The following is a 143,597-nucleotide window of genomic DNA, read 5'->3' on the forward strand; positions in this document are numbered from 1 at the left end:
CATCTCCACTCCCGTAACCCTCCATCGGTTTCTCTATGATTTCCTCTGAAATCTCTTATGTCTATCAGATGAACCTTTCTTAAACTCACCCGGCATTCTGTGTCTGTATGTCCCGGCTTGTTGCACCCATAGAAAAAGTTCATGAATTCTTTGCCCATAATTGCCTGTACTCTGCCCTCTGGCCTATTCTTCCTACACTTGCTTGCAATGTGACCTCTCAACCCACATGTGAAACATTTCAATTCTTTTGTCTCTCTAGAGCTCTTCACTGCTTCCTTTCCTTGGTTAAAGGTTACCCTTGGGGCTAGACCCCACTCTTTCATGGACAGTATTGCACTTTCTTCTTGCATTGCTAACTCCACTGCTGCTGCTAGTGTAATTTCATAGCCTCTACTTCTCACTACTGTTTGGATTCTATCATTGCTTAAACCTTGTATAAAACAGGCTCTTCCTAATGAATTGACCAGATCAATTGCGCTTTTTAAATTATCTCTAGCCATGACTCTGCTTACTGCCTCCCTAAAAATCTGTCTGCATCTCGTCAATTCAGCTTGCCCGTATCGAAATTGACTCTCCCTGTCCCTGTCTTGCTTGAAACATCTTGCTCGCATAATAGTCTATGGTACTCTTACTCACATAGTTTTCTTCTAAAACACTTTTCTCTTCCTGCCATGTACTCAATCATTCAAGCACTTGCAGTCTCAATCTGGCCTCACCGGTTATTTTTGCTTTAACGAATTTCAGTAACGTTTCATGTTTCTCCAGCTTTACTAGCTCAAATGCCACATTCACATTCTCAATAAATTCTCTGAGATCCCTTTTACTCCCTTTGAACCCTTATGATGCGATACACAGTGCTTCCTTAACTCTGACATCTTACTGCTATTGGAGGACGACGGAGCTTCGTTAGTCTGGGGCATCTTACCAACTTAACAATGGTACAATTTAAGGTTACAATATTCTTAATACAAAACTTATAAGTACCGCTTCCCTTGTGGTGCGTCGTCTGATCTGTTGATCCATGTTGTCCAGCACTACTCTGTGCTGTCTTTTTGCCTGTGCTGTACTGCACTGCTGCGATGTGTCGGTCGCCGCTGTGCTAACCCCATGCTTGCCTTGGCTGCCGCTGTTACGGCTGCTGCCACATCTGCCGATGCTCACCCCGGACCCTCGGTCTCAAACGCTGGCTGCTTAGGCACCCCTCGTCGCTCCGTGTCATGCTGCCACTGTCCTGTGTTGCCCTGCACCGGCGAAGACTACGTTTCTGGACTCTGCCATATCGGGGCTATTAACGCTGAAAGTTGCGCGTCACGACAACTTTCTGCCAGTTGCCACAGTCACTGTAGCAAAATCTACTGACTCCTACTTCCTAATCACCTACATGCCTTTGTGGTACCCCCTAACTGGCAACAAAAGTTTTATTTATCTCATGTCCCAAGCATACGTTTTGCAAGGGATTGAGTGACACGATTCATGAAAGGGATTTAGCCAGTTGACCTTAGTGAGAGGGAGACTTTGATCTGGTTAAGATGTTGAAATCCCTGGTGTGAAGGTAAAAGGCTAGGAAGTGGGTGGAATTAAACTCTTGTGAACGTTACCCAAGTTCTAGTTTATTCAAAAGAGATACAGATCACCCTAAATGCATAGTGATTGTACCTGCAGAAAGGCCAAGTCTATTACAGAGATGGTGACTAACTTCACCATTCCAACTGCCTGATAGAAGCTCTTCAGTACTTTCTGTCCACACAAGCGCCCCATGTCAGAGTCCCGAGGCTATGACCTAAACGATCATCAGCGACTGTCTCCGGCTGCCTGCCTACAGCCTGCTCCTCAGCCCATGTCAGCTGCTGCTATCCGCGCTGACTACTGTCCCGACTGGGAGCCTAACCTCAAGAGAGAGAGCGGAGTGGCATGCTCCTGAGTTTTGTTAGCTTTCCCCATTCGAGCCCGCCAGCACTTGGCATGAAATAGTATCAGATGCAACTTGTCCTTATTTGGTATTGTTTAAGTATTAATTTCATTATTTTTCTTCAGAATCTGATGGAGGGATAGAAGTGCCTCTCCCTATGTGGTCAGGCACTATGTCCTGAGCCCTTCATTGGCTCCTCATGACGTAGTGCCGTCCCCACCAAGGGCCCTCTTTCTTTCTCTCTCTGCTCCCAGACTTCTCTCCATAACCAGAAGCGATGTCTGTTGAGATTCCTAATAGACTGCTTATCACAGGTCCCCTACACAGAGCTTCTTTTGTCTCTTTATAACTTGGAGTCTGTTTACTTTCTTATCACGGACCGCTGCCCGGCAGTTTGGACTTCGGCCTTGGCTATACAGCTGTATTGAATTTCTTTATGACCCCTCTGCCATACCCAGAGACCAGCTTTACATTTTAACTCACTTAATGTTTTTTACTATTTCTGTCATACTGCCTGAAAATGATTGTAATTGTTGTTTTTGTTGTTGTCTTCAGTCCTGAGACTGGTTTGATGCAGCTCTCCATGCTACTCTATCCTGTGCAAGCTTCTTCATCTCCCAGTACGTACTGCAGCCTACATCCTTCTGAATCTGCTTAGTGTATTCATCTCTTGGTCTCCCTCTACGATTTTTACCCTCCACGCTGCCCTCCAATGCTAAATTTGTGATCCCTTGATGTCTCAGAACATGTCCTACCAACCGGTCCCTTCTTCTTGTCAAGTTGTGCCGCAAACTCCTCTTCTCTCCAATTCTGTTCAATACCTCCTCATTAGTTATGTGATCTACCCATCTAATCTTCAGCATTCTTCTGTAGCACCACATTTTGAAAGTTTCTGTTCTCTTCTTGTCCAAACTATTTATCATCCATGTTTCACTTCCGTACATGGCTACACTCCATACAAATACTTTCAGAAACGACTTCCTGACACTTAAATCTATACTCGATGTTAACAAATTTCTCTTCTTCAGAAACGCTTTCCTTGCCATTACCAGTCTACATTTTATATCCTCTCTACTTCGACCATCATCAGTTATTTTGCTCCCCAAATAGCAAAACTCCTTTATTACTTTAAGTGTCTCATTTCCTAATCTAATTCCCTCAACATCACCCGACTTAATTCAACTACATTCCATTATCCTCGTTTTACTTTTGTTGATGTTCATCTTATATCCTCCTTTCAAGACACTGTCCATTCCGTTCAACTGCTCTTCCAAGTCCTTTGCTGCCTCTGACAGAATTACAATGTCATCGGTGAACCTCAACGTTTTTATTTCTTCTCCATGGACTTTAATACCTACTCCAAATTTTTCTTTTGTTTCTTTCACTGCTTGCTCAATGTACAGATTGAATAACATCGGGGAGAGACTACAACCCTGTCTCACTCCCTTCCCAACCACTGCTTCCCTTTCATGTCCCTCAACTCTTATAACTGCCATCTGGTTTCTGTACAAATTGTAAATAGCCTTTCGCACCCTGTATTTTACCCCCGCCACCTTCAGAATTTGAAAGAGAGTATTCCAGTCAACATTGTCAAAAACTTTCTCTAAGTCTACAAATGCTAGGAACGTAGGTTTACCTTTCCTTAATCTAGCTTCTAAGATAAGTCGTAGGGTCAGTATTGCTTCATGTGTTCCAATGTTTCTACGGAATCCACACTGATCTTCCCCGAGGTCGGCTTCTACTGGTTTTTCCATTCATCTGTAAAGAATTCGTGTTAGTATTTTGCAGCTGTGACTTATTAAACTGATAGTTCGGTAATTTTCACATCTGTCAACACCTGCTTTCTTTAGGATTGGAATTATTATATTCTTCTTGAAGTCTGAAGGTATTTTGCCTGTCTCATACATCTTGCTCACCAGATGGCAGAGTTTTGTCAGGGCTGGCTCTCCCAAGGCTGTCAGTAGCTCTAATGGAATGTTGTCTACTCCCAGAGCTTTGTTGTGACTAAGGTCTTTCAGTGCTCTGTCAAACTCTTCACGCAGTATCATATCTCCCATTTCATCTCCATCTACATCCTCTTCTATTTCCATAATATTGTCCTCAAGAACATTGCCCTTGTATAGACCCTCTATATACTCCTTCCACCTTTCTGCTTTCCCTTCTTTGCTTAGAACTGGGTTTCCATCTGAGCTGTTGATATTCATACAAGTGGTTCTCTGTTCTCCAAAGGTCTCTTTAATTTTCCTGTAGGCAGTATCTATCTTACCCCTACTGAGATAAGCCTCTACATCCTTACATTTGTCCTCTAGTATTCCCTGCTTAGCCATTTTGCACTTCCTGTGGATCTCATTTTTGAGACGTTTGTATTCCTTTTTGCCTGCTTCATTTACTGCATTTTTATATTTTCTCCTTTCATCAATTAAATTCAACATTCCTTCTGTTACCCAAGGATTTCTACTAGCCCTCGTCTTTTTACCTACTTGATCCTCTGCTGCCTTCACTACTTCATCCCTCAGAGCTACCCATTCTTGTTCTACTGTATTTCTTTCCCCCATTCCTGTCAATTGTTCCCTTATGCTCTCCCTGAAACTCTGTACAACCTCTGGTTCAGTCAGTTTGTCCAGGTCCCACCTCCTTAAATTCCCACCTTTTTGCAGTTTCTTCAGTTTTAATCTGCGGTTCATAACCAATAGATTGTGGTCAGAGTCCACATCTGCCCCTGGAAATGTCTTGCAATTTAAAACCTAGTTCCTAAACCCTTTGTCTTACCATTATATAATCTATCTGATACCTTCTAATATCTCCAGGATTCTTCCATGTATACAACCTTCTTTTATGATTCTTGAACCAAGTGTTAGCTATGATTAAGTTATGCTCTGTGCAAAATTCTACCAGACGGCTTCCTCATTCATTTCTCTCCCCCAATCCATATTCACCTACTATGTTTCCTTCTCTCCCTTTTCCTACTCTTGAATTCCAGTCACCCATGACTATTAAATTTTTGTCTCCCTTCACTGCCTGAATAATTTCTTTTATTTCATCATACATTTCTTCAATTTCTTCATCATCTGCAGAGCTAGTTGGCATATAAACTTGTACTACTGTAGTAGGCATGTGCTTCGTGTCTATCTTGGCCACAATAATGCATTCACTATGCTGCTGGCAGTAGCTTACCCTCACTCCTATTTTTTTTATTCATTATTAAACCTACTCCTGCATTACCCCTATTTGATTTTGTATTTATAGCCCTCTATTCACCTGACCAAAAGTCTTGTTCCTCCTGCCACTGAACTTCACTATTTCCCACTATATCTAACTTCAACCTATCCATTTCCCTTTTTAAATTTTATAACCTACCTGCCTGATTAAGGGATCTGACATTCCATGCTCCAATCCGTAGAGCGCCAGTTTCTTTTTCCTGAAAACGACGTCCTCCTGAGTAGTCCCCACCTGGAGATCCATATGGGGGACTATTTTACCTCCGGAATATTGCACCCAAGAGGACGCCATCTTCATTTAACCATACAGTAAAGCTGCATGCCCTCGGGAAAGATTACGGTTGTAGTTTCCCCTTGCTTTCAGCCGTTCGCAGTACCAGCACAGCAAGGCCGTTTTGGTTAGTATTGCAAGGCCAGATCAGTCAATCATCCAGACTTTTGCCCCTGCTACTACTGAAAAGGCTGCTGCCCCTCTTCAGGAACCACACGTTTGTCTGGCCTCTCAACAGATACCCCTCCGTTGTGGTTGCACCTACGGTACGGGCATCTGTATCGCTGAGGCATGCAAGCCTCCCCACCAATGGCAAGGTCCATGGTTCGTGGGGGTAGGGATTGTAATTAGACTTGGCTTTTTCCTGCGGTTACGACAGTGTGCTGCCCTTCTCTCAGATTGTCTAGTATAGGCTGTCTGCAACAAACTGATTAATGGATAAGGTCTTTTAAATCTTGTGTAGTTGCTGGTTTGACTATGTGTTGCTGTGTTACAGGTGCAAATCTGAATATAACCAGGATTCAGATGAACCTGCAATAATATTTATAAAAGTCAAACCTTTTTCTGTTTAAATTCAATTCTCCTATAGCAGGCCCTTTTTGCTAACAAAGAGTAGACTCATGGACAATTTGGATGTATAATGCTGAATTACATTAGTGGTAAAAGTTTGTGACACTGTGAAATTAACAAAGTCTACACATATTGATGTTTCAACAAATCTATAATCTCTGGTGTCAGTGTCCTCTTTCATGCACTTTTATAATGAAGGTATTTAACAATATGCCTTTCCTTGAGTATGTTAGTATTTAAATAACTCACTTCAAATAATATCATTAACTGCACCTCATCAATACAATTTAAAAATCAATGTGTTGATAATCACAATAATGCATGTTAAGATATCACTCCAGTATCAATTCTAATTGGCTTGAAAGGCACCAGCAGTTTGCCAAAAGTCACAATTGTAGCATATAAGTTCTTAAAAACTGCCTAAGTGCTGTTAATAATTCTATTTGATTCACTCGGCAGAACTCACATGCACTGAATTCACACTTGTAATATTGTTCATTGATTTTCCTCTAACCATCAGATTACTATTATGCTGGTTAAATAGGCATTAACAGTTTATAGAGCTTGATAATTTTTTGGAATGTGTTGAATACTGAAATGCGAAATAATCATTCAAAATCTTTGCTATATTTACTGCCAGATATCCTGATCCTATTCTGGGTATAAGAACACTTTCTGCCATTTAACTGTGAATTTCAGCTTCTGGTAACTTCCAAGGACCTACAAGAATAGTCAGTTAAAGTTTCCTGGATAATCTTCACCAGAAAGTCTCAAGTTAAAGATTGCTGTATCAATCAATTCTTGCAACTTAGAAGGAAAGTTGTTACTCACCATATAGAGGAGATGCTGAGTCACGATTGGCACAACAAAAAGATTCACACAATTATAGTTTTTGGCCATTAAGGCCTTTGTCAGCAGTAGACACACACATTCACACGAGCGCAACTTGCACACATGTCTGCAGTCTCAGAGAACTGAAACCACACTGTGAGCAGTGGCGACTGGGTGGGGCTAAGGAGGAGGCTGGGGTGTGGAGTGGGAGGGAGAGTATGGTGGGAGTGGCAGACAGTGAAGTGTTGCAGTTTAGACAGAGGGCAGGAGAGAAGGTGCGGAGGGGGAGGGGGTAAGTAGTGGAAAGGAGAGCAATAAAAAGAAATTAAAAGACTGGGTGTGGTGGTGAAATCACAGCTGTGTAGTGCTGGAATGGGAACAGGGAGGGGGCTGGATGGGTGAGTACAGTGACTAACAAAGGTTGAGGCCAGGGGGGTTATGCGAACATAGGATGTATTGCAGGGAAAGTGGCCACCTGCGCAATTCAGAAAAGCTGGTGTTGGTGGGAAGGATCCATATGGCACAGGCTGTGATGCAGTCATTGAGATGAGGGACATCATGATTGGCAGCGTGTCCAGCAACAGGGTGGTCCACTTGTTTTTTGGCCACAGTTTGTCAGTGGCCGTTCATGCAGACAGACAGCTTGTTTCTCTGTTTTTTTGGCAAATTTTGATTCTAAATTTAACTAGTCTACTCTTAGACGTAACCTTTCTACTTCCGTAGGTAAGTTTTCCCACATGTCTTGCAGCTTGCTGACTTCATCTGTCACAATTTTTATCAACACATCCACTTGGGATTGTGTATCCCGAATTTGAGAATATGCTTCACTAAGGTTCTGTAACTCACCTGCAAGTTGTTCCTGTCTATTGTCTATGGATAATACTTTTTCCATTAACATATTTATATTGCGAGACATGTTGGTAATTATTTCTTGTTTTAGTTGTTTACCTAGCTCTGTCAGCTTCCCGGATAGTTCGTCAGATAATTCTGTGTGTATAGTTTTGCAAAACTGTACTGAACTGTTGACTAATATTGTTCTTAAAATCGTTAAATGCCTGATTTTGCTGTATAAGCTGTTGTCCTATATTTTCCTGATGTTTTGTGAACTGCTGTGCCATGCCCTTTAGTTGTGTTACACTTTCCTGAAATTCCTGTTGTATTGTAAACTGTTTTGTTATTAGTTGTATGAGTTGTGTGAAATTGTGTGTCTCACTAGTATTTACATTGCTTTTATGAACTGTTTCCTGTTCTTGCAATTATGACATCATGAGCAAATAATCAAAGGAAGTTTGCTGTGTCATGCTTCAGTTTCACTATTTGAAAAAATGTTTCCCAGTGAGAACTGAGAAATTGTCTCAGCGAGTGTCATAAAAGTGACATCATGATTAGTCATATTACCAGTGTCATTAATTTTTTGATAATGGAATGCCAACCTCGTTGTTTTCTTAGCCATCGGCCAGTTCACGAGTTGATGCATTACTTTCAACTGTTGTGAAGCTCAGATTCCTGATATCTTGGCATACTGCATTTTGTAATGAATTTTCGACAATAGCCATTTCCTTTGTCTCAGTGCCTGATGGATCCCAAACCAATAACCTCCTACCTAGTTGCCATGACCAACTATTCCTCAACCACAATTACTTTTCCTCTGAAGGTATTACCTACAAACAAATCCAGGTACGGCTATGGGCACCGACATGGTACCATCCGATGCCAACCTATTCATGGGCTATCTAGAGGAGTCCTTCCTAAAAACCCAGAATCCTAAACCCCTCAACTGATTCAGATTCACTGATGACATCTTTGCTATCTGGATCGAAGGTGAGGACACCCTATCCACATTCCTCCAAAGCCTCAACAACTTCTCCCCCATTTGCTTTACCTGGTCCTATTCAATCCAATAAGCCACCTTCCTAGATGTTGAACTTCACCTCAAAGATGGTTACATCAGTACTTCCATTCATATCATACCTACTAACCACCATCAATAACCTCCGTTTGACAGCTGCCACCTGTTCCGTACCAAGAAGTCCTTTCTGTACAGCATAGCCATCCATGGTGGTTGCATCTGCAGTGATGAGCAGCCCCTCTCAAAATATACCGAGTGTCTCACTGAAGCCTTCACTGACTGTAATTATCCTCCCAACCTTGTACAAAAACAAATCTTCCATGCCTTATCTTTCCAGTCTCCCACCACCTCCCAAAGTCCCATCATCTGACCACAGCGGAGCATTCCCCGCATAACTCAGTACCACCCAGGACTGGAGCAACTGAATTACATTCTCCACCATGGTTTCAACTCCCTCTTGTCGTACCCTGAAATGAGAAATGTCCCACCCACTATCCTTCCCACCCCTTGTACAGTGGTATTCTGCCATCCACCAAACCTACACAATATATTCGTCCATCCTTACACAAACTCTGCTCCCAATCCCTTGGGTCATGGCTCATGCTCCTCTAATAGACCTAGATGTAAGACCTGTCCCATACATCCTCCCACCACCACCTACCCCAGTCTGGTCACCAACATCAACTATCCCATGAAAGACAGGGCTACCTGTGAAACCAGTCATGTGGTCTACAAGCTAAGCTGCAACCACTGTGCTGCATTCTATGTAGGCATGACAACCAACAAGCTGTCTGTCTGCATGAAAGCCCACTCTAGCTTGAACTCTTTGGATTTGCTACTGTCCAGTTTGCTAACTCTGTGCAGCAGCCTCATATTTTATGATGAAGTTTTGATACTTTTTGTGACCCAAGCATTCTGATTTTTGTTAGTGATAGTCTTTGTTTTCTCTTGGAAATGGCAATTAAAGCAATATTCAAACATCTGCAGAAAATTGTCATATTTTTCGCTTGTAGTTGAAGAGGTAAATACACTTTGCCAGTCTTCTTTCTTTAAGCTAAGTACAAAGTTATTTATGTTACTGTCACTATACCTTCTACACTTAATAACTGTTTTTCCTGTTGGGAGTACATTGAGTAGTGGATTAAAATGTACTGTTAGTGAACTGAGACCTGAAAAACCAACATCTATAATTTTTACAGTGCAGTCAGTGTTAATAACAACCTGATCAAGACAGCTGTTTAATCTCATTGGACATATAACTTTCATATTTAAGTTGAAAGACACCATTAATTTTACTAATTGCGACTTTCGAGCAGATTCTTCAAGGAAATCAATGTTTAGATCACCACATATTATTATATTTTTTGAGTTATTGTGACTTCTCTTTTCTAGCAATAGTGAAAAGTTTTTGAGGAAGACAGTAAAATTACCACTACATGATCTATATGCACACATTATATACATATTTAGGACAGCAAGCACTACCCCAACTATTTCAATGTCTTTGTCTAAGGAATACACTTTACAGGGATGGAAAGGTTCACAGCTAATGCTATTTCTTATGTAGATACAAGATCCACCACCTTTGTAATTTTTCCTAGAATAGTGGTGAACTAATCTGATGTTTTGAATATACTGATAAGGTAATTCTGACTCTTTTAGCCAGTGTTCACTAATACACAATAAATGCATGTTTGACAAAACATTAATATCACTCGTAAGAATTTCAAGTTCACTTTCTTTCTTTCTCAATCCTTGTACATTGTGACAGTATATGTTAAGGTTGTCACATTCTTCTATGTGAGGAAGATTTATGTCTGCTGTGTCCTCTAGGGGAAGAGGTGACTTGATCATAAAAAATTTTCGTTATTAGCTGACACTTTTTTTATTTTTCTTGACGATCTTCTCGGAGATACTGAGGTACTATAATTATTTGTGTAATATTTATATTGTGTAATATTTTTCTTGTTTTTGTAATTATTTGTGTAACATTTATACTGTGTAATATTGACTTTCATAATGCCTCAGATGATCTCTGAGGTCTCTACAACAATAAAAATCGAATCAAATCAGATCTTGCTGCTTGAAGCTGTACTACCAGGAGAAATGTGACTCTCCAATGATGAATATGATGCAGTGGGAGTATGTTGTGATCTCGTAGACTTTTCTTGTTGAGCTGTTTTTTGAATAGCAGTATCCAAATTTTGACTGTGTAATAATTATCTGCCAGTTTCTTGTGTTTTTGTTGGTGAAGTTTTCCTATCTGCTTCTTCATTAATTGCAAGTCAATGTTTTGACGCACCTGTTTCTTTTTCTTCCAGTAGTACCTACTGTTTCATTCGGCACAGGGCGCTTTTATTGGGATTGGTGGCATGGTGTTTTCATATGGTTCAGATGTTTGTGTTAATAATGCGTTAGCAAGTACATGTTTTCCTTGAGGTTTCTGTGCATTCCATGGGGAGTAAAGTAGCTTCTTTCTTCGAAGATAATGTCTAAGAACTTGACATCTTTTCATGCTTTACAGATTTTTCGAAACTTTCTGTTTGTGAAACTAATTTCAGTATTTACACATGAACTGTTATTAAGTCATATCTGTATGGAATATTTTGTTGCGAAATTCTTTCGAGCGTTTGGCGCAATGCTCTGACTGCATTTGTTGACTCATTTTTGTATACATGATTAGCCCCAGCAATAACTACACAGAAATCATTTGGATGTGGGTTTCAGTCTTTAACTATTTCCTGGAGGGGAGCCCGGGTATTACAGTTCCTGTAACTAAAAATTCCGATTGCTTATTCATAAGAATAGTGGCCAAATCTCCTCCATGGCTATCAGAAAAAATACAAAGTTTTGGTTTTGTTGCCTCTTCTCTCAGTAACTTGTTTTGCCTTTCTGACCGTAAATTGAATTTTTAGCTATTTACTACACTTCTAGCGCCTTTGGAGTTGCGCTGTGTACTATTTGTTTGCTTCTGTTTTGAAACTTATGGTGCCGCGCCTGCTTCACAGGAAAAAACTTGACCTATTTGCGGTTTCAGTCTTCTTTTGTGTATGTTTCTCGTATTTGTAGCATGTATTGAAGCAATTTGTCTAGCGCAAACCGTTTCCATACAGATGTTGTAAATAGCACTTTATTTTTCATACACGGAGAATTTATATTGACATTCAGTGACTTCATTAGCGATTCCATAACTTTAATATAGTTTTTAGTCATTAAGAGTTCTTCTTGCAGCGCATCTGAGACGAATTCTACAGTACTGGCGTTGCGGTATACTTCTTGATGTACTATCTGAAAGAAGAAAGCCACATTCACAATGCGGTTTGATCTCTTGTATATTCTTCATGTACAATTTATGGATCTGTGGCTATTACGTGTCATAGGGCGGTAATAACACACTTTAGTTTTACGTACGCCTCGGAGCCGATGAAACTGATCAAGTCAACATTTCGGAGGCTGCCCTTCAATATGAAGCCAGATCACCTCCGTGGAAGAACTGAGTTTCCTGGGCTTTGACGTATGTTCCGTCAGTAAAATGAAGTCTCCTAAAACACGCAAAAAACAGCCTCTGTTCCGCATGGTGCTTCAGGACAATATCACGAACAGGAAAAAATTCCAAGTTTAGTTCATCGTAAATATAAGAGTAGAAGAAGAAAAACTGAGAGGGAAGTGCGGGAAGGTACAGTGCTTTAACTGCCAGCGTCTCGTCCTCGTGGCTAGATTTCGCACGATGCCTACCCCCTGCGTTAAATGTGGCGAAAAGCACGCAAACGGTGAATGTCCCTTACCGCACACTGACAGACCAAAATGCCGCAATTGTCCGGGAAAGCATGTAGCATGTTACCGTGGTTGTGCTTGGCTTAGATAAGGCAGCATGAAAAATAAATATCGCGTATCTAGTAAGCTACAGGTGGGAAAGACGTTTGCATATGCTGAAGGAAAATCTGGCGATACTGGTACTCCCCAGGAGAGCTGTGTTTCCCCTTGTGGAAGTGAAACTCGCATAGGTGTACAGAACAATGGTATCAGCTAGCATCCCAACAAACTCCATGCTGGTGTGCAGGCGTAGGTTGTGAGTCTGCCTCAGGAAGCAGAGGTAGTCATCTCAGGAAAATCATTTCAGGGCGTGGACCGAAAATGGAATGCCCAGCATCTGCCGTAGTTGTTCACGGGAGTGGACGAAGAAGAGAGAGAGCAGCTTCCACTGCTGCCGCAAAGACAGCAGCATGGCATTCAGGAACCAAAGGAAACTGAGGCAAAAAGCACTGAAAACCCTCCTCCAGGCAGTCGAAACAGTGCGGAGAGAAGCTACAACACAGATGAGGTCAAAACACTGGGTGGCCACGTATGAGGTTGTGTGTTGGGTCATAAGGGTTAGTAGCATGTAGCAGACAACATCCATTGGTATTTGTGACTCATGAATGCCATTCGGAATGTTTTTCATTAAAGTAACCACCGATAAAAAATCTGCCATGAACCGTTAATAGCTTATCAGTGTCACTCCGTAATAGTGGTCATAGTGGTTGTCTGTAGACTGATATAAGGTGACCTGTCCTTTTGATATGCTGACTGCCACATTGGTTGCTTCCAACTGTTTGAACTTAGGAAGCTGAACTATATGTTGTCACTGTGTTTGCTTGATGTAGATGGCCATTCCACCTCCAGCTGTTTCACAATGATTATGGTAGCAACGGAAATTGGCTGCACATACATTTACGCCAGGTTTGGGGAATGTCTCTGTTATGAGACAGATATCTATGGCCTCGTCTCGCAGGAACTGGCGAAATTTGCAGTCCTGGGAGCGAATGCCATTGGCATTCCCCACACAAACAGTTAAATCTCGTATGGGTGTATTTGCCATATTAATTTTGAGGTTTTGCTGAGGTTATAGCCTCTAGGGCCAGCATCATTGCAGACACAATTGTCTGCGGGAGTTCCAGTATGAGTTGTCGCACTTAAAAAAATAGTGTTTTGACTTCAGCTGTGTTGTAGCTTCTCTCTGCACTGTTTCGACTGCCTGGAGGAGAGTTTTCAGTGCTTTTTGCCTCAATTTTTTTAAATTCCTGAATGCCATGCTGCTGTCTTTGCGGCAGCAGTGGAAGCTGCTCTCTCTCTTTTTCTTCCACGTCCGCGAACAACTAGGCAGATGTTGGGCATTCCATTTTCGGTCCACGCCCTGAAATGACTTTCCTGAAATGACTACCTCTGCTTCCTGAGGCAGACTCACAACCAACACCTGCACACCAGCATGGAGTTTGTTGGGATGCTAGCTGATACCATTGTTCTGTACACCTATGCGAGTTTCACTTCCACAAGGGGAAACACAGCTCTCCTGGGGAGTACCAGTATCGCCAGATTTTCCTTCAGCATATGCAAACGTCTTTCCCACCTGTAGCTTACTAGATACGCGATATTTATTGTTCAAGCTGTCTTATCTAAGCCAAGCACAACCACGGTAACATGCTACATGCTTTCCCGGACAATTGCAGCATTTTGTTTTGTCAGCGTGCGGTAAGGGACATTCACCGCTTGCGTGATTTTCGCCACATTTAACGCAGGGGGTAGGCATCATGCGAAAACTAGCCACGAGGTCGAGACTCCGGCAGTTAAAGCACTGTACCCTCTCGCACTTGCCTCTCAGTTTTTCTTCTTCTAATACTCTTATATTTGCGATGGACTACACTTGGAATTTTTTCCTGTTCGGGATATTGTCCTGAAGCACCATGCGGAACAGAGGCTGTTTTTTGCGTGTCTTAGGAGACCATTTTACTGACGGAACATACGTTGAAGCCCAGGAAACCCAGTTCTTCACGAAGGTGATCTGGCTTCATATTGAAGGCCAGCCTCCGAAATGTTGATTTGATCAGTTTCATCGGCTCCGAGGTGTACGTAAAACTGTAGTTTCTCGTCCTTGACCATTTCCATGGCTTCTTTGTAATTCTCTTTGGAATGCGTCATAACTTTGTTCACGTTGCGTCCGACAAGATGAATGGTAATATTATTCTGCAAAGCTGATTTCATTTTAAGTTGGAGGGACTTGTAATTGGCCAGCCAAAGTGGCCGAGCGGTTCTAGGCGCTTAAGTCTGGTACCGCACGACCGCAGCAATCGCAGGTTCGAATTCTGCCTCGGGCATAGACGTGTGTGATGTCCTTAGGGTAGTTAGGTTTAAGTAGTTCTAAGTTCTAGGGGACTGATGACCTCAGATGTTAAGTCCCATAGTGCTCAGAGCCATTTTTGAACTTGTAATCCTCTTTCCTATTAACAACTAACGGTGGTGGAGGTGGTACTCTCTTTCCTTGCTTGGTCGGCACGGATATGTCCACATAGGCTTTGTTATACTTCGTTGTCATTGTTGTACTGGTTATCGAGTTCAGCTTGTTACATTAAGAGTAACTGCCCTCGCGGTGTGCTTGCGGTTTGGCCTCACATGGGTTTGGAAACCTCGCTCACATCAGCATGGCGCTTCCGTGAATTTGTTTTGGTTTCCATATGTACATTGGATGGCCTGCTAGCGGGAGTGATTCCCATCACAATGTCCAGGTATGCTTCCAAGATCTGCAAGTTGTCGGCACTCGCATTTGCAGTGGTTGCGCTACTGTGAACAACAGCTAGTGGAGCAAGGTCAACGTCAGACTACTGTATGGGCGTAGAAGCGTGCGAGACCGTGGAACCATACGCGCAACAATCTTCTAGATTGGGATGATCCGTCTACCTGTCCCCAACATAAAATGTTCTGGCGGCTGCGTACGAAGGCTTTGCCATCAGTACATGTCGCTTCTGAACAACTTGACAGACCGTTGCTCCCGTCCGCGGATGGAGAGAGGCAGTCGCAGTTGACAAGAGATTAGGAGTAACTTAGAGATTTCTGGCGACGGGTAGGTGAAGCTAAGCAGAATTAGTAAAATTTGTGGAAATCTGTGGATAATTATATCTGCATGGGAAGGACCTGTTCAGACAATTAATGTAAAACAGTCTTTTTGAGTGTTGTGATAATGTGGTGAAATTGGGCTGTACTTCGCAGACCTCTTACAATTCTTCGCAGATATATGACGTATTTTTCGAAGTTGGAGCGTTTTTCGGCTGTGTCATAGGGAATCCTCCGTTAACCATCCTAAAGTGGTATGTACAATGATTACCCTTGCATAGGCCTGTTAATTTTTGTTTTGTTTTAAAAGACTCAATAAAAATTGAATCTGATGCTTGATATACACAACGGCTTATTGAAAAGTAAACGATGCACACTGACGCCGCGTGGCTTGTTCCTTAAGCTCTGTCATCGTCTGATTGTCGTCAAGCCGTCAATATTTGACGTCACACGTTCCGTATCTATTGGCAATACTGGGAATATTTTGAGATCCATCAGTGCTCGTCTGTATTTCTAATATTGACAATACGTCAATAAGCGCCCTCAGACAGTGTGTTGACAGATTGACAATATTATTGAACGCGTGGGGAGTTTTTTTACCTCAGCGTACACCCAAGACCCAACTCTCGCAGATTAGGCTGGTCAACTCACCCCTTGGGGTCTCCCAGCCAACAGTGTCATATTTACTATGCTTGAAAGGACAGTTAATGTCCGTGCAGTGATTGAAGGTAAGATTTCAGGAAAAGAATGAATTTGTATTAGAGCGCCAGAATTTTCGGTGAGAATACCGTAAAGTACAGCGGTTGGACTTTATGCTTTTGCGTTACACTTACAACATCAGAAAATGTAATTTTATTTTTCTGACTAAATTTTCATTGGTGTTCGTTTTCCGGAACTGTTTTCTATGTTGGTTATCCTGCATAAACATAACACACACGATGCCTCATGCGGCGATTTCGGTTTGGCACGTAGGCCAGATCGTAAATGTTAGGAGTATTTGTGAGTGCTGTGTGTTGACTTCTGGATGTTAGTGGTCGATATCACCCCCCCTTGGTTGGGGTGGTGAAGAAACAATTTTGCCAGAAGTTAAAAAGCTGCCGTAGACAGGTAATCTCATAGTTAAAATTCATGAACGTGCATAGTACACGAAGTATTCATTTTGTGCAAGCAGAACACTGTCAGTTTTTTTCGTCTTAGCGAGTAATTGTGTTAAATTTTATGTGATAATTGTACATTATTATTTATGGGATCGGAAACAATGAAAGGTGTGGATGATATCCGAAAGCACAGCGTGTTCAAGGAGACAAATTTTCCATTTCATAATTTCTTCTGATAGCAAATAGGGATTTCTTATTTTTCTCTCAGTATTTATTTTAGGGCTATCAAGTGCAGCGATCTGTAAGCAAATCTCATGAATGTGTAGGGAAATATATCTCAATCCCACCTGCGAAACCCCAAATATGCTCAGTTTATTTCAAGTTTTTATATGAGTTTTGTTTCCGTGCAACAAATCTCGAAATGCCTACATTTCATGTGGTAACTGTTGAACATTTCAAAAGCTGTACAGGAATAGCCACTTACTGTTAATGTTGTGTTAATGCGCCCACGTCTCATTTCACTATGCTTTACCACAACCAATGCGGCGCGTTAACACAATACCGTTTATGTTTGGTTTGTCGTTCACTTACCACTGCCTCATATAACTACTGTGTTTATGTACGGAAGTTTCCCCTATCATCGATTCCAGTTTTCTAAGTAGTTTCAGGCTTCTAGCGCAACTTGTTTCATAAAATGAAACTTAATTTGAAATAATAATTAACTCGAATCAAATTTCAATATTTTCAATGTCGTGACAGCCATGAATTCGTGTTAGGAATATGTGAAAGGCTTGCTGTTGTGTGTTTTTTTTTTATTTTTTTTATTTTCATGGATATTTCTTGTAATTCGATATTATGTATGTTTTTCTTATATTTTTGTGCAAATATGTATCTAGCATGTTCTTACGTTATTGTTGACATTCCTACTGGGAGGGAAATGTTGCTGGACTTGGTCTGAGGGCCAATTCCTTTTACAGTGTGGCATATAGCTGAAAACCTACTGATAAGTGGGAAAAGAGGTACTGAAATAGTGCACATAGGAGAGATAAAGAATTAAAGTTGTCCTTGTTGTATTAAGCAGCATGCAATGAAACTGAATGAAAAACACTTACGAAATGCTGGATACCCTGGGCGAAATTGCGGGAAGTAATATGGAGGCTTTCATTGACACTGAAAATCTTATCAGTCGTGAGTTAATATTGTAGAATGTTGTAGGAAAATCAACCCAGCCTGTCTTTAAAGGCATAGTTTAGCCAGGTCACAGCTTATAAAGCCCTGTGAACATCGATTTTATGGTGTGGCAAGTGCACAGTGTATACTTGATCATATGGAATCTGTGGGTTGTATGTCAGAGGTGGGGGAAAATGTCAAGGACAATAGGTTCTTGGAGAGAGGAATACTCCTAGGTGAAATAATTTTAGGAAAATATGTTAAAGAGAGTGAGGAATGAATTTTCCACAGGAAGTCAAATGACTACTTCAGAAACTGTAGGGGAATATCTCTAGTTAACAAGGTTTGTAAGATTGTTTACTGCTAAACTGCTTGAAACCACACACAGAAAATATAACTGGGAATTATGAAAATGATTTTCACAGTAATAGATCCACTACTGACACACACTTGTAACCAGAACAATAAATGATAAAGTACAGGAATGTAAACAAAGAAATAAATTTCTTGTGCGTTCATTTTGTGAAAGCTTATGGCTTCATTTACAGAATAAGTCTGTGGAATATAATGACGGATTTAGGGTTTCCAATTAAACTTATAAATCACTGTAAAATGCGCATGGATGATAACATAAGTAAAATTTGGCAAAATGGAATAAATTCTGACTTTTTAAAACATAAAACTGGACTAAGATGGGGAGATGCTCTGTCCCCTCTTCTCATTAATGTAGCCTTGGAGAGAGTAAAGAAGAAACCGAAACTAGTACCTGCCGGGATCCTCCAAAGGAGGAATACTTCGGTTTTTGTGTACACAGATGATATAGCACTTATAGGAAAAAGTGAAATAGTTACAGTATTTATTTGTGGAGCTCATAGAAGCTGCATCCAAACTTGACATAAAAGCAAATAATCAGAAAACAAAATGCGTAATACGTGAAAGATGGAGGGATGGAAAAAGACAACCACTTGTATCCAACAGTCAGCAAACATATATTCAAATCTATTTTACAGTTCAAATTTCTGGGCTTGGTGATACAGGCACGGAGACAAGTAGAACTAAAAATGACTGCTGAATGCCAATAGAGCATATTACTCCATACCAAAACTACCAGCATCTAAATTGCTGATTAGGAAAACTAGCATTAAGCTGCATCAGTCATCAGACCAGTACTAACCTATAAGCAGAAGCATAGTGTTTAAAATGCAAGAACACCAGTTATATGTATTTTCAAACAAACTTTGTCGTCAAATCTGTGGTCCATGTTATGATAACAAATAGCAAAGATGGAAGACACGATCCAACTCACAAATGCAAATGATTTCACAATAAGCAACAATAATTTGAGCATAATAAATTCCATAAGACTTAAAAGGGCAGGCCATCCAATGAATATGAAAGAGGATCAATTATTTTTGAGAATATTCACTTAGTCATTTGGTAAGAGATCAACTGGGAGACAATGTAGTACATGAAATGTAAACAGTGTGCTGCTGGATGGGGCAAATAAGTGGCCAGAAGTAGCCTGGACAGAAGCACTGGGAGGGAACACAAGAGATTGTAATGGGAGCTTAAATTTCCTTAGAAGCCAAGAAGGAAAGAAAGGACGACAAATTGTGCCGATAGCATCCTGCTCTTCCCCCAAAAAGCTCATTGTACACATTGCCTGTCATGAGCTGCAACCCCTTCTTTTATGAATGTTTGAACTATTCAGATTCTGTAAATTTGCAATTTTTATTTTGCAGATGACTACGTGTCCTTTACTTTTTCACCATCACCACCACCATCTAAAATTTTTCACTGGCCTTCCTGAACTATCACTATGTTTAGAAATTGATTCTGTCTTACAAACATGAAAATTGTTTAGAGTATTTAAAAGAAATTATGTAAAGGTTTCTGGTAAATGCAGTTCATGAACTGTGACAGTTGCCTCATAAGATTTTATATTACAATTCTAATGTGTTTTTTATTCATTTGCAGTGCATCAAATTAAATTTGAAAGAAAAAACCTTGATAATATACTTTAAGATAAAACATATATTCTTAGTAGTTTAAGAATGACAGTTATATGCTTGATGAGTAACAAAACATTTAGTTATACGTTATGTATGGTATATAAAAAAATGTAATTTAAAGTTTCTTCATATTAATGTAAGTAGACTTAATAAAAGTAGTTGCCTGACATAATAGAATTAAAATCTTGTATGCAGAGAAGTTCGGTTTGAACTATAATTACAGCTCTAGCAAATGGTTGCAATAAAGTATTTAACCTCCTAGTTACTAATGATTTTGAGCAAATAGAGCATCAAGATGAATGCAAGTATTAATGATCACGTCCAAATCAACAAAGCATAAATACACATTGCACCTTCCCGAGCGTGAGTCTGCATTCCTTCAATACTAATTATGCAAACGTCAACCGTATGTGGCTTAAATTCAAATAAATAGTGTTGGCAACAGCTGTGTTTTATACTAAGCAAATTAATAAGAAACAGATCAGATCCCCCATGGTAGATGAATCAGGTCAGGGCACTGTTGCAGAAGCAATGGAAAAAAGGCCTGATTTAAAGAAACACAAAATCTCAGAGCTAGATAATGGTTTGCAGATGCTCAAAACTTAATGTGGACTTCAATATGAGATAACTGTATTAGTCTCTGTGACTAAGCTCTGCCTCAAAATCTTGCAGAAAATCCAAAGAGATTCTTGTCATGTGTAAGGTATACTAATGACAAGACACAAATCAATACCTTTGCAGCTTGGTAGCAATATTACTCAAGACAGTGCCATTAAAGTGGAGTTACTAAATAGAGATTTCCAAAATTCCTTAACCAGATAAGATGTAGAATCAGTGGCAGCTGCCATCCTCATTTATTTGGAACTAAATACCCATGGTGTAGCAAAGGAAGTGGAGTCACTTAATAAACAGAACCAGTTAGGTTGCTTTTGGAGTATGCAGATGAAATAACTCCATTTTTAGCCATAGTGTATAACTTTTTACGTGATGAAAGATCTGCAAGCCTACCGAAAGACTGGAGAGTTACGCAGGTTGTACCAGTACACAAGAAATGAAACAGAAGAAATCCCTTGAATTACAGACACACATTACTGTCACAAATTTTTCTGTAAGCTTTTGGAACGTATACTATGTTCCAAAATTTTGAAATACATCAAAGATAATAATCTGTTGACATGTAATGAGCAGGGATTTAGAAAATGTTGTGAAACACGACTGGTTCTTTGTTCACATGATGTAATGACTACTATTGAAAGGGAATCAGGAATTTATTTTTCATTTCAAGATCTCAATAAGGCTTTTGGTGCTGTTCCTCAGAAAGCAACTTCAGAGCAAATTGTGAGCCGATGGAGTGGTGTCTCATTTGTGTGATTGGATTAATAAGTCTCTGTCAGAAAGATCACTGTTGCTTGTAATTGATGGGGAGTCATCCAGTGAAACTAAAGTGGTGCCTAGACTTGATCAAGAGAAAGATATTGACCCTCTGCTGTTCTTAATTTACATAAACAATCTTGGAGGCAATCTGAGCAGCCCTCTTTCATTGCTTGCAGATAATACTGTCGTTTACTACCTAGTAAAGTCACCAGAAGATCAAAACCAAGTAGACAAGGTATGTGTATGGTGCGAAAAGTGGCAATAAAAATTGTGAGGTCCTCCAAATGAGAACTAAAAACATTCCATTAATTTTTACTTACACGATAAATAATACAATTTGAAAGGTTGTAGTTTCGACTAAATACCTATAGATTACCGTTATGAACAACTCAAATTGAAACCATCACATAGAAAATGTTGTGAAGGCAAGCCAAAGACTATTGTGAGAATTCTTAGAAGGTACAACAAATCAAGTACAGAGACTGCCTATGCTAGTCCATCCTATACTACAGTGTAGTTGCATGGTATGGGATTATTTGATAGTATTGACAGAGGTCATCGAAAATGTTCAAAGAAGGGCAGCTCATTTTGTATTGTAAAACAGGGGAGAGAGTATCATGAATATGGTATGTCAGTTGGGGTGCCAATCATTAAAACAGAGATGGTTTTTTTTTTTTTTTTTGACCGGGTTTTACAACAAAATATTTTATTGACTCTCACTTATATAAGGAAAAACTGCAGTGTAATAAAATAAGAGAATTCTGAACTCAGATGGAAAGATTTAGGTGTTAATTTTGCCCACATGCTGTCAGGGAGTGGAAGGTGGAGTAATAGTCTGAAAGTGATTCTATGAAACTTTTGCCAAACACTGAAGTGTATTTGCATAGTAATCATGTGTAGATTAAAAGTTGTGCAGTCTATAAATGTGGCATAATTTAAAAGACTGGCATGTAATTTCTTGTACTTTCCTACTGTTTCAGGTTGTGCTGCGACATTACAATGGCAGTCTTATTTGGGATTCCTCTTGTTGGGTCCTTGTTTTATCCAGTCTTACTTGTACTTATAGTGTTCGTAGCATTTTCATATTTATCACCTAGAAAATACAGTGAAAATGTTTTGGGACCTGAAGATTTGATTACAAAGAACAATGAACTTAATTGTGTTAGAGAAAATCTGGAAGAACAACTGCAGAAACCAGTACCCAAGAAGATAAAGAAAAAAATATGTAGTAAGAAAGGGGGGAAATGTTGTAGTAAGAAGAAACAGAACTCGTGTCAAAATTTTTTGGGGTCAATTGAAAGTGTTATAGTATTTTACGCTACAGTAACTGGAAATTCTAAGGTACGTATGCACTTAATTACTTGGATTAAGGTTGTTTTTGTTCCAATCATTTTCTACAAAGTCTAATTGATTGAAGTGCTGAATTGGAATGTGTACATGTTCAGTAGTAGGTGAAAATGTGCATTGTGTGATTGCAAAATTGGTTTTAATAATTAAATGTAAAAAGTGTGATTTCAACATTCACATGAGAAGGTGGTTTAATTAAAACCTTCGATTACCAAGAAGTAAGTTGTAAAATTAGAAACTGGCTGACATTACAGTTGGAATAATGTTATTTATTATTTTTTCCTCCTGGATTTTCCAATATTAGATATTGTGGTTAAACCTTTTTGTACGCCCTTTCCATCTCAACTTCATTTTCATTGTAATCATAAGTAAGTTTTCACCTTCAGTCAGTTTCCCTATCCATGTGTTTGTTTTCATGTCTCTTGTTATTTCTAAAATATCTCTCTTCTTTGTTCATTTAGCAGCCCTCACTTTATAATGGTTTATCCATTGAAAGTTCATTCCCACTGCCACTAAATAAAAATCCCTATAATACGCACTGATTGTGGATCTTTTTATTTCACACTGTGGACTCTTGGTTCTGACTTCTCTGTTCAGTTCACCATAAGCACTCCAAGCCACTTTTGCTCTGCTATCCATCAAGTTAATTTCCTCAACTGTCCCAACTACATAACATTATCAACTAGTTTTACAACTCTGCTGTTAATTTGTGCTGCTTTCTTTTTGGTATGTCGATCATAAATTATTGGCCTACTTTTAAACTTTCGAGTGTTATTTATAAACTAGTTGTTTAATGATTTAAATACATTCGCTGTAATGATGAGAATAGTTCTGGTAGTTATGAACAAGACGTTCTATTTTTGTTTCGTAATTCCTTTATTCTTGAATTTCTCAGTGTTTTGAAGTGTAATGGAACCTGTAGTATTGATGTTCATACTAATACAGGACAAATAATTACTTTGTTTTGAAGGGTTTTAGTAGTTTTTCAAAGGAAACTACGTATTTCTCAAAATGTGCGGATAACCACTCATTCCTCTCTTGTGTAACTTTGTTCATAATTTCCAGAGGGTCCATTGTGCTAAAACAGCTTCTAAAAATAAGTAGTTCTTCTCTATGCTATTCGTTAAAGATTTTGTACGTTATTGACGGTATTTCTAGAATTTTTAATTTTTTTTATTCCCCCGACTGCTCTCTTTTGTTTGTGAAAAAAAAAAAATTAAGAATTGTTACAGTTTTTGGGAACTGTAATCTGCTCCAAATATTCCTTAAGTAATATTTAAATTTCTGTCTCTCTTACATTTTAACTAGCTGTAATCACTTCTATTAAAATTTTATTACGGTAGAACTTTGACTTTACGTTCTATGATATTATGTTCTTCACAATTCTGTGCCATAAATTTGTGTCCTCTGTGAAAAACCCATAAGATCAGTGCTAAAAATTTCCCAATTTTACCTGTCTTCCTAGAAGGTTTACCTCAATTCTACGTTCTTACTTGACATCTCTCTTTACTTTGTCCCGTTTTCTTCCTCTTGAGATTTTACGTGGTTGAATGGGTTGTAAGTGGCACAAAACCACAAACAGTTTGCACCGCAGGTGGTGGTGGTGGTGGTGGTGGTGGTGGTGGTGGTGGTGGTGGTGGTGGTGGTGGTGGTGGAGTTGAGGGAATGTTTTTGGCTCTTGCACAGAGGGAAGATATGAGAGAAAATGCTGATGTAATCTATGATTGGTGTTGTCAGCACAACTTCCAATGTTTAGCTTCACTGCATGATTATGATAAAACTACTGCCAGGTTGCGGCAGCAATGAAAAACAGGACAGTTGATGCATAGTGTTCCAGACCAAACCAATACGTGACAAGGGGCCCAGTCGCCACCTTTCTTGTGCCACTTATAACTCAGTCTCATCTTTTTGCAAGTATTTACGATGTATTGCATTCAACAACAGTATTGATTGTCAACCTTTTATATTCAAACACCAAGTCTTGACGAATATGGTCCATAGGAATCCAGGAAATGTCTGCCATTTGCGGCAAGTGAGCTCTTCTTGGCAGGTGACTTGGCTGGTGATCAGCACAACCACCACACTACACTAAAGCTGGTTTTACATGAGCAACTTACTGATCAAAATTGACTACTCAAAATGCATGGGCCTTTCGTACTTATGTGTAAATCCGTGACCAACCTTGACGCGAGTGTGTCTGATGTAAATGATCTATAGATTGTGCTGAGCGTGGACTGGAGTTCTAAATTTTTCAGTATGCTATGAGCAGAGACAAGGGACTAGGACAGTGTCTGCTAACATTGGAATTTTTAACCTAGTTACGTCAATCAGTTGTAAAATTTTGGAACACATATTATGTAAGAGTATAATAACTTTTCTGGAGACAAGAAATCTACTCTGTAGGAATCAGCATGAGTTTTGAAAAAGATGATCGTGTGAAACCCAGCTCGCGCTATTCATCCACAAGACTCAGAGGTCCATAGACTCGGGTTCCCAGGTAGATGCCTTGTTTCTTGACATCTTTTTGATACATTTCCCCCCCAGTCATTAAATGAACAAAGTAAGAGCATATGGACTATCAGACCAATTGTGTCATTGGATTGAAGAGTTCCTAGATAACAGAACGCAGCATGTCATTCTCAATGGAGAGAAGTCTTCCGAAGTAAGAGTGATTTCAGGTGTGCCGCAGGGGAGTGTCGTAGGACCTTTGCTATTCACAGTATATATAAATGACCTTGTGGATAACATTGGAAGTTCACTGAGGCTTTTTGCAGATGATGCTGTAGTATATCAAGAGGTTGTAACAATGGAAAAGTGTACTGAAATGCAGGATGATCTGCAACGAATTGACGCATGGTGCAGGGAACGGCAATTGAATCTCAATGTAGACAAGTATAATGTACTGCGAATACATAGAAAGAAAGATCCTTTATCATTTAGCTACAATATGGCAGGTCAGCAACTGGAAGCAGTTAATTCCATAAATTATCTGGGAGTAGGCATTAGGAGTGATTTAAAATGGAATGATCATATAAAGTTGATTGTCGGTAAAGCAGATGCCAGACTGAGATTCATTGGAAGAATCCTAAGGAAATGCAATCTGAAAACAAAGGAAGTAGGTTACAGTACGCTTGTTCACCCACTGCTTGAATACTGCTCAGCAGTGTGAGATCCATACCAGATAGGGTTGATAGAAGAGATAGATAAGATCCAATGGAGAGCAGCGCGCTTCCTTACAGGATCATTTAGTAATCGCAAAAGCATTATGGAGATAATAGATTAACTCCAGTGGAAGACTCCGCAAGAGAGGCGCTTGGTAGCTCGGTTACGGGCTTTTGTTGAAGTTTCGAGAACATACCTTCACCGAGGAGTCAAGCAGTATATTGCTCCGTCCTAAGTATATCTCGCGAAGAGACCATGAGGATAAAATCAGAGAGATTAGAGCCCACACAGAGGCATACCGACAATTTTTCTTTCCACAAACAATACGAGACTGGAATAAAATGGAGAACCGATAGAGGTACTCAAAGTACCCTCCGCCACACTCCGTCAGGTGGCTCGCGGAGTATGGATGGAGATGTACGGTTCACTGCTATTAGAGAAACGGATTTTGAGATCTCATGTTTTCTTAATCTTTGTGTGTTGTTTGCTTTGTTTTTGTGACACACGGAAAAGTTCCACAAGGTGCTGGTGTTCTTGCCCACTAGTGTTTTCCTAATGGAGAGACGAAATATCTGAAAGCAAAAAGTGTTTACATTTTGTAGAGAAAGAACCCGTATTGTGTATAGATATGAATGTAAATAAATAAATGTGTTTCAATGAAAATTATTTCAACACTGAAAAACACAGAATTACTGGATGAAAAAAATAATTTTCATTTTTATTTGGCACGTGACAAAATGACTAGGTACTAAAGGTAAAGAAAAGATACTTTTTACTGCATTCTACATACTGTCTGATGTGTTTGCAAGCATATACTTTCTTGATCAAATAAATTTATAACTTCTGAAATGTTTATATGACACATTTCCTGTTCTGTAAGTTCTTAGGCATGTGAAGAATTTACGACATGACCTTTGACAAGATAGTAGCTGCTTTTGTCATTAATAAACTTTGTTGTAACAAATTTTCCTATATTTTTTTACAGTATTTAGATTTTTCAATATAAAGGATAATCCTTCATAACCTCACTTTAATCATACAGATGTCAAACACCACAGCAGACAACTTTCACAGTACCTGCAATTTTGACACTGATGTGTAAATGAAAATGATCACTCAAAACAGGTGAGACTCAGTACGGGAATAATATGCCAGTGTCGCTGCAATACACACACTTATCTCAAGTAGTCAATTGAGACAAGAAAGTTGATCATATAAAAGGGGCTTTTAACACATGTAAAATGAGCCCGCCTGCTGGATACACTAGAGGTCACTGTGCTCGTGCCAACAGGGTATGCCAAACTGCCATTGGCTACAGAAGGAAAACACACTCCCATGCGTTAGATTCCGAAGCCTTTCACTGTACGTCACAGTTTTTGGCTTAGTTCATCAGTTTTTGCTTTGTTTGTGTGGTTGTAGCATGTCGGAAAATAGCTCGATTACCTTGTACCCAGATACTATTTTCAATTTTTTCAAGTTTTTACTTGCTATTACACATGTATGATTTTTAAGAACTGATGAAACTCATTACCACAAATTGTTGTATAAACATATTATTGTACATTTAATTTCTTTCACTTATATAGATTTTATTCAGTGTATTGGAGAGGATTGCAGTTTTTAATCGTATATATCAGTTACATATGTTTTATGTTTTTGCTCATGTTTTGGGGTTTTTTAATGTTTTTATTGATTATGCATTTTCCTCAATTTTGCATTTTTTAAATTTGGACCACACGAACACTTAAAATAGGCGTTTTACTCTATCTTGGCATGTCACCTTTCTTCATACTTCAAAGCAACTTTACACAACTCACCTGGCATTACTTCTGAAGCCTCATTATTTCTCATGAGTAACTTTCTACGTCTGATTTATCTCTTGAACTACCCACACATTTAAAAAAGAGGTGCTTGAAATAATTATGCAATTTCTTCGTGTGTTTTAAATTATATGCCACCTCAACTGACCCTGTTCATGGCATTGTTTCCGTCAGACTTTCGCCTACTCTTTAATTGTTCCGAGCCATAGCAAGATGGAGACATGAGTTTTTCACCTCAGTATCAGAGAAATGTGATGTGGAGAATCGAATGACTGTGGCACTGCTCACAGCCGAAATGCACAACTGTGGGATTGTACCATGACAACCTCACAGTATTGCATCAACACCAAAGCCAAAGTCTGAGCCATGAACAATGTTATCAGGTCAGTGACAGCAGAACATGAGGTACTGATCCATGACTGTTAATGAAGTCAGTTACAGCACTTTGTATCTACTGTCGAGTATGCATGCAATGTAAGTTGACAACACAGCGAATGAGTCTGTGTAGATTTCAATAGAATGCTTGAAGCAAACGTGAATGCAGAAATTCTACTGGATCATTGTCATTTCACCACTATCATGTACACTGGAACATTACTCCAGGTGTGGAAAGGATTAGGATGGAAACCAACTTAAGCTACTTGGTGCACAGATTGCAGTTTGTTCGGAGAGACAAAGAACAGATTCTCTTGGGTGCCCATTTGAAGCGCTAGGTGGAAAGACAGAGGACAGAAATGGAGAAACAGACATCCTCTCAAGAGGAGAAGAGCTAGGAGCTCCCTTACACTGTTGCAAACTGTGCAACACTGGAAGAACAATTTGGAGAAGTGGGCTCCTTGGTGAAACAGATGTTCTAAAAGAGTGCGGTGAGATGCAAGATCTGTGCCACCTCCCGCAGTGCTACCGGTTGCACGAACCTTGCACGCTAGATCTTTTTAACATTAATAAGACCATTTAAGTCACAGTTTTCTGGAAAAATCCTGTTTGAGTAGATACAGAAAACAAATATATCAGCCTTTATTGTGGCCTTATGCCATTTAAGATATTCTTTTCTTTTGCTTTCTTCATGTCTGAAACAGCATTAGTGTTTGCATAAGTACTTTTGTTAAAACTGATTTCCACTTCAATTTACATCTGTATAACCATTATTTTTGAAGAAGTTGAGAAAGTTGCTAGCTTTTATATTTTGTATCTCTCTCTTCTTAAATTTTCATAATCCATGTTTCTGTCTTCCAGCCTGTTTCCCTCTTGCTATGCATTTATTTTTACACTACATCTCAAGCATCTGTGATCCCATGCTATCATGAAGTGCTTTAGGGTTTATGTGCTGACTGATTTACTTAATTTCAGTATTACTTCAATTTGGACTTTTTGAAGCCAATTTTCTATTTAAATTTTTATGAAATATTGTTCTATTCTGCACAGTCTACTAACATATCACCATGAGTGTTTTTTTCTGCAGTTTCCCACTATTGAATCATTCACTATTTTTTGTCATACATTTGCATTTAAATTCTCCAATGTCATCTTTTACCACTTTACATTTTTTTCGTATCAGTTGCTGTCCTCTCTCCATAGAAATGTGCCTGAATAGAATGTGAGCATGTTAGTGCATAATGTTGATCAGTAGTGGAGTGTCAGAAACACCACAACCAAATGATTTATTGGAAATCCGTACAAGTAGCTGTGGCCATTGAATATCGCACACCCGCTCATTGGCTTCTTAGGGGGAGTGATGGTATCCCTCTGCCTGATGGGTGCATATGATAGGGATGCGCAAGGTAGTCAGGCCGCTGCTAGCAAACTCTGCAGAGTTGCCAACTGTCTCTGCTTTAGCTTTGTCTTGATGTAGGCCAAACCTGCATGCCACCTTTGACAGAGGGGTAGCCTATTCGGGAGGGGTTGTTTTGTATGTCACGTTGTGCCCCACTGATACTGTTGTTGGTGAATGAGGTCCACTTTTGTGGCCTCTACTTTGTCTGTGATGGGCTCTTAAGTCCATTGTTTCTGATGGTGACACAGTGTTGGCACTGGTAGGCTGCGTGGTTCTCTTGCTCCCTTTTCTCCTTCCACGGTAGAGGTGTTGTCTCCTGAAACTGTGAAAGAGCTATAATTCCTGGAAGGAGAAAAAGTGTCAACTCGTGATAAGAGATAATCCACACGTTGTATATCCCCTTCTCCTTTTAGTATGACTTACATCACCTTGCTCAGGTGAAATACCACACTCCCAGGATACCACTCCTTCGTTTCATACTGTATTTCAGAGTAGGAGACCTTGGCATCCACTTCCAAAACACTTTTTTTTTTCTTGCACAGCTACTAATATGGTTGTTCCCCATAGACAAGGTGATGTAAGGGACAAAAGAATCATCATAATATCAAGAATCCTGTGTTGACTTAAAATTGCCCCCAGGGGCTCACGGTTCTTTCACGAGTTCCCCATTCTCTCTTCCCTGACCTCCTTTCCTTCACCCTGTCCTCCCTCCCTATCTTCGCTCCTTCCTCATTGCCCCCTCTTTTTCCCTCTCTGTTCTAATTTATATTGATCTGGCTATCCACCTGGATCCCTGTATTGCTTGCAGTTTTGTTCCTTCTGCATGTTCTTTCATCCTTTTTGGTGTTTAGGTCCCTGCTTGAGGTTTGATCTCCATTTGTAAGTTTTCTGTTTTCAGTGCGAGCCATTTGGGGAAGAACTCCCTCCCTAGTATCTACAGCATGGATTCCTCTCCCTCCTTCCTTCCCTTCTTCCTTGCCCACTATAGCCCCCTCTCCAACCTGCTAGGTCACCAGCACATGTAGCCAGTCAGTGTGGTGGGGATGTAATGTACTCATGTGGCTGAGTCCTGTGACAACTCAGGGATCACACCACTGTCCCCCTCCCAACTCCATACCCCTCCATGCATGCCAAGGAATGGTTGCTTGTCTTCCTGGAGCACCAGGACTCCCAGCAACAGACGCCATACCAGGCGGTCGTTGCTGTGGCTGGGTGGCATCCATGGGGAGAGCCCCTGATTGGAGTGGGTGATGTCAGGACCGGTGCTTGGTGCATGGAGCATATCAAGCTGCAAAAATCTGGCTGTTCTCAAACAGCTGCTTCTTCAAAAGGTGAAAGATCATTGAATGCTGCTTCATACGACCTGGCAGCCGTCTCTTTTGTGGCTACATCAGGGGAGGAGGGCCAGGCACTACCATAGTGGGATGAAACACGTTCCCTGCGATCTCGTCTGTACTAGGTTGGATGGGTACACATTTACTACCACAAAGCCATTGTTTTTTGTGGAGAATATCGTGGACAAGTGTGGTGAAGGGGAATCTCTTAGTAAGATTCAGTCTGTTTCCCTGTTGATCAAAGCTGTTTCTACCACCCAGTCTGCAACTATTCATGCATGTGATCATCTTGGCAATGTCCCAGTGTCTGTTACCTCCACCAATCTCTGAATATTGTCCACAGACACAGCCAACTCTTGGTTCCTTATGCGATCGCCGTTTGCCAATTCCCTGATCATCCTGTGTACTCTGTCCTCTTTGTGAATGAGGGATGTCTCCCTCCCCACAACAGCCCAAGGGTGAGATTGCCGGTTGGAATAAATCTCACTTTCCCCCATCAGCATTCCATCTCCACTCACTGGAATGTGCACTGTGTATTTCCTCCCACATCCCCCTTGGATGGTGCCTAGACCACAGATTAGGACTGATGTATTCCAGGGTCCTGAGGTCTCTGTCGCTCCTATAGTTTCCCAGTGTCTTGTACGTGCTATCTTTGCAGAATTATGGAGTGCCCACCATATTCTAACCTGATGGTTCTAAGACAGTAGGTAAGGTGGGACATGCTTCGACGTCTCCTACTGGCTTAAAATGCCATTTATTGCCGGCATCATGTGATTTATTGACATTAGAGCTTCTAGCCATTCACAGAACATTCAATTTTGTTTCTCAGGCTTCCCTCCACAGTGTTTTGATTTGTACTGACTCAGTGAGTAGCTTGCAGGCTATTAACCAATGCTGCTCTCGTGACCCTTTGATCTCTGCTGTCCATGACCTTCTCTCTGCCCTTGACCGTACTGCCTACTCAGTTGTCTTCCTCTGGGTCCCAAGTCATGTGGGCACCCCCACGGAATAAACTGGCTGACCATTTGGCTAGAGAACCAGATAATTAACTCCATTCTGTTTCATGATTTCAGCTGCAGATATGTGGATCTATGTCAAATCTCTCTTTGCCCAAAGATGGAATGACTACTGCAGTTTGGCACTCTTCTTCCACTTCTCTCAGGAGGAGTCCACTGTTTTATTCCATCTATGCATTGGTCATACCAGGCTCGCCCATTGTTTCCGCCTGCATATCGAACCACCCCCACAATGTGGTTGTGGAGCCAGACTAAAAGTGTCTCACATAATGCTGGAATGTTCCCTTTTTTTGCCCATTGTGCTATAGTCTTCCAGATCCCTTAATTTCAATAATAGCAACAATTCACATATTGTTGAACTGGTCCTCAGTTTCCTCCATGAAAGTGGTTTTTATTTCCAGACATAAGGTTTTGCTTTACTCCTGGAGCAGGGGCAGGGTGGTTGGGATTGGGGTCTCTCTTCTAGTCGTCTTGGTCTGGGACTCCCTGACTTCTCCCCCGTGGAAAGACCACTCTTTTTTCCATTTTGAGGTTTGGTCTCACATTTTCTGCATTTTACTGTTTGTGTTTTCACTTCATTGTTTTATTGTTTGACACCTCTGACTGGATCTGTCCACTTTTAATGGACCCCTCTTACTTCTGTGAGTCAGGTCAGAATCGTGGGACTGATGACCTCGCTGTTAGGCCCCATAAGACGGCTGTAATTGGTAAGCTTTCAGAGCCAGTGGCTCCTCCTTCTTTACCCTTCAACCCTTCCGCCTGAAGGAGCAGCCACTGGCTCCGAAAGCTTGCTAATTACAACTGTCTTTTATGTGTGTGTTCTGCTGCCACTTGGTGAGTGGATTTTTTATCTATCCAATTAAATAATATTATGAAAATGATAGTTGCTACTCGCCCTATAGCAGAGATGCTGGATCACAGATAGGCACAACAAAAAGACTGTAAATGCTATGTTCAAAGTTGTCCTCTGTATGTTCAGTGTCGTCTGTGCAAATAGTGCCAGACAGTGCAATGTAGTTCCTGGAGACAGACCTGTGCCTTCTGCTTTTTTTTTTCCAGCAGTGTAAACACTTCATGTTTATATAACAACATGACCATCTATAATGGGTAACGAAACACTTGCAGCACAAAACTTCTCTTTATGTTGCTGATTTCCAATGAAATTTGACTTACTCCTTTGATAGTGTGGACCATCCCCCATTATTATGAAAGCCCATCTTAAAAACCTCGGTTCTTCTGTGGCTGAGAACACACTCTATTTGCTGTGTTTGTTCAAGAATCTGCACAGATAAACTTTCTATCGATGTTGGGTTATTTAAGCTGATAAGGCAATTCTGAAACCCTGAGTCTGGTGTATGAATGATAAGCACGTCAAGGCATTTTAAAGATTTATATAGATGGTAACTTTGAAAATGCTTTTTGACAAATATATGGCTGTGGTACCCCGTGTGAAGAAAATTATGGACAAGCATGTGCCTGACCGCTGAATTGGTGTAGGAAAGATTACAGTCCTGATTTTCATACTTCATACTTGGGAGACCTTGTAGCATGGCTAACCATTCCTTGAGAGATTATCTGTATGATGCCACCACTACAGTTTTATTTTCAAAATATTCAGTGGATTTGTCCTTCACTTCTGCATAACCTAAAATGTATGGGTCTTTATTCTGAAGCAACTGCTGCACCAAACCTTAGGTAAGAGTTACAGGATTGTATAATCAGGGTGTATACGACGTGGGACAACCGGGAGATCCGGGAAAAACCCGGGAATTTTTTCATCCAGGAGAAAACTGGGAAAAACTCGGGAATTGTTTAGAATTCCGGGAATTTTTCATTGTTTTAATTTTCAGTTAAATTTTTGTGACTTTGAGTGGTAAGAACCAATACTCTAACAAAGGATATTACTGTATCCCGCTACTGCAGAATAATATTGCAGCAACAAAACACGAATGAGAGAAAAAAAACGAAAATAAAATCTAATTTGCAAAGGAAATGCGCCGTACACAACAACAAAACAGTGCTCCTCATACAAGCATCTGCCAACAGCAGAGTGTGTCAAAGGCTTTAGGAAGAATGTGCAAAGCTTTGCAACAACAAATTGCCTCCGATGAGCGTGGCGTGACAACTGTTTAAATTAGATTCGTTTGAGCAGTTGTGGGCGGACTCTTGGGCATGCGCAGTTGAGTCTCGTATGAGTAGTACCTTCTCCCACTTCTGGTTACAGAAGTGTGGCTGGGCGCCACTACTTAATATTGCCCCATTTCGGAAATTAGTAAATCTGGGACTGATGCACAGAGCAGTCTGAGTTGTGGTGAGGAGGTGGGTCGTCTCCATGTGACCTGTGTTTACGTTTAGTGATTTTAGTTGTTTCCTCTTCGTTTATTGCCCTAACATTAAATGATATCAAAACGGATTTTTGTGGCCGGTAGCTATCAAATGAATTAAAATGTGTTCACGTAATTACGGAAGCCTAAAATGTGTTATTAGTTTCAGATTTTATTTCCACCTTTCTGACAGTCAAACATTAATCGCCTTACAGAACAATGAAGTTATTTTTGCCGGTTTGTTAAAGAGATTTGGCTTTTATTAATCTTTCTGTTGAGGCAGTCAATTTATTTGAAATGAAGTGTTTAATTTCATGCTTTTGGCCAGTTTCAACTGTTCGCTGCATTTCAAGTGCACGTATGGCATTATGCCATAATAAAGAACCAAACATGAGATAATACAGTACTGGTACTCCAAGAAAATTTACATACGAATGTGCATTTTCAGCCAAATTATGCGTTTTAGTATGGTTCACAAAATTTCAACGTTCTTGAAGTATCCTCTGATGTCTTGTTTCTTTTATGATATAATTTAAGATCTTTCAATGTTTTACACGTACGAAGATATGGGCTTCCTGCATCATCGTAGCTGCCCAAGCGCGGTGACGCTTGTTATCTGACGCTCTCTTGCAACTGCTGAAACGAACCTATTTCTAACAGGTCGCGGGAAAATATTGCGAATGGTAGTTTAAAAAGCGTTACATTGAAAGCAGATTTCCTTTTACGTAAGATGAGCTATGTGCGAGAATGTACGATGAATTTCTTAAATCACAAAGCGTTTGACTCTCATTTAAAAATCAACTCTTTGAGGACGACCAGTTAGAAGAATTTTGAGCCCAGAAGATCAGACATTTACGTCGTTTTTAAAAATTTTACTGGCAAATTTGTGTGATGTATCTTAAAGTGTAACAAGCGCAAAAAAGATCAACATTATATGTGGAAGCTTAGCTTCTCTTCCAACTTATTAACCTTAGAGACCAATATGATATGTGAATGCTATGTATATTAATTTAAACCATTAACTTTTCTTATTTGCGTGTTCACGCTACGTAACAGTGATCTTGCTATTGGTTGACTACATCATGTGTCCTATGCTGTCATCAGCTGGCGAGATCACGTGGCTTACAAAAGCGCATTGCAATCTCGATTTCAATGCTTCGGAAAGTGATGTGCAGTGTTTGGTGGATTTCGAATTTATACCTTCGTAATACTAAAATATGCAGCGTACATGTTGCTGCACATCAAAGGTCTTTGAAAACGTATTTTTCCCCCTGAGTTTCGTTTTCTAAAGCGTGGGGAAATTCTACTCCGGTATATAAAACCATAAACATTCGAAGGATTGATGAGTTTTACAGAGCCGAATAAGAATGTACTGTCACTTAACATGGAAAAAAGTGTATTTTCACCCGGGAGAAAGTGTATTTTTAACCGGGAAATCCGGGAATATTTTTTCCTTGTCCACGTATACACCCTGATAATAAGAAAGCTCGTTTGTAACCGTTATCCTGTGTGTAGTGAAGTGTTGGACAGGTCTAGATATGTAGCTGTGCCAAGTTTCCTTTGCCCCAACAAATGGGGTGTAATGCTGGTGGGATCCCTTGATTTCCCCTTGCTGTTGGTTCCATTCATCTAGCCTTTGTAACATATTTTCCTGGATAGAATGAACTGCAAGGTGTGTAAGATTTGTATTGTGTAGTGAATTTGCTACGCTACTTGAAATTAATTGAACACAGATTAGTATTCTCAGCCAGAATTCCTAGACAAACTTGACGAGACAAGGTAGTGAAGAAGAGTTCCAGTACTAAATGTAGCACAGAAAGTTACAGAGTTCATAGTATAATGGTATCAACACCCTCAATGATCACTGTCTCTCATTAAAATCGAAAACTCATATTCAGCAAAACATAGAATAATACTGTGTGCTGTATACCATCGAAGATGTGAAATACTTCATTGGTACACTCTCTTAATGACTGCAGGTTCTGAGCGGATTTGAACTTCTGTATCAACTGCCAGTAATGTATGTTGTCTTCTATTGCAGCTGGTGACTGGTGTTGTCCATTCAAAGTTACTGGTTGACTATGGGTGCTGCGTAGGTTTAAAATTCTTATGCGAAAATCACTACCAAGTGATCTTCACAGTGTTAATGAACTCTCTTTTATTACAACACAAAACCATAACTTCCAGTTCAGGTACAACACTCTTTCGAATTTTGGCTGACTGAGACTAATTTCGGTACACAATATAGTCACTTGCCAGAAGTAAACACTGTTCAGATCTAAGTCTGTTACTGTCATCTTTGAGCGATTGTGACTATGGCGGCTGCTATACCCGTGGACTGGAGACTTTATGAAGGTGGTAGACTGCTGATTCAAGACTGCTGGTACCTTGCTGGGGTGAGAGTTAAATAGCCACTTGGGTTGATACTGGGAATTTGTGGTGTTTGCTGCGCGACCTAACAATATCGTGCATCCGCGCATTGACTTCTTAGCGAGAGCAATTTCATCCCTCTGCCTTACTGTTGCATGTGATGGAGGCACGCAATATTGTGTGGTCAGCACTAGCGGCATCTGTGGAAGACCAATGAAGAACTCATTGCTCTGGTTTTGCCTTGATATAGGCTGAACGTACACGCTGCACATATATAGGCTGAACGTACACGCTGCACGTGACAGAAAGATGGACTACATGGCAGGAGTTGTGCTGTGGACACAACAAATGTACTGAGATAGTCCCTGCAGTTGCGATAAACACTACATCCAAGTGGTGCACTGATTAATGAAACTTTCTAGTAAGTTGGATGGATCACTAGTGAAGTCCCAATGTAGCTGACATCATGAATCCCTTCCCTTCCCTTTCATTTCTCTCCTCTCCACTTTCAATTTTCAGAATACGTATCACAGCTGCGGATTCTGCAGACGTGTCTGAAAGAACGACCATGAAGCATTCGAATAATTGAGTTGCCTCGATGGTCCATGAATCTGCCAGCTTCATTGTGAATCCACAGTCACATTAGACCTGCAGGAATCTCAAAGTAGTGAGCATGGAGGACATGGACAGGGACTGCTGACAGGTGGCGCAATACCTGTGCCGGCAAAACATTACTGTTGACAGTTCACATTATGTCAAGTTAGGTTGGCTGTGCTGCAGTGGGGATGGTTGCAACAGTAGTCCACACATAGCAGATATGGTTTTCCGTTCCACTCATAACTGTAAACTATTAAGAATGACAGTGTGTATAAGAAACTAACTTTGACTTGATACCGCAATGACAGCAAGTAAACAATAAATAATATAAATATAATCATAGCAAAGGACACACTATCGATACTGTAACAAAGAAGTACAGAAAATAATTATTTGATGATGATTGATATCTTGAAAACAATTTGATACATAGTTTACCAAATAAATAATAACTGAGATTGTAACTTCCAGCTCTACATTTTATAATGACAGTGATGCAATAAATAACAGATATTCATGGCTTTTCACTCACCATTTTACGGCAACAGTGATGCTATTCCATCCAGCTCGCCATCATCACTGTGGTCAGAATCAGCGCCGAAACAATCTTCATGGTCATCATCACAAACATAAATGAAATAAATGTCTTTGCTGTGCAATAAGGCGTTTTAAACAGTAACAATATGTGCATTTTCTAACAGGACTTTATGTTCATCTAGTGCTTTGTAACTGAAATCCATACTTTGCAGCCCAATTTTTAGTGACATTTTTCCCACACCTGAAAAGTCCTTTTTTAACAACACTAGTAACTTTGCTTTGGTAGTCTTTCCTGCTGTAGCATAAATATGGCTGCGAATTGCACCAGTGCTTTTTCTTCTTTCCTGTGGTATAAAAATATATTATCCGATCCACAAGACTCAGAATCATAATGTGTCACGTCTACATTTTTCAGCTTTTGCAAGAACACTGCCTTGCTTCTATTTTTCTTACATTAATTCCAAGAGCTTTTGATGTTCATTCCACAACTTTATCAGCAGGAACTGATGGTTATCCATGAATATTTGTGTATTCTTTCTTCACAAGTTTTCTGTAGTAATTTAAGTACCTCACTGTCTAGCGGCACACCTTGACTCAAAGGATTGTCACTAGATGAACGAAGTTTTCTAGAGTATCAGAATTTTCTAAACCATAGTGAACCAAAGCACAGTACAATGCAAGCACATGGTAGAAACCATACACAATGCATGTTGTTTATGTTTACATCAAACAAAGCCAGTAACACAGGAGCTTTGACTCCATGACCAGCAGTGTTTGCCACACCAAGCACCTCATCTTCTTGTTCTTCACTTGTTAAGCTTGTACTCTGACAACTTGAAATGCATATGTCAAGTGCAAAGTTTGAGTGGCCTGGGTATAGATGAGAATGTGGGTCGGCGAAGGGCATACTGAGATGTCCACGCAGTTTCGATAAACACTATGCTTGGATTGTGCAGTTGTTATCACAACTGCCTAGTAAGCAGGAGATCACGGTTTGGCACACATTTTCACTCTGTGCCACTGCCTCCACATAAAGTCCGGATGAAGCTTGCTCCCTTTTTTTTTTTTTTTAATTTTCTTGTTTGCAATAAAGTTCACATCTAAATTTCCTCTCTGCTCTGTTCCTCTCCAGTAAAAGTTCTAGTTTTCATTGTATTTGGTCTTCAGTTTTTTTTCCCACCACACTGTGGACATCCCACTTTATTGGGCATAAATAAAAACTTGTAGAAGCAGTTTGGTTTATAAAGTCTTTGTTATTGTCTAATTAACCAAACTTTTTGTAGCAAGCTGTGTGTGCGGTAGTAGTTGGATGAGCCTTCCCACAAAAAGTCCTGCTGTCATGTCTAGATTACAGTACACCACACCATAATTTAACTATCGTATTTTATATCCAGACAGTCTGGCAGAGGTTAGTTTACTAGCTTACCTGTCCTTGGTTTTATCAGATGATGTGGCTGATCTGGTAAGACTTTAAAGATTTTGTGGAATCTTTAACTTACTCCCAAAATTACTTGGAGTTAGGTTATAATGTGCTCTCAAGGTGTATGACTTTAACCATTTTTTGTAAGTGATCTACCAGACACAATTTTACATTCTTCATGATTGGTTATCTACATTTACATCAATATTATACAAACCTCTGTGAAGTGCAGGGCAGAGGGTACGTCCCATTGTACCAGTTCATAAAGTGTTCTTCCTGTTCTATTCACATACTGAGCATTGGGAGAATAATTTTTTTGAATGCCGCTATGCTTTCTATAATTATTTTGACATACTCACAATACCTATGTGAGTGATACTTAAGGGTTTATAGTATATTCCTAGAATCATTTAAAGGCAGTTCTTGAAACTTTGTGTGACTGGCTACGTGAAAATAAGTGAATGCTATCGGCCTTCACGTGTTAAGCAGCAACTTCCCCTTTTTACTGGAGAAAATAAACCATTCACTGCTTTATATTGAAATTGATAGAGCTGTTTGGGATTATGTGCTGCATTTTTAAATCATTGGAAATAATAGATCATCAACATGGAAGTGTATGCATTTGTAAACCTATTAGGAAAACATTAGTTGTAATTCTACTTCATTAAACCACATTTTACCTAGGACAAATTGCAGAAGTTTTATTTGTATGTTTCGTTCCACTATGGTCTGTTGTGCATTATTATGAACTTCCACCATAACATTGTCAACAGCAAGTTTTTACTTCACACTGTTAACAAAGCTCGCTTAAAAATCGTTCTGTTTGTATACCCTTGTATCCTAGGCTATGAAGTGAGATGATGAGACAACCAGAATAGTCTCAAAGTCTGACAGTTACTTCTTCGAATTAAGGTTAATGGTAATCCACCTTGCTCTGTGATGATTTTGTGATATAGTATACTCTGATGAGCCAAAACATTGTGACCACTGCCCACAAGACTGACACCTGATGACATTGCGGGTACATGACATGGTAAGGAAAGTATGTTTAACAGTGATTTAATATCAGTGTGAAGCATCTTTAGGCCACATTATAGAAATATTGTTTTCGTGCGCGATATTTAAGCATGTATTAGCTCTGCTGGTTCAATTTGTCAACAGGACATGTTGAATAAATAATTTTAAGTCCAATTCACCTTTCAGACAATGTTTGTTGTGTAAAGAAAAATGGTTGTACTGCCTTGCTCTTGTAAGTGCCTGTCACATAATTTCAATTGAGTAATTGTCCATTGTACTTTAGTTGCACCCTTCAGTGACGAATACAGCCACTTTTGTCTGGGTGGGATATTGCACATCATGGGAGGGGAGGGGAATGTTTTAGGCTTCAAATTTTAGTGATACTACAATAAAAAATATTAGCAATGGCAGTAATATTACCTGATATTTAATTAAATTGTATGTAAGTGCTAAATAGACCAGCCTATATTAGTCAGTCATCTTAAGGAATGAAGATATGAGAATCAATAAAAAAATATTATTGCATACAGTTAATTATATTTACAGGAAATTATTGTGTCAAGGCTTTCTTTGTAGCATATTTGTTGATGATATCATCAATGACAATTTTGTGGGTTCCTCATCCCCTTCTGTTGGAACCATTCACACAAACTTGAAGTCTATCCAACCCATCCTTTTCTTAATTTTGTCATCATCCTATTCATTGTACTGAATGACCTTTCTATGCTGGAGGTGGAGACAGGAATTCACGGCACATGCTGAGTGAGTGTCCTTAGTGTTTCACAGCCCATTTCAGCCCTTAAGATAAATGAAGCCACTAAGGAAAAGAATTTATTGTTTGAATTGTATAATTTTGGTTGTCTAGAACCTCACCAAAGCAATTTAATAATTCTGAAGTAGTGTGTTTGCTAATATGTGTGGACTTTTCACTCTGAAATTTAACACACTTGATGTATTTGATGTCACTTTTCAGTGCTATCTTATAAGTTAGAGATTCATATTTTTTTGAATAAGGGATTGCTTCTTTGCTAAAGAAATACAGACTTTGAATTAAAGAAGACACTGCTTGTTGATTTAAAACTTTACACTTTAATTTTGCTTAATTATCTGCTTATGAATTGGAGTGTTTAATCCCTGTAATTTACAGTTCTCAAGTGCAACAGCTTTTGTATGTTTCTCCGGCTTGGCATGCTTTTCCTGTGTTTCCGTTCTTCCAGTAGCTTTTCTAAATTTAGTGAAATGTGGAGGAGTGAATGCTCTCTTGTTTTCATACAGCATCAGTATAATTTTTTAAATACAATTCCACATAGTTTGCAAAAAGCCTCACCTACATTGTGATCAGAGTACCACTAATTTTACCTACAATCCCATTTTTTTCTGGTACTTACATCTTGTATTCAACTCTTTCTTTAGGATGATGACTTAATTATAGGTAATTTTTTGTCCAACGGCAAAAGAAGACTAATTGAAGATTCAGTAAGCAATTCACCAGTGTAATCACTCGCATTTCTTTCAGTAGACTGTCTCCTGCAACACACTTTCTTTCACTGAAAATAAAGCAAATAAAGTTGAGCATTTCAACCTTGTGTTTTGGCACTAACTCTTTTTATGCAGTGGATTGATCAGTACATACAGAGTTGTCATGACTTGTCAATTATGGGTTCTAAACTCTGCAAACAGCTGAAATTTATCAAAACAATACAAGCTTATTAGTTATTACACTATGCCAAACTCTGACAATAGTTTAAATTCGCACATTAGTTTGACTTCTACTATTATATACAAATTGAGATGAATTGCTTTTTTTTGGGGGGGGGGGGGGAGGGGGTTGGGAGGGAGATTCCCCCTCCCCCCTTTTCACCCCTTAATTGATTGCTGGTACCCTTGTTACCCCAAAACACTTGTTCGTGGTTCTTGTGGTATCCACTTTGATCAGAAATATTGGACTTCTGAGCAGACTCCAAATTTAGGATGATAGATATTAGGTTCTTACTTGTGGTGGAAAAATTATTTCATGGGAATTAATGAAGCAAGGGGGAAAAAGAGTTATTGAGAGATGGTTGGTGTGAAACAAGGAGAGTTACTGATGCACAGCAATACGTCATTATGCTATGGTTTCATTCTCAGTCTACTTACTGTGTTCTGTATAATATTTTAAATGTGACAGTATTGTGTTACTAAATAATTGCAAAGTGTAGTTAAATATTTATCTGATTTTTAGTGACCATAGGGAACCTAGATATGTAGACAGGTAAAAATCCTATAATAAAGTGGATGCATTTTATTTTCAGGCTTTTGCATCACAACTTTGTGACAGGATAAAGGCAGCTAAAGATACATCAGTTAAAGTAGTTGATTTGGCAAGCTACGATCCAGAAGATAACCTTGTGAATGAGGTGGGTCTTGAAATTAACTAAATACTTCTAAGGTGATTTGGTTTTTTGCTCTGTATTTTTAGTGTAATAATGAATTGATTTTAGTGTTTAGTACAGTCTTAATAAAATGGTTACCTTTGTTGTGATAAATCTTTCCTCTATGAAAAAATATCTGACCCATGTGTAAATCTTATTAGCTTGAAGTAACTTCATTTTGATTGATCAATGTCAGCTACAACAGTAATACTTTATTGTTATAACTTCTGTGCCATTTGCACATCTACTTTGATACATCTCTTTAAATCAAGAAACAGAGACTTCTGCAAGTGAAATAACATTTTGTGGAAGTAAGGAGGAGAGTGAGTAAATGTGGGGTCTCAAGATAATAATCCACAAGTATGATTCTTAATTATATAAATTTGTTTTCCACAGTGTACTGGAAACATTTTATCAGTGTTCCTGTTGCCAACACACAATGAAGGAAAACCACCAGAGGGAGGGTCTTGGTTTTACACCTGGTTAGAAGAGGCTGTGAATGACTTCAGATTGTCCAGAGGTATATTAAAAGACATGAAATATGCTGTATTTGGTCTTGGAAATTCACAATATGGCGAAAATTACAATGTGGTAAGCATCTTTGCATGTGTATTACATTCTTTCCTCTCTTCAGGCAAGTTTTGGAAAACATGCAGTACTTCAGTATAATTTTGGAATCTTTCCTAGAGTGCAGCTGCTTTTAGTCTCATAAGAGCTGTCGTGGCAGCAGCTGGTGACAATGTGTAATTAAGTCTTCAAGAAAGAACGTGAATAGTAGCTAATTTTGTTGAACTGAGAATATGATTAATTGTAGGGCGTATAATTAGATAAATAATTGATTTTTGAAATGAGGAAAAATTCCCCTCACAAAGTTGAACTTAAAAGAATTGGTTTACGAGGGTGATCCCACAAGTACCAGGCCTGACCAAGAGGTGGCAGTCGTCATCGAAAAATATCTCTGGGTGTGTGTGTGTGTGTGTGTGTGTGTGTGTGTGTGTGTGTGTGTGTGTGTGTAAAATAAAGGGAAACATTCCACGTGGGAAAACTATATCTAAAAACAAAGATGATGTAACTTACCAAACAAAAGCATTGGGATGTTGAGACACACACACACACACACACACACACACACACGCGCATCTCCACAAGCTTGTGTCTGTATGTGTGCAGATGGGTGTGTGTGTGTGTGTGTGTGTGTGTGTGTGTGTGTGTGTGTGTGAGAGAGAGAGAGAGTGTATACCTGTCCTTTTTTCCTCCTAAGGAAGTCTTTCCGCTCCCAGGATTGGAATGACTCCTTACCCTCTCCTTCCCTCTTTCCTGATGAAGCAAGCAACCGTGGGTTGCGAAAGCTACCTTGAAAAAGGAAAAGCTATCAATGGCGAGTATTATGTGAACTTTTTGCAATGTTTGGGCGGAGAAATCAAGCTAAAACGGCCAAGAAGAAAGTGTTGTTTCCTCAGGACAATGCACCAGCTCACAAGTCCGTTATTGCAGTGGCCAAAATTAATGATTTAAAGTTTCATTACCTCATGCACCCTATTCATCACATTTAGCCCCCTCGGATTATTTTCTGTTACCAAACTTGAAAAAAATGGCTCGGTGGTTGAAGATTTTCAACAAATGAAGACATGATGTTGGCAGTTAATGGCTATTTTGAGGAGTTAGACAGTTCTCATTATAAAAAGGGTATCGAAAATTTTGGTTTTCTTTATGGGGTCGGGTACGTATGGGACCACCCTCATATCCCAAAGGAGCTTTCTTGTAAGAATGTATGATTGTTGCTTTCTTTGATGGATCCTTGTGAACATTGGCCATTATTTGGTGTTCAAACAGAAGTTTTGTTCTGATGTAAGATTAATGCATCAAGAAATCTCTGCAGCATATCTTTCTCCTGACAGTGGATAAACAGAGTTATTGATGCAAGTAGAAATGTTAACTGCGTGTTGGAATAACCAGCTCATATTTCTTCCTCGCAATTATATTTGAGTTTATTTTACATTTAGGTTCAAGTCACATTTGATAGAGTTCTTTTAATTTTCTAAATTTCTTTCCACAGCTTTGCTTTTGGAGCAAATTTTTCCACAAACAGTTGTTATAAAATGTAAAAAGGTATTTGAAATTTAAAACTACTGTAAAAAAATTGGATAGCTATTTGAATAGCAGTAGCTTATTCTTTATAGTGATTTTAGTGGTTTGTAATTGCAATTCTTCTCATGTGTGTTTGTGATTGTACTTTAAGACAGTTTAAATGAATTGATTTATGTACTATAATTTTGTGTGGCGTTCAGTGAATATGCAATATAACGTGGCACACAAAAGTACTCTGTTGCTGTGTGTATATGGTACCACTGGTTAGTCACTGAATTTGTTATGCTTGGATAATAATGTGTTGACATTAACAAATTTGCCCCAACGCTCTTTCATGCATACCTGTACGTGAGCAATTATAAGCTCATACATTAGATGTAATTTTATATCAGTAATTACAATATAACTTGTAATAATATAATAGGATGATAAAAAATTGATGCACCATGCGGCAGCAGAACACACACATAAAAGAAGATTATAATTCGGAAAGGTTTTGGAGCTCCTTTCTTCAGGCAGAAGGGTTGAAAGCGAACATCCCATCCGGTAAGTCTCCCCTGACTCGCGGTTCTAGGTGACTTTTCCAAAATCTGTCCCTTTTCCTAGACCTCTCCAGTCCTATTCTTTCACCCCTCGTCCTTTCCCTTCACCCTTTTGCCTGAAGGAGTGACTGGCTCTGAAAGCTTGCCTAATTATAACTTTGTTTTATGTATGTGTTCTGCCACTGCTCAGTGAGTAGATATTTTCTCTCTCCTGTTATATTATATTGTCAAAAACTGATTGTTTTCCGTAACATAACTCATTAGATGAAAATAGAACAGCTTACTGCACCAGTCACTTGTTAACTACTTCACCAAATGTTTTCACGATTTGTATGATCTTAAGATGGAAAATATGAAAACTGGACTGTTTTAGTGGTTGGTGAACACCACAATTTTTGCAAGAACAAGCCAAATGACGAATAGTGTAATCTTGTGCCGATCAAATGTCCTTGTGCCGATCAAATGTCCTTTTGGTCAGGAAAAACACCTTTGTGTAGGTAACATGGTTAATGGGGGTGCAGAAGAGATATGAAGCTGGGAGGGTAACACATAGCATGGTAGTGGTGGAGGAAGATGCTGGACTGCTGCCTGTGGGAGTGTGCAGGATTGTGGTGGTGACAAGATGGTGGGCTTCTAGGTACAGCTTAGGGAGGGCTTTGCTGAGGGAAGGGGAGGGTGTGGGAAAGAAGAGGAGGAGAGAGACTACACAGGTAACTCAGGGCGATAGATGGCATGTGTGAGGGTGAAGTAAAGCAGAGAAATGAGGCAAATAGAGGACAGGGACTAGCAGTGGTTGAGGGCAGGGGGTGTGCGGGAACAAATGATAAATTGCCAGGAAAGTTCCCACTGACACCATTCAGAGAGTTTTGTTAGTGGGAAGGATCCACATGCTATGCAGCAGCTGTTGAAGTCAAATACACCTTATTGCTTGTAATTCCAGGCATAATTATATGTGTAGGGAGTATGTGGGATGCAGGACACTGCAGCTATGAGACTAAAGGGATGCCTTGCTGTGTATTGTACACACATCAAAAAGTTTTGCAACACCCCGGTTCCCAGAACTCCTGAAGATAGTTGCTGACTGAGAATTTTGTATCACAAAGTCCCTTTGACTGTTCAGAGATGTCACTAAACACACCCAAAGATGTAAACAACCACACATGAGCAGCGCCTATTAGGCGGAGGGGGTCTGACAGCAGATGAGTTCCAGTCATTCTACCAGGAAGTAGTTACATGGCTCGTGTTGTCTGTAGTTCAACCATGCCAAGACGGTCAATACTGCAGTTCGATTTCGTCCACATTGTTACATCGTGCCAGGAAGGGCTCTCAACAAGGGAAGTGTCTAGGCATATCAGAGTGAACCAAAGCGATGTTGTTTGGACATGTAGCAGATAAGAGAGATACAGCAACTGTTGATGACATGCCTCGCTCAGGCCGCCCAAGGGTTACTACTGCAGTGGATGACCGCTACCGACAGATTATGGCTCAGAGGAACCTGACAGCGACACCACCATGTTGAATAATGCTTTTCGTGCAACCACAGTACATTGTGTCAAGACTCAAACTGTGCACCATAGGTTGCATAATGCGCAACTTCACTACTGACATCCATGGTGAGGTCCATCTTTGCTACAACGAGACCATGCAGCGCGGTACAGATGGGCCAAACAACATGCCGAATTGACCCTCAGGATTGGCATCACGTTCTCTTCACATATGAGTGTCGCTTATGCCTTCCACCAGACAATCATCAGAGATGTGTTTGGAGGCAACCTGGTCAGGCTGAATGCGTTACACACTGTCCAGTGAGTGCAGAGAGGCGGAGGTTCCCTGCTGTTTTGGGGTGGCATTATGTGGGGCCGACGTATGCCACTGGTGGTCATGGAAGGCGCCGTAACGGCTGTACGATATGTGAATGCCATCCTCCGACCGATAGTGCAACCATATCAGCACCATATTGGCAACGCATCTCATGGATGACAATTCGTGCCCCCATCATGCACATCTTGTGAATGAATGACTTCCTTCAGGATAATGACATCGCTCAACTAGAGTGGCCAGCATGTTTTCCAGACATGAACCCTACCGAACATGCCTGAGATAAATTTAAAAGGGCTGTTTATGGACAATGTGACCCACCAGCCGCTCTGAAGGATCTACGCTGAATCACCGTTGAGTAGTGGGTCTATTTCTACCAACAGTGCCTTGATGAACTTGGGGATAGTATGCCACAATGAATACAGGCATGCATCAATGCAAGAGGATGTGCTACTGGATATTAGAGGTACTGGTGAGTATTACAGCAATTTGGACCACCACCTCTGAAGTGCTCGCTGTATGGTAGTACAACATGCAATATAAAAGGTGGAAATGATGTTTATGTTGATCTCTCTTCTAATTTTCTGTACAGGTTCTGGAACTCTCGGAACCAAGGTGATGTAAAACTTTTTTTGATGTGTGTGTATTGGTGAGATGATTGCTCCAGGGCGGCACAGAAGTCAGTGTCTCATAGGGTGTGTGCTAAATGGGTCGAAAGTGTGTGCAGTTTGGGAGACAAAAAGGAAATAAAGGGGAGTAGAAAAAGAGAAATGCAAATACTGAGTAGTGTAATGGAATAGAGAGGAAACAGTAACAGGTTGTGCATGAAAGAGGACCCATTGGGCAACATCCAGTAATCGAAAACTGAGGTTAGAATAGCAGTATGAGTATTAAGATAGATTGCTAACCGCTGCATAGAGGTGCTATTGAACAGTGGTTGGGCATGTTTAATAGTAGACTGTCTGATTTTAGCTATCGCGCATGCACACGGTACTGTGTAAGGTGAACGAGGGTGGTTTGATAAGTTGTTAAAAAAAAGCAAGAAAAAATGTTTGTTTTGTAAACAACTCGCTTTACTCAGATAACTTACGAGAATGCAGCCAGGTGATATCAACAGGAACGCTCCCTGCCATTTTCAAGGCAAAACTGCAGCGAGCAAGTGCTGTGCAATGGAATTTAAAACTTTGGTTTTCAGACACACTCTGGAAAATAACACTCTCACACACTGTAATTACTAGGAGAAGGGAGAGAGCATGACTCCATGCAGAATTTCAGCAGAAACATCACCTCGAGGTATAAGGTTGCTTGCTAATTTAATTTCAATAGTTTCCTTAATAACACCATTCCAATTGCTGAAGTATGTAAGAATCTCTGTTGTTATATTCCATAGGATGACTGTTGCCAAGCTAATGTTCTGCAATGGCCTGTCTGCTTGGCTGTCGTAAGCATGTGTGCCACTTGTGCTCAGTTCACCGGTCCTCCAAACTCCTGTTAATCTGACCAATATATAACATGCCGCAATTGCGAGGAATATGGTAGACACCTGCCTTACATGAAGAAAGACCACCTTTACGGAACCTAAAAGGACCCTGATCATATGTCATGGTCAGAAAACACATTCACATCATACTTCCACAAGTCTATGGCCTCCTTACACTGGGAGCATTTCGAACAAGACTTGTCATATTCATTAACTTAAAAGTAAATGTACGGTGCAGAGTCTATCCCTTCAAATGAAAATGTTTAGTAACAGCCCGAAACTCTGTTGCCTCCATTTTCTGTCGTAGACAATACACTGACCAATTCATATGGCTGTCAACAATGAACTGTATGCTGTATATTGTTGGAATTCTTTATTCAATCATTGGAATAATCAAGCTTACCAACTATGAAGGTGCAAAAAATGTTCCATTCTTTCATGGAAATTTACCGGATTTATCACGAGCCCTATTCTGTATCATTCATACCGATCGGTGTGATAGGTTAGCCTTGGTAGTGAAGTCATTTTGGTATGTTAACTGCAGTTCCTATTGTGTAAGCTTCTGAGATCTGTTACCGATCAGTCCGCCTATTTTTTGGCAGCTCTACCAAGAGGTGGTTAGGTTTTGGTATGGACACTTGTTTGGTTCGATGTGGTTTGTTAAGAGATAGAATTTCGTATTTAGTTTTGGATGTAGTGATTATGTTTTACTGAAAAATCATCAGGATGCATCTGAGTGGGAAGTGAGTTCATAATAGACTGTTATCCTTTGTTAGAAATATGGTTTGTGTTGTTGTTACTGTGAAAGATTATAACATCAAAAAAACATTTTCGGTCAATAGTCTCAAAAAATACTTGTTATTTTTACGTAATTAAGAGTTTAAAAATCATTAAGATGTCAGCTCTGCTTACATATATTAGAAGAGTGTTAGCTGAAATTCCAAGTGACTTTATGTACTTTCTGTTGCAGATGATTTAGTTATTAATTATTAAAACGTGTTTACAAGTTTTAAGCAGCAATGGAAAGGAATTTTGTGAAGCGTGATAGTGGAAACCTTCAAAAATTTCATGCATTTATGGCTTACACATGCATCATTCTGCAGTGAAGTCAGCTTGTGTCCCTCTCCATTAAACTCATTAAAAATAGAGAACACGCTGCATAGTGGTTGTCATGGCTAAGTGGTTCAGGCAAGATAAAGGTCGTAGGTTCGCATCCTGCTGGGTATAAATTTTTTTTCCTCTTTGTGCTTGTACCATATTCTGAGACTTCATCATTTGTGGAAGTTAAGTATTTTTTGGCATTAGTTGTTGTTGTTTACATATAAGAGCATGCTTTCTTAGTAATGAGTATCTTCAATTGTGTGACTTCTATTTTGTTTAAAAAATGAAAGATGAAATTGCTGTGCTTGAAACAACTGACAGTGAAATTTGTTTTCTTGTCACAAATAATTCACTTTCTCTCTCTCTCTCTCTCTCTCTCTCTCTCTCTCTCTCTCTCTCTCTCTCTCTGAATATGTAGCGATATCAGTGTGTGTGGTTAGACAGGAATCCAAGAGCACAGCTTAAATAACTAACTATGAATGAAACTAGCTGCAATCATTTTTATACTCTTGCTTGTCACAAGTATTTACCTGCGATCAGACAGAGATGAAGGATTCCCACCATATTACTTTTATATTATACCACTATATATGAAACGTTTTGATTCATCAAACGCAGGTTATAAACTTCGATGACCTTGTGTAGCTGCATTCGCCACTTGCTCTTGAAAAGGCTTTTTTAAAATCTAGTTTATAAGAACCAAATCGTTGATGTATTACATTGGGGAGTAGGCTAATTGATCATTTTAACCACATTCTGCAAGTCTTCTTAATCCAAAAAACAATTATTCGGATGTTTTTAATTCTATATTTGTGCAGTGCGGCACTACACACCATTCCCAACTCGTTTTCTGAAACGTAAAATCCAAAATAAGATGTCAGAGTGAATGAGAATAAAATGTCACAATACGGCATTTATGACAATTTACAGAACACATTCAAGTACCCTTTTGTTGTTGTCCATGCATGGAAACATGTGGTCAAGGAAATTGAACAGTAATACGTACTCTAAACACCCTTTTTGATACTAGGAAGAATATAGCTTGCCTGTGTCAGCTGCTAGCCCCCTTGGGTTCATCATGGTACTGTGCCTGCTGCAATGTGCATGCATGGATTGCGGCTGCTTGCTTTCGATTGGGTGGCATGAGGAGAACCGACAACAGTGTGTCAGTTTATTAGAACTGGAATGCTTATGGAATAATGTGGGGGGGGGGGGGGGGGGGGGGCTCTCCTTCGATAATCAGGCCACTCAGTGTGCTCATCTACTGAACTGATCAGCAGAGTGGCCAAAAGGTACAGAATAGGGCCGTAGACCACCCTCGTATTTGTTTTGAAAATATTGACACCTGCTTGATGCTTTCAGCTTACAATGATGCTTGCTATTGTTTCATTTGTTGTGCCACTTCATTTCACAAACTCATTTTTTTCACAGGTTGCAAAGAATGTTGACAAATGGCTACATAAACTGCAAGCTTGCCGTGTTCTGAGACTGGGCTTGGGTGATGAGAATTCCAAAAGCCAGAAGTGGACAATGCAGGAAGACTTTCTGCACTGGTCACAAATACTAATAAATAGGTTAGAGAAGTGGCAACTGGAATTTAAGACTGAGAGCAAAGGTTGTAATTGTGTGTCTGAAGACTGTGATCATGAGAAAGAAATGGTAAATTTTGTTCTGTATTCTTATTTCAAAAATAAATGTGGTATTAATTTCAACCTCCTGTGATTGTGTTCTAATGATCTTTGACATTGGTAAACACTAAGTGATCAAAAGTATCAGGAAACCTACTAGTGCCCACCCTTCACCTTCATGATGTCTCGAACCCTGCTAGGGATACTTTCAGTGAGATGTCTGTGGATGAGAGCTGAAACCAGAGGAGGTAGTGATGCTGAATGCTGGGGTCAGGAGCGAAGTTATCCTTAAAACTCATCCCAAAGGTGTTCCATCGGGTTCAGGTTGGGACTTACGACAGGCCAGTCCATTTCAGGAATGTTATTATCTACAAACTATTGCCTCATTGGTGTTGCTTTATGACAGGGTGCCGATACAGTCAGTCATCATTACCAAAATGTACAAAATGCTGTAAAATGTGTTTATGTCCATCCACATTTTGCGTTACCATAAGTGCAATGAGGAGGCATTCCCTAATCACGAGAAAACACCATTATGCTGTAACAGCACCTTCTATGCACTTTATTGATGCCATTAAACATGACGGCAGGTAATGTTCTCCAGGCATTCACCAAATCCAAACCTTTCCATTGGATTGCCACAGGGTATAGCACATTTGTTCCAAACTGCAGTCACTCAATTCGACAACACAAGCACGGCGGACTTCACTTCTGGAAGGAGGTTCTGCATACCAACCACATATCGGACATGCCCTCTAATACATGGCTTCCTCCTCTGGCGGGAGGATCCACCACTCTGTGAGGTTTGTGGTGTGCCACTTCCAAATCAGCATATTTTTGCAAGATGTGTCCTATATACTGGTATTAGAACAGCCTTCATTGTTGATGGAGATCTGCCCACTATCCTCACCAATCCTGATTCCAGTGTTAAGAGAGGTGAAATGTTGTGAACAGTCAGGCTTCCTACCTAAATTGGTGGGGAAGGGAGGCAGACTTTATGCATTATAAACTGCTCCGAATGTGGGGACAGCCTTCATCCCCACCCATGAGACGGGCATGCTGACTTTTCGTCAGGGTGCTGGTGGCCATGATGTTGAGTGCCACTCACCTGTAATAATAATAATCATCATCATCACCAGTTCTTTCCAGCCAACCATTTTGTGGTAGTGTTGCTCTTTCCACCACATCTAGCATCACTTGGCATTGAGTACAGAAATTTGTGGTTTATAAATAGTGCTCAGCTATTGTATCCCATTCCTTTTCACTCTCTTTGCACAGTCATTCTGTTGGCTGGACTGGAATTCAACAGTGATTCCTTCTGCTGATTTCATAAGGGTTTTATTTTCTACAACCACTCTCCACAATGCTCTTCAGTTCCTCTCCATCAGTACACGAGGTGTCAGCCCCCGGTAGCTGAGTGGTCAGCGCGACAGACTGTCAATCCTAAGGGCCCGGGTTTGATTCCCGGCTGGATCGGAGATTTTCTCTGCTCAGGGACTGGGTGTTGTGTTGTCCTAATCTTCATCATTATTTCATCCTCATTGACGCGCAAGTCGCCGAAGTGGCGTCAAATCGAAAGACTGGCACCAGGCATGCGGTACCTGACGGGAGGCCCTCGTCACTACTATGTCATGTAGTACACAAGGTCTGCGTGGGTTAGCTGTCATTGTTCCCTCAGAATTCCACTTCACATCATCAACAGTCAACTTCGTGGGTTTAGAATGGTTGAAATGTTCCTGTGGCTTTATTACTTGTATGACATCCAATGACTAATTTGTTGGAAGTCATTGAGCTCTCCTGACCAATCTGTTCTGGTGTTACAGCTTGGCTACTGACAACATGATGCTCCCCATCTCCATTTATACTGGCACGTCCTCCTCACGTGAAGTTTAGTGGTCAGTTCCTCACTATATGGGGTATCCAGGTACTTTTGATCAGATAGTATACATTCTAAACCAGATGACACACTAAAAACACAGTTATCCTGCTGCTATCCTAAATAATTGAACATATCTTGTTCAGCTTGTCATTGTTTTCTTAAATTACTGATTATGTATTATCAAATGTTCATTCAGGAAATTTGAGAAATCTTTCCATGTGTTTTGCATGCCGAGGCAGTATTTATAAACATTGTAAGCACTATATCAGATCTGTAAAAGGTATTGCTTATGCAGTTGATAATGACTTTTCAGGAACTTTTTTCAGAAATAGTTGGTGTATTTTGATGTTCAGTGTTTTATACATAAGTGTGCATGCGCACGTATGCGCGCAGTTAAAGCAGTGTACAGGCAACATTAGCTACCTATGGTCATACGTGATGTGCTTTGGTCTTCAGTTCAGAGCATGGCCAAGATCGTTTATTTGTAGCTTTAGTAAAACCCACCATCTGCACTGTGTTTGGGATGAAGAATTTTTTAGATTTACTTGTGGCAAGCGACAAGTGACACAGTGACATGGATGCAGTCTTCAAAGCAAAGGTCCAGATAAGCAATTAGGAGAAACTACTTGCACTTTATTGGAAACAAACTTGCTTGTGCCACGGAATGATCTCAAGCCATATTTCCTTTTGGTGTAATTCGTGACTGAAAGGAAAGAATTGCACGGGGCTTAAGAGATGTGGTTTATTACCTCAAAAATTACTCAGTGTGTATTTTACATAATAAAAGAATAGTGGAATGGACTGACAGATGGAAAGACATATTATACCAATTCCGGCGAACTGGTCATTGTTGATGAAGGATAAAGATGACAATTATATTTAGACACTTACTGTTTTTCGAGTAACACAGGGACAGTTCCTTGTTTTTTCATACTTTTAACAAGTGCAAGTAAAAGTGAAGTATGTACATACCATCTGACCAACAAACAAGCTAATGCAGAGCTCAGAGTGAAACTTACCAGAAACACACTGTCATAACAAGTACCCCAAGTACCTTGGTGTCACTCTTGACCGCACCCTTTCATATAGAAAACATCTTGAAAATACTGCTGCCAAGATAAAAACTTGTAACAGTATTATTAAAAAATTGTGTGGAATGACATGGGGAGCTTCAGCACGTACCTTTTGCATGTCATCCATTGCACTGGTCCTCTCAGCAGCCGAGTATTGTGCCCCGATGTGGCTAAACAGCTGCCACACCAACTTGATTGACGTACAGTTGAACCACACTATTCAGTTAATAAACAGGGCAATCCGACGAACACCAATTTATTGGCTTCCTCTGGTAGGTAACATCCATCCACCTGCTATCCGCAGAAGCAAGCCCTTGCTTAGGGAATACTGTAAGATACAGGAAAACCTGGAATTACCCATACAGGAAGACAGCCCAATTTTACGATGAAATAGACTCCATTCAAGAAACCCACCATTATGGCAAGCAACATAACTAGATACCAGTAATAATGGTTTGAGAGACCTGTGGAACCAAAGCTGTCAACTTATTGAAAATTCTGAAGAGACAAGTGGTTCCGAAAGTATAATTGCGATACTGCTGGCACAGAGCTCAACAGGAAACTGTGGGTCAAACTGAATAGAGCTCACACCGGGCATGGACTATGCACAGACTCTCTTTACAAATGGGGTACTCCCGAGCCTCCGGTTTGTACTGTGAGGCTCTGAAATAGACAATCAAGCACATTACAAGATGAATACCCCATGTGTTCCTACCAGGGGAGCTGGAGCGCCTCATGGAAGCTGATGATATGGTTCTTATATGGATTAGGAACCTAGATATTGACATTTAGTTAGTTTTATATGTAGTTTTGTATTTTCATATTCCTGGTACATACTGTATTACTAATTACATGTAATTTTAAATTGCATGTGAGCCATACGATAAATAACATCAAGTAGAATTATAGGCTCATCTAACCCACTGCATGATGATGTAATTATAATTAGCAACTCTTTACGTAATTGTGAGTAAATCCATGTTCAACTTCTGCGTATGGCAGTGCCTTTGTCTCAGCAAAAGTAATAATCTGTAAGAGTTGTTGTTGAGGGAGCCAAATAAACCCCTTCTAGTTTTATACCTTATAGAATTGTCAATTCCATCAGAAGTTGCTGTCATCGTCATTGTCGTTGTCTTCAGTCCTAAGACTGGTTAATGCAGCTTTCAGCGCTAGTCTGTCCTTTGCAAACCTTTTCATCTCCGAATGACTGCTGCAGCATACATCCATGTGAACTTCCTTATTTTATTCATTTCTTAGTCTCCCTCTACAAGTTTTACCCCCTACTCTTCCCTCTATTAAAGAACAGATGATAATTTGATGACTCAGGATATGTGCTGTCAAGTAATCCCTTCTTTCAGTCAGGTGGTGCCATAAATTTCTGGTTTCCCCAGTTCAGTTTAGCACAAACTCATTAGTTACTTGATCTACCCATCTAATTTTGGTAACTGATAGCATGCAAAGCAGAGTGTATTTTCCCACATAGCTAACATGCAAAAGTTTTTTATCTACTGCGATATACGAGTGACTACATATTTTTGCAATGAAATAGTGTTATTATTTTAAGGACGATTGATGGCTGGTGAAGTGAGAATTAGTGTAGATTTGTAAAATGTAAGTTAAGGATCACACTTTTATTTTCCTACAGAGCAAGAGTCTTACTTGTGTGCAGTTGTCAGAGTAATAGTAGCTGTTTAAAGTTCATCACAGCTGCAACTGTGCTAACATGTTTCCTAAAACCCGTTGTATTTTGGGAAAAAAAGTTAATTTTAACAAGGCAATGAGAGAAAAGAAATCTAAAAGACAGTTGAAAATAAATTTCAGCATAATCCTGTGTCCATTTTGTTTTAAAAACTAAATGGGTGGCTTGTCAAATTATTGCTCGTAGTGGCATAACCTGTTAATATGATGGTTTGTAGACTTACTATCTGTAGGTTAGAAGTTCTTTGTGATAGATGTTTGCATGAAGGGTTTACCTGTAGAACTACACCTCCCCCGTCTTGCTGTCCTGTCTGCAAGGGAGCCCCTGTTGCTGCATCCCCCCCCCCCAAATCGCACCTCCGTGATATTCACGCCAATCAGCATCTGGTTTCTTTGGGACTGGAATTAGTACTTTCTTCTTGAAGTCCGAGGTTATTTTGCCTGTCTCATACATCTTGCTCACAAGGTGGCACAGTTTGGTAATGGATAACTCTTCAAAGGATCTCTATAATTATGGGGGAGCGTTGTCTACTCCAGGGACCTTGTTTCTTAGGTCTTTCGGTGCATTATTGAAGCCATGCATGCAGTAGCATTTTCATCTACTTCCTCTTTACTGTCCATAACTGTTGCCTTCAAGTTAATTTCTCTTCTACAGTCTCTCTAAATAGTCCTTCCACCTATGTGTTCCCTTCTTTGCTTATTACTAACTTTCCATTTGAGCTCTTCACATTCACACAACAGCTTATCTTTCCTCCCAAGGTCTCTCTAATTTTCCTATAGGCTGTATCTATCTTTTCCCTAGCTATACATTCGTCTATAGTTTTACACTTGTCCTCTGCCCACTGCTTAGCCATTTTACACTTTCTGTAAATTTTATTTATTAGAAGTCTGTATTCCCTTTCACCTGGTTCATTTGCTGCATTTCAAATTTTCTCATTTTGTCAACCAAATTCAATATCTCGTGTGATACCAAAGAATTTTTACTAGGCCTTGCTTTTTATTATTTGATTCTTTGCTGCCTTCACTATTTCAGCTCTCAAAGCTACCCAATCATCTTCTGCTGTATTCCTTTCACTTGTTCAATTAATTGCTGTTGAATACTCTTTGAAAATCTAAACGCCCTTTGGTTCTTTCAATTTATCCATGTCCCACATCCTTAATTGCCCACTGTTTTGCAATGTCTTAAGTTTTAATTTTCAGAATATAACAAATAAATTATGATAAGAGTCCACATCTTCCCCTGAAAATTTTGTTGCAGTTTAAAATCTTGTTTCGAAATCTGTCATACAATTATATAATCAGAGACCTTCCAGTGTCTCCTGGTTGCTATCACGCATACAACCTTCTTTAATGAGTCTTAAACAAAGTACCAGCAATGATTAAATTATGTTCTTTGCAAATTTCAACCAGGTGGTGTCCTTTTTCATTTTTTCCCGCAGTCCATATTTTCCCACTATTCATTTTCCTACTATCAAATTTCAGTTTTCCATCACAATTAAATTGTCCGCTACCTTAGCTATCTGAATAATTTCAGCATACATTAATTCAATCTCATCATCTATGAAGCTAGTTGGCAAGTAAACTTTACTTGGGTGGTGGGTTTTATCTTGTGCCTGTCTGATTACGATAATGCGTTCACTGTTCTATTCATAGTAGCTTGCTTGCATTTGTATTTTCTTATTCGTTATTAGATCTACTCTTGCGTTACCCCTGTTTGATTGTGTATTTACTCACCTATTCTGAAGTGTTGTCCATCATGCCACTGAACTTCACAAATTTCCATTATATGTGATTTCAAGCTATCAATTTCCCTTTTTAAATTTTCTAATCTACCTACCGAATTAAATTTTATTTTTCTTGATGACAACATCCTCCAGAGTTGTTCCAAGAGATCTAAATGGGGGGGACTATTTTACCTAGGGAATATATTACCCAAGATGATTCCATCATCATTTAACCACACATTAGTGCTGCATGCCTTCAGGAAAAATAATGGCTGTAGTTTCTCCTTGCCATCAGTTGTTCACAATGCCAGCACAACAAGGGCATGTTGGATAATATTACAAGGCCAGGTCAGTCAATCATCCAAACTGGTGACCCTGCAACTACTGAAAAGGCTGGTTCCCCTCTTCAGGAACCACATGTGTATGCGGTCTGCTCGTATACAATTTTCCATTGCAGTTGCACTAATAATGCGGCTACCTATACTATTGAGGCACAAAAATCACCCCTCCTTGCAAGGTCCATGGCCATTAGCAATAATATCAGGAGGATAGATTGCTACTCACTCTAAAGAGGACACATTGAGTTGCACACAGGCACATCATGAAAAGACTTGCACACTGGGCTTCTGGTCAAAACCATATTCGGAAATGAAAATAAAAAACATGCACATTTACACAGTCATTCCCCACATGTACTGCCTTTCGACGCTGGGCATGGCAGCCTTGGCTTGCAGCCGTCTAGTCCCTGCACGCTCATCCAGACAGTGCTCCTCTCTTCCCCACCCATACCCTGCTATCCCACCTACTTCCCTGCCCTACCTCGGATTGCTCCTTTCATTAAATGCGACAGTAGCTGTCTGGTGAGAGTGGCTGGAGCTAGCAGTCTAGGTGTGTTTCTTCCTTTCATTTCATTTCTGAAGAAGGCTTTGGCGAGAAGCTTTCTTTGTTGTGCTTGTCTGCAGCTCAGTGTGTCATCTTTACAGTGAGTAGCAATCTACCCTTTTCATATTATTGTTGATATTCAACCTGGACTTTCATTGCTTGAATAAGGCAATAAACAATGAAAAGTCCAGGATGGAATAACAATTTGGCCAAAAGGCCTTCTCCTGACACAGAGAGTGAGCGTGCGTGTGCACACACACACACACACACACACACACACACACACACACACACACAAAAGTGCAATCTCACACACATGACCACTGTCTCCAGCTGCTGTGGCTGAACTGCGGACTCAGCGGCCAGAGACAGTGGTCATGTGTGTGAGAATTGCACTTGTGTGTCTCCTCTATTTCAGGTGAAGGCCTTTTGGTCAAAAGCTTAAATATATAGCATTCTTTATGTTTTGCCAGTTTGTAACTCAGTCTCCTCTACATGACTAGTAGCAATCCTACTCTTTTTGTAATGCAATATGAATTTAACAGGTGTTATTTTCAACCAGTTTTGAATGTGTCACATAGGCCAATGTTTTTATGCCATTCAGTCAGTTCAACATGAACGTCTTCGGTGGCGTGCCCAACATTGTCTGTATTCAACCTCCACACTCAGGGTAACATATCCACACTAACTGTGGCAATGGCAACAATGATTCATTTCTTTAAATCATGCCAACATTGTGTTTGTTTTACCTTACCACACACATTGCTTCACCAGAATTTGCTAGGTTGCTTAGAAAATTTCCCTACTCCTCTGGAGGTGAAGAACATTGATAGTGAATTGTATACGTTATGGCTTGTCGTCTGGTTTCATTATGTGAAACCGTTGCAGTTGGTAAGGATAATCAGTAAATGTTTCTGAAGGACCTGGTTAACTGTCGCCCTGGGGATTTGCGGCTCCTGCCACGTCTCAGAACAGACATCTGCGATAAACGTTGAAAAGTCAACCATATCCATTCTGTGTTAGCTTTATTTGTTCTAGGTCATCCAGTATGATAATTCGCATCATTGCATGTCGGCATACATTTTCTGTACCACTGGCATATGAAGAACACAAAGGTGGCTGCTTGCTGTGCTGTGTTTGGAAGTTCCTTTGAACTTCTGTGTCAGATTTGGTCTGAATAAACCATTCCACATACTTATCCTCTTTGTGAACCATTACCACTATTCTCCACTTGAGACAACCTGGAACACATACAAATAAAACTTTGTGTTTGTCTGTCACAGAAGCCAAACATGATGTGAATATCTTAAATAGTTTGGATGCTATAACACATCAAAGTTGTAGTGTACCTTCTGAGACATCCCATACTTGAACAGTGAAAAGTCCAGGTTGGAATGACAATTAGATAGGCCACAGTGGCTGGAGACAATGGTCTGTGTATGTAAGCTTAAATGTCTGGCAGTTTTTTCGTTGTGCCTGTCTGTGATTCTCCCCTCTAGAAGGCTTAATATACCTATATAACAGTTGTCAACAAAAAAGGCAATATTTGCCATGTAGCAGAGATGCTGAGTTGCAGATACCCACAACAAAAAGACTGTCACAAATAAAGCTTTTGATCAGTAAGGCCTTTGTCAAAAACACCCACACGCACACGCGCAGCAAATGCAACTCACCAACACGACATGACTGCAGTCTCGGGCAACTGAGGCCATGTGACGAGCAGCAACACCATATGGCACAGGCTGTGAACTGTGAAGCAATCATTGAAATGAAGGATGTCAGTTTGGCAGTGTGCTCAGCAACAGGGTAGTCCACTTATATCTTGGCCACAGTTTGTCAGTGGCCATTCATACAGACAGACAGCTTGTTGGTTGTCATGTCCACATAGAATGCGGCACAGTGGTTGCAGCTTAGCTTGTAGATCACATGACTGGTTTCACAGGTAGTCCTGCCTTTGATGGGATAGGTGATGTTTGTGACTGGACTAGAGTAGGTGGTGATGGGGGGATGTATGGGACAAGTCTTGCATCTAGGTCTATTACAGGGGTATGAGGCATGAGGTAAGGAATTGGGAGGTTGTATAGGGATGCACAAGTATATTGTGTAGGTTCGGTGGACGGTGGAATACCACTGTGGGAGGGGTGGGAAGTATAGTGAGCAGGACATTTCTCATTTCAGGGCACGACGAGAGGTAGTCGAAACCGTGATGGAAAGTGTAATTCAGTTGCTGCAGTCCTGGGTAGTACGGAGTTAAGAAGAGAATGCTTTTCTGTGGCCAGACGGGGGGGACTTTGGGAGGTGGAGGGAGACTGGAAAGGTAAGGTACGGGAGATTTGTTTTTGTACAAGGTTGGGAGGATAATTACGGTCTGTGAAGGCTTCAGTGAGACACTCTGTATATTTCAAGAGGGGCCACTAGTCACTGCAGATGTGATGACCACAGGTGGCTAGGCTGTGTGGAAGGGGCTTCTTGGTATGGAACGGGTGGCATCTGTCGAAGTGGAGATATTTCTGGTGGTTAGTAGGTTTGATATGGACAAAGGTACTGATTTAGCCATCTTTGAGGTGGAGAAAAACATCTAGGAAGGTGGTTTGTTGGATTGAGTAGGACTAGGTGAAGCAAATGGGGGAGAAGTTGTTGAGGCTCTGGAGGAATGTGGATAGGGTGTCCTCACCCTCGGTCCAGATTGCAAGGATGTCACATCACTGAATGTGAACCAGGTGAGGGTATCGGATTCTCTACTGCTCCCCCCCCCCCCCCCCCCCCCCCCCCCCCCACCTTCTGCTTGCCCTCCGTCTAACCTGCAGCACTTCACTGTCCGCTACCCCTTCCCAACTATCCCACCCCCTCTCTGCCACAGCCTCCTCCTTGCCCCCACCCAGTCGCCATTCCCATCGTGCACTGGTGCTGCTGCTCACACTGTGGCTTCAGTTGCCTGATACTGCATTCATGTAGGCATTACTGGCCAAAAGTTTTATTTGTGAAAATCTTCTTGTTGTGCCTATCTGTGACTCAGCATCTCCGCTGTATGATGAGTAGCAACTTTCCTTTTCATAATATTATTTTGTTTTATTTTTGGTATGTTTATATTATTAATACTTCAAATCTTGTTTAAATGCATTTATTATTTTTCCTGGTCATAGCAGTCGTCATTTGACTCAGAGGGCAGCGATGAATCATCAGATGAGAAAGAAGATTCTGACACAAGTGTTGTGGATTTGGAAGAACTTGGTCCCATCATAAGCAACCAGAAATCTGGAGATATTGTAAATAAAATTCATGCAGTTGATGAACAAGCTGAGATGATAACACCTCTACTTCGATCTTCTTTGATGAAGCAAGGATATAGGTTAATAGGCACGCATTCAGGTGTTAAGTTGTGTCGATGGACTAAGGTGATTATTAAGTGTTTAAATTTTCACAAACCTCTATATCATCAGGCCTTCTCATTTTAATGTGAGTGTTTAAATATTTTTTTAATACCTAGATCTAAAACTAGAGAAATATTTGAAAGAGCTAACAGACACAACTGCTATTGTGGTCTGCACAAAAATGTAAGGCAAAATTATGTATCACATTTGATTAAGAACTGTGTTACTTAATGAAGCAGATCTTTTAGGACCTACTTGCTTATTGTCAGTACATAGCCGGATAAATTACCATGTTGCAACCATCGAGCTTGAAGTTTGGTACTAGACATTTTGCTGTGTATAACGTAGATAAGGTTTTGGTGAAGGATGTGAAAGTTAGTTTGTATCATGTGTAAATATTATTTAAAAATTGCCATAAATGGATATACATTTAAATGATACAACTAGTAGGATAGTCAATAACATCATGATGTAGCATTTGGAGAACAGATTAATGATTAACTGCAATAAAACACAGTGAATAAAGTTTGATATGGAACTCTTGTAAAAAGAAAGAAAACCCTTCATTATCCCCAAAGTGGTGTCAATCAGTGAAGTTAACCTTTTAAAATTATTAGGACTAAAGGTAGATGTATAGATTTCTTGGAAATATCACTTAAAAAATCTTGCGCAGAAACTGAATTCTGCTATCTTACTATAAGAATGTCCACAGAATTAAGAAGGCTTATTTACTTTACTTACTTTCCCGTATTATCTTACATGGTGTTATATTTTGGGGCAATTCTGTGCACTCGCAAAGAATATTCTTAGCCCAGAAAGGGTAGTCAAACTGATCTGCAGTGTGCATTCGCAAAATACACGTAGCCCATTGGTTAGCTGTTTTGGAATTCTAACTGTTCCACTCCTGTACATGTATTCCATCATGGGATCTTTCTTTGACAGCTGACTCATTCAGAAGAAAATACAACATTCATTCAGTGTAAATGTGATGGGAAAACAATGTGCAAGAGGATAACATTTTCTTAAGCAATGTATAAAAAAAATGTGCACGATTCAGCAGGATAATTTTCAACAGCTTTGGTGCAGAATTGAAAAAAATTGTGTGATAAACTATTCCAATCAAAGTTGAGGGGTTTCCTTGTGGCATACTCTGTCAATTGTGTACTGCAGTTCCTCGTAGTAGTTGAGAACTTTTCTCTGTAATGCGTTATTTATTCGTATACTCATTCACAGCTTTTTTCATGTTTTATTAACATAAATTTTCTGATCAGCTTTCTGTGCACTATTTAATGACTTGTTCCCTGACGAAGTAGTGTTTGCTTGTGTGGTCCTGCAGTACCTGATAAATAAAATAAAATAATGTAGAATTTTTAGCGTGTACTCTAAAAGCTGGACTGTGTGCTTGAAAACTTATGACAAGCAATAAAAAATGTTGCTAGGATTCTTATTTGTGCGATCTGTTTCAATGTACTACTTGTGATTAGAATTGTGATTGTGTAATGATGCTGAGAGTAAACCTCTTTCATTTAAATTACTGAGACATAAAGACAAAACTAATTTTGTTTCTCTCATATTCCTGCAGTCAATGTTGAGGGGGAGAGGAGGCTGTTACAAACATACATTTTATGGTATTGAGAGCCACCAGTGCATGGAAACAACACCAAGTTTAGCTTGTGCTAACAAATGTGTGTTTTGTTGGAGACACCATTCAAATCCAGTGGGCACAGAGTGGAGGTGGAAAATGGATCCACCTGAACTTATATTGGAGACAGCTTTGGAGCAGCATTATAAAATGATAAATCAGTTCAAAGGTAATCATAATTTCATCATAAAAATAGTGAAAACTGCTACTGCTGCCTGGGGGATCATGGTGTTGGTGGGAGGAATGCAGATGGCACAGAGTGTGAAACAATCATTAAAGTGTCGCACATCGTGTTGGGTGGCATGTTAGTAGCTGGGTGATCCAGCTGTTCTTGACTTCAAAACATGGCGGTGGCCCTTACTGATTCACAGTTTGTTAGTTGTCACACCCATGTAGAATGTGGCACAGTGGTTGCAGCTGTTGGTAGATCACATGACTGCTTTCACAATTGTTCTTGAGTATCATGGGGTAGGAGTTGACTGTGAAAGGACTGGGGTTGGTAGTAGTGGGAGGACTTATGGTACAGGTCTTGCATCTAGGTCTATTGCAGAGTGTGAGCCTTGAGACAAGGCGTTGGAAAGGGGGATGCAGTCGGAATGGAAAAAGATATTGCATAGTTTTGGTGGGAAGTGGAATGCTAATGTGGGGTGGTGGAGGATATTTCTCATTTCATAGCGTGATGAGAGGCAGTGTAAACTCTAGCAGCAAATGTGAGTCAATTGCTCCAGCCCCGTGTTACCGAGTCATGAGAGCAGTGTTCCTTTGTGGCCTTAAATTCTACCTGACTCCAAAATTCTCTCAAGCTGGACTTGTTACAAGACCTCTGTTGAACCCTGTCTTACTTAGGTTACTCCTTCATCTAACCTTGATCCACATCTACTGCCCCCTAATCACCCCCCAGTTAACATTCAGATTTTCCTAACCTCAAAACATGCCTTATCATCATTCCCTAAATCCACCAACATGGAAAATAACTTCACATCCATGCTGATCTCAACTGTATTATCTAATCTCCACAAAGGCTCGCCAAAGTGATACCATTCCAGATATCCAGCTGGATTTGCAGTCACTCCTCAAATCTATAGTTCCATCCCAGAATTTCTCACCTCAGTCTGTCACCCACCTGACACCCACCACTCTTTACACTTCTACCCTGTACACGCTTCCAGAAAATCCATAACCCAACCATCTAGGATGCCCCATTGTGGCTGGTTATTGTGCCCCACTGAGGAAATCTCTGCTCTTGTGGACCAACACCTTCAATCTATTACAGGTAATGTACCCTTCCTAAATAAGACACCAGCCATTTCCTCCACCGACTCTCCACAGCTTTCCTTCAGCACACGGCACCTTGCTCAGTATTGTTAATGTCGTGTCCCTCTACACTAACAACCCAATGTCCACGACTTTGTCACTGTTGAACATTACCTTTCCCAGCATCTTACTGACTGAAAACTTACAACTACCTTCCTGGTCGCCGTGGCCTCCCACAATTACTCATCCTTTGAAGACATGCTGTGGTACAGCAATGTGCTCCAACATTGCACCATACTATGCAAATCTATTCATTAGCTATCTAGAGGAATCCTTCCAAACCACCCAGAAACACAAACCCCTCACTTGGTTCATATTCACTGATGAAATCTTCATGATCTGGACCGAAGTTGAGGACACCCTATCCACATTTCTCCAGAACCTCAACACCTCCCCCACTCATTTCACCTGGACCTTGGCTCCAATAAGCTACCTTCCTCAGTGTCGACCTCCATCTCAAAGATGACTACATCAGTACCTCCTCTCACATCAAACGTGCAAACCACCATTTTGTCAGCTATCACCCATTCCACACCAAGATGTCTGTTCAGTACAGCCTAGCCACTTGTGGTCTTTGTATACATAGTACCAAGCAATCCCTCACTAAATTTGTCAAGGGTCTCAATGAAGACTTCATAGAGCAGTGTTTCCCTTCCCACCTTGTCAACAAACAGCTCTCCCGTGCCATGTCTTCCCAGTTACCTACCATCCCTCACATTCCCATTGCCCGGCCGAACAGGAGCACCCACCATCTGGATTGAGTACCATCCGGCACTGGAGCAACTAATCAGTCTCCACCAGTATTTTGATTATCTGAAATGAGAAATATCATGCCCAGTATCTTCCCCACCCCTGTTACAGTGGCATCTTGCCACCCTCCTAACCTACTCCACCCATGTCCCTACCTCTTACCTCATGGCTCATATCCCTGTAATAGACCTAGATATAAGACCTTAATATTCTCCTAACACTTTCTCCAGTCTTGTCACATGCAGCTTCTGCCCCATAAAATGCAGGGCCACCTGTGAAAGCAGCCATGTGATCTTCTAACATAGCTGCAACCACTATCTCATTCTGTGTGCGCATGACAGTAGCAAGCTGTCTGTCTGAAAGGCCACTGCCAAACTGTGGCCAAGAGACGGGTTGACCTCTCAGTTGTTGAGTATATTGCCCAACACGATGTGCTTGGCTTAGACTGCTTCATAGCCTGTACCACACGGGTTCTTCCAGTCAACACAAGCTTTTTCTGAGTTGTAAAGTTTGGAACTCACCTTGCAGTATATCCTTCATTCCTGTACAACAAACAATGCCCCCTCCCCTCTTCCCCAGCCTCAACCTTTGCTAGTCCGTATCCTTCACTTGTTTATTCCTGTCACTGCTCTCATTCCAGTACTCCTCATGCTTTCTAACCCACCAACTCACAATCATAGTTCCTTCCTCTTTTCTACTCCCCCCCCCCCCCCCCCCCCCCCATGCGCAGAGGGGTGGGGGTGGGGGGAATTGCTGCTTATCTGAGGTGCAGTTGGTTGGATCTTAGTGCTAAGAGACAACAGTGGCCATATGTGTGAGAGTCATGTTTGTGTGTTTTTTCTGTGCCTGATGAATGAATTAGTCCAATAGCTGACCACCTGGAATTCTTTCTCATTGTGCCTGTCTGCAACTCAGTGCCTCATCTATGTGATGAGTAGCAATCTATCCTTTGCATGTTGTGGTTATTCTGTTCTGAATTTTCCAGTGTTAAAAAAATGAAGACTGTAATTCATACCCATAGACTAACCAGTATTACTTGAGAAATATATCAAACACAGAGAGAACTTCCTCTTATGAAGTGGCCGTAGACATAAGCCCAAACAAAAGAAAAGATATCCAAACCAGTACCAGATATAAGTGTTAGTAGAAACAGGCCTACATTTAACGCTTTATAAGAGAAATGTTTGTTTTTCAAAGAGAGCATAAAAGTATAATTTGTTAGATTACTTATCATAGCAAGATACATAAATAATATTTAACATTTAAACAATCTTGTAGTAGTAATTATTATAAATGTTAATGCTTGGCAAAATGTCGACCACAATTCATTCCTGCGGAAGTGCTTATTTTGTGGTCGATAATTGAAACTAGCAGTAAACAGGAGAAACCAGTCCTTTATTTGTCGTTAACTTTTGTTATTTAATATACATACAAAAATCATAAAAACCAGAAATGTTCTGTTGCTTAGTTCTTCTGATTGAGGGTTGGGGATTCCAAAGTGTTGTCTGCACAAAGCTACATAGCTTTGTGTGCTACAAAATACACACCACCTTGAGGTACCAGCTGTTGGCATTTGCTCAGTGACGTTTCTGAACTACATCCCTAGGGATCCAGTAGCTTTTTATTGAAATTTTGACCTGTTAATTACTATTTATGGGCTGGGTATTGGTCTCCATTTCGATTTTGAGCAGAAATTTCCAGTTTGCTCATTGACCAGAATATTTCTAAATGTCAGATGACAGGTTTAACATTCCCAGCAAAAAGGCTAGCCTCCTTAAAAGTATGTAAAATTTTGCCATTGCTACATCAATGTAGTAACAGATGACTTCCATTCATCCACACCTAGAATTCCAAGAAATACTGTATGATTATTGGTTCTTGTAAAATTTATATACCCCATCCATGTAGTTATTGTTGTCTGCAATTGATGTGGGACAGGAAACACTTTCTGTTCCTCCTTTGTTGTTGTGCCTGCTTGCAAATGTTGTATCCCATGGATAGTGCATAGTATTACAAACTGTAACACATTTTTCCTCTGTCTCCCCACTAGTAAAGAGAAATGTCACCTGCCATAGCAAAATTTGACTCCACAAGTTCAAAATTTTTGCCTGTTGTTAGCAGAATTGTGAAAGGTGGAGTCTGATGACCAATAAAGATTATCACTACACATGCTATGAAAAACCCTTTACTGTCAGCATCCCTAAGAAAGCTCTGAGCTCAGTTGGTGTGAGATTTAGAGATTCCTCAAAGAAAAATTACAAAAAAAATTTATATGGGGGGAATGTATGATCACAGGAACTCTAGGAAGAAAAATTGCAGAAAAAATGTCTATTTTTGTAATAATTTGTCGATTTTGTTAATGTAAAGAATTAACAGCAAAATTACAGTGCAGTCTGTACACTGAAAACTGAGACTGCCTTGTGGCTACTTTATAGACCACAAAGTAAGAGTGCTACCATCTGTTGACAAAACAGTGTAAGGTCATTGTGGTTGCTTTGTAGACCATAATGTAGCTTAATGTGATAGAATAGTTTAAAGGCATAAGATAAGATATTATGAACCTTACATGGTGTGGTTAAAATGTCGACCATCAGCCTAAAAAGGGTTTATTCACCAAGGCACTGTGTGTTTGGGTACATTCAACAGGACAAGATGACGAATAAGTCTGCATTAAAGTATTGGCAGCATATGAGTTGCAGTCCATACACTTCACTTTTCTAACTTGATTACCTCCCTAACTTAAGTTTTCTGAGTCTCTTCTGCTAGAATTTAATCATTTATTTCTGTCATGAACTTCGATGCTGGTTGACCATGATCCTGGTTGACGTTTTGTAGTTAATCTCAACAAGTCTTGTTCTCTTCAGTAACACTGTCTCGTGTTGGATGAAGGTATATCTGTTACGGAAAGCTGATTTTTTGTCATATTAGCTTCCTCAAGTAAAAGCTTTAACTGTACTTATATTTGGACACTTCATCATCATCATTCAGGGAACTATGTAAAAGTTAGTTGTGACATAGAAATTCAGTCAGTACACAGGAAGCAGTGAAATGTGACGAAAAGAAAAAGTAATACATTGAAACATGCCTACAGTTTTTGTAGTGGAAATTGGTTTTCTGGAGAACTATTCCACATAATGCCTGTTTCCCGACGACTTTATCATTTTCTGTCTTTCTGTTCTGCTTAGTTTTCTAGTGTACTTACAGTTATAATTCATATTTGTGAATGTTCTGAGTGCACACAGAATGAAAAAATCTTGCTGGATTTGTGTGGTGTGAAAGTTCAGCGATTAATGAATTATTTAATACTTTTCAAAACGAGTACATAAATGTTAACTGTATATGTAGAAGTAGAGTGCTTAATTATTAGCTGCAGAAACAGGAACAACTTGAGCAGATCTTACAAATTTGGTATTAAAAAAAAATCCCTTGTTGGTAGAGTGGAGAAGACAAGCAGTATTAAGGATAAAGAGTACAGGACCGATATAAATTAGGTCATTAAAAAGTGATCCAGGTCAGGAAAAGGGCAAGCTAACTAGACAAACAAAACAGTAACAGTGGAAAGATAAATGTCTCATGGTGTGAAGTACTGGAAAGATTTAAAAAAAGTTTTTGAAAGATGGGAGAATGGTGGTAGTCAGATTTAAGCAAAACATTAAAAAGAGGAATATCTCTCCTAGACAAGGTTGCTAACATGTATATGATGGTGCTTAACTTACAAGTAGTGTACTCCTTGATGATGGAAGAAATTTTTATCCTCATAAATTTCGAGGCTGTTGAACGGGAGGAGGCAGCCTTGCAGTGGCATGTGACACAGGTACTGCAGATTCCTTCAAAGTTAAAATTTAGAGATAGGTAGTGCATGATAAATGTAAGAAAAACCACCGGAGAAAACTGTAAAATTACAGGGAGTCAGAATGGCCGGTCAGCATTATCTTTAGGATGTGGAAGGCAGGGTAACTGACTCTTGTCCCTCCCCCTCCTCTCCCCACCCTCCCCTCACAAGGTAGTCTGGGTGATCTGTCCCTCTTTTCTAATCTTTCCTGGCTATTTCTCCTTTCCTCGCTCATGGTTTCGAAAGCCAGGATAATTTTTTTCTAGTCATGATGTCTCCTTGTATTTCATAGTACATGACAATACAGAGTGTAAATATCAGTTGGGAAATAAGACTGAGAAGAGAATAAATAAAGCTTCTGTAAATTAAGGTAAGCTCGATGATGGAAGCCAAGTGTGTGTTGGATAACTGGTTCCATTCCCTGGATTTTGGAAGCACTGCCTTTGAGTGGGAGAACCCACGTGATCTTAGTGATGAACCAGGCGTACATAATGTTCAACAGTGTTTTGAGCAACATATTACTGGGTTGTTAGTTTAAATCGATTCACTAAGTCAGTTCATTCTGTTACCGTGCTTGTCAAAATAAAAAGATGAATAAAAGTAGGTCAATTCATACATAGTGTATTTGTTTGCAAGTTTTTCTTCATTTAGTCTACTGACCAATTTTTCATGAATCTATAATTGAACTATTAATGCATGCAGGTTTTACAAGTTGTTGAAGTATCTTTTCTCCCCCTTCAGGTGTTCCAGGGGTTATACCTGAAAGGCTAAAAGAAGGGCTGAGGGCAAGACATTGTGCCCTTTCTCTTGTGGGTGAACCTATCATGTATCCAGAGATAAATGAATTCGTAAAACTGTTGCACCAAAAGAGCATATCTTCATTTCTGGTTACTAATGCCCAGTTTCCAGATGCTATAAGGTGAGCCGTGGAAGGATAAATATGTATATTTACATTTTACCAATGGCTTTTCAGTTTTTGTCATCTTATAATTACGCTTTTTCAGTGTAATCAAATAAGGACAGGTTGGCAAGTATTATGTCCTAATTTTAAACTTCTTCATTTTCTGTGAAACTATCCTAAAATTACACCAAATGCTTTCAAAAATGCACTACCTTTCCAGAGTTTCACATCAACTCCTTCTCACCTTTAGAAAATTCTTATACTCTTGTACAAAAATCTCTTTAACAGTTTTGAGAGTTGGACAAAGGACCAATTGAAAGTTAATTACTGCCTTTCATAATGAGCTAGCTGTATATCTATGAATTTGTCTTCTTTATTATACTGTTTCCCTTCATCCTTCACTGAGACTACTGGTACCAGGGTGGAAGATTTCTGTCTATCATAACCTTTTTGACCCATTGTCAGCAGCAGTGGGAGGATGTGTGGGACAAGTCTTACATCTAGGTCTATTACAGGAGTATGAACCATGATCTAAGGGATAGGGGCAGTTGTTGTGTAAGGATGCATGAGTATATTGTGTAGGTTTCGTGGATGGCGGAATACCACTGTGCGAGGGGTGAGAAGGATAGTGGGCAGGACGTTCCTCATTTCAGGGTACGACAAGAGGTCGTTGAAACCATGGTGGAGAATGTAATTCAGTTGCTCCAGTCCTGGGTAGTACTGAGTTACGAGGGCAGTGCACCTCTGTGGCTGGACAGTGGGGCATTGGGAGACTGGAAAGACTAGGCACAGACCGTAATTATCCTCCCAACCTTATACGGAAACAAATCTCCCGTGCCTTATCTTTCCAGTCGCCCACCACCTACCAAAGTAATGAAGCATTCCCCTCATAACTCAGTACCACCCAGGACTGCAGCAACTGAATTACATTTTCCGCCAGAGTTTCGACTACCTCTCGTCATACCCTGGAATGAGAAATGTCCTGCCCACTATCCTTCCCATCCCTCCCACAGTGGTATTCTTCTGTCCACCAAAGCTACACAGTATACCTATCCATCATTACACAACCCCTGCTCCCAATCCCTTACCTCATGCCTCACACGCCTGTAATAGACCTAGATGCAAGACCTATCCCATACATCCTCCCACCACCACCTACTCCAGTCAAGTCACAAACATCACCTATCCCATCAAAGGCAGACCTGCTTGTGGAACCAGTCATGTGGTCTACAAGCTAACCTGTAACCACTGTGCTACATTCTATGTAGGCATGGCAGCCAACAGTCTGCATGTTAGCGTGAATGGCCACAGACAAACTGCGGCCAAGAAACAAGTGGACCACCTTTTTGCTGAACACGCTGCCAAGTACGATATCCTTCGTTTAAATTATGGCTGCACAGCGTATGCCATATGGATCCTTCCCACCAACACCAGTTTTTCTGAACTGTGCAAGTGGGAACTTCCCCTGCAATACATCCTACATTCCCGTAATCCTCCCAGCCTCAACCTTCGTTAGTCACTGCCCTCACATATCCATCCCCGTCCCTGTTCCTGTTCCCATTCCAACACTACACAGCCCTCATTCCACCATTGCACCCAGTCCTTTTACTTCTTCCCCCCCCCCCCCCCCCCCCCAACCCCTCTTCTCACCTCTTCCCCTGCCCTCCGTCTAATCTGCAGCACTTCACTGTCCACCACCCCTACCCTACTATCACACCCCCTCCCAGCCCTAGGTTCCTCCTTACCCCCACCCAGTCGCCACACCCATGACACACTGGTGTTGCTGCACGCAGTGTCATTTGTTGGCCGAGACCGCAGTCGCGCTTTTGTGTGTGTGTGTGTGTGTGTGTGTGTGTGTGTGTGTGTGTGTGTGTGTGTGCGTGTGCGTGGGTGCTTGCGTACGCGCACATGCATGTAATCTATTTTAAACGAAGGCCTTACTGGCTGAAAGCTTAATTGTGACAGTCTTTTCGTTGTGCCTATCTGTGACTCAGCATCTCTGCTATATGGTGAGCAGCAACTTTCCTTTTCATAATATTGTTAATATAGATTGCTACTCGCCAAATGGTGGTAATGCTGAATTGCAGAGAGGCACAACAAAAAGAGTGCTAAATAAGTAAGCATTTGGCCAGAAAGCCTTCTTCTGAATTTCTTCTGAATCTCACACACACACACACACACACACACACACACACACACCTGCCTGAAAATAAGACATTGAGAATATTAATTTGTCAAGTTTTACCATTGACAAACAGATAGGAGTAATGAGAAATTATGTTAGTTCAAAATCCAAACAGAAACTTATATGTGACAAACATTTTAGGTGCCTTGGGAGCAAGACTCAAATACAAAATACAGCACAAAGATAGAAGTAAACTATCCCTATAAGTGTACCAACAAAGTTTCAAGAACTGGCTTTCAATGGCGACTCTAGGATCATACCACAACCCCCTACATATGGCTCACATACGGGTCATGAGGATAAGATTTGAATAATTACAGCACTTACAGAGGCATTCAGTTAATCTTCTCGCACTCGATACGTGAATTGAATGCGAAAATTCCCTACTAACTGGTATATTGGGTCATACCTTCTGCCATGCACTTTGCATTGGTTTATGTAGTAGAAGTGTGTGTGTGTGTGTGTGTGTGTGTGTGTGTGTGTGTGTGTGTGTGTAGATGAAGATGGCTGTTAATATGTTGGAACCAACAATTTGAATGTTTGTTTATAGTAATTGGTGGCAATCTTGACTTAATGAATTGTCTAACCAATCTATTTTGACACGTCACTTACCAGCTGTCCTCTTCTTTTCATCCTAAATGCTGCTTCAAATATGATTACAACCTTATGTTCTCAAATGTGGGCGTACCCCCGCATTCCTTTGTTGTAATTACATTTTGAACAATCGTATTGAGCAATGACTAGTGCCATGATACATGCCCAGTTGCAGTAAAATATTGATGTTGAATCCTGATTCATTTGCCCTATTTAAATTTCATTGCTCATGTGATCCTTTCTGATAAATTTGTATGTGGAAAGTAGGCTAATTCCTGAACTGTTTCCCATACAATGTGCTTTCCACGTGGTTTGTGAAAAATGTGATGTCAAGAATGGCATTGAAAGACTACTAGATTTAGTAGGAGCTGTCTTGTCTGCAGGGAAGTCACGTGCTGCTATCAGTTGACTAATATTCTTCATCTTATACAGGGTGGAGCAGAGGAAACGCATATTTTTTGAACAGCTAGTACGCGGCGACGAGAGGGGGTATTGACATTGAATGAATGTTGGCAGACTGCCCACAATGCAGTTTCAGTAGCTATGGAGCGTTGGAGTGTAGCACATCGTGTGTTCTTTGTCGAGCAATACTTTAGAAACAATGATTCCGTAGTCACAGTGCAGTGCCTGATCGAAATACTGTACTCCGATGGGTTGCAGCATTTAGAAGTACTGCATCTGTGATGAAAAAGAAACCACCTGGTCTTCCCCATTCAGTTCGTACTCCGGAAAATGCAGACTGGGTGAGAACAGCAGTTCTTGCTAGCCCAAAACAATCGGCTAAACGAAAGGCTGTAGCACTGGGTATGTCACGTCATTCGCTTCACTGCATCTTACATGATGATCTTAAGTTTCACCCGTACAAGATAATGATTGTCCAGCAGTTTAGTGAAGGGGATTTTGTGCAGCACAGAGAGCTTTGTCGCATAATAGAAGAAATTTTTATGGAACATGCAGATGCTACAGTCGTCATGAGTGATGAAGCACATTTTCATGTAGATTACATCAGTGTTCAAAATTGTCGGTATTGGGCACCAGAGAACCCACATGAATTACACCAAAGACCTCTCCACAGTTTAAGTAACAGTGTGGTGCTGCATTTCAAAGATGGTGATTGTTGGACGCTATTTTTTTTGAAGAGGAAGGAACTGCAGCTACTATGACATCAGCATGCTACGTTAAAATGTTAAACAACATGAAAGGCGTCAAGTGAACATGAGAGAAATATGGTTTCAGCTGGGTGGTGCCACAGTTTACACGGCGAGAGCATCCATGGAAGTGGTTCAACAAATGTTCACAGGACATGTTATTTCGAGATATGGTGATATTTACTGGCCCCATCGCTCACCCGACTTGTCGATATGCGACTTCTTTTTGTGGGGATATTTAAAATCAAAAGTCTACATGAACAAGCCTCACACAGTCGACGAGCTGAAGAATTCCATTCGTCACGAAAATGAAGCCGTGCCGAATGAAAAGTTGGAGAGAGTCATACGTAACTTTCGGGAGAGGATCTAAATTTGTATCCAGCAAGAAGGACGTCATCTCCAAGACATTATTTTTTGAACCTAATTAAAGTACGTATATTTCAAAACTGCATTAAAAATCTATCACTTAATGCTTGTTTTTATTATTTTTATCAAACCGTGACCCAGTCATTCAATAGTGAAAACCATGCATTTCCTCTGCTCCACCCTGTCTAATGTATACACACACCAAGCAGTGCAGAACACCACACATATAAAGATTAAGAAAATTTGCCAGCTTTTCGAGACAATGACTCCTCCTCTGACAGAAGGGTTGAAGGTAAGGCAGAGGGATGAAGAAAAACGATGGGTAAGGTTTAGGAAATGGAGAGAATTTGGGAAAGTCTCCCAGAACCTTGGGTCAAGGATGACTTACTGGATGGGATGAAAGAAAAGACTGATTGTCGGTGACTGCACTGGATGAGGTTTGAAAACCAGAGGGGGCTTAGAGATGGGGGATAGGGTAATAAGCAAGACAGAGATTACTGACAAAACATTGTGCAAGAATTAATAAAAGTGGAAAATTAAGTGCATTGTATTTGGTATGGGGGAAGGGGGGGGGGATGGAATAGACAGGTCATAAAATATAGAGAACTAAAAGGGAGTGAAAAAAGGTATAGTTACAGAGAAGAAATGCTGAGATCGATGAAATTAACGTAAATTAAGACCAGGTGAGTGGTGAGAACCAAGGACATGTAGTGCCGATTCCCAGCTGCAGTGTTCTGAGAAACTGGTGTCTGAGGGAAGTATCCAGGTGACACTTGTGGCGAAATAGGCACCGAGGTCACGACTCGCGTGTTGTAAGGCATACCCTGCAACAGGATGTCATGTGTTGCCAGTGTACATCCTCTGTTTGTGTCTGAACATCCTGACTGATAAAAGGCTGAACAGTGTGTACATGACAGCTGGCAAACATGTCATTTTACAAGTGGTTCTCCCTTTGCTAGGATGTTTTGCCAATTATAGGTTTGGTGAATGTGGTGGTAGGAGCATGCATATGGCAAGTCTTTTAGTGGGAATGATCACAGAGGTAGGAGCCATAGGGCGGGGAAATGGGTGGAGTAGTAGTATAGGGTTTGACTAAGATATTGCAGAGATTGGAGAGGGGGGGAGGGGGGGGAGATGTTCTAGGTATGGCGGGAAAAATGTCAGGCAGAATGGACCTTATTTTGGGCATGAGTTTAGGAAGTCATAGCCTTGTCATTAACTTACATTAATTTTTCTGGTCTCAACAATGCAGAAAAATATAAATTGCTACTTACAGTAAAGAAGACATGTCAAGTTGCAGACAGGCACGATTAAAAGACACTGACGTGTAGCTTTCGACCACAGCCTTTGTGCCCAAGTGCCCCCCCCCCCCGCCCACACACACACACACACACACACACACACACACACACACACACACACACACACATATACATATACCTCATGCATGCACGCAACTGCCAACTCCAGCATCTCAGGCCGGAATGCCCATCTGATGTTTACATTGTTCGATTTCTTTGATCCCAGCATTTCTTGTAAGTTACTATTCCTTTCTTCATTCCCTTTTAGTTTTCTATATTTTTTATTTTCTGATCTGTCCACCCCGCTCTTGCTGCTCAGCGCTTTACCTACAGTTCAAATCTTGTCTTGTCTGTTACAGTCCCCAATGATACTCTTTCCTTCTCATCCTGTCTGGTAAGCCTCCCCCGACCCGGGGTTTTGGGTGAATTTTACAAACTGTCCCCATTTCCTAAATATTGCCAGTCCTTTTTCTACATCCATCTCCCTTCCCCTTTAACCTTTCTGCCTGAAAGGGGAGCCACTGGCTCAAAAAGCATGCAAATTCATTTAACCTTTGTACAGGGTGACACAGAAAAATGGGAACATTTCCACAATCCAATAAAACTTAGAAGCGATGAAGGAAAGAAATTGCATCCATAGTAATTGAAACCTTACAACTTTGCCATTTACAAAACATGTATGGCATTTATCATTTTTAAAAAAATTACGTCCTTTAGATGGTGTCCACCTGTACGAATACAGTCGTGAAATCTGCTGTTGAGTTTCCTCATTGACTGCTGCGACATCTCAGCTGGGATACTGTGAATTGCATCCTGAATTCTCTGTTTTAACTCATCCAGGGTTCTTCGTCGTGTCATGTAGACTTTGCTCTAGAGGTAGCCCCACAAGAAAAAATCACAAATGGATACATCTGGCGATCTAGGGGGCCAGGGAAGGTTACCGAACCGTGAGATCACACGGTTGCCAAACAATTGTCGTACATATGCCATTGATTGCCGTGCAGTGTGTGATGTCGCTCCATCCTGTTGAAACCAGGCTTCTTGAACGTTTGGAAAGCTGTTCAATGCTGGTGTAACGAAAGTTCGTAACATCTCCACGTAACAATCAGCATTGACAGTTGTGTTTCCCTGTTCATTTGTGAAAAAATCCTGTCCGATAATCCCATGTGATGAAACACCACACCGTACTATCACTTTACTAGCATGTAAAGGGTGCATGTCATTAGGTTTTGTGTTTGCTCAGTAACAGTAATTCTGTTTATTGAAAATGTGACTCATCTGACATCCACAACTCATTTAGAAATTCATCGTCATTGTTTATTTTTGTTATCATTTTTTGACAGAATCCTAATCGTAACCGGTAATCATTGTCCTTCAATTGTTGCAGCATCTGTAGTTTGTACAGATGAAATTTTAAATCAAGATGAAGAATTCTGCGAACACTATCCCTGGACATTCCGACCACTGCTGCTTGCTTAAGAATTGAACACTGTGGGTTCTGTAAGACAGACTCACATAAAGCATAAATGTTCGCTGGAGAACACACACTTCTTTGTCATCCTTTTGGTTTCTTCTTGAGGGCAGATCCTGTCTCCTCAAAGTTATTAATCTAACATTTTATTGCGTGCTTTGACAGAACGGCATCGTGACGTCCTAAATTATAAAAACGCTGAAACTCCCTCTGCACTGCTACCATACTATCATTGTTTTTATAAGTCATTTTTATGGCTAATGCACACTGTTGTCTGTTCCACTGACCCATGATTACTGAAATGGCGGACTGTTTGCTTGCCAACTGTCATGAACTTGTGGTGTTGTCCACTGCCCATAGCTGCCACTACTCATTTCAAACATTCCCATTATTCTGTGTCACTCTGTACGTGTGTATTCTCCTGCTGCTACTTGCTGAGTAGGTATTTATGTATCCAGTTATATTTTCAAAAATTGAAAATTGGTTGTTTTTGTTGATATATTTATCTGCAATAGTAGTAGTTTGGTGTTTGCATCTTAAGACACTTTGTTACTCTGCTAGGGTATTGTGGAACTGAAATAAACCCAAAAACTGTACTGGTTAATGATTATCAGAGGTGTCTGGCATTGAAGAAAATCCAGTTACCCCACTAGTAGGGGAAATAATAAAAACTGTTCAAAAAGATCATTATAATAACTTGTAATGAACTATGTAGTATCATTATTGCACTCTGTAAACTTGTTACAGGATCCCACTATTCATATTTACTACTGCTGACAGCATCACAGTTTTCATGTATAGATGATTACTTCTGAATAATACACATCTTGTTATCCAGAATATGTTCACCATTACTATCTCATCTAATAATGAAATTGTGTGCTGGACTGGGATTTGATATCAGCCACTTGCCTTTCCACAGTCATTCTCATTGTACCAGAAGAGAAGTTAGTTGCTCAGCATCATAACTAAGAGTTTCTAGAGTTGGAAATTGTGTACCTCCACCTTGGCATCCTGAAACTGCCAGACATATTTCAATGACTTAGTTAGTGATCTATTACTCTGTCACTGGGTGTGTGCTTCTCATACTAATAGTATTTTGTTACTCATTGAGATTTAATTTACTCTCTTGTTTGTCTTTTAGAACATTCGGTATATTTTTTAATGTTTCTTAAATTGCACTTGCAGGAATATGAGCCCAGTGACACAGTTGTATGTGAGTGTGGATGCAGCTTCAAAAGAAAGTTTGAAGAAAATTGACAGGCCTCTGTTTAGAGATTTCTGGGAGCGATTTGTGGATAGTCTTCGTGCACTTGAAGAGAAAGGACAGCGCACAGTGTATCGTCTAACTCTTGTCAAAGCCTGGAACACTGCTGAAATCGATGGTTATGCTCAACTTGTTGAATTGGGAAAACCAGATTTCATTGAAGTGAAGGTGAGAAATTTATCATGTAGAGTATTGATCAATGTGTGTATTATATTGATGTAACAAGTCTTGCACATTGCTTTATAGATACTTTCTTGTTATCAAATAGATTTTTTAGTGGCATGAGCTCTTAGCCACTGTAGAGGTTTCATTCCATGTGTAGCCTATTCCTTGCGTACTGACTGTGTTTCCTGAGTGTCATGTGGTCACAGACTTTTCACAAAGGGAAGCCCTCAGTCATGACCAACTAATTTGCCTCTTATGTATTCACCCAAATGGAAGCTGACCTCGAATGCAAGCTCCATCCCAGAAATGAGACGTGGGGGAGAAATATTTTTTATCCTCGTTTCAAACTGTACTTACAAATCAAACTATATACGGCTCATTGTAAGATGCATAAAGCATAAAACGACCCTACCTCTCAGGGATTTGCAAGAGGTAGTACTTATTTGTAGTAATTCATATGGAATTGAATTTATCCTGTCGGATGCTTAAAATTACTGTTACATTGCAAGCACTAACAGCAGTGAGATTAAGGGCATATATTGAAATATTACGAGCTGAACTGGGGAGCTGGGACCACTAAGATTTTTATAGACTGTACAACAGTGCATGTTCAAATCATACGTCAGTCTTTTTGTATCGCATGAATGTCAAGTGAAGTACTTTCTCTTTCAATGAAATGTAGTGTTTTCATCCAAGGAAGTTACATTTTGGCTTGACAGAGTATCGGAGTTGATTTGAAGGACGTAAATTGGGTGAAGAGCAATTCATGTATTCGAGACACTGATTTTTATTGTGTCTGGTAGAGTAGACAGGGTACTTTATTAGATTACTTTTTGAACATTCTAAACAATATTACTTGTCTACACACAATCATTTCCAGCACAACTGATCCAGACAAAATGCAAACTGTTAAGTATTGTCACCACTGCAGAAAATTTTTCACATGCAGTGTCTCCTACGTCTGTCATTGTTGTTCGACAAACAGTTAGGAACTACATGCAGGTGGGCTGAGAGTGGTGAATTCACAGGCGAGTCTCGGTGCACCGAATACCTGGAAACAATCGGGATTTAGTATTAAGTCAAGAGTGTTGGCACCATTGAGATGTGTCTTGATGTACATTGACAGGCCTCTGTTTGTGTTGGCAGTTTCTGAACATAGCTGGAGCTGATGAAATGTAAAACGTTAGTTACCATGCTTATCAACTAATATAACTTTGCTAATAATGTTCGTTTTGATGGTGTACGTCTAAACGGATTTACATTTATGGCTATAAATATTAGAAAAAAAAAGAATTCAAAGATGAGCGGTATTAAATTTGAAATTCTCCCATTAACATTCAGTACTGTATTTTATGAACTATATGACATATTTTTTTCTTTGAAAAATTGCCTCCAAAATTCAGTTTAAAATTCCCACCAGTCTTAAAAATGACCATACACTTGATGCCAAGGGAAATCTATCTCTATCTAGCAACATTGGATTCAACTTGGAGCGGCAGTGCACTGATGTGCCGAACATGAGTTATGGGGATTCATGAGCATACTAACACTGTCTCACTCCTACCCAACCCCCTGTGCAGGCCTGGAGGTTAGAATAGGGGCGAGGTATTCCTGCCTGTCATAAGAGGTGACTATAAGGAGTCTCACACCCTTCGGCCTTTGATGGTCCCCTGTAGGGTTTGACATCCATTTCTCAAAATTTTCCCGAAGAGCGAGCCAATTGGGGAAGTGCAACTTACATGGTGCATCGTGTCCATCATGCATTGAGATCTTTAGCCCACTTTCTTGTCGTGACATTGCAGTCTCGCTCATCCTCCATTGCTTGAGCGAGGACACCTTCCTGGATGCGTTGTCCTCCACCCACTATGCAGTGTTGTTTTCTGCGCCGACGATAACCATGGATGTGTTTGCACTTCCCTCCCTACCTCAGGAGCACTGTCCCCTCAACCACTGGGGACACCGGTCCCCACTTCTCAGCTGGAAAACCGTAAGTCTTCTTTGGCTCCTCTTGCAAGGGGTCCCTTGGGTCACTCCCTTCCCAGGTTTCTGTTAGTGGGAAAGATGACACTTGCCAGTGGCTGAAGTGCCTTAAAGCAGCTGGTTGTAGGGCTTCACGATCATCCTCAGTCCTGCAGACTGAATCGGTGAAGCCCTCCCAGCCAGAGAAACCCAAGGATCAATGAGAGAAATTCAGAAAGAAGACTCCCCAAGACCAAGGGAATTGTGGTGGCACCCACACCACCGCTGCCTACAAGCTCTGTGTCTGAGGATGAGGTGAAGATTCTGGTGTTCGCTGAGGACCTAGATCTCGCCAGACCCTCAGACATAATGCATATAGCATGTTCAGGAAATGTCAGTGGCAGCAAGTGACCCTGAGGTGTAGACTGCCTCATTGTGTTTCCTGCCTTCCCAGTCTCATGATCACATCATCCTCTACATCTGCATCTACATTTATACTCCGCAAGCCACCCAACGGTGTGTGGCGGAGGGCACTTTACGTGCCACTGTCATTACCTCCCTTTCCTGTTCCAGTCGCGTATGGTTCGCGGGAAGAAAGACTGTCTGAAAGCCTCCGTGCGCGCTCTAATCTCTCTAATTTTACATTCGTGATCTCCTCGGGAAGTATAAGTAGGGGGAAGCAATATATTCGATACCTCATCCAGAAACGCACCCTCTCGAAACCTGGCGAGCAAGCTACACCGCGATGCAGAGCGCCTCTCTTGCAGAGTCTGCCACTTGAGTTTATTAAACATCTCCGTAACGCTATCACGGTTACCAAATAACCCAGTGACGAAACGCGCCGCTCTTCTTTGGATCTTCTCTATCTCCTCCGTCAACCCGACCTGGTACGGATCCCACACTGATGAGCAATACTCAAGTATAGGTCGAACGAGTGTTTTGTAAGCCACCTCCTTTGTTGATGGACTACATTTTCTAAGCACTCTCCCAATGAATCTCAACCTGGTACCCGCCTTACCAACAATTAGTTTTATATGATCATTCCACTTCAAATCGTTCCGTACGCATACTCCCAGATATTTTACAGAAGTAACTGCTACCAGTGTTTGTTCCGCTATCATATAATCCTCCAGTGGAATTGTGGCGGATTTTTCCACCACCTGGCTGAGCTACAGCAATTGTTAAGCTTCACACCTGCTTTCTGCATTGCCCTCCAGGAAACCTGCGGACCCGTGCCCTTCGCGGCTACAGGGGATATTACAAGAAGTCTGCAATGTTTATTTTCCTCCAGATGATGCAGTCCTCTGAATGTATGGCTACACTGATTGATCAACTCCCTAAATCTTTCCTACTTTTGGGAGATTTTGACACCCATAACCCCTTGTGGGGTAGTACCATGCTTGCTGGCCATGGCACAGATGTCAAAAATATACTGTCCCAACTTGACCTCTGCCTCTTAAATAGTGGGACTGCCACACATTTCAGTGTGGCTCAAGGTACTTACTTGGCCATTGATTTATCAATTTGCAGCCCAGGACTCCTCCTATCTATCCACTGGAGAGCACATGACGACCTGTGTGGTAGTGACCACTTCCCCATCTTCCTGTCACTCCCCCGGCGTCATGCCAATGGACGCCTACCCAGATGGGCTGTAATTGAGGCAGACTGGGTAGCCTTCACCTGTCCCCGATGAATCTCCCCCACACGGTGCCATCGATGTGATTGAGCAGGTCACTACAGCAATAATGTCTGCGGCAGAAAACGCGATCCCTCGTTCTCTAGGGTGCTCCCGGCGAAAGACAGTTCCTTGGTGGTTGCTGGAAGTCACTGAGGCAATTAGAGCATTGGCGAGCTCTACAGCAACATAAGCGGCACTCTTTCCTAGAGCACCTAACAGCCTTTAATCAGCTTCATGCCCATGTTCGCCTGCCTATATAACGAGGGAAACAGGAGTGTTGGGAGAGGTATGTGTCGACTGATGCCATGTCACCTTCGCAGGTCTGGACGACGATCAGATGTCTTTTTGGCTACCAGACCCCAAGGGTGTCACTGGCATTAACATCAACGGCGTGCTCTCTAATGACGCAAACACGATTGCTGAGCACTTTGCTCGAGCCTCTGCGTCGGAGAACTAACACCCCCCAAAAACGTGTTAATGGCATTAGGTTGAAAAACTATATAATTCTTCATAACAGCAAACTGCTCCTGATGAACGTTACGTCACAATTGTTTACATTAGCTTCAGTAGAGATGATGTCCGCCCCCGGTAGCTGAGTGGTCAGTGTGACAGACTGTCAATCCTAAGGGCCCAGGTTCGTTTCCTGGCTGGGTCGGAGATTTTCTCCGCTCAGGGACTGAGTGTTGTGTTGTCCTAATCATCATCACGTCATCCCCATCGATGCGCAGGTCGCCAAAGTGGCGTCAACTCGAAAGACCTGCACCAGGCGAACGGTCTACCCGACGGGAGGCCCTAGCCACACGACATTTCATTTCAGTAGAGAAGATGAACAGTACATTCTCTCACTTCTGGCTACTTGGATGTGTGGCTGTAGCAAGCAGCCAGAAGCTACCTGGAAAATTTTTCTGGCATGCAGTGTTTACATTTAGTTATTTTGCTTTTTCCTCTTCGTTTACAGATTCACGTCAAATGAAAACAAAACAGATTTCTGTGGCCGGACGCCATCAATTCATAGTTTTCATAGATAAAATAGATTCACGTAATTATGGAAGGCCATAATACTTACTTCATTTTAGTTTTTTGGTTTTATTTTATTTCCAGGTTTTTAACAGTCAAGCATTAATTGCCTTGCAGAACGGTGAAGTGGTTTAACAGCACAATACGGAGAATGCTCAGGAAGCAAAGGCAGTTGCACTCGTGGTACAAGAAAGATCGGGAGAATGAGGAAAGGCAAAAGTTAGTAGAGATTCGTGCTGCTGTAAAAAGAGCGATGCGCGAAGCATTCAACCACTACCACCGTCATACCGTAGCAAAAGATCTTGCTGAAAACCCAAGGAAATTCTGGTCTTACGTAAAATCGGTAAGCGGGTCGAAGGCTTCCATCCAGCCTCTCACTGATCAGTCTGGCCTGGCTACGGAAGACAGCAAAACGAAAGCTGAAATTTTAAATTTAGCATTTGAGAAATCTTTCATGCAGGAGGATCGTACAAACATACTGCCGTTTGAGTCTCGTACAGATTCCCGTATGGAGGACATAGTGATAGACATCCCTGGGGTTGTGAAGCAGCTGAATGGGTTGAAAATAAATCACCAGGTCCTGATAGGATTCCAATTCGGTTTTACAGAGAGTACTCTACTGCATTGGCTCCTTACTTAGCTTGCATTTATTGCGAATCTCTTGCCCAACGTAAAGTCCCGAGTGACTGGAAAAAAGCACAGGTTACACCTGTATATAAGAAGGGTAGAAGGACAGATCCTCAAAATTGCATCGTTTTGTTGCAGGATTCTCGAACATATTCTTAGTTCGAATATAATGAATTTCCTCGAGACAGAGAAGTTGCTGTCCATGCATCAGCATGGCTTTAGAAAGCATCGCTCCTGCGAAACGCAACTCGCTCTTTTTTCACATGATATCTTGCGAGGAGGGTATCAGACGGATGCCATATTCCTTGACTTCCGGAAAAGCGTTTGACTCGGTGCCCCACTGCAGACTCCTAACTAAAGTACGAGCATATGGGATTGGTTCCCAAGCATGTGAGTGGCTCGAAGACTTCTTAAGTAATAAAACCCAGTTTGTTGTCCTCGATGGTGAGTGTTCATCGGAGGTGAGGGTATCATCTGGAGTGCCCCAGGGAAGTGTGGTAGGTCCACAGTTGTTTTCTATTTACGTAATAGGGTGGATAGCAATGTGCGGCTGTTTGCTGATGATGCTGTGGTGTACGGGAAGGTGTCATCGTTGAGTGACTGTAGGAGGATATAAGATGACTTAGACAGGATTTGTGATTGGTGTAAAGAATGGCAGCTAACTCTAAATATAGATAAATGTAAATTAATGCAGATGAATAGGAAAAAGAATCCTGTAAGGTCTGAATACTCCGCTAGTCACGTCGATTAAATATTTGGCCGTAACATTGCAGAGCGATATGAAGTGGGACAAGCATGTAATGGCAGTTGTGGGGAAGGCGGATAGTCGTCTTCGGTTCATTGGTAGAATTTTGGGAAGATGTGGTTCATCTGTAAAGAAGACCGCTTATGAAACGCTAATACGACCTATTCTTGAGTACTGCTCGAGCGTTTGGGATCCCTATCAGGTCGGATTGAGGGAGGACACGGAGGCAATTCAGAGGCGGGCTGCTATATTTGTTACTGGTAGGTTTGATCATCACGGGAGTGTTACGGAAATGCTTCAGCAACTCTGGTGGGAGTCTCTAGAGGAAAGGAGGCATTCTTTTCGTGAATCGATACTGAGGAAATTTAGAGAACCAGCAGTTGAGGCTGTCTGCAGTAGAATTTTACTGCCACCAACTTAAATTTCACGGAAATACCACAAATATAAGATAAGAGAGATTAGGACTCGTACAGAGGCATATAGACAGTCATTTTTCCCTCGTTCTGTTTGGGGTTGGAACAGGGAGAGAAGATGCTAGTTGTGGTACGAGGTACCCTCCGCCACGCACCGTATGGTGGATTGCGGAGTATGAATGTAGATGTAGATGAAGTTATTTTTGTCGGTTTGCTCAAGAAATTTGGTTGTCATTAATCTTTTCCGCTGAGGCAGTCAATTAATTTGAAACAAAGTGTTTCATTCCATACTATTGACCAGTTTCAAGTACACGTTTTCATCTTCCTGCATGTATGGCATTATTGATAACATGAAATGAAAACATATGGCGTTGTTTGCCCAGAGGCCCCTATTCGGGGAAGTCCGGCTGCCAAGTGCAAGTCTTTATTCCATTTGATGCCACAATAATAAAGAACCAAACACTAGGTAATGCAGTATTGAAAATTTACAGCCTGAAAACCACACTGAAAAGCTTAACATCAGGTTGGGGCCTACTTCATTGTGAATCTGGTCATACGAATGTACACTCTGCACTGAATTGGGTATTTTAGTATGGTTTACGAAATTCTGACGCTATTGAATTATCATCTGATGTCCTGTTTCTTTTATTACGTTATGTACATTCCCGTAATGTTTTAAACGTACAAACATACAGGCTGCCTATGGCAGTAACAACTGTTTTTCTGGCAGTCAATGGCAATTGATTAAATGAACCTGTTTCTAATAGCTCGTGGGAAAATATTGCGAATGATGGTTTGAAAAGCGCCACTGTCAGTGTAAATAACCTTTTACGCATGATGAATTATGTTGTGTATGAGAATGTGCAATGAATTTCTTAAATCGTAGACCGTTTGACTCTCGTTTAAAACTTAAAATTTTACTGGCGGATTTGTGTGATGTATCTTGAAGTGTAACGCGCGAAAAAAAAGACCAATTTATATGTGAACCTTAGCTTTTCTGGTGCCTAATTGATCTTCGAGACCAGTCTTATATGTGAAAGCATAGCTTCTCTTGCAGCCACACTTGTATATTAATTTAAACCATTAACTTTTCCTACTCATCTGTTCGCGCTGTTTAACAGTGATGTTGGTGTTGACCGACATCACCACATGTTCCGTGCTCAGAGTACCTGCTTTCATTGGCTGGCGAGATCATGTGGCATGAGCTATGATTGCCTTACAAAAGCGCATCGCAATCTTGATTTCAGTGCTTTGGAAACTAACTTGACAAGTTTGGCGGAATTCGAATTTACACTTTTGTAATATGAAAATATGCAGCGTACTTGTGGCTGCACATAATTTTTTTTTCCGCGCTCGCGGTCGTTTACTAATGTGCTGGGAATTTCAAGCTGATGAATGAAACCTTAACCCTTCAAAGGATTGATAAGTTTTACAGGTCAGAGGGAAAGTATCCTGTCATGTAACACAGAAAAGGTGCATTTTCGTCCGGGAGAAAGTGTATTTTTAACTGGGAAACCCAGGAAAAATCTAGGATTTTTTTTCCTTGTTTGTGCATACACCCTGATTCACGTATACCTCCACGGTGTACACCTCGACTGAAGTTTCGTCTGGACCTTTTGCATGGACCTAAGGACTCTGTTAACCCCACCGTTCTCCACTGTCACTTCCTCTTGATTCTTGATGTGTTCCTGGGCTCTGAAGTTGTTTACACCGACGGCTCGATGGCTGATGGTAACGTTGGCTTCGCCTATGTCCACAGAGGCCATATTGAACACCATTCCTTGCCCACTGGTTGCAGTGTATTCACTGCAGAGCTTTTGGCCATATCTCGTGCACTTCAGCACATCCTTTCCTGTTCTGGTGAGTCATTCCTTCTGTTCTTACTCCCTGAGCAGCTTACAAGTTATTGACCAGTGCTATTCTCACCATCCTTCGGTAGCGAACATCCAGCAGTCCCTCTCTGCCCTGGATCGGTCCAGTCATTCAGTGGTGTTTGTGTGGACCCTAGGACATATCGGAATCCCAGGCAACGAAATTGCTGACAGGCTGACCAAACAGGCTACACAGAAACCACTCTTGAAGATGGGCCTCTCTGAAACTGACCTGCATTCTGTCTTAGGCCGCAAGGTTTTTATAGGCTTTGGGAGACGGAGTGGCATAACAGTATGCACAACAAACTGTGTGTCATTAAGGAGGCTGTGAATGTGTGGAAGTCTTTCCTGCGGGCTTCTTGCAGGGAATCAGTTGTCTTTTGTCAGCTCTGCATTGGCCATATGTGGCTCACACATGGTTACCTCCTCCTTTGCGAGGACCCACCTCAGTGTCGCTGTGGCTCCCAAATGACAGTTGTCCACCTCTTGCTGGGCTGCCCACTTTTAGCCGCTCTGCGGCGGACTTTTAACTTTCCCAGCACCCTGCCTTCAGTGTTGGGTGACAATGCCTCAACAGCAGCTTTAGTTTTTACGTTTTATTTGTGGGGGAGGGTTTTATCATTTGATCTGAGTTTTAGCACATGTCCTTTGTCCCTCTGTGTCTTTCACCATAGGGCTTTTTAGAGTGGAGGTTTTAATGTGTTGCAGAGTGGCTGGCTTCTCCTCTTTTATTCTTATGGTCAGCCAGCCATGGTAATCTACTTTCTTGTTTTTAATCTGTTCTCCCTGTTTCTTGCATGTCTCTGTGGTTTTCTTGTCCTGTTTTGTCCATTGTAGTGTTTGTTGTCCTTCTGTCGTTCTTCTTGTTCTTCCTTTCTCCTGTTATTGTGCTGTACATCTTCTTTGTTTTCTTCTTTCCCTTGGGTAGTTGTTCTGCTGGGAACGGGGGACCAATGACCTCGCAATCTTGTCCCTTTCTTCTTCTCCTCCTCCTCCCCCCCCCTTTAAACCAACCAACTAACCAACCAACCTCCTACCCCACCATCACAAACTTTGAACACTATCTAGCCTATGGTGCGTCATTGCAGTCTAAGGTGCCAGTGAACTGAAAGTGAAAGCAATTTGAGTTATCGGTAACGTAACAATATTTTTGGTAGTAGCTAGTTTCATAATGGGAAACATAAAAGGTATTTGTATGATGTACCTAAAGGTCACAGTGTGCAATTGACTAAAATTTGACGGGATCAGTACATAATTGAAAATAGAGCATATTTTATCATCACATGACAAGTCTGCAATAATATTTTCTAGAAATTGAGCACAGAAACTTTTACGACTGCTGCTTAGGGTGCACACAAAGTAAACGCTGTCTGGCAAAAGCGCTACTGGTGTGGAGATGAGTGTGTGGCTGAGGGACAGAGAATCTGTGCCAGGTTCCCAAATGCTTTCTGCAAGCTTTTTTTTATGTGTAGTTCATATTGAAATAGCTAGGAGTAAAAGAATTGGGAAGGTAAATAAATCAAGAAGGAATAGTAAGGAGATAGGTAAATAAATTTCTCAAACAACTTCGATTAATAAAGAATTAAAATTTTAATTTGAGCCACTTTGCAAGGTCACTTTCACGCGCTCTGTTACATATCCCCACTGTCATTTGAACAAAGAAATGGATGGTACTTCTCATATAAAAATTGAAAGCAAATATACTCGCAGCACGAAGAACATTAATGAATTCAGTCTTCACACAAGTAAATAGTTTCTTCCAAAGATTTGGTGGAAAAAGACTTGATTTACATTTTAAAATATTTCTTTTTTTTGGGAATTTTGATGTGTTCCTTGCATTTGATAACATCACATGAAAAATTAGTGTTGAATGCTGATTATGAATTATGCTGTGAATCATTATTGTGTCTACCTGGTTGTGCAAGTTTAATGCGGGGATGGGAACTGCAGAAAGCATTCGGCAGTCGAACACAGCCAGATGCCTTGGTCATTATGCCAGTGGTGCTTTCTTTCAACAGTGTTTGCGTTATGGGTACATAAGTGGCAATCGTAAAAGTTTCTTTCTAGGAAAATATGCATTTGCGTACCCAATATATGATGATGAAAAATGCTCAATTTTAATTTGTCAATCCTCCGTTTTGAGTTGATTGCACATCGTGAATTTGAAGGGTGGGTTTCTCAAAAGTGGGAAGGTGCTGAACGAAAATATCTGTGTCTTTCATTGTAGGTTGTACACAAGGGACCTACTAACTATAAACAGAATCGATTGGCTGTGTTTGAGTTCTTCCCCTTGTCAGACCTGTATTTGTTAGAGGTGGGGGGGGGGGGGGGGCGGTGGCAGGTATATTACAGCTATTGGCCCTTTCTTCACCTTCCTATTACCAGTCCAACCACAAAGTTCACTGCAGATGAGGATGAGTGGATTGTCACCACTGCAGTATAACTATAGTGTAGACTGGAAGAGAGTAGTTCAGACAAATGGTGGATACATAGAATAGTTCAGAACTAGACTTTTTCGTGCCATGATGCATCTTGTAGCACAATCTCTTATTTTGTTTAGGATTCTAGTACCTAGTACTGTCTCAGGTCAAGTTTATTATGATAGATTTCCACTACACTACATATTAAAAGTATCAGTTAGTTTTTATATCTTCCATGTCAAATACTTGCTACAGTAATGTGGTTAATGGATGAAATAGTCCATTATCATTGATACCTCCAGTATTTCCAGGCATAAAAAAAAATGAGAGTATTCATGTACAACCCAAGAAAGACATTTAACATTGTGACATCTCCTGTTTCAATACATCTTTGGGCAGAGGTGCATTTTCAATACCACATGGCAAAAAAAGTACATATGTGAAGCTCAAAAATTTCTACATCTACATCTGTACTCTGCAAGCAACCTTGCGGTGTATGGTGGAGGGTAATTTGTATACAACTTTCTTTCCCCCCTTTCCTGTGTTGTTTGTGAATAGTTCAGTGGGAGAATGACTCAGTTATAAATTCATTGTTTAGTACTGACAAGCTGGCAATATTGTGACTACCATAATCAAAGAATGTTGCTTTGTGTCAGTATTTGTTCCTAGACTGCACTCTTCTCTGTGGTAGATGCAATAATGCTTTTTTGTGCAAACTGGCCACTTGTAAGTGCTTGGCGTTGACTCTCGTGGCATGTGTAATGATGTCATATGATTTTGGAATAGTGGGAAGACCTTCATTCAATTAAGATTCATGATACTTCTCATAATGGTTTGACGGCAGTGTATAGCTACTGAGTAAGTCGTACTGAACAACATGATATAATACATAATTTAATATACGTGTCTCCACAGTGACTACACTGACAAGGGGAAGGCCTCAGATATGACCAACAAATGTGGCTCATATTTGGCAGGTTGCTTGTGTACAGCCTAAAATGAAAGACTCAAAAGATATTTGTGTTTAATATCCTTATGTTTTTGAGGAAACCACCCATTATTTTCCAGAAATCGATGAAAGTGACTATCACAAATGATGCTTATGTTGCCATAATGCAAACACTGTTTACTGAAGTGCCACTGGTATAATGACCAAAGCATCTGGCTTTTTTCCATATCAGAATTGGTAGGGATGGGAGGGATCTACATCTACATTTACACCTATGCTCTGCAAGCAACTTTGTGATGTGTGGCAGAGGGTACTTTGTATATAACTGTCACTACCGCTTCCCTGCATCTGTCGCTAACAGTTTGCAGGAAGAAAGATTGGTGGTAATCCTCTGTACGAGCTCAAATCTCTAATTTTATCTTCGTGGTCTTTTTGCGAGACCTATGTAATAGGGAGCAATGCATGTTTTTACTTACCTAGAAATGCACACTATCGGAACTTTAACAGTAAAACATGGTGTGATGCAGAACGCCTCTTGTGCAGCATCTGACACCGGAGTTGGTTGGTCGTCTTTGTGACTCTTTCATGCTTACTAAATTAACCTATAATGAAATGAGCTGCTGCTCTTTGGATCTTCTGTTTCCTCTATCAATCGTATCTGGTATGGATCGCACACTGATGAGCAGTATTCACGTATTAGTCGAATGAATGTTTTGTAAGTTAACTTCCTTTGTTGATGGACTGCATTTCCTGAGGATTCTTCCAATGAATCTGTGGGGCATCTGCCTTACTCATGGCTAATTTTATGTGGTCATTCCACTCCAAATCACTCCATATGTGTGCTCATAGATATTTTATGGAAGTAACAGCTTGCAGTAATTGTTCTGAAATTGTGAAATCGTACAATAAAGAGTCTGTCTGTCTTAAGTATTCTCAATTTGTTACATTTGTTTGTTGAGGGTCAGCTATCATTCCCTGCACCATGTGTTGATCCTCTGCATGTCTTTCTGCATTTTGTTAAACTTTCTAGTGTTGCTAATTCTTTTTAAATTTGTGGAACTTGCATTATCTGCTACGTCTTATATACATATTGTGAAAAGTAGTGTTGTGTCTTCTCTGTGAACATCACCACCACCCAGGGAATGCCTCATGGAACTTGCGTTATGTACTAGATCATTTATATATGTATTGTGAAAAGTAATGGTCCTATAAAACTCCCTTGTGACACTCCCAAAGTTACTTTTATTTCTGAATACTTCTCTCTGTTGAGAATGACAGGCTGTGTTCCTGAGTGCAATCATACAGTTAGTTTGGTATTTGTACGCTGATATTTTGTTCATTATTCGCAATGTGGAATTGTATCAAATGCCTTCCGCAAGCCAATGAACACGGCATCTGTCTGGGTACCTTTGTCTACTGCTTTCTGGGTCTCTTGAATGAACAGAACTAGATGCGTTTCACATGATCGTTGTTTTCAGAAGCCATGTTGATTCGCACCGAGGAGATTTTCGACCTCCAGACATATCATAATACACAAGTATAAAATATGTTTCAAAATTCTACAACTGACTGATGTCAGGCATATGGGCGTATAGTTTTGGGTTTATAAGGTAAGTAAAGCAATCATGATATGACAAGTACCATTCATCTAGTTGTTTCATTGAGGACATGTAAAATATATATGGAACACATTTGTGAATCAAATGCAGGTTGCAGGTTCTCTTTTCCTCAGCCTTAGTCGTTACACTAGCAGCAGTTTCTATGAGCAGTGTATACCTTATATGCTCATACATGTCAGTTGTAAAAGTTTCTTTCCTCAGTTCCTAGGAAAAAGTGCATTTGCAAACCCCATATGTGCTGATGAAAATTACACCAGTTTCAATTGTCTTCCAATTCTGTCAATTTTGAATGATTGATTATCAAGAACTGAAGTGGTTTTCTCAAAAGCAGATGTATTGAGCCAAAATATCTTATTCTTTCATTTAAGTTGTACACAAGTGATCTGCCTATATGAACTCATCTCTGTGAGCAAAGTGGTGTTTTCCTCAGAGACGATGCAAGTATATTTCCTTTGATAGATCATGACTGCTTTTGTTTCTCATTCTTCACAAAATCAAGTTTATACCTTCGCTCCACTTCTAATGAACTTTTAGATGGCAAGATGTTAGATCCCAATTTCATTCCTTCCAAAATGACTACTGTGAAGCTTTTAGAGGAGGCTGTTTATGGCGTCTTGCTGTCATGTGAATGAGTTGAAATTTTCACTCCTGTGTGTGGCATTGTGAAGCTTACAAAAATGATCTGACAATGTTCTTACTTTTAACCAGTGAGAAACTGTATAGTGCACATTTCAGCTTGAGAAATCAAACTACATGGTTCAGTCACATTAATGTGACCTCTGCCTATGTTCATCGTCAGTATACAGTGACTTCACATAGATGGCAGGTGGCAGCACTAGCAGTGGAAAGCCAACAAAGTGTTTGGGGGGTGGGGGGTGGATGCAGAAAACAGTGCAACCATTATTGGTATGCAGAAATTGAATTATTTATCTGACAACCAGAAGGGCATACCACCGTTGTTAAAGTACACCATATGTGGCAAAATTGCTCTATCCAGAACCATGCCAACTGTGGTGCACCACAGGCCATAGATAACAGGTGAACGACAGCCATGGAGATTTATACCTGTGAATAGACATGCAATTGTTAACCAACTTGATCAGGCTGTCTGTAACATGGTCCTCAACTGAGAAACATAGTGCATCAGGGCAGGACACTGGAGTTTGCATAGCTCCACATTCCTTTCGGTACCTTCCAGAACCTCATTGACACAGTGTTCTGTACTACAAAAAGGTGATTATTTGGGCTTTTGACAGGTTATCACAATAAAATGATTGGACAGTGTAGTTAGGACTGAAGAGAGATCATTTAGGGTGTACACGACCCTGGAGATCCGGGAAAAACCCATGAATTTTTTCATCCGGGAGAAAACCGGGAAAAACCCGGGAATTTTTTAGAATTCCGAGAATTTTTCATTCTTGTAGTTTTCAGTTAAATTTTTGTAATTTTGACTGGTAAGAACTGTTACTCTAGCAAAGGATATTACTGTATCCCGCTACTGCAGAATAATACTTCAACAATAAAACATAAACGAGAAAAAAAGGAAAATTATTTAAATTGTAAAGGAAATGCGCCATATACGACGACACATGGTCCTCATGCAAGTGTCTGCCAACAGCAACTGTGTCAAAGGCTTTAGGAAGACTATGCAACAACAAATTCCCTCTGATGAGCATGAGGTCACAACTGTTTACATTTGATTCGTGTTAGCAGTTACGAGCAGGCTCATGCACGTGCACTGTTGAGTTGCCTTTGAGTAGTAGATTCTCCCCCTTCTGGCTACAGGAATGTGGCTGTTGGCTGTACAAGCAGTCGCAGCAAGCAGGTAGATGCTACCGGGAAAAGGGGGCGCCAAATTCATATTCTCGAGGAAAAAAAACTTGTTTCACAAAGCGCCTAGCATCCAGCGCACGTTGATCTATCGATCATTTATATGATTTTGAACCGCATCCTTGTTGGTTTTCGTACATTTAAACACGTTGTAAGTTCATTTCTGAATGAATCATTAGTTGATTTTTGAAATATGAGCTGAGCTGAGTAAAGCCGAACAGATGAATGCCAATCGCTGTCATATTATGTGGTTGATTGGGTTTCCGAATGATTAGTGTTATTATAATTACTAGCAAAATCCATAGATTCATTCTACCAGAATGGAAATAAATGACTACAGGAACAACAAGTGAGAAAAATTACGTATTATCTTCTTCTTGTGTGCAAGAAAATGAAATTTTTACAGAAAATTTTTGGCCAGATTGCTACACTAGTAAGGACCAGTTGTACAGTACCCGGCTATCAGCCGCTTAAGTCCTATTTTGGAAGCTATGCAGAAAACGTTTTGTACGAATATGTAACAACACCTAGCTGTAGAATAATCGCAGGGTAACTAAACTGGTGAGTCCGGCCGGGTTAGTGAAGTTAATCGGCGAACAAATTTTGACAGTGGCAGGAATAGCTACAGAATTGATAATGACAAGATTGTTACAACGAGGAAGCAGAAGAAACTGGGACATCGCACAAATTATGGGAGAATAAGACGATTCCAAATGTATATGAAAATTTCGTAATACTACTATTCGATCTCATGCTTGAGAAACTGGTGCGTATGAATAAAACGTAAAATAATTTCCTAACGGAAAACTTTTTGCTTGTAGTAGGCCTAATAGGCATTTGATATTGGTACTTCATGAATTATATTCTGTCGTGTTATAAAAATAACCATTTGTGCCAAAACAGTCTCGCTTATTTGGTGTGTGTTACAAAATTGCTGCAATATTAGAAAGGCCTGTTTTGTTTTATCTAGCATACAGTGACAAAATAGACGTAATCAGATCGAGAAACCGCACCAGTCTTGGGTATTATTTGTATTAACAGCTTTTTCAGTATTAGATAACGAAATTTCGATTTTTTCATGTAGCAAAACGTTTGACGAACTTTGGTGAGGTAAGACATTCTTGCACAGAAAGGAAAGCACGCCACATAAAGCTGTGAAAAGATTAGAGAGAAAAAAAATTCTAGGAGGTAAGGATTGAAGAAATGTGTACTTTCTTGCTTGTCTCTTGTCTATATTGGTTTTATGTATCCTATATCTCATTTTATGTCACACAAAACAGCAAGTTATTAGCTAATAGACAATAAAGAGTGCAAATTTTCTGAAGAGTTCTTGTTCTCCCATTACAAATAATCCCATCCACTATTAATGGTGAGTAAAAAATAAATAAATAAATAAATAGAGGGGGAGGCTGTCAAACCGGCCGACTGGGAGCAGGAGAGGCACCACAGAACATTTCAATTTCCACTGTCCTGAATATAGTTTGATGGCATCCATTACAAAATATATGCATTTCAATTCCACAGAGCGAAATACCGTGATGTGTTATAGAAGAATGCTGTATGAAGAGGTGTTGCACTGCACTTTGGCACACTTAAGACCAAATAACATGTCTTACATTTTCTCGAACACATATGTTTTATGTTTCAAACTTTTCAGAATGATGTGCCCTACAAGATGCACACATTTTTGATTTTTGACCTGGTTCGCAAATATCGTACATCTGGGGCTGATGCGCAGAGCAGCCCGAGTTGTTGTGGGTAGTCTCCACGTGACCCGTATTTACATTTAGTGATCTTGCTGTTTCCCCTTCGTTACGGAAGACTAAAATATGTTATTAGTTTCAGATTTTATTTTATTTCCACCTTTCTGACAGTCAAGCATTAATCGCCTTGCAGAACAATGAAGTTATTTTTTTCTGTAAGCGTAGGGTTCCGCGGCCATTGTCTTCTTCAATAAAATTCTTCAGGGTATCAGAACGCATCGTCATAATTTAAAATGCGCCAACGTTTCGGCCAGCGTTGCAGCTAGCCTTCATCAGGGCCTTACGTTAACTGCTACCCCATCACCCCACGCAGAAAAAGTCCGCCCTGTACACGCTAACGAAGAGAGCGTACAGGATAAGTGACGACGAACATCTGAAGACAGAACTTGAACGCCTCAGGTCCATCTTCGGAACTAATGGCTATGGGAAGCAGATGATAGACAGCACCATGTCGACAAGGGAGAAGACTAATAGGGAAGAGGAGAAGGAGGCACAGAGCATTGCTGTGTTACCATACGTACAAGGGGTCACCGAACGTATTGGCAAAATTCTACGAAAAGCCGACATCAAACCAATTTTCCGAAGCAGAAACAAAATATCAGACCTGCTCGGTTCTACCAAGTATGCAGTTGACAAACTACACACAGCTGGCGTGTATGAAATTGGTTGTGCGTGTGGATTAGTCTACATAGGTGAGACGGGACGTCCGATTAGCACACGGCTCTCGGAACATGAAAGATATATCCGCCTGAAACAACACACTAAGTCAGCAGTGGCGGAACACCGAGACGAGTGTGGGAAACCAATATTTTTTCAAGAAGCCCGCGTCCTGGCGAAACAGCCTCTCACTTTCAAAAGAAAGATTAGAGAGGCGATAGAAATAGCCAAAAGACCCGCCAACATGAATAGAGAGGATGGGTACAAGCTTCCGAGTTCTTGGCTGCCTGCAATAGCAGGGCTACGGAGCGGCGGCAGAGCCGTGGCGGCCCATGCAGACATGCGGAGAGCCGCAGTGGTGGTCGCGAGCACACAAAGCAATGGCACGCTGCAGCCGGCTTCTGGACAGCATGGAAACAGAGTGACGTCACAGCCATCACCTGTTCGCTATTCGTCCGTCTCCTCCAATGGGGTGGATTAATATAAAGACCAATAGAAAACAGCTATTTCAGCCAATGACAGATAATAAAGGAAACACCAATAAAGCATACCTTTCACCCCTCCTCCTCCTCCTTTTACAGCCAATCAAGTAACGACACGGTTTTCTCGTGCAGCTATTTAAGGAACCAAGTGTGTTCATTTAGCAGTTAACGTAAGGCCCTGATGAAGGCTAGCTGCAACGCTGGCCGAAACGTTGGCGCATTTTAAATTATGACGATGCGGTCTGATACCCTGAAGGATTATTATTTTTTTCTGTTTGCTCAAGAAATTTGGCTTTCATTAACCTTTTTCGCAGAGGCATTCAATGTATTTGAAACTAAATTTTTAATTCCACAGTACTGGCTAGTTTCAACTGTTCGCTGCGTTTCAGGTGCATGTTTTCATCTTCTAGCACGTGTGGCATTATGCCATAATAAAGAACCAAACATGATGTATGGTGCTCCACCAAAATTTTCACCCCGAAAACCATACTGAAAAGCTTAATATCAGGTCGAGGTCTACTTCATTGGGAATCTGAACATACGAATGTGTACTTTAAGTTGCAGTTTAAACGTGCATATTTTAGTATGGTTCACGAAATTCCGATGCTCTTGGAGTACCCTGTGATGTCTTGCTGCTTTTACAACGTAATGTAAGATCTTTTAATGTTTTACATGTACGTACATACGGGCTTCCTACGTCATGGTAGCTGTGCAAGCACAGTGTCGCCTGTTACCTGGCGCTCTTGGCAACTGTTGAAACGAACCTATTTCTAACTGGACGCGGAAAAATATTGCAAATGCTGATTTGAAAAGCGTTAATTTCAAAGTAAATATCCTTTAACGTAAGTTGGTCTATGGCGAGAATGTACCATGAATTTCTTAAATCACATGAACGTTTGTCTCTCATTTAAAAATCAACTCTTTGATGATGAGCCATTTAGAAGAATTTCGAACCCTGAAGATCGGACATTTTATGTGATTATTAAAAATTTTACTGGCACATTTGTGTGATATATCTTAAAGTGTAACATGCGCAAAAAAGTCAACATTATATGGAGACCAATATTATATATGAAAGCTTTGCTTTTCATGTAGCAACACTGTGTATATTAATTTCAACCATTAACTTGTGTGTTACCGCTGCTTAACAGTGATGTTGCTATTGGCTGACTACATCATGCGTCCTATGCTCTGAATATTCACTGTCATCAGCTGGTGAGATCACGTGACATGAGCTACGACTGGCTTACAAAAGTGCATCGCAATCTCGATTTCAGTGATTTGGAAAGTAACATGCCGTGTTTGGTGGAATTCTAATGTATACTTTCGTAATAAGAAAATACGCAGCGTACATGTTGCTGCACATCAAAGATATTTCCAAAATGTGTCCTTTTCCCTGAGTTTCGTTTTCTAAAGTGCCGGGAAATTCTACGCCCGTGTCCAAAATGATAACCATTCAAAGGATTGATAATTTTTGCAGTTCCAAGGGAAAATATACTGTCACTTAAGACAGAAAAAGTGTGTTTTCACCCAGGAGAAAGTGTGTTTTTAACTGGGAAATCTGGGAATTTTTTTTTCCTTGTCCGCGTATACACCCTGTTATTAAAAAAAAAGTACCGCTTTACCGTAGGGATGTTCCTTGTCCATATACCAGCCCTTCTGTGAAGAACAGGCAGCCAGTCCTTATACAATCATTACTCTTGAAATGAGCAATATGTTTGTGGGAATGAAGGGGACACAGAGGTGTTGAATGTGTGTTTGGCAATATAAGCCAACAGATATTTTGAAAATGTGAATAAATTGAAAGTACATTTTTTTGTGTTCATTTGGTTACTTCTGATCACATAATGTGATTTGGTAACAGTACAATTCAAGGTGTTTTTAGAGCAATAGCGTCTTATTCTTTTCTATTTGTACTAAAGAATATGGAGATAGTAGTGGAACCATCTGCCTTTTTATTTATCCCCTACCCTCCACTGGCCAGGCGGTGGTTGACCTGAGGTGCCTGCACGCGGGCACCCAGGGCGCACACATGCGCTCTCTCTCTCTCTCTCTCTCTCTCTCTCCCCGATAGACCCACCACTCCCCCTATTTTTGCTCTGAACCTCTTTCTGGTTCCCATATCTTTTTCACTGATACCAAACATCTCTAGATCCTGATGTACTTTTCCCCATGGGACTTGTATCATTCTGTTCCCTTGGTAAGTCAAAATCTTATTTGCAGCCCTTTCTGTTTTGATTATTTAAAATGTCCTTAGAAGTAATCACTGGCAGTTGTTCGTTGCATATTAATGATCGGGCTTAACCATGTACTGAAATGTTTGATTTTTATGCTAAGATAGGGATTTGGATTTTTAAATGCTCTGGCATAGTTGCAATGTTGTCTCCATCTTTGACTCTTTCTTCATATGCTGCCTTCTCATTGATGTTAGGCAAGAGAATCTCACTAAGGAACTTGAACTACTGTGTTCTTTTAATGTCGTTATACATTATCTTCATTGTAGCATTGATGTACAAGTACTGCCTCTCTCTTTCCAAAAGAAATTTGCCGTCTTGTCTTCTTTTCTGTATCATTTGGTTCTTCTGCTGCTTGTTTGCAATGTCCAGATTTTATACGAAAAATGTTAGATCATTTGTGCAGGTGAGACATTTTGATAACCACATCTGAATCTGTTTGGGGTAGTGTCAAATAATTTCTTTTTCCATTCTTGGATTATTTTCTCCATGACACTTTTAAAATCATTTAGTGAGAAACCACCTTCTTCTCTTTAGATTTCAGATGGTTGAGATAATTCTCCTACAATTTAAATGTTGGTTGTGTGTTTGTTTTATAAGTGCTCTTTTCTTGTAATCTATTCCAATCTCTTTCAGCACATTTATAAGTGTGTCTTCATCTATGGACCTCCTTAAAATCAACAAATGTCATGATTGCCTTCTTACCTCCTGACATCATTTTGATTTTCATCAAGGTGTTGGTGGTGAAAATATGTCTGTACATGCCTGTCATTTCCTGAATGGTGCTTATTACTCTCTTAGTTGCTGAGCTGTGCGACAATTGACTCTCTTCTGCTGTGCTTTGGAGATTATATTGTATTACAATAGAAGACAAGCCTATTTGGTTGTTGATGTTTATTTTGTCCCTTCTGTTGTGTAATGGCTGAATGATTGCTTTTCTCCAGACATCTGGTATCCTTTCTGTGTTATGGATTTGTTGATAGTGTCTCTAAAAGTTACACGACTTTGCCCCCCCCCCCCTCCCCCCCCCAAACCAACCCCCCCCCCCCCTCCCCCCCGTTAAATTTTGGAAGCTCCACAACAGTTCAGCAGTTTATGGATATTACTCTATTTTTGAGGGTTTTTATGTCTCTCTTTCTGGTGAATAACCTCAAAACTTCAAATGAAGGTTTGACAGCTGTGTTTAACCCTTTGACTGCTGGAGGTGCGCCACCTGTTTGGTGTGCTGAGGCGCCGTGGCTTGCGGCATAATCCATCTTACCTGCACTGCGAGCCTGTCCCTCAGAGCCGCCGCCAGGACCAGTTCAGCCCACGCTGCCCAACCTGCCCTGTGCTGAATATTTCTCAGCCGAATACGACTTGCACAGAGCCAGTGTGAATTTTTGGAGACTTCGAGCTGTAATATCTTGGGCAATAGTTTTTGTAAAGAAAAAAAATTTGGCCACTGTGTACAACTTTATGCAGTCTCTTAAGAATAATAATGAAAAGAGAAAATTCTAGGTAAATCGGCCGAAAAAATAGGTGCCCGAAAAAATTCCGAAGTTTGGCTTCTTGCATCTCTCGAACTAATGCTATGATGAACGTGAAACTTCACATGTAGCAGCCTAACAACACAAGGTTCTTCACTATAAAGTTTCATTTCCATAACACTTTTCAGTACTGAATGAATTAAGCGCAAAAATAAAGATTTTACAAAAACCTCAAAACATGTGTTATTTTCGTTCCGATTTTGCTAAAAAAAAAACTATGCTCTGTAAAACATTCAAAGCTTTACAACTGGAATGAAAATCGGGGCCCGAAAACAATGTAAACTTCGGGTTAGCATAACTAGTAGTGTGAACGTATGTTGAAAATGATATTTAGAATGCAATAGACTGACTGCACAACGATAAGGAATAGAAATTATTATTCCCCTACTATTTTCCAATAATCTACAAATTCCAGAATGAGATTTTCACTCTGTAATGGAGTGTGCGTTGATATGAAACTTCCTGGCAGATTGAAACTGAGGGCCGGACTGAGACTCGAACTCAGGACCTTTGCCTCTCGCGGGCAAGTTCTCTACCAACTGAGCTACCCAAGCACGACTCATGCCCCGTCCTCACAGCTTTACTTCTGCCAGTACGTCGTCTCCAACCTTCCAAACTTTACAGAAGCTCTCCTGCGATCCTTGCAGAACTAGCACTCCTGAAAGAAAGGATATTGCAGAGACATGGCTTGGCCACAGTCTGGGGGATGTTTGCAGAATGAGATTTTCACTCTGCAGTAGAGTGTGCACTGATATGAAAATTCCTGGATTAAATCTGCAATTTTAATCTGCCAGGAAGTTTCAGTGTACAGATTATTTGAAAACATGTTGATTTTTATGAAAAGATAAAACAAGGTATATTTGATACTTCTTTTTCAAATACGATTTTCTGTTAATGCTCCAAAGCCAGTCTCATTTGAACAACAAATTTTAAGCCCCCACCCTCCCCAGAACAATGAGTTTAATTTTCAATATTGGCTAACAACAGAGACAATGTAGCAAGAAAAATTGCACTGATAAGAATTTTAATTTTGGCATGTTGTTTCTTGTTGATCAAAGGCGTGTTAATAAATAAAATGAATCGTACGCAGATTAATATATGGGTTTTGTTATACTGGCACAATGTATTTGGCGTAATAACATTTGTCACAGTACAGATATTGCGCCATCTCAATCACCAAGTCCATTAAATTGCCAGTAAACTGCTACATATGAAGAAGTCAGGCTTCGTTTGAATAATTTTACACCTGTTGCATCTATTTCCCATCCTTCTTTTCGATCCGGGCTTTGGACCAGCACTGGCGAAGTTAAAAATAGATTTATGTATATAATTTTTTTTAATAGTAATTCAGTCAGAAGCATCAATAACTTTCTCAGATTTAGTTTCCAATAATTAGTAATGCGTCTTTGTATGATAAGTCTCAAAGCAGGTTAAAACACGTAATGGAATGTTGCAAGTTTTGCATTGGTATCTAGTTTCCCAGCGCACTTTCTATTTCGTGCAAACCACGCATCTGCGTGCTAGCATACTTTTCTGCAAATGTTCACCCATGATAACAGCTGGAAAATGTCTCCCTGTGAATCGCAGAGGATTCTCATCATTGTAGCCCCTTCCCCTACCAGCTTTTCTCCGTTCTGTAGCATATTTTTCTACAATCTCCCTTACGAGAGAAAGGTGAAACTCTGCGAGTGCAATTTTTCGCCCTGTTACCGACCAGTGGAGAGCATGAGCATTTACAATGCACAAATCCAGAATGCGAAAAAAATATTTCTTTTACCATTTCACAGTCTTACACACTGATCCCACTGAGCTCAGTAACATGTCACATTGGTCGACTGCACCCATACTCGAATTGTAATCTACAATACATTGTGGTTTCTTTATTATTTCGCCAGTATTTCTATCAGTCTTCTCTATTTCAACCATTTGTGTTGTGTGACTTGTGGTCAACATGTACACCTCTCTCTTATCGCACCACTTGATAGCAAGGACATTGTCAATGGACCTAAACTCAGTTTCTCCTCATTTTAATTTCTTCTGCAGTTTTGGCACGTTGCGCTTATTCTTATGAACAGTGCCACATGCGGCTGCTGTTCCAGGAACAGGTCCGGGCTGGAGTACCAATTTTTGACATATAGAATATGACTCTGTTCCAAATATGGTCCCATAAGAGTTGCCACTACATCGCCCCTTTTTCCTAAATTGTGCAACCCAATATCTGTAGTTGCGCCTGTATATACAATAAAATCTAAAATATATCCACTCTGACAGTCACACAGTACAAATGTCTTTATTCCGAATCTACTTCGCTTGGTTGGAATAAATTGCTTAAAAGATAATCATCTTTTGAACAGCAAGAGACTTTCATCTATACAAAGCTTGTGATGTGGGCGAAATGAATCACGAAACGTCTTACGAACTTTGTCAACAATCGTCCGTTTTTTAAATAGGCTGTCGCCACCAGTACTCACAAACTTATCACTGAAGTGTAACATTCTCGGAAGTAGACAAATATGGTCTTGGGACATAATTTCACTGAAAACTGCTGTGTTCAAAAGTGTATCTCTGGACCAATAATCACTTACTTTTAACTTCTTAACTTTCGCCATTAGAAGGCAAACAGCAACAAAACAATACAATACATTTCCTCAAATCCAGTCTCTTTCCACTTTGACAGTCGAGAATTCACAGATTCTGTAGTATTTTCTCTGGTGTAAACATAAAAATGATTTGTTTCGTCTGCAATGAATTGCAACAGTTCTTGAGATATAAATATCACAAAAAATGAAGAAAAAAAAAAAAAAAAATGCTTGGGTCAGTATCTAATTGACTTTGTGTACTGAACTCGAGTCTTGATGTAGTGGTTTAACTGCTGGAAGTCAGTTTCTTTCCAGTCAAATGTGTCACTTAAGCATGCTCTTTTCTGAACCGTGTTTTTTTTCTCACTTTCTGATCCTCGGATTCATAGGAGCTGCTGATTGTAATTTTTGCTCTCCCCTCTGATGTAAAGGGCTGAGGACTACAGCTTCGAGATTCTGTTGAATACTCATCACTGTTAGCAACGTCAGATAATTCACACTCACTGTCGCTCTTAGTGAGCATATCCAGGATTTCTTTATCTGTTCAACCATGGTGACATGACATTTCTCACATAAAAAACAAGAAAACTGACAAAAATACAGTAATCTAAGTAGAATTCTGCAGAGAGGGAACACAGCAACAAACAGAAAGACAGCTGTGTGTTTATACATGTCTGTAGCGCTCAGGTAGCTGTGACTCAGCGCACCTAAACTTGTCCCTAACGGTGGGAAGGCTGGTGGTGTGGGACGCATAAACACGTCCTTAGCGCTGTATGGAAGACCCAATGCCGCGTGTATACACGTCAGGCGCGCCAAGGGAACGGCGAGGCACGACAAGTTTACATGTCCCCAGTAGTCAAAGGGTTAATGTCGTTGTTCTGTTCATTTTCCTGCAGTAATGTTCTTTGAAATTTCTCTCAGCATTTATGAAGGTTTTGTCTGGTCTTTTCCTTTGAGTCTTGAATTCTTAGAAGTTTGCTCTAATAGAGTTCAACTTCTTCCATGTTTAACTTCCCATAAAGCATCTTCACATTAATCATTCCACCATAGGTGCCTTTTCTTTTTGTCAAGAAAGAATCTGATTTGCTGCTGCTTGGATTCTTTGAGGCATTTTGTGCCAGGTTGTGCATCCAGTTCTTTCTAATCTTTATCTGTTACTTCCTGATGGTCATATACTGGTTGTCGTATATTATTCCCTGATTTACATTCAGTTGTTTTATCCTCTGCTTTGGTATTTTGAATGGTTTCCTGTTAATAGTATTATTGAAAATAAGTTTCATTTTAATTCTTGTCAAGATAGTGGTCTGAATCAAAGTTAGTTACTTGCTATACTCTTAACTTTATTATCTCTCTACAGCTTGTGGTTGTTACATGACAAATTTGGAACACTCCTAACGTGGAACTTGGTGACTGCCATGTTTTCATTTGTTTTAATGCCCTTTTTGTACTACATGCACGTAATTTTCATATTGAATGGTTTATAGAATAGTAGTAGTAGTAGTAGTAGTTTTCTTCTTGTAGTTACTGCTCCCATTTTATTCATTTGTGGCACAGTCTATGAAAATATCTTGGTATTCTTTCTTACACCAGTTTTTGGACTTGTTTGTAGTCCTAAGTAATTGTAAGCAGACAATGCATAAGACATTGTGTTTTTAATCATTTGACCCGCAGTGCTAAATCAAGATCACCTATTTCATTGGTTGTGGTTGACAGTATGTGTAATAAAATTTTTAAGTGCACTGTTAGGTTGTGCTTCACTTTTTTCTTTTTCATTGAATAACCACAGCGGAAGTTTTGTATACAGCAAGTGTACTTCTGCTGACATAGTATTTGATTCTAATTTTTACATGTGGAAATGCAGAATAATGATCATCATTATTATTATTATTTTTATTTGCAGGGTGTAACTTACTGTGGTACTTCAAAAGCAAGTAATCTTACAATGGAAAATGTTCCTTGGCATGAAGAAGTTGTGAATTTTGTACAAAAACTTGCTGACCGCCTTAAAGACTATGAAATCGCAGCTGAACATGAACATTCAAATTGTGTTCTCATCGCACATACAAAGGTAAGGGCAATTGCTACTACAATTTTGAGAATAACATTTTTTATTACGGTTGTTACTACTACTACTACTACTACTACTACTACTACACAGATGAGATTTAGGTCGTTAATGTGATCATTAAACATTTCTATTGTTTCAGTTCAAAGTGAATGGTACTTGGCACACTTGGATAGACTATGAAAAATTTCATCAGTTGGTAAATGTCTTTTATGAATCAAATGGAACAGCAAACTTTACTGCATTGGTGAGTGTATTTATATGTTGCATATTTCAACAATTGAATTCTTGAGAATTCTTAATGAATGTGGGGAAATTTTAGTGTAATGTTTCTTATATTCACACACAAAGGTGGGGTGGGGGTGGGGGGGTGGGGGGGGGGGGCAGGCTGTATCTTTCTGATGGTGCCAAGCCACATGGGAATTATGGGGAATGAAATGACGGATCTAGCAGCCAAGGAGGCATGTCATGTTCTTCAGTTAGTTCGGTGTTACATCCCAATGAATGCTATCATCTCACTATTGAGGTACAGTGTTTCACATCTACAGACAGCAGAGTGGCTGGAAATTACAGACAGTAAGCTGCATCTAGTTAAGTCCATAACGCGGCTATGGTGTACCTCCTTCCACCCACAGAGGTGGGATGTGATTCTTCTCACTCATATTTGCATAGGACACAGCCCTTTAACACATGGATTTTTACTTCAGCAAGAGGCCCCTCCAGTGTCTGCTGCATGTGGTATGCAGATCACAGTTCACCGTGTTTTAGTAGACTGTATTTTTTATTCAGACGAAAGGGCAGCTGTTCATTTTGTCAAATTATCCTCTATTATAACTGTTAGTGACACGTGTGGTATGTCCTTTAACATTTTGTGCAGTGTCGTGTTCCCTAAAGTTTTTGGGTGGGTTTTTCTGTTACCAGGGTGGCTTGTTCATGCGTGTTTAATATAAGTTATTAGTCAGCAGCCACATCTTCCTGTGAATCTATTGTAGTTTTCCTCTTATTTTGTGTTTTCATTGAAAATTTTAGGACACTTGATCATTTTAATGCTGTCGTACAAGGTGTGACAAGATTTGAGCTAGTGAGATTGTTCTTTTCATAAACAATTTTCAGATGGATTTGCCTTTTATGTCTTATCTGATCAGCTACTGGTGTTGTTGAAAAAAAAAAATGTTTCAGGACTATATGCATCCAACTCCTGAATGGGCAGTATATGGTGCTGTGGAAAGAGGCTTTGATCCTATTGAACAACGCTGGCATCGCAAGAATGTCAAGAAAGACATATCTGGCTGCTGATAAACTTGAACAGAGAGCACTCAAAGATAAACAGTAATGGACAAACAATTGCCTAAATGTGATCAGGTGCCTTTTAACTGACAAAGGAGGAGCAAGACGATGCTAATAAACGGGAAGAATAATACTCCATACTGGAGTGTGTGTTCCTGCTTGTTAGTAACTTTTGAGATAATGTGTTATATTGTGATGTATAGCGAGAGAAAAGAATAGTAAATGTTCTTGATTATCTTACAACAGTGAATGTGTGAAACAATGCAATTATGTATTTTTAAAGGTGTAAAGACTGGGTATGAAATTTGTGTGCATATTATGGACTTTGAATGATTTAGTATTGCACTGGAATATTTATTTGATTATTTATTGGTTAATATTTATGAGAACCAAAATCACCATGATGAAGTTTCAAATTTTTTTATGAAAGAAAATAATGAATATTTTATGTGGCTGATTTTTGTTGACAAGCTAAATTCTGTGTGTAGGTGCTGAACTTTGTGTTAGAATCTCACCCTGGTGAATGAAATGTTTCAACTGTATGTTTGAGTGTGTGCAAATATAAATATTTATAAGTTTATTTGCCTCCTGTGATTTCCTGTGACACAAAAGGAGATAAGGGATTCAGTAGTTTAGGACAATGAAACAACCTGTATATTAATATGGGCACAGTAGTTACTTGTGCCTGAAAAGTGTTTGCAGAAAAACAACAACTTAAGTAAATACAAAAATAAAATGAACAAACAGCATAGGTACTCTATAAAATTGAGTAAGTTACCATGTTGTTACATGTTACGAACAAAGATTCCAATCTCTGAGAGAGACTCTAGGAAGACGGTGGGCCTGCAAAAATTTACTAGCAACTGAAGCGGATTTTTATTCTATAAAAATGTTTCTCGTTTGTGGATGTTTAGCTGTCAGATATTTTGCATCATTAACATCAATGAAAAATCATTGTCCATTTCACTCTCAGCCCATGTTGGATTATTTTTGTTAGATACTATCACTTTATTGGCTCAGCGTGTTAAGATCATAAAAGACTAGCCCATTCCTAACCAGTAACACTGCTGTCGCATATAAACTCTCACTTAATTCTTTGTTGTGGAATACTTTTATATTTTTCTCTTTTTTTAAAAAAAAAAAAAAATGATGGATAGAGAGAGAGAGAGAGAGAGAGAGAGAGAGAGAGAGAGAGAGAGACCAAGGGAATAGAATATGGTGAAGTAGTGGAAGTAAGCAGTGTCAATTGGTGCTCTAAAAATAAGTTTTGTAGCAAAGAAACTAGTCCGAAGCAACTGATGCCATTGCCAAACCCTACCAGCATCCACTTCCAGAAAAGCTTAAATCTAATACAGACTGCCAGCAAAGAGTACAAATGTTACTGCTGAGGAGCTGCTCATTACATTATGATGTAGATGCTATGAGAAGGTGGTAATCGTATCCTCAGCTGCTAACTTAACTCTAAAAGAAAAATTGGGAATGAAATCTTAAACACCTACAAAAGTAGGTGCAGAACAAGTGACAATGCAATTCTTGTTTTATGATCTGGAATGAATTCACTCTTTCTCCATGATACCTGGACAAAAGGGCATGGACAGAAAAATATATCTGCTAAAATTTCTCTCATGCTCTTGGGAATCATAAATAACTGGTGTAGATAAGTGCAAACACTGAAAACCTCTTCATTATGAACATTATGGTTCCTGTTCACAAGAAAATCTTGTTGGTATTACATGTTATTTGGTCTTAATATGTTCTCCATGCATGCCAAGATGATCCCCTTGAAAAGAACGATACAGATTTTCTTCCGCCATCCATGTCAGTCCAGTCATCTGCTCCATCTCTTATGAGCTTGTTGCACTAGAATATTAAAACTTGATCTCATTTCCTTTTGTACTCCACATGCCCAGAAGAAAAAGTTATTTTAGTGACTCACACTGCTGTATCGTATGTGATCTGTGTGAGGTCATTAATATGTTAGACACCTACTGCAGCAATTTTAATTCAAAATCACACCAGCAGTGAAAATCACCATGGAGTAAAGAGTGACAAAATTGTTTTGTACATTCTTCTGTAGTTCAGTGAAGCTTTCATATTGCATCTAAGAATAAATAACAGCCTGTTAAATTTGTGTGCGCGACTTCTTCAGACAGAAGAATATTCACAAATTCTGTAAGAAGTATGATCATGACAAGCTTCATCTTTTCTTTCGGGCAGAAAAGAATTACTTTTCATAGAGTTTTTGTCTTGAGGGAAAACTTCCTGTGCTGACATCTACAGTGCAAAATGCTGTTTCAGAGAGTTGATACAGTGCCAAGCTTGAAGGAATATTTATAAGCAAAGACTATTGCGAGTGGTGGTGGTGGTGGTGGTGGTGGTGGTGGTGGTGGTGTTGGCAGCGGCGGCGGTGATGGTACAGAAGTAGTGATAAAGTAGTTAAAAAGATTTGATGGAACTCTTCTATTACACTGGGATCAAAATTCTCATAAACAGGTTCACAGATATCAGTGGTCATAATATATTAAAGTAAGTAAAGGTAAGTCTAAGAATAAGTTTTAAAAATACATGAAACTGATACAAAACATTTAGTGCTTCAGAAGTACTTTCTGGTTTCCAGTATTTACTTTCTTGCTAACCCGTGTAGCACTTTTCACTTCATTCTCTCAGTATCAGCAAATACACACTAGAAACTTTATTAAAACTGTGCACTCAATCAGGACTCAACATAGGCAGTACTCTTAAACTAAATGATTGAGAAAAGAATATTGCCCACATAAGGCAGTTGAAAGGTTGAGTCCTGGTCTGATATGTAGATTTAATGTCAGGAAGTTTCATAACAATGCGCACTGCACTGCACTGCACTGCACTGCACTGCAGAGTGAGAGAGTCATTCTGGAAACAACTAGGCTATGGCTAAGCAGTTCCTCTACAATAGATTTTCTCCCAAGAGTGCCAGTCTCTCAAAGTATGTAGAAGAGCTTATGCGATGATAGGATAGTAAAAGAAAAGAGTATCTGAACTGAAGTGGAAAAAAATACAATAAAGTAATTTTGATCTGCCCATACTGTTCTTGTACCAGTTAGTCTTGATTCATTTTAGATAGGCACTCGCTGCAGTCATTACCACCAAATAGAATATTCCACTTAGCTCCCACTATGTAAAACTATGGCCTAGATTAATTTTCTCTCCACGTATCCCTATAGACCAAACTCCTCAAATATATGAATTCAGCATAATTTTGAATAATTTCTTGTTGTGTGTATGGAGCATTGTGATGCAGCTTCTGCCACTGTAGTATTGGTTGAATAAAATACGTGTACCAGTTGCACTTCTTATTTTAAAAACTATGAGCATTTTGAGCTGCCAGGCCATTGTCTGGTGGTATGCCACTTGGCCTGAGAGAACAAAGAATGATCGTTCATCTTTCATCAAAACTTGTAAATGACAGAGTGTGGAAACAGTAGCTTTTCCTTTTTAATAGCAGAAAGTGCTCTGTCCAGTGGGATCTCAAAATTTTGCGAATAAGGTAGTCTGTGGTTGACATTGTTTCTATTATAGCACATCCCACTGCAGTTTGTTGAGCATTTGCAGCACACTTAACACTGAGTAAATACCCATGATGTATCCTGCAGCTCTTCTTCTTCTTCTTCTTCTTCCTCCTCCTCCTCCTCCTCCTCCTCCTCTCTCTCTCTCTCTCTCTCTCTCTCTCTCTCTCTCTCTCTCTCTCTCTCTCTCTCTCTCTCTCTCTCTCTCTCTCTCTCTCTCTCTCTCCCCAACCCATCTTCCATCTCCTGCCACATTAATCCAGCTCAGTATGGGCTAAGACTGATGGGAAAAATACTAAACAACTAATTGGGAAAGGACCTTGCAAGCAACCTGTTTCCAGCATAACTTATCCTTTGAGCACCCAATGCAGATAGATTGATGTCCTCACTCCACCTGAAATTGCTCTGGGCTCAAACTCCTATGTACTTGATGGCTTTGACAGATTCCAGTCACTGCATGTTGAGTGCATAGTCAAATGATAACAAATCCTTCTGTGGCTTTGAACGGCAGGGAATACCTGGCATAGGGACTCTCGTCAGCTGTCGGATTTGTCCACCTACAATCCTTACCACTGTGACCCCGTTCCAGAAATCCAACAGGATCTCCAGTCTCTCTTCAGATTAATAGGCCCATCTCGGAACCTCTCCCTTGAGTCTCTCTCCTCTCCCCCCTCAACCCTGCCACTTCCCGCACTCCTACCTTCTACATGCTTCCTTAAGTCCATAAACAAAAGAATTTGGGAAATCCCATTGTGGCTGGTCAATGTGCCCCCACTGAGGGAATCTTTTTTCGCACGGACCAACACCTTCAGCCTATTACCTGTAATCTATCCTCTTATTTAAAATACAAACTATTTCCTCCATCGACTCTCCACACTTCCTGTACCTTTACCACATGCTGCCCTGCTGGTCACAATTTATGCACCTGCCTCTTTATTAACATTTCAGTGCTCATGGCCTTTCCACTTTCCCAATGCCTGATGACTCTAAACCTACAATGTCCTTTCTGGTCAATACGACCAACTATATTCTCACCCACAATTATTTCTTCTTTGAAAGCATCACCTATAAACAAATCCATTGTATAGCTATGGGCATCAACATGGTATCATCCTGTGCAATCTGTTGTGCCATATAGAGGAATCATTCCTACCAACCCAGAAATCGGAATCAGTTCAGGCCTGTTTATAGTATTCTGGACACACTAAAAAGTTTGATTGAAAATAAATGTCAAGATGGTATGGCAAATGAATAGTGCTTTCTTCAAATTAACAGTTTTCATTCTTGCTTTACATTATTATGTGGTGTCAATGGTGGATAGCTCGAGCCGCATGCTAATCTGGAACACTCCATCCACAGTTGCAGATGTGACCCAACTGTGAGAAAGGAAGGCAGGAACCTACACCACTCTTGGCGTTATGAAGTCTAGCTGCAGATTCCTCTGGAGCTCCTACCATCAAATTGCATGAAAAAATGAACAAGAGTAACCATTACACACAGCTAATACTTTGTTGGCCTGGAAGAAAGGGAATTAATGTTTGTTCCATTCACACTTCACTCAGTCATAGTCTTTAGTATGTTAATGTTCATGTGTGTCTGTGTTATCACTACATGGTCCAGCTTAATTCCAACAGAAGTAATGTAATTGATAAAGCACACTGCACCACAATTCACTGTTATCAGTCTATAAGTGATGTACGTGATTGCATTTCATTATGTCAACATTCTGTTACATTTCATGGCGTGACAATTTCAAAACATTGAAAGAGTTTGAAAGGCACTCACAGAGCATGGCTTTTTCATCACTGCTCACATTCATACAAAATGTTGTATCGGTCCACTTATAGATTTGTGCTGTAAACATCTTTCATACACAGTTCATGTTTAGCATAAATCAAATAAGCACCCTCCTTTTTTCTGTACTTTAACGTGGGCAGTGACACACTTTAGTACAGTTTGTGTCCGATGTCATTAGTTACATTTAGTTAGCGATTGGAATACATCTTGCCAAAATTTACAGTTGATGCATTCTCACATTATCGTCAATTAGAATTCTGATTTAAATCGAAGGGAAGTGCCCTCTGCAGAAAGTAAGACCACTTGAATGCACTGGACTCGAAGTGTCGAGTATGTTGTACAATGTTGTTTTCATTCCTATAGTCTCGTACCTTCAGCCTCTGCCTTTGACATGATAAAAAGAGGACCCATTACCCATAAGCATGTGTTTGATTTACCAACAGGAAGCACACACGTAAAAAAAGAAAAGAAAAAAAAATGGTCTTTAACAATTTTAAGCACAACTCGAAACAGCAAGTGGACAAAAATCATCCCGAATTGTGTCTCTACAAAGTGGCAAACATCAATCGGTACTCCACGGCACATGCACCTAGCCTAAGTGGTACACACATTCATAGTCATAGTATGACTTCAGTATGTTTTTGTCAGATATTCAGCTAATGGGCTTCTTACATAACACATTCAAATCATCACACACACACACACACACACACACACACACACACACACAAAATAACAGTGACATAATTACATACAAAAACAAGTTGGATATTAAGTTCGTGAATGTCATTTTATCACAGGCAAAAACATTCATTTAATGAAGGTTCTTTAAAGAGTCTGATGGACATGAATGTTTCTAGTACACAAAGTTTTGCACCCTTGAAGCGTGTGCAGTTGCACTTAGGTAAAGTTTTATACACTTCAAGAGTGTTCATTTGGACTTCAGTTTACACACGATACATACATAATAAATATAAAACTAACTTACTAGGAACAAGAGGAGATGATGATGATGATGATGATGATGATGATGATGATGATGATGATGATGATGATGATGAAGTCCCATACTCCTTGACAGCGCGTAGGGGAACGATGCGGGAGACCTGCACTGCCATACTAGGCAAGGTCCTAATGGAGATGGTTTGCTATAGACTTCCTCCGACGATGATGATGATGATGATGATGATGATGAAACTCGGGACCCCGTGCTCGGGAAACGAGAATAACTGCTGATTACTATTTACATGGATCACAGTGGAATGCTGATTATTAAACTGCAAATCGCCTTATGGCAATGTGAGGGTAAAGTCCTTTTACCTTCAATGTGTCTGGATTTGCGAGGACATAACATCCTTCATGTGGGATGTTTACTATCTCATATCGTCCTGTATACAGTAAGTGCCATTTTTTGTTCTGCGTTTTGAGAAGTGGAGCTTTATGGTGTGTTTTAAGTAAGACTAAATTTCCTATCTGGTAGGATTGGGATTTAGAAATATTTGTGTCGTACTTGCTCTTTCTGATACTGGCTTGTTTTGCAAGGATACTGAGAGCTTGTTCCAACTTAGCATTTTGTGTTACTGGGTCTCTCGGTATCTGAGGTAAATGATCTATCCACTCATTTGCCTCGTTGTCTGCGAACATCAGTTCAGATGGTGAGAATCCTGCCGAAGTGTAGGGCAAATGATTGCAAGTAGTTTGAAAAGAGGCGACATAATCTATCCACTTAGTTTGTTTGGAAGAGACATAGGTTCTAATGAAACAATTGGATTCCTTTAATGTTCTTCAATGCGATTACTTTTTGGATTAAGAAGTGAAATTAATGTGTGTTTGATGCCATGAAACTGCATAGAAGGCCTCAATTTCTTGCTGGTGAAGTAGGATGCATTATTGGAAATTACTGAGTCGGCTTTACTGATGGACAGAAAGTAACCAGAGATGATCTTGTCCAGAATAGAAGTGGAAGTTGTGGACTTGACAGGATACAATTTAATATGTTTGCAAAAAATGTCCAATGACATAAAATACTTTAGCCCCTCCCCCGTTCTAGACGTGAGTAGCAGACCTGTAAAAAGGGCAGTTAATTGTAGGGGTTTCATGGACGGAATAGGATGTAATTCAGTTTTAGAGCATACATTGTTGGCCTTGGTTTTCTGAAAAATGACACAGATTCAGATTAACTGTTGTACATGTCTCTTCAAGTTCGGATAATAGCAGTTAATTGTAGGGGTTTCATGGACGGAATAGGATGTAATTCAGTTTTAGAGCATACATTGTTGGCCTTGGTTTTCTGAAAAATGACACAGATTCAGATTAACTGTTGTACATGTCTCTTCAAGTTCGGATAATAGCAGTATCTGGCTATTTCACTTAAACATTTGTTAATACTGAAATGCCCACAGGAGTTGTGTGTATAGCAGATGAAATAGTCTAACTTGCCTGTTGGTATACAGATGCACGAGTTGTCTGCTTTTACACGTCCTGTCTGAAGAATAACACTTCCACTTGCAATCGATATTGTAGGTTAAATGCACTCGTGGGATATGCCTTGGTTCCCTCTTTTACATTTTGCCATAGCGGATCTGCCTCCTGCAGTTGTACTATGTACCACCTTATGTTTAAAAGTCACTGTTTAAAACTGGAATCTTTTATCAACTGTACTCTGATGATTGCTCGACCATATATGTGAATTCTGGGAGTCCTGTGGAAGGGTAGAGAAAGCGTCTGCAACAATGTTGGTGAATTTCGAAATCGTAGTCCTGGAGCACCAATCTCCAATGTGACAGTCGTACTGCAAGCCAATAGGAAACTTAAAGCTTGGTGGTTACAGAAGACCTTCACATCCTTGCCATAATGATACTTTTTGAAGGCCCATACAACTGCCAGTGCTTTCAGCTTTATCATTGTGTAGGCACTCTCACATCCTGACAGTACTTTGCTTGCGAACCCAATAATTCGTACTCCCGTCTTGCTCAATGATTCATGAGTCTGGAAAAGGCAAGTGCCTAAGCCCAAAGGTGAGGCATCTGTTGCAAGACTAAAATCTTTAGTCATGTTTGGGTCTTGCAAGATGTCAGAATTTACGAGTGAGTGATTTTATCAAAGTCTTCTTTACAAACATTCTTCCAACATCAATGCACATTCTTCTTTATAAGACTCAGTAGTGCCTCACTATTTGAGTAACTGCGCAGGAACCAAATGCCCAAAGAAGAAAGCCAGTCACATAAAAGCTATGAGTTGCCTCTCATTTCTTGGGTATGGGATCTCTTTTATTGCATCCATTTTCCCCAGTTCAGGTACTATACTTTGGGGCGAAATTATATGGCTCAGGAATTTTATTTCATGCCATCTGAACTTAGATTTCTTTAAGTTGGTGCTTATGCCTGCCTCCGCAAACTTAGCCAACACTTTGTCAATCAGTTCTAAATGTTCCTGCCAAGTGGCATTCACAATAAGCAGATCATAGACAGAAATTTTCACAAGATCTAACAGCTCAGGTCCAAGCACTGTATCGAGCATGTCAATAAACACATCAGCGCTTATGTTCAAACCGAAGAACTCTAAACTGTTAACTACTACCAGTGAATACGAATGCCATGTATTTTGTTGATCTCTCAGACAGCTCAATTTGCCAGTACAAATATTGTAAATCAATCCAGGTAAGGTACATGGTTCTGAAGAATTTCTGGAGCTGTTCTTCCAGGTTCTCTGGTCTGGTCCTGGCAGACACAATGATTTTATTGATAACAGGTGCATCCAGTACCAAGTAAATGCTACTGTCTAGCTTAGCCACAGCTAACACTGGCCTGCTGTAGGGTGAGAAATCCATCAGACCCCACTCTAGTGTTTTTCGTAATTCCTTCATCACTGTCTCTTTATGAGACGAATATGTGGCACAACAATAGGTCTGATGTTCATACAGTTGCATGTCATACGTGTATCCTCGTACCACCCCTAGTTTTCCCAAGAACACTTCCTTGTAATGGTGGAGTAAGTTTACTAGCTCACACTATTGCTCAGCACTTAAATAATCTGATTCTGCTACTTTAGCCTGTGCTAAATTATTCACATTATGTGCTTCTTTGCTATAGACAACATTTATATCACAATAACCTTCCTTTGGTCGGTTGTTGTGTAAAAACAAACCTTGACACCATGGCAGTACTTACCATGAATGTCAATTGATTTTACAAGATCCAGTTCAATCTTTTCTCCATGGTCTATTACACAAATAAGCCCACATGGGAGGTCGATCTGTGTGTCCCTCTTGCACATGAAGTCTCATCACAGGAGCTGATAAATTATTTGCTAATAGAGAAGAGCAACAAATGGCTCCTTTTCTGACAATGATGCCGGCCTGAACCTTGTGTTCAGCCATTTGGCTTTTAGCACTAATAGCCCCCCAGAACCTTACAATCTTGTATAGGGAATATAGGCAAACACTTGACCTGATTGATATGTCTGATGAAGCTGTAATCCATAACTGAAATAGAAGCTCCTGTGTCTACAACTGACTGCTCGTCAATACCGTGATGGAATCGTTAACAGTGACTTGGACCACTTCCACTTGGTCTTTTGTACAATTACAGGTTCAGGGGTGCCAACTTATAAAAAATATTGGGGAGGTCCATAGGGTCATGCCCCGGGAAATATTCAAAATTTTAGATGAAGCATAGTGAGTTTTAAAGTTTTTTTTAACCATTTTAGAGTCATATGATCAACATTAGAACCCCGAAAACTGGACTCTCGATAACTCGACACTCCGGGAAACTCCGAAAGCCTTACACACTTTTTGGCTTTGAAAAAAGAAACAAAACATAATCACGCACATTATTTTTGTAAAAAACTAATTTAATTTACAATATTAACCATGCTTATAGACTATTAGAGAGCAGTGAGTATATAGGTCTGAAAAGACTGAAATTATATTTAAATAAATAAACTATCATTAAAAGAATAAAACATAAAATATTGCTGTTGCACAGTAATAGCATTTGGATTAATAAGTGAAATAGCTAATGTAAGCTTACATTGAATAAGGCTCACGGTTCATTAAAAATAATACCTCAAAGTTAATGCTTTAATACAGTTAATAAAGTTAATACAGTATGCCTAATACTTTCAGTCAAAAAGTATGTACATAGTGGGTTTTAATTGAGTCTTACACCCTAAACATATTTAAGTATTAGAAAATAACTAATACTGAAATATAGTAACACAGTACCAAACTAGTAGTGATATTTTGAAACTGAAAATTTAACATTATGAGTGTATTTAATTCTCTATTATCTAAAGATTTTTAATATTGCTCTAAATGCCATTATTAGGGCTAGATTGTCTTTAGAAAGGTGCAAATGTTGACCGTCTGACTGGATTACTAAATATGAAGTAGTTGTTGACTGGTTGGATGTCCAATTCTTCCAAAACATCTTGGTGGGCATGAAGAACAGCCAAGTTGTTCAATCTCTTCTGTTCCATTGTTGATCGAAGATACGACTTTAGACATCTAAGGGTGCTAAATGACCATTCTGCTGTTGCTGTCATGATTGGAACTACTTGGAGAAGCTTAATGCACTTCACTACTTCACATAAAACTTCTCCAACTGCAGACTCTTGTGTAATGTACTTTCTTACATCACACATGGTTTTTAAGACCAGTTGTTTTTCATTAGCAATATTGGCTAACGTATTCAAGTGTAAGTGCAGTCTCTCAATGTCTAGGTCATTTTTGATAAACTCAGTTGATTTTTCCAAATTTGTTTCACCTTTCTTTACTGAAAGCAAACACTCTTGTTCAACTGCAATGACCTGTGTGAATCCGGTTGAAGCAAACCGCTCAGTAGTGCAAGATTGCACCATTACACAAACTTCAATGTAAATAGCTTTGTAGTATTCCTTTGGGGTTTTGAAAGTGTGCAGTGAGCTGGCTTCATTGTTTTCATACTTCTTTGGTATACTTCGATTCCGAGGAAGCGAAGGATCATCAACTTGTGAAGGTTTTTCTTTTAAACACAATTCCCAAAAGTGTTCAAAACTGTCACGCTTTCCGTTCAATATACAAATAAGCCCTCATATATTTTTTCCAAATCAGCAACACTTAGATGAGGGCATTGAATTTTTTCATTGACATCCTCTACTGGGTTCATTGCATGGCATAAAGACGTAAAAAGAAGTAAGTCTTGAATTGTAACATTGACTCAAGGTAGCCTTCACATTTGTAACCTGCCTCTGTTTTGTCCTCTTCAGAAAATGTTTCAAAAAACTCTAGAAGTTCTTCAAAGTTTTTCAATATTCTCAAGATACTAGAAGCTCGCGTAGTCCATCGAGTCGGGCAAAAGGGTCATCGACCAGCTTGGTTGTTGGCGCTCTCACAGTGCGTGCTTCTGAAAAGGCCCATCCTTTCATTGGATTCCATTATGGTGTTTATTAAGTCTTTGGCTTAAGCCATAATATCCCTCATAGACGTAAGATGGCAGAGACCGTCTACAACTGCCAAGTCTAAACTGTGAGCAGTGCAGTGCACATAACGTGCTTTTGGTTGTATATCCAAAACAAACTTTTTTAGTCCTTTGAACTTCTCTCAAATTCGAGGCACCATCATAGCACTGTCCTCTTAAGTTATCCATTGACAAATCAAGACGAGCAAAAACGTCTTTTAAAATACTAAACAGAGTTTGTGATTCATTGTTGGGGTCTCATATAAGCCAATAAAGTCTTCGTTGATGATTAGGAATTACGGACAGTACCAATATAAAATGACACCTGTTTGTGAATCAAAGAATCACTTGTTTCATCAACCATAATAGAAAAAATGTTCAGTCTTCTTGACTGAAGCCAATACCTTCATCATCACAGACTTTCCTAGTATATCAGTGATCTTGTTTTGAATATCGTGGGATGTCCACTTACACCCCAAATGCCTTAACCAATATTTAAACTCAGGTATGCCATTCTTTCGGAGTACCAACAACTAAATAAAATTTGAGTTTACATCTTTGTGCCCTGTAATTGCTAGTCCTTCTCGGCATAGAAACTGCACGGTAGTAAAAATTGTCTTGAGAGCTACGGCCTTTCTTCATATCACTATCTAACTGTTCATTGAATTGGGATAGAATTTAGTTTCAGAACACCTTCTTTATGCGTAAACTTATTTTCAGGAAGAAGGAATTTTTTCAAAGCCTTTTTCCAGTTAGAAAACCCTCTGGATGTAAGTGCATCTTCTTTTTTTGAAGAAAATTGTAATAGATTTTTAGCATCTGCCTCTTTGCATGTTTTGCAAAAAAAAAAAAAAAAAAAAAAAAAATCAGTAGATGCTTCATATTCCAGCAATGTAAATTTGATCAACCAAGTCTTCTGAAATGATCTTCCCTTACCGGATTGTCCAGGTTTCGGCCTGAAGATGACGAAGCAATTGATGACACAATAATTGTTGGAGGTTGACTTGCAGTGTCATCAACTTCCAAGCGCACCTTTTTGGTAACAAATTAATCCATTGCAAATCTTTTGATGTCGCCGCAGCCACTGTGCTGGCCTGCTGGCGCCAGACATTACCCGAAGGTTCGCACAACGGGACAAATTCTAAGTGTGCCCACAGCACCGTAACACTATCATGATTCACACCACTCATTTTCAGTTAACTTGCTTACTATCAAAATAATTATCCGTTTTAACTCATTACTAAATGTATTTTAAAAGGTAACTATCATCAAACAAGGAAAATAAAAAATTCAAACATAATTTTGTGATTTTACAAAGCATAATATAACTAATAATTTTCTTGAATTATTGGAGGGACTCCGCCTCCCCCCCCCCCCCCCCCCCCCCCAAAAAAAAAGAATTTTTGAGGGGGCTAGGGCCCCCTCAGGTCCCATGGAGTTGATGCCTGTGTACAGGTTTCCTGAGACAATACCTGCCTCAGATCATACACATCATTGTACCGCAACATGACTAAGTGTCGTCGTGTTGTCCTTTCATTCTGTGTCGCAACCAACTGACGAAGGCCCACAGGGGTCTCCCACTGTTTGACGTGTGTGAATGTTAACTTTGCTCAGCTTCCTCGCATCCACAAGGCATCACTGTGTGATTGCATCTGATACGGTGATGCACGTGTCTGCAGTGATTGCCTGTGTTGCAGGTGACTACTGTGTGGCATCGGTATCGCCAACACCTGATTCATGTGCATGTTTTGTGGTTGCCGTGGTGGTGGCACTGTATTTTGCATCCAACTACTGGTTCCGGGATTCTGCCACGACCCGTTTGCAATCCTCGTATTTTTATTACATTTGTTGCTATCAAAACCACTATTATTTCGTCTTTTTGTATTATAGTTGTTGTTATTACCATTCTGGTAGTTTCCATTGCTGTTACTTGCAGCTTGGTAGTTATTACAATTGCCACTCGATTTTGGCCTACCGTTATTGTTCTATCCGTTGTTTCCGGTATTGTTTTGCTTGGAACTGCTGTTTTTGCGGCTATCTCGATTATGGTAACTAATATGGTTCCAGTTGTTGTCATTCAGTTTCTTTGTGTCCTCGTGTATGAGGTCCAAGAAATCGATTACTGACACGAAATTCTTCAGTCCAGTTCAGTCCAGTCCAGTCCAGTCCAGTCCAGTTCAGTTCAGTACCAGGAACAGTGACTAATTTCTCTCGTATAGTTATGGGAAGATGAGCTTTTACCATTCTGAGAATGTTTCTATGAGAGACAGGTTCATCTCAGTCTCTGGTCATGTTCATACATTTCTCGAAGTATTTTCTGAGATTTCCCACTTTGGGATTGTATAATTCTGGGCTGTGTACAAGCTTCCAACGATGTTCCTGCGCACATGTAGACCAGAACCATCATAAAAACATTTCTAAAAATCCAGAAATGTGTTGCATGTCTCAGCAACTTGGAGTGCCCATAGTGATGCAGGTCCAGTTATATATGAGATGACAAACAGAATTTTCTCCCTTTCTGTCCATGATATTGGCAGAACACTTTGGAAATTCTTTATGGATACTGCAGGGTGGATATTATCTTTTATCATCACTGAAAGTTTGGAACTGGCAAAGTTTGATGAAACTTTCCTCTTGCATAAGGTTTGTCAAAGATGGTACACCTCGTTCCATGTAAGTTCAGTTTGTCTCATAGCAAGTGTTATTACACAGCACTCTTTTACCCCTAGTCACGGGTTCATACAGTATTACCATACTGAGGAACAGTGTGGCTTACATCATGTCGCTCTGCATCATTTTCATTACGCATTTGCTTGTCAGGTTCTCTAACCTGCATCCATCAGTTACCTTGCCACATTGGGAAGGTAGACTGCATGATTTCTCTAATTCTAGTTAGCTCCTCACATAAGCCTTGGCAAGTTTTACCTTTGCCAAAAGCTACCTCTATTATGGCAATTTCTACCTCTTTCTTTACCTTCCTCTGGGTAGTCTCCCTCATCTGTGTACTCATTTCGTACACATCTGAAGTGACTTTTTCACCTGACCTTCTAAGGTGTCATGTGATGCTTTCATATCCTCCAGATCTGCTGTCAGTTTTTTTTCACTTCATCTAGCAAGTCTTTGCAGTTAGTCTGCAAAGTAGTGATGTCTTTGCGAATACTACCTAGATCCTCCTCAATATTCTCCACAATAGCTTTATTGTGAGCATCTAAGACTACAGTTAGTCGTGACTCCTCATATCGAGCAGTTAGTCCTTGATTTAGTTGTTTGATCATTTCCTTCTCCCTGAGCTCCTGCTTAGTATCTTGCTCTTTATCTAATGCAGTCTGTTTAATATCTTGTTCCTTTTCAAACTCAATCAGGACTTATTTTTCCCTAACAGCCTGTCGCTCTTCACGCTCTTTCTCTAATACAGCCTGTTTGGCTTCATGGTCTTTTTGTAATAAAGCCAGCTTTTGTAACAGGATAATAATTAAATCTCTTCCTGATACAATCTTTGTTAGAGGAGCAGCTGACGCTGCCCCGTCCACAGAAACATCGATAACATTTTCACTACAGGACGTAGTAAACATATTTCCTTTGTCTACTACTTCCTGTTCCAAATCTGGATTAGTTTTATCTGTGTTTTGGGTTCCTGGATCCCATGTGAGAATTGCAGTTGTTGGTAAAGTCTGCATCATTGTCTTCTCTGATTCCTGCACACTGTCATTTGGCTCAGCGTCAGGGATTTCCTTTCGCTTTGGCCTGAACATTGTGCTAAATTATTATTAAATTTCACGTGCAATACATATAGCATACACAAAAAACAAAAAGGAAATTATAACTAAACACACAAATATTTGCATAAAATGTTTGTTAATACTTCCTTTTATTGAAGTTACATTAACATACATATACGTTATTGTACACCAAAGCAAAACCAACCTATGAACATAGTCTCCTTTGCTCTCAGGTTTTAGGGTTCTGTATGTATATTTTGTTTGTAACAAACTCAGTTTATTAATTTTAAATGCATTAAGCATAATTAATTACAGCTTTCTCTGTAATGGCGCCAATGTGAAAAATAAAGTACTCTACATTAGTGGCCCAGTAAGGCAAAATTTGCACCAGAAAATGGAAATAATGACAAAGATGCTTTACCACCTTTATAACTGCATAAAATGAATATGTATTCTCAATAACATCTGGGCTGGAACATCCAAAACGGCAGCCAACAATAGACTAAGACTGTAACTAATTAAACCTGGAATAACTCAGGAAAGGAAACAATTCTCTTATAAATAGAAGATTGCTTCACTATTAACAAATAACATTTTGTATTCTGCAAATGATTTAAATAATTTAACAATTATTACACTTATTACAGACCTCTTAATGAGGAGCATAGAGTGTGTCTTGCTAGGTCAGTGGTACAGTTCGCAAAGGTACAATGTCTTCTCCTTTATCAGTCAACTGACAATTAACAGAGTATATATTGTCTTCTTTAATCATTGTCTACAAAAATAATAAATCATGCTTATTGTCTTTCTCCTTTTCACTCGATGCTCTTCACATGAAAAAATGCTAATGTATTTCATGTATTACACAAAAATATTAAGTCCTTTTCTCAAGTATATTCACAGGGAAAGACGGCACAATGTGCATGTTTGTCATAATGTTGTTGTATAGTGCCGTTTGTACTTCTGCTCCAATGTCACTGTTATCACTGCCACCAGCTGTATGGTGTTTGTATAACTGTGCATTTATTTTACTTTAAGAGAGTGTTTGTATACAAATTTCGTAATTTTGTTCTATTCTCCTTTTTTTGCAATTATGTTTCTTTGGCAGTTTATAATCACTGTTTGCTACATGGTCCTTGTAAACCAAAGCCAAAATAAATTAAAAATAAATACATGTGTTCATTGTTTATGAGCGCTTCAAGTCTCGTTTTTTGTAGAGTGGTTCCCATAATTTATTCAGTATTTAAATTGTAACTCCAGATGTGTTAGAAGCACAAAAGTTGTATAAAACATTTTGAAACCACACAGCATTGTAGCCAGTACCTGTTTGCTAAACTGTGGAAAAGTACAGAATGTACAATAAAGTAATCCTTATTTTATGACGGAAAAGTATTATATTAGGTCCATTGCTATGTGTTTTGCCACCTAGATGAGAACTGAAAAATGATGCCCTGTCTTGACTACCATCGGTCTTCCTGATTACACGTGCCCCCTCCACCACCAACATCCAGCAGCACAAAAATGCGTATGTCCTGTTAGGCTTTTAAATATTAAACTAAGGTGACAAGTCCTCATTTTTTTTGGCAACAGTCTTCAAGTTTTGTCTTCAGTTGCTTTACAACTGACTGAGGATAACAAATGCCCCAAATTTCTTACATTTTGTTCTCAGTTTTTGATATTCCCCAAAATAACTGAAACAGGAACAATGTGCTGAACATTCTAGAATTGAACTAAATATACCAGTGCAACCAAATTTGGCACCAATTACTTATTTTAATTAGTAGCAAGAAAATAAACTATCTTCTGGTCCAATGAATTTTTCTTGAATTCAGATTTTCTTATACTGATGGGAGACATAGAGAAGCACCAAACTAGGTCATCCAGATAATCATAGTGTTATTTCATCTCTGTTTTAATTGAAATATTTTTAGAACAAGGAGTAGGTCTCAGTAGTGGGACAACTTGTGCATCACCCCACATCGCACTGTTGCCAAATTTATTCCAGATGGTGGCCATAGAAGTGGCAACATCACAGTGACATCATGGCGAGCAGTTCAAATTTTGGTGGGAAAATAGGTCAATTGGGCTACCTCCTCTTATCTAACCCCTCCCCTCCCTCTTCCACTCTCCCCCCACCCCGCCAAACAGTAAATAGGTGGGAAAAGGACTAAGTCTATACTGGACTGGCAGATAGGATGGATGTAAGTCTACAAAATAAGATAAGTATAAATTATTGCTGTACATAAATAGCTGCATAACTAAAGACAGGTACAAATCATTGCTGGACATAAACATATTACTGTCCACAGCTCACGGTCTCGTGATCGCATTCTTGCTTTCCGAGCTTGGGGTCCTGGGTTCGATTCCTGGCGGGGCCACACATTTTCATCTTCCTTGAGTTGACTTGTCCTCATCATTTCATCATCATTCATGAAAGTGGCGAGATTGGGTTGAGCAAAGGTTGGGAATTTGTACAGGTGCTGATAACTATGCAGTTGAGCGTCCCACAAACCAATCATCATCCTCATCATAAATGTATTGTTACAAAAATATAGTATTTGCTAACTATTAGGGTACACTCAAAGTAGAGCAAGTTGCATTACATATTAGACTGTTAATATGGAGTGCCGATAGAATACATGTATGCACTGCACATAGTAGTGTCCTCAGTGCAAAGAAAATGTACATCACCACCCTAGATTGCGGCACAAAATAGTGTCCAGTAAAAGTTGTGAATAACTGCCAACCATAAGTGTGTAGGCAAACTATATGACACATTGAGGGAAAATCTTGCAGTCCCATAGACAATGACAGCATAAAGGTTATTTGAAAAGCACAGTGAGAATCTTGCAGACCCACTGGCAGTGTCATCAGAAGCACTTGGAAGAACTGACTAGTGAAGGACAATCTTGCAGTCCCACTGGCACCAACATGAGAAGTGTTTGATATCACTGACCAGTGCAGGACAATCTTGCAGACCCACTGGTACTGTTATCAGAAAAAAAAGGTATTGGCAGTAATGAGGAGGTTAGAAAGCTAAAAAAATAGTCCATCCACACTGTAGCAAGAACCTAACCACTCATTTTAAACAAGCCTCCACAAGACATTCAAAGTATGTCAGGCCCCGGTAGCTGAGTGGTCAGCGTGACGGAATGTCAATCCTAAGGTCCCGGGTCCGATTCCCGGCTGGGTCGGAGATTTTCTCAGCTCAGGAACTGGGTGTTGTGTTGTCCTAATCATCATCATTTCATCCCCATCGACGCGCAGGTCGCCGAATGGCGTCAACTCGAAAGACCTGCACCAGGCGAATGGTCTACCTGACGGGAGGCCCTAGCCACACGACATTTCATTTTTCATCCAAAGCATGTATAATCTCAAGTGCAGTACAGGCTAATCACAAGCCAGGGTGTAAATCAAATAAAATATGAGAACTAACAATGGCCCCCAATGAAAATATTTAAATATCTGTGCGAGTGCAAATATTTACAAATCCCACATGTCAAGAGTAATGCACAAACGTATTTGCTGTGAGACAAGAATTTTTGACCTTAAAGAGCAAAAATATTACAGTACAGTACATCTTAACACTAAAGAAGTGGCTTAAAACTAAGCAAATAATCAAAGTAGAGATATCAGCAAGAAAAGAGTACATATCAAGTCCAATGTGTGATAGTACAGACAAATGGCATGGGAACACCTCGTTTTATTCAGTGCAATGTGCAAACTTAGTTGCAGTATGACCAGAATCATTGCATATAAAGTTATAGTGGTGGCATATGAAAAATAGTTATCAAGAGAAAGATATGTCACATTTGGAAACACGAGTAACTCAGTTTTATAAAATAATTGCTGCATACATTCAGAGAAGTATGCAAACACAGTTGCTTTATGACAATATACTTTCCATATGATTGCAAGAATATAGCCTACCTATGTTAACATAAAAAATATTTATACTTATATCTAAGCTAACAATCTCTGCAGAGTAAACACACACAAGGGGAAAAAAGGAGCTCCACTAACTATGGGAACAAATAGGGCACGAGGAGAAAAGGAAAACTTGTGTAGTGTACTAGGGCTATTGCACCTGCGGAAAGAAGTAATTTGAAGTCATCTGTCGTGCATTGGTCAACATAGGAACACGAAGAATTTGGCCAAAATAATGAATATATGTCCGACTTGACAAGATAAATAGCATCACAATACAGAAAAGGTGTAATCATTCAAGCAACAAGAATTTAGGTATCCAAAAACAAATTTTCTTTCAGTGTTTTAACGTCGTTGAGTAGTTTAGCCAAAAATTTTGTGAAGGTTTGTTGGTATTGGTATTAGCTGTGGCATAATAGTATTAACACAAATATTCGCTTTCTTAGTAGACAGAGAATTTTGATTCTGCATTGTTAGTTCTATAAATAGTGTATAGGTACATAAACAAAAGGCCCAACAAGCTACGACAAAAATTTAAAACCAGTGATAATAATCATTATCGCGGCTGCTGTTAAGCGTAGAGATATATTTTGCTACGCCGGAGGCGAATAACCATTCTACCTCCATGCAAATAAGAAACGCTAAAAATTCCATTCAATTTTTTGTCATTCATTAGAGAGACTCTGTCTTTAGTTCTCGTGGCGAGGAGACGTATTTCTTGTAAATCAAGGTTTTGTCTCAATAATAATCCGGTAATTTCCAAGAATGATTGCCTATCGAAGTCGCGGAGTCCAAACGATACATATCGAACGTGCGCAGCATCGAAACTGATCTTACGAAGTTTTACACACTTCGCACCACCACAGTCTACATAGTACCTTCTACCCTCGTTGGGTGGTATTCCATATTTGCGACCATAAGTCGAACAATTTTCTAGGCTGGATAAACATGGAATTAGATTTTTCCATGTGACACAATCCGCCGAAGAAACGTCAAGAACACCAGACATCCCACTCACTAACGACATCAACCGTCTGGGATTCCCTAGCAACTCACAAATAACACTGGGCGACAATGAAAATGTTTCGGGCTTAAAAATAGCAAATTTACATGTATTTCCATTGCTGAATTAAAAAATCACCATAAAAATTACACATTCGCTCTTGTTTTGAAGATAAAGTGACATTACATTTTTTAGAGTGAAGATTTTATATTTGGGGGATTTTTTTCTTTTTTCTTGGTTTTGGCACACCTGTCAAATAACAAAACACAAATGCTCTTCAGCTGTTTGTCAGTCATAAACGCAGATACTGTTGCTGTGACTGTGAATTCCATGTAGTTCCTACTCAAAATAATGCAAAATTTCTGATTCGCGAGTGCTTTTTAGTGTAAAATTTGTAAAAATGCCACGCAAATATGGTGAATAACTTTTGTTATACTTGTGGTGAAACAACATTTTCCTCACAGAAACGCAATCTGACGCCTCTTGTAAAGACTGCCTGTCAGTGTTATTTCGGTATGAAAGTAGGGGACCAGGATAAGTCTTGGGCTCCACATACATGTTGCAACACATGTTCAGTTACACTGCCAGAACGGCTGAAAAAGAAAAAACGATCTATGGCTTTCGCTGTGCCTATGATTTGACGGGAGCCTAAAAACCATACAGATGACTGCTATTTCTGCCTGACTCCACCCATAAAGGCAGGATTGTCTATGAAGAAAAGAAGAACAGTTCAGTGCCAGAATCTTCCATCTGCTATTCAACCCATTCCACTTTCAGATAGTTTACCAGTTCCTACTCCACCAGAAAATTGTGTGTTTGAAGTAGGAAATGAAGACAGTGTGGAATAAGAAGAATCAAACAAGCCTTCCACATGCCATGACACATCACAGACCGAGTCAAGCGGAATTGAGTGATCTCATTAGAGACCTTGGCATGTCAAAGGAGAACGCAGAAATTCTTGGGTCTCGACTACAGCAATGGAATCTTCTCCAAAGTGATGTGAGAATCTCACAGTCCAGAAAACGTCACGTGGAACTGCTTCCCTTTTTTGTGAAGAAAAATAACCTTGTTGTTTGCTGCTGGGGCTATTCATAGAGTCCTCCAAGATTAGTTTGAAAGCTGTGTTACTTCACAATGGAAACCTTCTTTGATCTATTCCTGTTGGTCATGCTGTTCACATGAAAGAGACATATGCAAATGTGACAGCTCTCTTGGACTCAATTAAATATCATGAACACAAATGGAAAATCTGTAGTGATCTAAAAGTCATTGCCATACTCTTTGGAATGCAACTGGGTTACACAAAGCATTGCTGCTTCTTATGTATGTGGGACAATAGAGATAGGAAAATGCATTATATTAAAGAAGACTGGCATGCAAAAAATCTTCACCCTAGCGAGAAAAATGTCGTTGCCAAGCCTCTTGTGAACCCAAAAGACGTTCTTCTTCCACCCCTGCATATCAAGCTGGGTTAAAGACGGGCCTTTAAGTACATAAGAGAGAAATTTTCGAAATTAAGTGATGCAAAAGTTAAGGAAGGCGTTTTTGTCAGACCACAAACAAGAGAACTTGTAACGGATCCTTCATTTGACCAAGTTTTGGAGGGGAAAGCCTTCAAGGGTTTTGTTCATGGATTTTTAGGCGACAAAAGAGATGACAACTACAAGCATCTGGCAACAGTGCTCCTGCAAAAATACCATAACCTTGGTTGCAACATGTCCCTTAAGATCTATTTTCTCCACTCACACCTAGATTTTTTCCCTCCTAGTTGTGGAGCTGTTAGTGATGAACATGGTGAGACATTCCATCAGGACATTTCTATTTGGTACGAAGATATCAGGGCCATTGGAATGAAGTAATGCTTGCAGATTACTGTTGGTCTTTGTGTAGGGATTCTGCGCAACTTCATTACAAGAGATAAGCTAAAAGACAACGAAGTCAATAGGCCACCACATGAATCTCTTCAGACACAACCATCTGCGAAGTATTTTTCCAGCAATTTAGAACTCTTAGCATGTAATTACCAGTTAAAAAGATCAAACGCACTTTCATTGTTGTTAGCATGTATGTAATTAAAATGTATCCTTTTCTCTCAATCCGTTAATGTGTAATACTTCCACCTTGTGTATATCATAGAAACTAGAGCTAATAAAAAATTTTCATTGTCATATATGTTTTTCTCAACCAAAAATTAGTAGAAAGTGCCTCATGAAGTGCTCGAAACATTCAAAAATTAAATTTTTATTGCCCAGTGTAATTCGCGGAGGTGTGTAATTTAAAGTAACTAAGGGAAAGACGGAAAACAGATTAAAACGACGATCACAAATAATTGACCACAACGCTAGCCACCTGAGTCGCATGATCGATTTACGATCGCATGTTCGATATGTATCGTTCGGACCCCGCGACTTCGATTGGCAATTATTCTTGGAAATTACCAATAATCAGGAAACGTTATAGTCCGTCGGTAAACTGAAGAGCGAGCGAGCGTGACGTGCGTCTCGCGGGCCCCGAGGAATCGCTTCATGGCGTCATCAGTAAGGCTGAAAGCGTGACAGCGCTGCCTGGTGACTAGACCTGTAAACAACTCTGTTGACGTAAGTGACGTCACACTTTGGCCACAGCATTTATATTACAGACTTGCCATCAGCTATTGTTAACAGAATTAAATGTAGAAAGAAGGTTTGAATGCGAATAATCTGGATTATGGTGACATAATAATCCGCAGCGTAGTCAAAGTTACACATTAGAGTCTTACGTGATTGATTGAAGCCAACTGATAACAAATTATTGGTCGAAAGGCAGAGTGATTTATAGCATAACACATATTACGCATTGAGGACAATGTTTTTAACGCATTAACTGCAGCTTACCAATGTAGGCTAACTACCACTGAGACGTTTGCAGCACGAATTTGTCTTTGAACCCATACCAGCAGTAGCAAATGCGGAAAAACAAATCAAATATGGTAAAGGATACGTAGTGGAACGCCCATTGCATTTTTCCAGTTTGTGTACGATATCTGTAAGTAATATGCATCAAAACACGTCGGATGATTGTTCATTTTCTAATATATGTTTTTTGGGGATGACCCAGTAGTTTTATTTTTTTATTATGAGAAATGCATTAAATGTGGGAAAGTACATTTAAATACGCCGCAAACAAATATTAGGCAAAGCCACGCGTCTGTCTGTTATCACAACTGTTATTTCTCATTCGCTGTGTTCCACAACTGTCGACGAAATTATCGCTTTTCAACCTAATCTAGACCTCAGACTATGCTACAAATAGTTATCACTCCAGCCAAGGTTTCTAGGGAAAGGGGGCGAAATCCAGTATAGTGCTCTAGCCCAGATACGTGCTCTTGCCCAGTGTGTATTACCGATATGCTTAACTTTTGATCGATGTTTTTCTGTAAACAAACAGCTATATGCCAATCATATCTCCCTGTATGTAGTTTCTCAAAAATCCAGTTTATGTGATCTTAAGATAAAAAGAGCTCAATGAGGGAATATTAATAGATCTAAGCAGTAAGCCTATTGACATCTCCAAATTGTAAGACTGCTATAGATGCAAGCCACTGATTGTCAGAGTGTATCAGTGGGACAAATCATTTGAAGTAAATCACAAAGCTTAGGTTAGTTCAACTATTACTTCTTAATGTAGTAGGCAGTCACAATTTTCTTCCGTATTTTGATGTACATACATACTACACAAGCAACCAAATGGTACATGGTGGAGGGTACCTTGTACCACTAGAAATCATTTTCTTTCCTGTTCCACTTGCAAACAGAGAGAGGTAAGAAAGGCTATCTATCATACGAGCCCAGATTTCTCATGCCTTCTAAATTTTCTCAATAGTGTTGTACAATAATATCATTATTTTCCCTCCAGGGATTCTCACATGTGTTTGCCAAGCATCTTCATTATACTCGCACATATTTTGAAACTACTGGTAACCAATATAGCATCCAGACTCTGAGTTGCTTCAATGTGTTGCTTAAATCTGATCTGGATCTCAAACGCTGGAGCAGTACTCATGAATGTGTCACATAATTGTTCTATATGGGTGGTGTAAGTGATCTTCCCCTCATTTCCAGTCACAAACTATATTCATCTTCCCAGAGGAAGGAAGTAACAAACCTGAAAGCTAGAAAGGTTGTGCTGGGTCGACAGAAGCGTCCGATCCAACGCGTCGGCTTTGACCCGTGACGTAAGGGTGTTGTCGTGTGTGACGTCATGACAGTGCAGAGTTTAGTTTGAGTGTGGCTGTCTCCAGTTCTGTTTTATCTTATTTTATTTACTTTTCTGATCTGTTCGTTCTATCTCATGAGATTTTTTTTAAATTTAAAAACACTTATTACTTATTTTCATTATCTGTTTCCTCGAATTTCTGTTTTAGTTTATTATATTTATCTTTCTGATCTGTTCGTTCTATCCTGTGAGATTTTTTTTTTTAAAAAAGACAAAAAACACTAATAAGCTACTGAAGCATCTTTATCTTCTATGGGTTGCAGGGGTTACGACCCTGGGGAGGTGGGTGGGTATTCATGCATGGCTGTCTTCACTTACACGTTGTAGCTATGCAAGGCGTCTAAATTCGTTTATATTTAGTTTGCCCCCCACCCACATCACCCCATTTCCCGCACTTGTCCCGTTAGTGTCATTAGGCTTCTTGTGGAAAGTGTGTGTGTTTGTTTTTGTTTCCGCCATATTTGTGACGTGATGGGTCAAAGCAGACGGGTGGGATCGGACGCTTCCGTATTTCCGTTTTTTTTTTTTTTAATTCAAGTGCTGTTTTTCTCTCATACTTTGTACAAGTCATTTCATAATTTTACAATGAGTACTGTCAGCTGTACATATAATGGTAACATTAAAATCCTGTTAATTTGAACCTTAGTGTTAACATTAATTAGCAATTGCATTCATGAGTCGAAACATTATGTTTAATTATATTATAGAAGGAGAAGCTAATAAAATATTTTTTTTTACTTTGCATTTTTTTATTACCTTAGGATTTTCAGTTTTCTTCCTGATGTCTAGCAGCAACCTGTTAAAGATTTTCGATCAGAATGTGATATTCCATTCTGAATCGTAGGCATGGATGTATAGTCTACATGGACATTGTTTTTACTTCCAGTATTTTGCAAGTTCATTTCACTGAACAGAGTAAAATTACCCCTATTATGAACAACAAATACTATTAGGGAGTAAATATGTTGACATGTAAGTGAAAGACTCCGAAGGGCCCTGAAAAGACTCGCTGCACTATCAATTTTACACAATAATTTTACTCACATGGATAAAAGGTTTTCTTAACTTGCCACATCAGATTTGAATAAAATCACAAGCTTTTCATAGCAGCCTCCATCACCGTCACCAGTAATGGTACTGGTGTGGTGTACTGTAGCAGCACATTAAAAGTGAAACTTCCTGGCAGATTAAAACTGTGTGCCCGACCGAGACTCGAATTTCGGACCTTTGCCTTTCACGAGCAAGTGCTCTACCATCTGAGGTACCGAAGCATGACTCACGCTCGGTACTCACAGCTTTACTTCTGCAAGTATCTTGTCTCCTACTTTACAAACTTTACAGAAGCTCTCCTGCGAACCTTGCAGAACTAGCACTCCTGAAAGAAAGGATATAGCGGAGACATGGCTTAGCCGCAGCCTGGGGGATATTTCTCATTCTGGAAACATTAAAAATGTTTCAATTTAATTGATTCTGCATTATTTCTCTTCCTCATGTCCTTGACATTAATGCTACCGAGTTGTGTTCTTGTACAGTAATTAGTTTCCATGTTATAACATGTTAAATATAGAAAGTTTAACTGTAACCAAGCAATAGTTGATTGATTTCTTTATTAATCCATGTAACAATTTACATTGCGTGGATTTCGTCAGCAAAATCATATACAACACAATATACCTACAATTATACACATAAAATTAGTATTTACACACATTTTTGAGGTATCTTAAATTAGTTTTATATCCTTGTGTAATTTGTAATTTTCTTATAGTACTGTACAATTTTTGATTACATATCATAATTATTTCCTCATGTATTACAATGCAGGCTACTTTAATTACACTACATGTTTTAATTCAGATAGTCCATTACTGCGTAATAACTTTTATTCAATAAAAAAATTTTTAGTTTTTTTTTAACTGTCCGATTGTGTCAATATCTCTTATTTTTTGGGGTAATTTATTATATAATTTAACAGCATTGTACAACAAGCTCTGCTGAGTTTTAACTTTATTTTTCCTCTCTAGATGCAGATTGAATTGGTTTCTAGTTTCATAGCTGTGTACTAATGAATTTTTCATATAGCAGTCAATATTTTTTTTTACATACATAACACTTTGAAAAATGTATTCACAGGGGACAGTTAGGATTTCCAGCTTTTGGAAATGTTCAAGGCAGTGAGCCCTACTGCCACTCTTGGTTATTATACGAATTGCTCTTTTTTGTAATTTGAAAACTATTTGAATATTTTTACTGTTGACTCCCCAAAATATTATTCCATAGGTAATAACAGAGTGGATATAAGAAAAATATACAGATCTGACACATGTAGTATCACAAACTGCAGTCAGAATTCTCAGAGCATAGCATGCTGTAGCGATTCTGTTACTAAGTATTTTAATATGTTCTTCCCACTTTAACTGACTGTCAACATGCATACCAAGAAATTTTGTGTAGTCTACACATTCTATAGTTTCATTGTTTAACTTAAAGTTGTTAAAGTGTGGTTTTTTGCAGACATAGAAGTTAACAGCATTTGTTTTTTTTAAGATTTAGTGTTAGTTTATTATTGGATGCCCACTCACGTACACTGTTTAGTGTTTGTTCGGCTTTTTCTTTTAGTGCATCTGGTGATTTGTCACTGATTAGGACATTTGAGTCATCTGCAAACAATATTGTTTGTCCATGCTTGATGCTCTGTGGGAAGTCGTTTATGTAAATGAGGAATAGTACTGGGCAATATCAGTTCCAGTGCACAATTGAACTTCAAAATCTGTCTTGTGGGGTGAAAATCCATTACTGCTGCTATCTTGTGCTGACACTGAGATGACTTTCATAGAAACACTGAATTATTTCATTTGTAATACAGTTTCACAGTTTTTGTAGTTGCTCATGACCTTTACACTTGCATGCAATGGATGTAGCATCAGCATACAGAACTATCCTTGAATTTGGGGAGCAGTATTTTGTCATTTACATAAATCGATAAAAGAAAGTATCCCAGTACAAAGTCCTGGGTACCCTGTATTACATATCAGTAATGTTAGATCAGTGTTTGCCACTCGCCATTCTTAAGAGTGAAAACTGATTTGTGTTAGATAAGGTTTATTAAACTATGAACAATTATCAGCATTATTACCCAGCCGTTTTCCCAGGGTATTTACTATCTCTCTCTACAAGCAATTGATAGAGATTAGCTTTCCCATCTATAGCTTATCGCAGAAAGTTCAGTAACACCTTCAACACGTAAGGAATTGAGCACCAACTATTGGCACTTTTTGCAACATCACCATAAGGTTTGATATCCCTTCTGAAAGACGAGAAGAAATTTTTTGTTAATTGGTGCATAATAGGGTTCTTTTGTGGTATACCAGTGCTCAGTAATAACTGAAACATCTGGTTTATTAAAACATTATATTATGTCCAAATCATTGTGCTTACTTCCTAGGCTTGTAAAGTTTTGGAGTATGATCTTTGTTCGCACGTTGCACTGTCACCACGTTTTTTCTCTTTTTATTTTGTTTGTAACCATAAATATCCTCATTAAGTAAATCAGATGTACTTGTCAAACTGGGAAGAGGACACAAAAAGGTCACACATGTACAAAATAATAATAAAAGGAAAGATTCGAAACGAGTTTCTTACAGCAAAAAGCAAAACTTAATTTTTTTTGGATATATTACTTACTTGTATCCTTCATTCAAAAACTTAAGAAGGCTGTTAGTTTAGTGTCTTCAAGGCATAATGCTGTTTCATTGAGCATCGCAACAATCAAGCCTGAAATAGTAGTGTACTATGATACTACCTATGAAGAAATTGATGCACTGGATGTGAAGTGCACTGTTTAGTCTACCCAGCAAGTGTTCCAGAAGATGGCCCTGCACTATTCTATAGCATCATGAATATTTGTGTGCTATATACATTAGTGATATATTCAACACTGACAGCAAATTTAATAATCACATTTTTGCTTCAAGTTTCTGAAATGGCAGTTGATGAGATCATATCTGAAGAGACAGCTATCAACCCACACTTTCAGCATGAAGTAGGACTACAATTACCAGAATTCTGAAATGTGGATCTAGTAAACCTAGAGTTGCTCTAGGAAAATAAGTAAGATGTGACATGTGTCCCAGATCAAAGATGAGAAAATGAAAGGTTGCTGTATTAGTTATAGCACGCAAATATGCAGTGACTAAGAAGTGTGAAATGACTGTGTTCAAAGCTATGTAGACTTGTTTAATTCCTGGTTTAAGTCATTCACATTATTTCATTGCTGTGTTTCCTGCTGCCATTCATTAATACCAGAATGTCAACAACTACTTTGTTACTTTAAAATCTTCAACATGTTCACTGTGGCTGACACAAAGGTCAATAAGAGCTACTAGCCACGAGCCTTTAAGTGTCAGCTGCAGTGAATGTGCAAAACAAGAAAATTTTTGCAATTTAATTTAATGACCTATTCAGCTTCCTTTTTCAGGCATGTTTATTTTTAAATATTGAAACTGATGAGAGTTTCATCACAAGACCCCTAATTTTGAAATCTGGATGACATCATCCCAGCACTGCAACAAAATATGCACCATACACAACAGGTTCAATGCATTCTCTCCTCTCCACAAATTAGCACCTCAGATGTGTTATATGTCATATATATGTTATACATCATATAATACTACAGTTAATTTTCCATATATCTGAGTAAAACGAGTTATTGTGTGTCCATGTTTATCTCATCTAGGCATTGCATCTTTCCCTTAACTTCAGTGTGCTTTACAATAAAATCTGCATGAAAAGTTTTCTGTGTAAATTACCTATTCTACACCTACAGCTAATGCTTGTGTAACCCAGTGTGCCATTCAGGTGGGTTTACTGGTGTGTCAATATAATTGTCAGGTTTGGTTTGAAAGGGTTTCTTGAAATATATTCCCACATAAATTTTTAAGTATCTATTCTCGGTTGCAAAATGTATTACACACTGTCATTGCCATTTCAATGCAAAGATTTTAAATCATACTGGGGAATATACCAATAACACAGTTCCAGCATACCTCAGAAATTTAATTTTAGTTGCTTCAACCAATGATAATTACGGACCAAGTCTTGCACTGCCCTGTTTTGTGTATTAACCCATTGGCTGGCATGAAGGTGCCGGTGGTCACAGCAGATTGCTCTGCTGGGGCCAGCACTGATCTCATGGTAACAACCAGGTATCAGCAATTTTACACTTTAATCTTACAGAGGAAAAATATTTACTTATATTTGATATCCCTTACCATTTCAAGACGATTTTTCGGTTTGCGGTATTTCTATTTAAATGACTACAAAGTTATTCATGAATTTGGTTTTAGATATATATTTAACATAATATATTTAACTGTGTAATGGATAATTCCTGAAACAGTAATTAGCATTCTAGATGTATCTTTTTAGCCAAAGCTGTACAGATGCATATACTTCACACTAGTTCCTAAACGACTGCTTAACACATTGACTACCATGCTGCTGATAGCAGAGCAGCACACTTCATGCTGTATTCCAGACCTAATCATGTCAGGGCCAAGAAATGCAGAAGATAATCTCTCAGGGAGTACTATAATCTAATAATGTAAACTTATAACTAAAAAGGCCATTTCCAATTATGTCTACCAAGCAAATTATGCTTTGAGTCAGTGATTTCTTTTGCCATAACTGTCTAGTGAACACGCATGCCAGAGTATTGTGAATATTTATACTTTGCCTGTGAGAAGCAACTATGCACATAGTCCAATTTATGTTGAAATTATCACCTGGGTATTTTAATTAAATTTGGTCTACTATAAGCAACATGATAAAGGAATCAAAAGAAAGACACACACAGAATTAATTTCTTTATTAACAATGCTCGGATTTCCACATCACCATAGAGGTACCAAGCTGGATGCGTTACTCGTATTTTTACATGGTGAGTTTCCCCAGTAGGCCTATAAATCATGAAACAGACATCAAAGCTACTTCTCGTTGTCTTCTCTCCCTTGGACTTTCACTTCAGAAACTCTGAAACACCCATTACAAAAACACATTACACCACTCACAAATCTGGATTCAGTCACTCCAATTCATATCTATTTTACTGTCAAAAATACTGATTATGATCAATGATTAATTGTGAACATTCAAAAGTTTTCAAATGTGCAGGTTACTGTTAGAATACAGTTACTACACAATTTTTGATCAGCAAAAAGTTACGATGATTGCAACTTAAATACCGAAGCCATTTGTTATGAGAATACGCCGTTACCACAAATAATCCACATAGATGAATTGAAAGAAACTTTACTGAGCAACATAATGCATCAGAATATTATAGGCACAAAGAATGAAATTTCTGTAGATTTACCATACATTTTACTTTTCTTGCGCATGATAAGATTACTAACGGAAGTTACTTACCGTCCATTGTCTGGAGTATAAACTATCCTTTCCCCGCTGCAAACATGTGCTTTTGCAGCAAGTATTATCAATTTTTTTCCGTGATTGAAAAGCTTTAACGCACACAAATCCCGCCATCATGCACAAATCTACAAGGCATCAGCATGCCATGTTCAAAGAATATCCGCGTTTCGCAAAACTACCAGCGATATTGGCTTGCATGAGAGACGACGTCATGCCATGATATGACGTCATGATTCCTCGGGGCCCGCGAGACGCTTCTGCGAGCGTGTCCCCAATACGCCTACCCTGCTACGTCACGAGGCGCTTCTACAGGCCGTTTCACAACGTAGTAGCGGCCCTGCCACGCCGCGCGTTTAAATCTGTGGCGACGCCGTGTACATATACGGCCCGGCTGTGTTTATTTTTAGACAAATGCTTTAAGAGTATAAGAAAAACAAAAGACGATAGCTTCTTCGAAACAAAACGTTATAAAGTAATTAATATTAACATAAGAACGGAAGTCAGGATTCTGCTACAAACATAGAACCGAATGTCTACTCATGTGAATGTATGTTTCTCTATTCGTAACCGAACCAGATATAGTGCAATCAATCTGTAGAATTTAAGGGTTGTTCTTACTTTGTGTTTCTACTAAAAGGTTGAAGTTTTCTTTGAAGGGCTGCATTGAAACTTAACAACTCTTGCATCACGAAGAGTGTTTAAAAAGTAACCGGAAATTTATAATTTCGTGTGTTATATTAGTTCGATTCGCACTGCTGTTTTTGTTACTGTCTTCGTAAACATGTCTGAAAAGTATTTCCAGGTAAATCCCATTTCACGCAATGTCTTGAGTACAACATCTTTCTGCCAAGGAAAATGTATTTTTTGTTTCACGGCAGTAAGTAATATCCGTAATGGGGGCACTATTTTTTGGTTTATGTAAAAATCCTCCGTCGTTTGTCGAATGACCGATTTTGTTAAACTGTCTATAACGGTGGGTTTCCTTTGCGAAGATTCCAGTACACCGTGCGGCTTATTTTCGCGTTCCTTCCTTATGCGTCCTATTGTGGCGAGGCTGACGTTTGCATGAACTGCAGCCGTTTGATTGGGACTGGCAATATTAGCCAACAGTTCGTTTCGTGTCGCCTCCTTAACACACGCTGTAATAACGTAAGAGACGATCGAACGCTCGTTACTCTGCCAATAGCTCCTCTTCGTATTCTGCACATTTTCTTGCAATGCAGGGCGATTATCCATCACTTCCGGATACTGAAGTATATCAGCTAGTACACAAAGTCAACTGACTGACACTGGCAACTAAGATCCCACGAACGGAAACGACGTATGTCACTGCACCCCGAACTACACTGCTAGACAGGTTGGGGACAATTGATTTTGGGTGGCCCTGTAGGCCAGTGACAGGGTTCTTCCGGGAAAGGCCACTTCCTCCACCAAAAGCACTGCTCGCTCTTGAGTTTACAGATAGACTATAGCGACAGTGCTGGACATTTGCGCAAGCCCCGCCCATTTACCCCCTCCACACCTACCCCCCCCCCCCCCCCCCTCAAACCAACCAAGAGCGCATCAATATGATCTTTGGTAGTCCTCATCGTTGTCGTGTTTTTGTTCGTCGTTTTTTGTTTTACCGCTGCTGTTCATACTAGCAGTGTTGTGCTGTTAGTACTTCTTAGCAGTTTGTGTAATACTGTCAAAATGAAACATAGATATGCACTCTCAATAAAGTTATCATACACAAGGTACCTAATCTTGACTGTTTTGGCCAACTGCTGTCAAAACTGATATCTAACAGACATTAAAGTACGATAAGATGTGTTCGAATGACACTGACGAAATTATGTACATATGTTTAACAATAGGCAGCTCTGAAGCTCTGAAACACTGAAGAAGAACTCAAAGTAATCTCGTGTCTGCTATAAGCAAACAGTCATAAGAGTTGACAACTAAAAATTCACTCATTACACAGGCAAATATTAATGAAGAATGTCACTGTATAAATATCTGACTGCTTGCATTACGCATTTCTACATTATCCCACTGTTATATTCTTTAGTCTTAATGAGGTACTCAGAAACAAACCAAGACATCGACTTTACCATGTTTATGCACAACATTGACTTTAGACAATCGAGATAATGGACAGCGTCCTTGGCGATACGACCAATTAACATTTCCCAACAGAATTTCTTACACTACGTGAGGTGACAGAAACTTGCGCTCACTGCAGTTAACAAATATCAAGATTTTTTGATATAGTGCAGATGAAAGCTCATGAAATAAAAAAGATCGTGTGGATGCCATTTTTATTTTTCATTCTTATTGATGATTTTTCAACTCGCATAGTCAATGAAGATATTTCCAATTCTTTTCACAATGGTACCGGAAAAACTGTATTTCGTACTAACTACTGATTTTCTCCCTTGTTATGAGTGGCATATCTGTGATACGAACAACTTTGATGTTGGAACATGCGGCAGACCATGCGCGGAGCTTAGGTTTATGGATTGGTGAGGAGGGGAGGGGGGGGTGATTGGGCGGGACTTGTGCACCGTCCGGGGCTGTCGCTAACGTTACGTCCAATAATCCTATGAAAATACTAAGCCTGAAAGTTAGTTTTTGTGCAAAACCACGAAAGTTTTCCTTTCTTCAGTGCATTATCTCAATGTCAGGTCAACAAGAGGTGTGCATCGGAAGTCCGATTAAGAGCTAATGTTATACACACGGTCAAGAGATAAATACTTATGGTGGAAGAAGACGAATAATACTAAGGATGCCAAACATAGGTTCACGACACCACTGGCTCACAATTGTGAATTAAATGTGAGAAAACAATTTATTGGCTGCAAAATTCATAAAAATAAAATAAGTCCATAGTATAATTAATTTGTCTAATTATATGTATTTTTATATGTATAAATTTGCACAAGTGGCAACCAGGTGGCATGACATTGAGAAAGACATGAAACCAGTTGCGTAAATTATTCAAAATTATTTATGACATTGTATGAGATTTTTTTCGTGTACTAATTATTTTCAAATTTTCATGTGCAACATCACGACTGGGAGCAAAATAACTAGAACCAAAAATTCTTATGGATAAACTAACCAATTCAAAAGGGAATCAAAAGTGAAACCGAAATTTACGGAAAATTTTTGGAAATACACTGTTCGCATCATTGCAGCAAAGGTAGGACTGCTACGCAACAGCTTGCTTAGCTATACTTGGTAGCGTCTCCTGCGTAGTAATTACACATCCCTTTCCTCAATTTCCCTTCCTAAATGTATTGTAATGAAATTTTCAGAAATTTAATGTAATTATTAGCGAGAGAAAAGTTTGAAGCTTTTGTGTCATACCATTTCGTCCATCATAAAAGTAGCTATTTAACGCTTGATGACACGTAAATCATATACTTAAATTTCCAAAAATAATGTATTTCAGTTTTCTATTTTTCGAAATTTTAATTTTAATATTCAAGCAAAATGGCACAAAAATCAGTTTCCATTATTCCTGACAATGGCGAAAATGCAATGAGCCAAGATGATGTAAAATTGCAAGACAGAACATCTGAAGTACCAGCGCCATGTCTTCCACACTTAGACGAATAAAATAGTTCAGAGATAAACATAACCGAAGTAACAAGTGCTAGTGAGCTTTCGCAGAGTTCTAACTTTGATGATACACTGATTACAATAGATGAAACTACATCACATATCTCCACAAGCAACATTCTGCTCGCACAGGAAAACATAGAAAGTGAAGATAACATGATGTTTGACGACACTTTACCGTCACCTACCATACGAAATCCAAATGTTAATTTGCAAAGTATAGTTGTTAACAACCAAAGTACATTAGATAGCAACCAAAACAGCGCACTTGCCGCTATACTTCAAATACTCGGCAACTTGAGCACAGAAATAAAAAATACAAACACCATACAATATATGACAGTTTTTCGCAAAACCTTACCATAGTCACACAAGTAATAAACAACATAAAACAAGAGCAGAAAGTTTTAAAAGATTTTCAGGATACAGTCACACAATAGATCAGTGATTTGACTAAGAATTTTCACGAGGAAATGAATGTAAAATTTAAAAACAATGAAAGACAGCTAAAGGAAATATACTTTCCGAAGTAAACATTTCCATTACGGAAATAAAACAGAAATTAGACACTCTTAAGGAGCAGAATGATACAGTAGCGCAACAAATAAAAGCGATTAAAGACACACACACACACACACACACACACACACACACAAATTTGGAAGCTACACAAACACAGTTAACTTCCACAATAAAGAACATCTCTATTGTAGTGAACAAATTACGAAAATATACCAATAGCTATTGATGAACTCACTTTAAAAGTAGCATCACATGAAATCGAATCAGTCTGTGCCAAAAGGGAAAGAGACCAAATTAGTGAAAATTTATCTGATGTAATTTCAAAAGCTGAAGCAGGTAACTTGGACAAAACAAGTACCGCAGCGGAAAAAGTAGTGAAGGAATGTAGATTAATCAATGATGTAGTACAAAAAGCTATTCAGCAAAAGGAAAATGACATTATCGACAAAGTGAACAACAATTTGCAAGGTACAGAGCACAGGATACGCAACTACATAGGTGAGAAAGTTACAGAGGCACATGCTGTACACATAAACAAACAGCCAGCTACAGCATACCAAAGTAATGTATGCACAGAGATCATTGCAAACCCTACAAACAATACCAGTAGTAATGACAAAACGCAGAGTGTAGGTTTACAGGGCATAACTCCACAACCAGTACCTACAACAAATGTAAATAATTATGACAGTTATGTAAACACAGCACAAAATGCAAACAGCTTGTCCATGATATTTGCTGATGAAGGTATATTAAGACACCGTTAATTCTCAACATTTACGAGTGAAGGTAAGAGGATGAACTCTGTTGTATTTATTAGTACTTTTCGACATGTGTTTCCTAGAAGTTGGACGGAAGCACAAAATATCAGGTTTGTTGTTGGGCACACGCAAGGCGATGTACTTTTGTGGGCGACTGAGGTAGCTGAGCGTTGTGCCACATATTTACAATTTGAACGGGCATCTCTTGAGAAATACTGGTCAGAAGCCGTACAGGTGAGACTTAGGCAAGAGGTTTTTAACCCCACCTCTTTCAGTAGCAAATATGGTAGCTTGGGATGGTATTTTGAGAACTATCTGAATAAAACACGTTATTGGACGAATCCTATTTCTCATGTAAATTTTTTAAAAATTCTAAAAAGTCTTTTGTCATCACGCATTCGTGAAAAATTAATTACTACACTTGAGCACGACACACATTTTCTATCCATTTTAGATTCAATCGATCTAATATATGAGGAGACACTAATAACAAATAGGGCGTCAGACAGCCAAACACCACAACAACATAACTCGAATGATCAATACAAAAAGCCAGGCGCGAACTTACAGCAAGGGTGGTAATGCTCAACCGCAAGGAAACATTAACCGTGGTAATGGATACGGGAATGTAAATGGCAGGAACAAGAGATTTAAACAAAACTTTCCGTATAATAGGAACGATTGCTATCCACAAGCTAATTTCAGTCCCTCCTCTCAAAACTATGCACCGAGTGTAAATAAAAACAGTCAGCCGTACCAAAGGCCGGCGCGTGGCAACAACTGTAATATGCCACACGCCGTACCGCAGCCAACCTTTGCGCAGCAAAATCACAGTACGGCAACATTCCACAACAGCCATATGAATATACGGTAAAGTATGTCGCGAACTGGAAATGATAAAAAAAATGGCTCTGAGCACTATGGGACTTAACATCCGAGGTCATCAGTCCCCTAGAACTTAGAACTACTTAAACCTAACTAACCTAAGGACAACACACACATCCATGCCCGAGGCAGGATTCGAAGCTGCGACCGTAGCGGTCGCGCGGTTCCAGACTGAAGCGCCTAGAACCGCTCGGCCACTCCGGCCGGCAAATGAAACGTACTGGGGAAACAATCACACAGTACAACTGACAGAAATTGTTCGATGCACAGAAGTAGATCAGACTAGACCGCAGGAAAATCCGAATCGGTCGTAGTTGGGCGCCACACTATAGATGTTATAAACGATGGGGGCAAATCATATTTTCGAACATGTTTTGTACGATTCGATCAACAAGGTGACTTAAAAGACGATCTAAACCAACATGAACTAGGACTGGCGAAAAATACACTAGAAGAAAAGGTGCAAGCAGT

General features: G+C 39.8%; 1 protein-coding gene across 2 annotated transcripts; it reads left to right on the forward strand.

The window, feature by feature from the left end:
• The first annotated feature begins 16,452 nt into the window (after positions 1-16,452).
• Positions 16,453-106,818, forward strand: LOC126473661 (S-adenosyl-L-methionine-dependent tRNA 4-demethylwyosine synthase TYW1-like). Of its 2 annotated transcripts, none has more exons than XM_050100897.1 (12): positions 16,453-16,619; positions 22,146-22,506; positions 42,175-42,279; positions 42,691-42,885; positions 50,755-50,982; positions 61,351-61,602; positions 63,161-63,389; positions 69,858-70,035; positions 78,271-78,517; positions 104,787-104,954; positions 105,094-105,198; positions 106,131-106,818. In XM_050100897.1, the coding sequence occupies exons 2-12, from the start codon at positions 22,165-22,167 to the stop codon at positions 106,245-106,247; spliced, it is 2,166 nt and encodes a 721-aa protein (XP_049956854.1). In that variant the 5' UTR covers positions 16,453-16,619; positions 22,146-22,164; the 3' UTR covers positions 106,248-106,818. The 2 variants fall into 2 exon arrangements, with proteins under 2 accessions (XP_049956854.1, XP_049956862.1); XM_050100905.1 differs by having other exon boundaries at positions 61,354-61,602.
• The last annotated feature ends 36,779 nt before the right edge of the window (positions 106,819-143,597 follow it).

This window comes from Schistocerca serialis, chromosome 1, assembly GCF_023864345.2.
Source record: "Schistocerca serialis cubense isolate TAMUIC-IGC-003099 chromosome 1, iqSchSeri2.2, whole genome shotgun sequence".
In the NCBI taxonomy this organism is placed as follows: domain Eukaryota; kingdom Metazoa; phylum Arthropoda; class Insecta; order Orthoptera; family Acrididae; genus Schistocerca; species Schistocerca serialis.

What these genes read in the sequence shown, in the direction of transcription:
- LOC126473661 (XM_050100897.1), top strand. Translation starts at nt 22,165, where the DNA reads ATGGCAGTCTTATTTGGGATTCCTCTTGTTGGGTCCTTGTTTTATCCA. An exon ending in AGTTGTGTCGATGGACTAAG is followed by an intron (nt 61,603 to 63,160) that starts GTGATTATTAAG and finishes ATATTCCTGCAG; the next exon opens with TCAATGTTGAGGGGGAGAGG. An exon ending in CAGCAAACTTTACTGCATTG is followed by an intron (nt 105,199 to 106,130) that starts GTGAGTGTATTT and finishes AAAATGTTTCAG; the next exon opens with GACTATATGCATCCAACTCC.